The 138,200-nt window shown below is 44.4% G+C and overlaps 1 protein-coding gene and 1 long non-coding RNA gene across 6 annotated transcripts; both read right to left on the bottom strand.

The window, feature by feature from the left end:
* Positions 1 to 16,792: 16,792 nt before the first annotated feature.
* On the bottom strand, positions 16,793 to 106,078 carry MAN1C1 (mannosidase alpha class 1C member 1). Of its 4 annotated transcripts, none has more exons than XM_073317874.2 (14): positions 106,009 to 106,078; positions 103,746 to 105,533; positions 103,362 to 103,421; positions 78,276 to 78,372; positions 44,614 to 44,729; positions 41,212 to 41,292; positions 37,567 to 37,661; positions 30,574 to 30,697; positions 27,454 to 27,547; positions 23,412 to 23,527; positions 23,064 to 23,283; positions 19,202 to 19,374; positions 18,200 to 18,315; positions 16,793 to 17,739 (listed from the first exon to the last, which is right to left on the bottom strand). In XM_073317874.2, exons 2-14 carry the CDS (start codon positions 104,271 to 104,273, stop codon positions 17,616 to 17,618), a joined length of 1,944 nt encoding a protein of 647 aa, XP_073173975.1. In that variant the 5' UTR covers positions 104,274 to 105,533; positions 106,009 to 106,078; the 3' UTR covers positions 16,793 to 17,615. The 4 variants fall into 4 exon arrangements, with proteins under 4 accessions (XP_073173975.1, XP_073173974.1, XP_073173973.1 ...); XM_073317873.2 differs by having other exon boundaries at positions 105,649 to 106,073; XM_073317872.2 differs by having other exon boundaries at positions 105,968 to 106,073.
* Positions 106,079 to 109,332: 3,254 nt separating this feature from the next.
* LOC140900504 (uncharacterized) lies at positions 109,333 to 136,939 on the bottom strand. Of its 2 annotated transcripts, XR_012155646.1 has the most exons (4): positions 136,691 to 136,939; positions 134,363 to 134,442; positions 114,687 to 114,950; positions 109,333 to 110,718 (listed from the first exon to the last, which is right to left on the bottom strand). It is a non-coding gene; the product is annotated as an uncharacterized LOC140900504 (long non-coding RNA). The 2 variants fall into 2 exon arrangements; XR_012155645.2 differs by having other exon boundaries at positions 109,333 to 114,950.
* Positions 136,940 to 138,200: the final 1,261 nt, after the last annotated feature.

The raw sequence follows: 138,200 nt of genomic DNA, 5'->3' as shown, positions 1-138,200 counted from the left end.
TAGAGTTGTCTGGGGGGCTTCAGGGGCAGGGCTGGGGGGCTAGAGGTGGCTGGGGGGCTTCAGGGGCAGGGCGGGGCGGGCTAGAGGGGGCTGAGGGGGCAGGGTTGGGGGGCTAGAGGGGGCTGGGGGGCTTCAGGGGCAGGGCGGGGGGGGCTAGAGGTGGCTGGGGGGCTTCAGGGGCAGGGCAGGGCGGGCTAGAGTTGTCTGGGGGGCTTCAGGGGCAGGGCTGGGGGGCTAAAGGGGGCTGTGGTGCACAGAGACAAGGCCAAAGGCAAGAGCTACGGGGGGGGAAGCAGGTCGCTGGAAAATCACGTTGGTTTTGGTACTTGAGGCAAACTAGCCCGAGAATAACACAACCCAGGGCAGCTATAGCTTCTCTATAGCCCCACCCTGGACCCAGGGACCAGCCATGTTCCCTCCAGCCTCCCCAGCTCGTCTCCTTGCTCCTTCTTCCCTCTGTGACTGTTTCTCCCCTAGGGTTGCCAGTTTTGGTTGGAGATATTCCTGGAAGTTTTATCACATGACACAATCCTTAAGTAAAGATTAATCTTTAATACCTGGAGACTCCAGGACAATCCTGAGGGAGCTGGCTCTGGGATAGGACTGTTAACCCCAGGGAAGACAAATCCAAGACACCTAGGTTTTGTAAGCAAACATAGGCACACAAACCAGGGGAGGGACTTTGCAAATCCCAACTAGGGTTGTTTTCATATTGCTTTTAAAATGGCAATGAAAGCAGTTTAAACAGCGTTTGAATAACTTAGCGCACAACTGCATTCTCTGCCAATGCATGAGAACCAGAATGTGACACTGAGCAAGCTGGATTCCCTGCCCAAAATAAATGAAGTGCAAAAAGGGGGACAAGAGATTGGAAGTTGTAGAACTCTTTCCATTTTAATGTGCCAGGGTATTAGCAGCACAGCTAAGGAGTTGAGCTAAAATAGGAGTTTTGGTTTTTTAGAGTCTCTCTGTTAAATTTCAATAGCAAATACTTACACAGCAGCAACTTACAAATTTAAACAACCATATAGGTGCCTTATTCAAAAGAAATAAAAAATTTTAAAAAGCAGGAGCTATAAACAGTTTTGCCTCCAAGGGTTTCTATGTTGTCAAGCACTTGTCACTATTTAAAAAAAAAAAATTAACCTTGCCCTTCCCAGTAGCAATAGCTGGGTCTAACTCCTAAAAGGGATTCGGGTGTCTAACTCTCACTGGGAGTTAAGTGCCTAAATATCTTTGAGGTTCTGGACCTCAGACTTCATCCTGTTGCAGATGATTAACATTAAACAGATGATAGTCCAATTGAGCTAAATGGTACTACCTAGGGCCTGATTCTAATGGTCATGACTAGGTGATAACTATTAACATAAGAATGGCCATATTGGGTCAGACCAATGGTCCCTCTAGTCTAATATCCTGTCTTCCAACAGTGGCCAATGCCAGGTGCCCCAGAGGGAATGAACAGAACAGGGCATTTATCAAGGGATCCATTGCCTGTGGTCCAGTTCTAGCTTCTGGCAATCAGAGGTTTAGAGACAACTGACGAATGGGGTTGTGTGTCCTTGACCATCTTGGTTAATAGCCATTGATGGACCTATCCTCCCAGGACCTTATCTAATTCTGAGGGTGGATTTGATTTAAATCACTAGTCAGGAAGACTCAATTTAATCATAGTTTTCTACTTAAAAGTACATTCTTGTTGGTTGTTATAACCTTAATACATATTCTTCACAACACAGAGATAGATGTAGGTTTCATTTTTAGAAGGTACTCTATACATTTTTAAACAGTGATTTATTTTGAAAACTTTTCAGATTAGTTTTACAACTATATCAGAAAATGAATGATTGTTTGGTTATTTTATTTACCAAAGGTAACTGAAGCTGATATTTATGAAGTCACTGGGAGGTGAACTATCTCCAGTTCAACAGGATAATCATTAATATTTGGATGATTTTCTTGCCATGCTGTATTAGGAGGAGAACATCACCAGAAAGGCATTTCAATTGTTTCATTTAACTAAAACAATATTAAGTATTCTGGATTTTTTCTTCAACATAAACATCTAATATTTTAACAAAACAAGCATATGTCCCTCACTTCTCACATTTATTTCCAGACTTCTTCTCCTTGTCCAGATATATTTCACCCCCAACAATCTTCTATTTGTTGAACTTTTTGAAACTTTGCACTTTCAGAGAGAGGTAAGGGATTGACTCTGTGTACACAAATTTGCAGAGGGACAATAGGGTTGAGGTCTGTTATTTCTCACCTCTATATATTTATTTAAAAACATTTTTGCTGTTAACTAGCATGTTACCTCTGGAGACACAAATCCACAGTTTGAGAACTGCAAAACTAAGCATCTTAGATGGTATCTTCTAGACTGAGCACTGAGTCCCATTGGGTAGATAGAAAGATTAACCTACATAATCTATACAAAAGCCTGTGGAACCCCGTAAGATTGGGTCCCTAATCCATGAACTATTGGAATTCATTTACAAAAATTTTCTTAAACATGACATGAATATATTGTCTCATACTATAGAATTAGAATTTATAATCCCTATTCCATGATGAGATATCTTTGAGCTATAATGTATCTTCATTAAAACTACCTTCAGATAATTTTTTTCCTCAAAAAGCATTTTACCAAAAAAAAATCGATTTTTTTTTAAATCATTGATTTTTATCAACCCTGCTAATTCTCTTTTGAACCCACTTTTGTCCTTTACAACATCCCATGGCAACAAGTTCCACAGGCTGACTGTGCGTTGTGTGAAGAAGTAATTCTTTTAATTTGTTTTCAACCTGCTACCTATTAATTTCATTGGGTGATCTCTGGTTCTTGCATTGTGTGAAGTGGTCAGTAACACTTCTCTATTCATTGTCTCCATCCTATTCATGATTTTACAGACCTCTATCATATCCCCCCTTAGTCATCACTTTTCTAAATTCAACAGTCCCACTCTTTCATCTCTCCTCATATAGAAGCTGTTTCATCCCCCTAATCATTTTTGTTGGCCTTCTCTGTACCTTTTCCAATTCTATTTTTTTTTTTCAGATGAGATGACCAGAAATGCACTCAGTATTCAAGGTGTGGGCGTACAATGGATTTATATAGTGGCATTACGATATTTTCTGTTTTATTACCTATCCCTTTCCTAATGATTTCTAACATTGTTAGCTTTTTTGACTGCTTCTGCTCATTGACTGGATGTTTTCAGAGAACTAGCCATGACAACTCCAAGGTATCTTTCTTGAGTGGTAAGAGCTCATTTTGTATGTATAGTTGGGATTATTTTTTCCAATGTGCATTACTTTCCACTTGTCAACACTGAATTTCATTTGCCATTTTGTTGCCCAGTCACCCAGTTTAGTGAGATCTTTTTGTCACTCTTCACACTCAGCTGTGGACTTAAATATCGAGAGTAATTTTGTATTACCTGCAAATTTTGCCACCTCATTAGTCACCTCCTTTTCCAGATAATTTCTGAGTATGTTGAACAGCACTGATCACAGTACAGATCCCTGGGGACCCCTCTATTTATCACTTTCAATTGTGAAACTGACCATTTATCCCAACACTGTGTTTCCTATTTTTAACCAGTTACTGGTGAGAGGACTTCCCCTCATCCCATTTCTGCTTAGTTTGCCTAAGAGACTTTGGAAAAGGAAGGATCTCGTCAAAGGCTTTCTGAAAGTCCAAGTGCACTATATTGACTGGACCACCCTTGTCCTCATGTTTTATTGACCCTCCCTTAAACAATAGACGAGCGACACATGTTTTCCCCTTACAAAAGCCTTGTTGACCCTTCCCCAACATATTATCTAGGTTTCTGAGAATTCTGTTCTTTACTATAGTTTCAACCCATTTGCCTGGTTCTGAAGTTAGACTTACTGGCCTGTAATTGCCAGGATCACTTCTGGAGGCTTTTTAAAAAAAAACAAAACCAAAAAAAGAACAAACCAGTGTTTCATTAGGTACCCTCCAGTCATCTGGTACAGAGGTGATTTAAGCGATGGGTTACATACAGCACAGTTAGTAGTTCTGCAATTTCACCTCCGAGTTCCTTCAGAACGTTTGGGTGAATCCCATTTGGTCCTGGTGACTTATGGCTGTTTAATTTATCCATTTGTTCCAAAACCACCTCTACTGACACCTCAAGCTGGGACAGATTTGTCACCTGTAACAAATGGCTCAGGTTTGGGAATCTCCTTTCTCCCTTGCAGTGAAGACTGATTAAAGGGATTCATTTACCTTCTCCACAACTGCCTTGTCCTCATTGGCAAATCCATAGTGGCCGTTACATTTAGCAACAGAGTCACTATGGTACCACTTTTTAGCTTATTGTTAATGCTTTGGGACACTTCTAGCATGACAGATGCTATTGTAAAGATAAATTCTATTCTAATGCAAAGCTAAAGGGGGATGAAAACTGATTAAGAAAGAAGGGATTATGAGAAAATAAACAGGATTACTAACAACTAGAGGCTCTCCCCCATCTTTTTCCATTTTACATTTTGATGAATATGAAATTTCATCATCTGTTCATTATAGAAATTAATATTTAAGTTATATTCCCTCAGAGTTAAATATACAGAACACTGAGCAAAATACAGATCTGAATCAAATGTATTTTCCACCATAAATCAGTTTAACTATTATATATCTAAGCACAATAGGATTATACTGAAGACAGTGTGGTTCAGTGAAATGTGTGTGTCAATGCACATTTGCACACACAGAAAATCCACTTACTGTTAGGTCAATTAAATTTGAAACACCTGATTGAAATTCTTAATAGCTAAGGTCTCCCAACCTCATCACTGGATAATAAATCAAACATCATAATATTGAGTGTTCTGTCATTTTGGGTCAGTTGGTGAAAAATCATAGTGTACAAATTTCCTTCAAGAACTGATCTCAAGCTTCTCAGTCCATTTTATTTGCTGATTTTGTCTTTGCTACTGCAATGGGCTGGATTTAAAACAAAGATAGATGAGGAAAATTGCACCTCTTCCCTTCATTTCCTCTTCACTCTCCAAGAGGAAATTGTTTGAAGACACACCCATTAATGATTACATTTGTTTGGCCTCAATTTAGAATAATTTAAGAATATCTGACACAGGAATTTTCCAGAGCAGATTCATCACTATCATTTGTAGCTTGAGGATCTGCAGCCACAGACTTTTCCCCTTCATTTTCAACAAAAAGAACTGGCTGCTGCCATAATCTGACTCAGTCTTAAGTCTGGGTTCATTCCGCTTTCTTTCTAGGAGACAGTGGTGCCTTATGCTGTAGGGCATGCTTGCCCTGTAGTGGCCCCTGCTGAGTTAGCATGGCACTGCATGTAATCCCTACCTCAGTTTCCATTCTTACAAAGCCAATAACTTCACTTCAGGCACTCTTGACTCAATAATACCCTCCTTAGGACTAATTACAAAACTTCATACAAAAAGGAGACATAACACTATATCCCAAACAAACAAAAGATGCTTCTGGCTTTAAGGGTTCCTCTGGGGTTGGTCCACTAAGCTCTGTTCCCAGTCCCCTCATAATTCTCTTTCAATCTCTATGTCTCTCCTTATTGCAGGAGTCCCTGGCTTCCTCCTGGAGCTTGGGTAGCTTCAGCAATTATTGTTCCTCTCCTTACCAGGATCCCCAGCTCTTCTCCTGGAGCTGGGTTACAGTTTGTCTCCGGGCTGGCAGCCTTCTCAGGCTGGTGTCTGCTCTTGGCTAACTGAGGGCCCACCAGCAACCTTCTTACTCCCTACAATCATCTACCCTGCTGGCTGCTGTGAAGGGGGTGGCACCATTTATACTGGACCCTTCTCCCAGCTCCTTTCTTATTGGCTGAGAGGAGTCCCTGCCCCACTCTCTGCAAGCCTCCAGTCCTGGGCCCTTAAAGGTACAGTAACAGGATTCCTTCTAAATCTGAGGACCCCTTTCCTCATTTCTCATATCGCCTCAGGCTGTGTGATCACCCAAACTCGTAAAAGGCTCATGCCATGTGTCAGGGAGGATTGACGAGTTAGTAGTACTGTCCTTAAAGGGCAAGACACCTCCCCTCACATCTTAGCCAGAAAGGATCCATTTTTCCATGACGCTGTTTGGATTGCGATCTGTCCCCTGGCTCAGAAGTGTCGTATGGGAGGGTGTCACATCTGTACCTCATCTCAGCATTCCTAAATTCCATTGATGACTGAACGGAGCTCAGGGCTAAGGAGTGTGGATGACTATGAGCCTGATCAGTGGTGCAGATCAGAGAGCACTATCGTCAGAAAGCCAGATTCCAGAAGCCTTACTGAACCTGGGTGGGACCTTACCCCATCACTAGTCCCAACTTTAGCCAATCACCGAGTTAGGTGCTATGCAATGTGAGTCAGGGTGGCAGAATCTGGCCCTGTAATTGCAGAGATATAGGACAAAACTGTGGTAAACAAATGAAATACAGCAGAATTATTGTCTTAACATTTAGAGTGCGCTGGTGCCCAGAGACCCCAGCTGAGATCAGAGTCCCGTTGTGATGTACGTACACAGAGTCAGAGACTCCAAAGAGCTTACAGGGTAAATAGACAGGCAGAGTGGGAACAGAAACCCAGGCCCAGAGCAGTGAAGAAACTTTCCCTGGTCACACAGCAGGTCAATGGTACAGCCAGGAGTAGAACCCAGCTCTTTCAGTCCCACACCAGTCCCTATCTACTGGACTACTCAGAATATAATTAACTGTCCCATGGTGTTATTCACTTTATTTACAATTGTAGGTCTCCACATCAGTGAAACACTTAAGCATGTGCTTAAATCTATCCGTACTCTGCAGCGCATCTAAACCCATCCTGAACTGTAAGCACGTGCTTAGTAGTATAGTTTGCATTGCGGTAGCACCTAAGACCCCATTGTGCTAGGCACTGTATAAACACAGAGACGGTCCCTGCCCGAGGGAGACAACAGGTGAATAGAAACAGACCATGGGGGAGCACAAGGAAATAAGGAGACTGCTGGCCAGAGTGATAGGCAGTGGTTTTAGCATATTAACGGCTGCTGGTTCATTTTTTTGCAGGCATCATGGCTTCTATGTCATAGAGTTGAAGGCCAGAAGGGCCCACCAGATCATCTAGTCTGATCGCCTGTACATCACAGGCCACCAACCCCACTCAGCAGCCGCACGCTAAACCCACCAAGCAAAATTAGAGTGAAGTATTACAGCCCTCAGCAGACTAGACTATCATGCAGGCAATGCCTCCCGTAGGATTTAAGCGCTCCATTGAATTCAGGGCCATAGTTCACAGACTCTGAAATTAGCGATGGGAATGATTAGTAAATCATCTAGTCCATTCATCTTTCCAGCCAGTGCAGTATAGCTCAAGGATTGTACACTGTCCCCCCAGCTCAGGGACCTCCCTTGGGAGATTATCCCAGTCACAGCTGAAATGGTTTGCAGATATTGAGCCCGACTTTTTCTTTGATTAATTTAATCTCATTACTCCTAACCCTTCCGTACCAGCCTCAGAAATCCTCCTGCCTCTTTGGTCTTTATACCTTCAGGTCCTTACCTGGTTATCACATCCCTCCTTAGCTGTACTTTGGCCAAGTGCTCTATACTTACCTCTTTTAATCTTTCTTCATAAATCACTGTCTTCAGACTCTCGCTACACACAATCCGGCACAGCCTCTGGATTTCCCCAACTGCTCAGGGAGATTTAATACCATTTTCTTCTGCTTCAGGGCTAACCACACAGCATCTCTGAGCTCTCTAAGGGTGGCGGGAAACATTAGAATTGAATGCTTTGAAGTTTTGCCATTTCCTAAGCCTGCTTAATTGTTTTGTGTTAGGTTTCAGGAGCATTTTTTGTCTGAAGCAAGGAGAACATAACCGCTGGCTAATAACTTCACTTCTGTAGCCCAGATCAAGAAAACAGGAGGGAGCTCTGCCTTCTGAGAACTAGGGCAAAGGATGGCAAAATAAGGGGGCCAAACAGCCTGCAGAGTGACAGGGAATTCCCAGCGATTACAGTGCATGTGGAGAAAACTGGAAAGAAGGCAGAGTTCCTTCAAATGCCAAGCAGGAGTGGAAGAGGGAGTATGGTCTTGTGGTCATAAACCAGACTGGGACTCAAGAGATACGGACTCTATTCCCATCGATTTCCTGTGTGACCGAGGACATTTTTTCTCTATGCCTCGGTTTCCCCAACTGTAAAATGGGGATAATAATCTGTTCTCTACCTCTACATCCCATTCAATTTACATATACAGGGGAGGTACTAAGACACTAGAGTACCTAGCTATATGGAAGAAAGAACTGGTGATCAACAAATGTCTGCCCCGATGGGGAGGTGCTGGATTAAAAAAGCATTGAAATAATGTCTGTGATGAGAGATTATTGGTTGGATTAGATGGTTTCAGTAATGTGGTTTAAAACTTCCAGGGCTCACTTGGGCTGGGAAGTGGAACGAGGGGAGCTTTCACTTAACTCAGGCAATGCGGTGAGTACTTGTAGAGTACAGAATAACACAGGATGGAACCGTTCTGAAACGAGTACATGTACTCAAGTGTTTGGGTGACAAGCAAGAACTAGAAGTGATATTAAACGATTTAGTGGGCATTAACAAGGCCTGATGAGATAGATCTCAGATCTGGAATGCCACAGGTGGTATACATCATACAAGAGGTAGAGAGGCATCATACACCAGAAGCATTAGGAAGGCCATTAGCTCCTGTTCAGCAATGAAGAGCACGGCTGTGAATTATTTGGAGAAGCAGCCAAGGAATGGAAGGCAAAAGGAGAAACCGTGAGGGCATCTGCTAGAGATCAATTCCCCTTAAAAGGAGAGTGGAAAAAAAATTCCTGGATCTACGTTCCTAGTTCTTGAAATTACAGATTACACCACTCAGGAGGAATTTTAAATATCCAGACATCTGCTGGGTAACAGAGCCAAAATTGCAGCAAGCCGAGTCTCAAGACAGAGGACATCAAAGATATTTAAGAAGAAAATTCAATCAGAGGCCACGACCTCCTGGATCTAACTTTTACTTACAGGAAGATACCCGCTGAAAATGTGAGAATAGGGAAGGAATTGGTGCCAATGATGACAAGCTACTAAACTTCACCATGAGTTACCAAATGCCGGAGAACAAAGGTACTGGATTCCGGAAAGGCACATTTTGGGGAATTAAGACATCTGAGTGGCCCCATTCCCATTGGCTTAAATGGGGCCAGGATTTCACCCTTAGGGAGCAAAATGTAATGGAAAGTTGTATTTAAATCCCATGTATGTACACTAAAGAGTGGAAGTGACTGAAATGTCCCTACTAATGTAGGGAAGTTCTAAATGAGACACAGGGACAACACACTGGTCCTCTGGACAACGTAAGGAACAAGAAATGTTTCACATGGGGAAACCCTCAACACATTGTATTGGGAATGGAAAAGAAATAGGCAACAAAGAGCCCAGAGTCAGTAAAGGTTTGACTGAAAAAAAGAAGGGCAGCTGGACACAGTCCGAGTTAACAACTAAAAGGGGCTAACATGAATGAACAGGGTGTTGACAAATATATTGGAGATGGGGGTGAGTATTTATCAGGTAGCAGCATTAATAAATGAAGAGGGAGATGAAATTAAGCACAGCTCAAAAATGACAGAGTGAATTGGTCTCAAGAAAAATAAAAATAAATGTATAAAGACCTTGGAAAAATTGTACCAATAAAGACAAGGGCATACTTGGAAAATATGAATGTACCAGATTCACAAAGATATTTAGATGCCCAATTCCCACAGATTTCAATGAGAGTTCGACAACTAAGTACCTTGTATGCAGTGTTGTTGTAGTTTTGACGGTCCCAGTATATGAGAGAGACAAGGTAGGCGAGGGAATATCTTTTATTGGACCAACTTCTGTTGGTGAGAGAGACAAGCTTTGGAGCTCCACAGAGCTCTTCCTAAGGTCTGGGAAACTAAGTACCTTTGTGATGCTGTGATTCATAGATTCCAAGGCCAGAAGGGACCATTGTGATCATCTAGTCTGACCTCCTGTATAACACAGGCCATAGAGCTTCCCCGAAATAATTCCTAGAGTTTGTCTTTTAGAAAAACATCCAAGATAACTACACCTGATGGCAAAGACCCTAGAATTTGGTTCCAATCTTCATAAAAAGAAAAGATTGTGAGATGTATTTACATGATAAACTCTTCAAAGCAGGGACTGTCTACGATTCTGTTTGTACAGAGTCTAGCGCAGTGGACCCCTGATCTTGGTTGGTCCCTAGGCAGTAGCACAATAAACATGATTAATTAACAACCAAAGAGGGATCTTGGTTCTGGAATTCTGGGCTTAAATTCTGAGCATGTCATTACCAGAAAGATCTGAACAAATCAAAGGGAATTCAGAGAAATGCAACTAAAATGATTAGTGGGTTGGAAGGAAGGATTTACAAGAAAGATTAAGGCCCTGATTCAGCAAGATGTTTAAGCAAGTTCTTAACTATAAGCACTTGAGTAATCCCATTGGCTTCAAAGCACTGTTTATGTGCTTTCCTGGATTGAGTCCTAAAGGAACTATGTAGTTCAGATAATAAAAAGTGAAAGGGCAAACACACTCTCCAAATATTTGAAGACTATTCTCCAGTACGGTAAGGAGAAGACTTAATTAGGGTAGAATGTTGTAGGACACAGAACTAATAGCATTGCATGAAATTCAGAAAGGAATAATTTACAGTGAATATTAGCAAAAATAACGAGTCCTTGTGGCTCCTTAGAGACTAACAAATAAAAACAAGGACTCCTCGTTATTTTTGCTGATACAGACTAACACTGCTACCACAGTGAATATTATCAAACTCCCTGAAAGTGAGATCGGTTAGGCTGTGTTCCAGGAGAAGTGATGAATGCCTCATTGCTGGGGACATTTAAAATTAGATCAGCCATAAGGCTAGGTATCCTACTGAATTTCAATGGAATTTGGTTGCCTAACTCCCCTAGGTTCCTTTGAAACTCTCAGCTATAACAGACAGCAGGGAGCAATTCTGCACTGGCAGAGGGATGGAGTAGGAAACCTGTGGGGCCTTTTCCATCTCTACTTCCTATGATTCAAATAGCAAGACATTTTTACAGCCTGTGCTATGGAAGCATTTTATTTAAAGAAGAAAAAAAATCCCAATTGCAGCACAGCACATGTTGACTGGAAAAGGGCAAATCTAGTGCCCATCTATAAAAAGGGAAATAAGGACAACCTGGGGAATTACAGATCAGTCAGCTTAGCTTCACTACCGGGAAAGATAATGGAGCAAATAATGAAGCAATCAATTTGCAGACACCGAGAAGATAATAAGGTGATAAGTAACAGACAGCATGGACTTGTCTAGAACAGATCATGTCAAACCAACCTAATAGCTTTCTTTGTCTGGGTAACAAGCCTTGTGAATAGGGAGGAAGCAGCAGATGTGGTATATCTTGACTTTAGTAAGGCTTTTGAATCTGTCTGGCATGACCTTCTCATAAACAAGCTAGGGAAATACAACCTACATGGAGCTATTAAAAGGTGGGTGCAGAACTGGTTGGAAAATTGTTCTCAGAGTGTAGTTATTAGTGGTTTACAGTCAAGTTGGAAGGGCATATTGAGTGGGGTCCTGGAGGGATCAGTTCTGGGCCCAGTTCTGTTCAATATCTTCATCAATGATTTAGATAATGGCATAGAGAATACACCTATAAAGTTTGCAGACAGTACCAAGCTAGGAGGGGTTGCAAGTGCTTTGGAGGATAGGATTAAAATTCAAAATGATCTGGACAAACTGGAGGAATGGTCTGAAGTAAATAGGATGAAATTCAATAAGGACAAATGCAAAGTGCTCCATTTAGGAAGGAACAATCAGTTGCATACGTACAAAATGAGAAATGACTGGCTAGGAAGGAGTACTGCAGAAAGGGATCTGGGGGGTCATAGTGGACCATAAGCTAAATATGAGTCAACAGTGTAATGCTGTTGCAAAAAAAGATAAAAAAATAAAAAGCATACACCATTCTGGGATGTATTTGCAGGAGTGTTGTAAATCAGACACAAGAAAGAATTCTTCTGCTCTATTTGGTTCATTAGGCCTCAACTGGAGTATTGTGTCCAGCTGGGTGCCACGTTTCAGTAAAGATGTGGACAAATTGGAGAAAGTCCAGAGAAGAGCAACAAAAATGATTAAAGGTCTAGAAAACATGACCTATGAGGGAAGATTGAAAAAAACTGGGTTTGTTTAGTCCGGAGAAGAGAAGACTGGGAGGGGTGGGGGGTGGAATGGGATGACATGATAGTTTTCAAGGACATAAACGGTTGTTACAAGGAGGAGAGAGAAAAATTGTTCTTCTTAATTTCTGAGGATGGAAGAAGAAGCAATTGGCTTAAATTTTAGGTTGGATATTAGGGAGAACTTCCTAACTGTCAGGGTGGTTAAGCACTGGAATAAATTGCCTAGGAAGGCTGTGGAATCTCCACCATTGGAGATTTTTAAGAGAGGTTAGACTAACACCTGTCAGGGATGGTCTAGATAATAGTAAGTCCTGCTTTAAGTGCAGGGGACTCGACTAGATGACCTCTTGAGGTCCCTTCCAGTCCTATGATTCTATGATTTTTCAGTGTTCTCTGGTGAATTAATACAGAGATCCAATACCCACCATCTGTAACATCTTAAGCTTTAAAACAGTGGAGGCAAAAACTCAATCTATCAAACCTGAAAAGAATCAACAGATTATACAGGAAAAATAAAAGACTGCCAGGATTTGGAATTCAATAACCAATTCTGTTGAAAGCCTTCCAAGGAAATGTAATAACGCTTGAAAAATGAAATGTCGGTTACAAGAAACTACATTTGTTTTTTGAATAGCTTTTTCTTATCTCTTTCTGTGGTTTATGTAAAAGTCAGGCAACAATCGACAGCCATTCTGCAAGCACTCATTTCTCAATAGTGAAGTTAATTTATACTGGGCAGTACAGCTTACAGTTATTGGGAGTCTCATTTGTCTGAAACTTCCTGCTATATAAAATAGGGTCACGTCTTCCAGCAGTGAAAATTAGTGTGATCATCACAAATCTTGATTATGTGAGTTTATTCAGTGGTCCCCAATGCATTCAGACAACCAAGGTTGTACCATATTTCTTAATCAAATATGTAAAAAATCAGAAACCCCAAATGGGTGAAATTCTGGCCCCACTGAATTCGATAGCAAAATTCCCACTGCCACCAATGGGTCCAGGATTCAGAGATTACAAGGCCAAACAGGACCACTGTAATTGTCTTGTCTGACCTCCTGTATAACAAACGCCATAGGACTTCCCTGAATTAATTCCTCTTTGAGCTAGAACATCAAACTTTTAGAAAACCATCCAAACTTGGTTTAAAAATTTCCAGCGGTAGAAAATCCACCCCTGCCCTCCCCCCTCATTAGTAAGTTGTTCCAATGGTTAGTTACCCTCATTGTTAAAAATGTGTCTTATTTTACCCCATGCCTGCGAGTGAAGTTGCTGAGCAAGACAAAGGTATAATCTCTTCCCCGACGTGTTTCCCGGTATGTTTAGAACTGAAAACAATTCAAATGAATCATTATTGCTTTTTTTGCTTAAACATATGTAAACAAAAGGGTTCCTCTTCTACATCAACACAAACAGGATACAAATCCTACAAACAAAACACATATTAAAAACAAATTCTCTTCTCAAAGTGGAAATAGATTTGCTAGGCACAGCATCTGAAACCCAAAGGGAAAAATTCCCCTTCCTCGAGCAAAATGACCGCTGAAGTCAGAGTTCTGCCTGAATAAACACTGCCAAATGAGAGCCAAAGGGTACTGAGAAACGTGAACCCAGAGACATCTAAGGCCCCAATCCTTCAGACATCCCTGTATTGCGGTAGCGTCGAGAAACCCCACTCACGGACCACGACCCCATTGTCCTAGGTGCTGTACAAACAGAACAAAAAGACAGTCTCTGCCCCAAAGAACTTAGGATCTTAATGCACGTTCTTAACGTTATTCATGGGAGTTGTCCCATTGACTTCCAAGAGACTGTTCACTTGCCTAAAGTTAAGCAGAAGCACAAGTGTTTGCAAGACTGTGGGCTAATCATTAGAAGGTTTTAGATACAGACATTTGCACTGAATACTTTTCTTTGGGACTGGTATTGAGCAGCAGTCAGGTCACCTCGTTAAGCAAACATCAATAAACTTTACATTTACAGGCATGCCGGGTGGTAAACGGAAAGATCATTATTTTTGATGCAGCTGTTGAATTTCAGGAGGGAAAAATCTTTTATCCAACGTCTTTTTGACCTAAGAAGTATCATTTATTTTTACTACAACATCTCAACACTTGTGCAGAAAGGAAATGGGGTTTGTGCTTTGGGAAAGGAAAATAACAAGAACAAAATCAAACTAGACAATCTGAATGAAATGCCAAGAATCTGTGTTAACGGGACTTGGAAGGACACTTTTTAAGACCTTGCCAGACAGAGTTTTGGTTACTCATGAAATTTCTTAATCTGCTGCAAAAATTCTCTTGGGGTAAGCTTACTTCCCAGTATCAAAATCCCTCAGATAAAATGACTCACTCCCAAGACTCTTATTTACCAATAATCATCCCTCTGGGCCAAGCTTACCATCCAGTATCTTTACCCCTGGGATAAAGGGCAAGTTCTCATATGACAATCTTCTTTCCCTTTGTGACATTGACAGGCATAGATTTAAAAGCATATTTTTCTTTCCCAAGTTGCTGAAGAAACCAATCAGCATTTCACAATACGAGAGAGGAACGTGTCTAATGCAAAGTACCAGCAGCTTCTGAATGATCCAGAGCTGCAGGGGAAAGGTTGTCGATGAAACAAATAAATCAACTGAACAACTGAAGGGGAAGATGCACAGCTAGGACCAGCTACTAGAGAGGAACAAACAATCAAGGATGTGAGTGAGCACAACGTCCAATTCTGCAAAGTGCTGATCATGCCAAGTTCTCGATCAATGGAATTTGAGGGCACTCAGCCTCTTCCAGGATCAGGCCCATAACAGAGCCCAGAATTGTTCTGAAGCAGAGGATCTGTGATTCTCAGAGCTGGATTCTGGTACCCTGAATCATAGAATATCAGGGTTGGAAGGGACCTCAGGAGGTTGTCTAGTCCAACCCCTTGCTCAAAGCAGGACCAATCCCCAACTAAATCATCCCAGCCAGGGCTTTGTCAAGCCTGACCTTAAAAACCTCTAAGGAAGGCGATTCCACCAACTCCCTAGGTAACCCATGCCATGGTAAACCCATTCCTAGGTAACCCATTCTGTTGAAGGACTTTGCATCGGCTGTCCTACTGAAAGTCAATGGGACAACCTACAAAGTAAGGTACTTCTCAGTGCCAAAAACAGTATGAGAATCTGGCTCAATTTTCTGGGGGGAGGGATAGCTCAGTGGTTTGAGCATTGGCCTGCTAAACCCAGGGTTGTGAGTTCAATCCTTGAGGGGGCCATAGAATCATAGAATATCAGGGTTGGAAGGGACCTTAGGAGGTCATCTAGTCCAACCCCCTGCTCAAAGCAGGACTGATCCCCCACTAAATCATCCCAGCCAGGGCTTTGTCAAGCCTGACCTTAAAAATTTCTAAGGAAGGAGATTCCACCACCTCTCCCTAGGTAACGCATTCCAGTGTTTCACCACCCTCCTAGTGAAAAAGTTTTTCCTAATATCCAACCTAAATCTCCCGCACTGCAACTTGAGACCATTACTCCTTGTTCTGTCATCTGCTACCACTGAGAACAGTCTAGAGCCATCCTCTTTGGAACCCCCTTTCAGCTAGTTGAAAGCAGCTATCAAATCCCCCCCTCATGCTTCTCTTCCATGGACTAAACATCCCCAGTTCCCTCAGCCTCTCCTTATAACTCATGTGTTCCAGTCCCCCAATCATTTTTGTTGCCCTCTGCTGGACTCTTTCCAATTTTTCCACATCCTTCTTGTAGTGTGGGGCCCAAAACTGGACACAGTACTCCAGATGAGGCCTCACCAGTGTCGAATAGAGGGGAACGATCACATCCCTCGATCTGCTGGCAATGCCCCTACTTATACATCCCAAAATGCCATTGGCCTTCTTGGCAACAAGGGCACACTGTTGACTCATATCCTGCTTCTCGTCCACTGTAACCCCTAGGTCCTTTTCTGCAGAACTGCTGCCGAGCCATTCGGTCCCTAGTCTGTAGCAGTGCATTGGATTCTTCCGTCCTAAGTGCAGGACTCTGCACTTGTCCTTGTTGAACCTCATCAGATTTCTTTTGGCCCAATCCTCCAATTTGTCTAGGGCCCTCTGTATCCTATCCCTACCCTCCAGCGTATCTACCTCTCCTCCCAGTTTACTGTCATCTGCAAATTTGCTGAGGGTGCAATCCACACCATCCTCCAGATCATTTATGAAGATATTGAACAAAACCAGCCCCAGGACCGACCCTTGGGGCACTCCACTTGATACCAGCTGCCAACTAGACATTTAGGGATCTGGGGCCAAAATTGGGGATTGGTCCTGCTTTGAGCAGGGGGTTGGACTAGATGACCTCCTGAGGTCCCTTCCAAGCCAGATATTCTATGATTCTCCCCTCCTTTTTCTCTCCTGTAACTTCATCCCAGAGATAATTACAATATAATGAGGAAGAAACTTGGATGGGGATTTTTTTTGGGGGGCTAGGAAATAAGACATTTAATTGAGTTCTTGCTACCTCACAGTTGAACAATGAATAAGCAAGTTAGGAGAGTTGAAGCAGGTTGGAATTATTGACTATACACTTGCTCGATTATTCTTGAAATAAACATTTATTGTCAATTATTCTCAAAATCAACCGTTATTGTCAGCTATTCATTCCAAGGATAATACAGCAAGTCTTTGACAGTTATGGATAGCTGGTAATGTCGGATAAACCCAATTATGCTACTTATTTTACAAGACCTTTTATTCTATTTCACAGATTTGACTATTACAGCAGTGCAATTTATTACAAGTGACTCATAACATTTAGTTCCAAATAAAAGTAGAAAACCACAAAGGTTATAAAGGAAAGTTACATGTGATGCAATGTCCCATAAATGTGGGTTTAAGAGCACAGGAAAAAATATATAAAAATACATTTGGGTCAAGAATTTTGCAGACAGTTTTTGTTTCAGTTACAATGTTGACACCACTTAGAAAGCACTGTACATTGAAACCTGTACTTAGAAATATGATAAACTCCAACTGTATATAAAAGGCAACAATCAAAAAGAAAAATGAAAGGAAGAACAAGGGGGAAAAAGTCTATTGTATGGCAAACTTCCAATCCTTTGGCCACTAGAAAGCAAAGTCAGTGGATTTCATATAAATTCTCTGTATAAAGGAATGTCCATGATCTGTTAATAATATGGCCCAGAATCAACATCTTGTCACCAGGCTAACAGATCTCCTCATAGAGGAAAAGAAGGTGCTTATGTCACAGTTTATTCTCCCCAATATAATACTGTCCGGAATTGGACTAGTGCCCCAAAATACCATTTTAGGAACATTGCTAATTCCTTTAATGGAAAGGAAATGCAGTAACCCGCTAGAGAGTGCCGCCGAAGTAGGGCGCTTGAGTAACAGCATCATTATTGCACGCTTGCTTTAGCTTTAAGGTTCGTGTGGTTCACCGGCAGTGGGTGGGCTTCCGTGTTGAATACCCAGTCTTCCAGAGACAGCACATCATCATCACAGAACAGAAGATAGAGGTACCTGGAGCCACATGGCAGGAAGAGAGAAAAGAGAAACCGGTAAATTGGATTACAGAAAGACTCTAATGGAATTCCAAGTGTACATATAAGGCCAGATCCTCAGGGCAGTAAATGGCATAGGTCGATATCCTTAGAGCCAAGTTGATTTAAATTGATTTAGCTGAGAATCTGGCCAAAACTCCTGTTAAATACAGTGCACAAGCGGAAAATGACAGAGCACCTGGGAAATTACAGAAATGTATCCCCAGACACGTTCATCTCTCTTTATGTAATTGTTCTGCAGAAGAGACACAAAAAGCCTGCTGTAGCCCACCATCTTCCACAGTTTGCTCTGCAGGGAATCCAACGCTTTCTAAGATGAAGCTATTGTATATTTTGCATGAAGATGACCCACACCAGAAAGACTTTTATGCCCAGAGAGGAGATTTATTCTGAAAGCTTTCTCAGGATGCCAGACTTACTTTAATGTCTCTGCCAGAAAAAAACTCTGTTGCATGTTGTCATGGCTTGGGGTGGTGGTATAAACATCTCGGATCCCGGAGAAGCCTGCTTCTACTCTACAATATTTTTCCAGTGCCTGAGAAAAGAAAAGAAATCTCAGCGACACACAGCTACATGGAGTAAACCGTTAATCAGCATCAGCTGTGTTACAAATCAGATTCAGGTTTTATAGCAGCTTCACTCTCACTGAAGAGTTTGATCGTTACGCAACAGTCCAGGAAAGATGCTAGTTCTAATGACAACAGCTGGAAAAAGGTAAACAATGTAAGCTTATTGATTGCTTGGTGTTGATGGTACCCCCATATCAACAACAGGTGTCAAATAGTAACTCTTTTACACAGCTCCTTTCCAAGGCACTTTATGAATGACTGAATGCTGCCACTGAAATGCAACCAACTCTGGGGCGCAGAGGAGCAGCCCTGTGTACATCACATTAGAAAACAGTGATGGAGTGAGAAGACATTCTAGCCGGGAAGTCTTTATGGGATCTTTTGTGTCCTCATAGCACAGGGAAGATCTCGTCTTTTAAAGTCTCATTCTGAAGATCCAAACATAATATTTGATGCTCATATCTCTATCTTAATACGAGCAGGGCTGAGTCAACCCTGCAAGAATATGAAATTATGGTTTCACAGAGTCTAGATAATTCCAAATGTGCGGCTCAGTCCACTACATCTGACATTATTCCACTCATAGCCATTACACTGTCTGAGGTCTGGAGCTCTTTTTCCCTCCAGTCCCTGTAAGGTTTATTGTTATTTTTTTAAACAAAGCCCAGACATTTTCAATGATCAGCAAAGAGACAAAAGAAAACTAGGTTTCTCTTTATATCACTGTGCTGTAGCACACGACAGGGGCTAGTACAATTAAAACTCTGCTTATCCTTTTCCTCCCCTAGAAAAAGATATCTGTAAGAATCCAGGGCTCTGTAATGGTGAATGCTGCATATTTCATGATCATACCTTTACAACTTCCCAGCCCCACTGTCTGTATTTCGGATCATGGGTCAGCCTCCACATGTACAGGTAACTTTCTACCACTTCAGGGCGCAGTATATAATAGCGCTCGCTGAGTCTGGTGGCCACGGCTTCCGTTCCAGAATCAAAGCGAAAAGCTTCGGGGCCAAGCTTGGTATCTAAGGAAGAAAGAAAAATCCCCACACATAATAATTGACTTTAAAAATTCATAACCGACGCTAATGGGTTTTATATGTGGTGTTATGCGGCATTAATACAGCCGAGGCTTGCTATGGGGTGCAACAAACAATCCGTCATGTATAAATTCAGACATGGTGCCCACCCTGTGCAGTAAAATATTTGGATAAATACCAAAAGTAAATTGAAAGCGCTTCTGAAACCAGCAGCCTGGCAACGAGATCAAAGGGTCACATTCAACCCTAGTGTAAGCGTGTGCAAGAAGTCACTGGATTTTTGCCCGGGCTGAATTGGGTCGTAAGACTCCTGCTGGAAGCTCTCAGAGACATCTCTCTCACACAGTATTAGGGTCATAAGCCCCTCACCCTTCCACTGCAGTCAAGAGCAGTTGAGAGGCGCTGAGCACCATTCTCAGGATCAGGCCCTAGTGAGAAACATCAGCTACAAAGCTCCTACAGCAGAGCCCTGGAAAAGGAAACTCTTCAGAGACAGTCGAGCCGTGCTTTTGATACTCAAGTGCTTCTCATGTTTATAGGTTGTCTCAGGTAGGGGTTTCTTGACTTCATGGTCATTGGGCCCAATGGCCTGAACAATCATTAAAGGACAAATGCAAAATACTCCACTTAGGAAGGAACAATCAACTGCACATGTACAAACTGGGCAATGACTGCCTAGGAAGGAGTACCGCAGCAAGGGATCTGGGGGTCATAGTGGATCACAAGCTAAATATGAGTCAACAGTGTAACACTGTCACAAAAAAAGCAAACATCATTTTGGGATGTATTAGCAGGAGTGTTGTAAGCAAGACACAAGAAGTAATTCTTCCGCTCTGCTTTAATAAGGCCTCAACTGAAGTATTGTGTCCAGTTCTGGGTGCCACGTTTCAGGAAAGATGTGGACAAACTGGAGAAAGTCCAGAGGAGAGCAGCAAAAATGATTAATTGGTCTAGAAAACATGACCTAGGAGGGAAGATTGAAAAAACTGAATCTGTTTGGTCTGGAGAAGAGGAGACTGAGGGGGGACATGATAACGGTTTTCAAGGACATAAAAAGTTGTTATAAGGAGGAGGACAAAAAATTATTCTCATTAACCTCTAAGGATAGGACAAGAAGCAATGGGCTTAAATTGGACAAGAGAAATGTTTCGTTTGGACATTAGGAAACACTTCTTGTCAGGGTGGTTAGGCCCTGGGACACATTCGCTGGGAGGCTGTGGAACCTCTCCCACTGGAGGTTTTTAAGAGCAGGTTAGATGTCAGGGATGGTCTAGTTATTACTTAGTCCTGTCTTGAGTGCTGGGGACTGGACTAGATGACTCACACTCACAACAGCAGCATTCCACAGTAACGGCTGCTTTGTCCCGGAGCAGATAAGCAGCCGGCTGTCAGAAATGGAGCTTTCAAAGGGGATATCCACATGCCTGCAGCTGAGTTCAAAACAATGTGAAGAGTGGCCACTTGACTTCAGGGGATTATGGGACGTTTCCGGAGGCCAATCACAGCACAGTAATGCATCCCCTCGTTCACACTGACGCCCGGGCATTTCAACCGGGGCGCACCAGGCTTTATGCTTCTTGTGGAGGTGGATTACCAGGAGCGCTCCAGCTGCAGAGTCCAGGCTCTCTACGTGCCTTGCCAGTGTGGACATGTCGGGAGTTAGGGTGCCCGGGGCTGATTTAATGCGCTCTGACTCGCAAGTGTACCCAAGCCCTATATGATTTTATGATCATTACTGTACAGTCATGAGGGATGTTTTTCAAAAGGAGGATCAGAAGTTAGCTGGAACTGTGTCTGCCACCCTTTCCCCTCCTTTAGCTTCTGGTACGTTAACCTTCCTTTTGAAACGGAGATCGCTATGCAATAGGATGGAGTTACTTTCAATGCTATTTTCTGATTACAAAATAATAAAAAACTACTACTGCTTTGTCCTTCTCAAGTGCCTTCCATGTGAGGATCTCAAAACACTAACACACACTCACAGAACCTCTATGCATTAGAAAATCTAATCACCTGTCACCTCTGTTTTACAGATGGGAAAACGGAGGCCCAGAGGTTGCCTGAGGTCAAACAGAACCAGTGACAGAGTTGGAAACAGAATCCAGATCTCTTGGCCCTATGGCTGGTGCTGTAGCCAAAAGACTATCTTTCGTATACACATTTTGTTTCTTTACACACCTTATTTGCCCTACCTGAGCCATGTTATAAGAGTGAGAGACCGGGGATCTTACAGCACAAACATCTCGGATTGTTTCCTGAGAACCAGAGAAAAGGTTAAGAGCACAGCCACTGTCTGAAACACAGCGAGTTGGCTGATCTGACAGCAGGGTAGCTGCTAATGGCAAGCTTAGCGCTGTTCTTCTGAAGGTGACGGACACAGCTGAAGGTGAAAAATGGCTCCAGGCAGTTGCAGCCCACGGGTTGTTAGCTCAGATGGCCTAGCTGCAGTTCTGTAAGCGCTGTGAAAGGAGTTTGAAAATCCAATTCCAGCTTGGCTTGAAGTTTGTTAGAGCTGCTTTCGGCAAATGAGCTAGACGCAGCTCATAAATACATGCTTGTTGATGCAGGTAAGACGTGAAACAATCAAAAGGAAGAGTTATCAACGACAGACACATTGCAGGCAAGCCTCCTGGACAGCAGACTGCAACTACACATACTCAGGAGTGCTCGACAAATGCTCATAAAGAAAGGAACAAAGTCCAAATAATTACAAGCATGTTGAAGCTGGGTGTGTGTAGAGCTAATCACAGCCCTCGAGTCATCAGCAGAATGTTTTTGGTATTTGATCTTGTCAAATTACCCACTATAATAAAACCAATACCTGCCACTTTTACAAATGCTTTTCATCTGTAGATCTCAAAGTGCTTTATAAAGGAGGTGAGTGTCATTATCCACATTTAAGACAAGCACATCTAGCTTGAACTGTAACTTGCCACGGGATTGCCACATTTGTCCTGTTGTTAGCATGGTTAGTCTTTATATGCCTGCACTGAATGCTTTACATGAAAGCAAATATTCAACACCTTTTGTTTGCGAAGTACACTGTGTCAATGAGAAAGATTTTACTGAATATGGGGAAATATGGAGAGACTCACACAATCTTCTCTTAGGAAGGCTGCAGTAGGGATTTATGGTTTGGGTTCGTTTTAAGAAGGAATAACAGAACTCAATTCCCTGTTTCTAACACCCTACAATGCTCAACTGACCATTTAGCTTGTTTCAGCTGTATATTGTGGGAGAAATTAAAGGCAGATCAGTGCTTTACTCCATTTGTTATGGCAATACCTCAAAGTGCTGAGATATAGGAACTCAGATTACTCCTTTTATAGGGAGAAAGCGTGGCTTTGTGATTAGAACACAGGGACCGGGGTTCAGGAGATCTTGGGTCAGTTGCCAGCTCTGCCGCTGGTTTCTTGTATGACTTTGCAAGTCACTCAACCTCTCTGTGGCTCAGTTTCCTCAGATTCTCAGGATCTGAAATGGGGATACCAATATTGACTTTTCTCACAGGGGTGCGGCAAGGACAGATGAATGTTAAACGCCCTCTTATTTTGATGGAAGATGCTGCAAAAGTGCCAAAGAATTACTGCAATGCGAGATTCAATTTTTTAGCAGCTGTAAATCCTTTCCTACCACAGTAATTTATCAGCAGTACTTTAATCCACAATGTTTACCTGAGCGTGCATAGGATTCATGACACGTGTGAGTAATCTCTGCGGCTAGATCCATATAATGTTGCTTTTTCTCTTCTGCTGCTTGTTCTGCTCCAAGGGCTATCATGCCACCAGAGAAGCAAGCCAAATGGCCCATTTTGTGATCCAAGATGCCACCTCTCCATTCTGCAATGTAGGTCAATCCTCCGGCAGATTTTTTAACCAAATGTTTTTCTATAGCCTAAAATGTATTAAAAATCAGTATCTGAACACATCTTGCAGGAAGGAAAAACAAACTGCTTTGACTAACATTCTGTTGGACAAAATATTCCTTATAAGAAATACAGCTGGAGAAGCAATCGAACTTACCTCTAGTGCATCATTATACATCTTTTTAGCTTCAGTGTCTCTCTTGTCTGACATCAGCCAGGATTTGATCAGATATTCATAAAAGCTGTCCCCAAGGCCCCCAATGGAGACGTGGTCTGCAGTGGTGGAAGCCAACAAGAGACTGCTGCATAACTATTTTTGCACATGATCTACGATACACAGTTGCTTTACCAGACAGAACAATTCCGCCCTTATTAAATAGTTTGACTCAATTCTCCCCCCTTTTTGGTTTCCTGTTGGAGGCTAGCATTACATTTTTTAGAAAATTAAGAAGGAAAGTGTAACCATAAGGAAAACATTCCGTCTTTTACCAAGTGCCAGTTGCCCTTAATTAAACTACTCAAAGCTTTCACTTGCCACGGTTAGTTACATGATAAATTAAAGATGCTTCCTGTTTATGAGATAAAAACCATATCCTGGGCTAACAAACTGAGAGCAGACACATACATGGATGGAGCTGCATGTCCACTAAACATCACGGGCCAGATCCTCACAATATTTAGGTGCCTAACTCTCATTGAAAATAATGGGAGTTAGACACCTAACTACCTTTGAGGATGTGGCCCTACCTCTCACTCTTTCCCTCATGGAGAGGGGGTGTAACGAATGGAGGAAGGGGAGAATACGAATTGGATATCGGCATCACAGCAGAAAAAGGATGATTGGACAGAACTGCCAGCAGAGGGCACCCTGGCTGCTAACGGGGACTGGTGGTTTCTAGTCTCTGCCTGGAGTGTGATACAGCCCGCATGCAGAAGTCCTAGGTTTCTGGTATATTAAAATAAAGCCAGGTGGGGAGATGTGCACTGAATATTTACCTGTGGGGAAATCAGATTTCCAAGGCTGCCTGTTCAGATTGCATAGTGGTATGACCTTACTGAAGAGGAGAATGCTAAGCAATCACTATGGGAAACAGGTCTGACACTGCAGTTGCAGGTTTCTGCCTGGGGAATCAGCGTGGGAAACAGCTGGACACATTTATATCTTTAAAATGCAATGGGGGAAAACCCAACACTCCTTCTTTGAAGCAGCCAAATTCACCCTTCAAATGAGCAAGAAAAAACACTTCTCCTAGCCATTTAAATATGAAATGGACTAGACCTATTAACTAGGGTTACCCACCTACATGTCTGTATGATTTCATTTTAAACGTTAAGTAGATACAGTAGGTTTTTCGGATTAGCTATGCTGTTTTTCCACTTTTCTGTTGTGCATATCAAGTCCTGAGGTTTATTTTGAATACTAAATCCTATCTAGAGGCGAGATCAACAACCCCGCATTTGACTGACCTGAAGAGCAACATCCCTGATAAATTTCAGAGTAGCAGCCGTGTTAGTCTGCATTTGCAAAAAGAAAAGGAGGACTTGTGGCACCTTAGAGACTAACGAATTTATTTGAGCATAAGCTTTCGTGAGCTACAGCTCACTTCATCGGATGCATTCAGTGATAAAGTATGTGGCCAATGAACCGTAGAATAATCCATGGCAAAACAATGAGATTAGAAACCCGGATTCAGGAAAGAGGATACAATATTTTACAAATACAGGTTGCAGATTGTCTTTAATGGAAGTGTATGATCCTAGGCGTGTCAGAACAATCACCAAAGCAAGAGCGCTAGGGCAGAATTGTTTTCCACATGTTAAAAGCAAGGCCAGAATTTGCCTCCCAGACCCTCTGTGTAAACAAGTCATTAATTTCATCAGGGAGGCTGTGCCTTAATTTTCAAAAGGTAACGACTGCAGCTAGCAGAGTTCCAGCATTCCTTCTCATTGGGGTGGTCTGACAATCTGCTCTGGTCACGGTTACACCTTTTAGGGAAAACATGACAATTGTACTAAAAAGGGCTTATTGCAAACAGCTTTAACAAAGAGAAAGAAAATGAGAGACTGGCACCTATGATAGTCCCTGTGGCAGGCAACAGCTACAGTTTCTCTCTACCTTGGCATCTGCCACCAGCTGACTCCTAGGTCCACCAGAGGGTTCCTAGGCTGAGCAGTCTCTCAGCTCCCTGGATATCAGATTCGGATCACGAGGCCAGCTTATATGCTACTGCCATAAGAAGTTTGAGGTGCCACCAAGCCCGCTCCTGGCTTAGCCAACTGGTGAATTTTAATCTAGTCCTGTGGCCTCCATCTCACTCCAAACCATCTAAATGGGCAGTTATTAACCAGCAAACCTCTGGGGATCCCTACAAGCATCACAAAAGGTGGGAGCAGAATGGTTAAAATGGATTAAATTAGTGGATTTAAATGGAACTGAATTGGTGGCCAAAATGGATGAACACTGAATACCCAGAAGGTATTCTATACACTTCAATCTAGTCGCTTACAATTAGAAGAATATGGACACAGCTCTTTGGGAAGTGATGCATTAGCAACGAGTTATCAGAATGAAAGACTGATAAAGGTGAGTCACATTATTTCCCCCCCTCTGTGCTGCAAAGGGAAATGTACCATGCTGATGCAAACGGCAATGACCTAAAGAAAACACCATCACAAGGATGTAGCACTAGGATGCGAGATTAATTTTTCCAGTGGAAAGGTTGCAATAACTCTACAAACACAAATGTGAAGGGTGAAACCACTTACAAGGGGATGTGGATAATTCAGAAAGTCAATGAATGGGACGAACCGGGGAACTGACTTTCTTCTCATTGAAGTTCTGGTTTACTGGGACAATTGCAATTGTTCAAGATGTTTTGCTGAGACTATTTTCAACACAAGCCTTGTCAATTACTGTTAAGAGGTGTTGCTAGGGCTGTTAAAGGTCATGGATTGATCACAGCTAGTGTTCTCTCACCTGTCCCATACAATGGCAGCTATGCAACTGCCCTATCAATTACAATTAGCGTGACTAATATAGTGGTTAAAAAGGTCACAAGTGATCCAAGGGAATGAACAGAGTTGCAGAGACATGAGGCAAAAATTATTTCAATGAACTTTGCTTAATTGGGACCAATTGGAATCCACTGAGGAGGCCAAATTAAAAGCAGCCTCTACTTTACTTCCTGATTTATTGTAAATAGTAATGCCTTGAGTAAAATTCTGCCGTCAGACCAGTAATACAATGGGGTGGGAAGGGCAGAGGCAGGGGTTCTGCACAAATGGGGAGAAGTGGAACAGAGGCGTCAAGACTGATGTACAAACTGGAGAGCAAGATTTTGCCTTTGAACAACAGAACAGATGTTGCCTGGCCTTTTCTCTGGATATTGGAAGGGTGAAGTGGCTTAGGAAGAAGCAGGATCAGAATAAAGACACTGTTCCTACTGTCCTCATGATCCCGCATGTTTCTCCCTCTTGCACACCTGTATTTTCCCCCTGGACCAGTGTCGCATTCCTAATAGTGATGCAAGAGACAGACAGACACATACACGCATCCCACTCATTGTCTCAATAGGAAAATCCAACAGCAAGTACCATAGTAATGGTAATGCGTTTGTGCATGTATGAGACTGGCTAGAGGGATAGTGCGGCAGGGTTCCTTCATTCCTTATATTCCTCATTTTTTTTTTCTGGGGAGGATCTCAAACTCCACTCTCTTACTGCTTCTCCAGAAGATTTCTTACTTGCTGCATTAAATATAGTAACTAACCAAATCTCTTTGGTCTCATCCTGTAGCTTTCATGTGTAACTCCCAGGGAGGACAATGGGATCACTGAAGTGAGGATGGGGGCCTTAAAGAGACATGCCAACTTTTAATGAATCATGTAGCATAATCCTACCATGTGTACGACTATGGGTCCTAAACCTCACTTTGGAGGTAAGATACTCACTCAGCTCGGAATAAGACTCCTGTGAAAGATGATTATACTGCATCTTCTCAATAAGGTTACCTTTATCTAATCACCATGGATAATGAGCTCCTTGACCAGCATTAGTGAGGGCTTTTATCAGGCAGATGAGAAATGTCCTTGGCTTGCTGTTCTTGTAGTTACAGATCACCTTCTAAGGAATAGCACAAATGCTGAAACACATCAGTAGCATTTCCTGAGCACAGCTCGGAATAAGAGAGCGATACTTACGCTGGACCCAGTTCCCAGTGACCGGACTGAGAAAGTTAGGATACAGGCCCTGCGGTTTCTCAATTCTGTTCAGGACTTTGCGGATGTTCATCACCTACAAAGAGAAAATGGACAAGACGCTTTCTATTTTTCCATTAAGAAATCCAGCATTTCTGCACTATAAGTGAAACGAGCTTAACTTTGCAATTAGAATCATAGGACTGGAAGGGACCTCGAGACGTCATCTAGTCCTGTTCCCTGCACCCAAGGCAGGACTAAGTAATAACTAGACCATTCCTAACAGTTATTTGTTTAACCTGCTCTTAAAAACCTCCAATGATGGAGATTCCACAACCTTCCTAAGCAATTTATTCCAGTGCTTAACCACCCTGACAGTTAGGAAGTTTTTCCTAATCTCCAACCTAAACCTCTTTTGCTGCAATTTAAACCCATTGCTTCTTGTCTATCCTCAGAGGTTAATGAGAACAATTTTTTTTCTGTTGGTTTTAACATCCAATTGCACAAGTAACGGTCCAAGGACAGTGTCTTTATTGTAAATGCTGCTATTGTTTCAGGATTGGGAAATGAAAACTATCATACCCCTTAGGGAAGGGTCCTCAAGAGAGTGACCCTTCTATAGGAATTCTGAGGCCCAGGGGATATATTCTTTATTAAATTCTATAGGTTTTTAGAGTAATTTCTAGTCTCATCTGCAACCCAATTCCACAAGGTACATAAGCACTTGCTTAACTTTGAATTCAAGAGGGCTGCTCACATGCTTAAATGTAGGCATGTGCGAAAATACCTTGCTGAGTCAGAGCCTTTAATTCCTAGAACAGCCCCACTTAATTCCTGCAGCGCCGCTGTTGGTTTCAACCTTATTAAACACTACAGGACTTTTACGTACTGGATGAAAATAAATTGTGTGCAGCATATATATTCCACTGTAACCTACACAGCAGCTTATATACTCTAAACCTTTTATAAGATTAGACAATTTATATGCCAAAAGCTGGTCACACAGATTTAAAGTCAGTGTTTCCAAGGAAGTTATCACGCTGCCCGACATTTACTGAAGTTAAGTAGCATGGCACATTAATGACCTGTTTGAACAAAGACGCAGATGGACATTATTCCCATTAAAAATGACACGAGTCCCAAGCTGCATGCTAATGAGTTGATTTGCTCCTCTGAAGTCATTTCCCTCCGGATGGCTGGCTGAGCCCATATCCTCCTGGGCTTCCTCTCTCACATGGTGTTATCTTTAACCCCATACATTTGCGGCGGAATATAATGAGCATGTTCAGGGTGGGAGACGCCACTACAGAAAGGTTCTCACCCTAATTCGTTTGCTGGGTTTTCAGCCAGAAAAGGGGAACTTGATTGGCTTCCGGGGAGATGGGGGGAACAGACTGTGCCAATACAGCACAATTTAACAACAACAAATTTGGGATTAATCCTAGATTTAAACACTGCCCCCCCCCCTTTTACCTATCCCTTGTGTTTTTGGCACACATCTGCCCTTCGGTCCCTCACTCAGCTCTCCTTCCCATCCACCCACTTTCCTTTCTTGTATCTCTCTCTTCTCTCCCTCTTTCACTTTTTTCTCTCCTTTCTGCAATTTATCGTCATCATTTTCCTTTTGTATTATTAGCCTCCCTTCTTCCTTCTACATTTCCATTTTTTCCTTCTCTTTCCCATTCAGTTTCCCCTTTTCCTTCATTTTCTTCTTCTCACTCCTATTTGACATTGTCTCTCTCCATTATTTTTTCATGGTCTCTGTTAGCTTTTCTCTACTACACTCCCCCATCCCCTTTCCATTCTGCGTCTCTCTCCCTGACCCCAAAATCACTGAGCAAGCAGGGTGGCAGGCTAGCACTGCGAAACATCCTGTGAACAGTCTGTTCTCAAGCTATTTCCCTGGAAATACAGGGAGAACAATCGAAGTATGTTCACCACACACTGGTACTCTGAGTGTGATCCGTTTTCATCAGACTCACAGGGGAAGGTCTGATTCTAATTGGAGTGATTTGTCTCCCTCAGAGTGAGTTCCTCAGGAAACACGTGGGGACAGCTAATGATCGCTAGTATCCTACAGTATATTAAGTTGCTCTCACATGCACTATAAGATCACTTGGAAAAAAACCCCTCAAGGTAACGTGTAATATTCATAGATTTTAAACTTAGAAGTTACAAAAGGAATCCAATGCGTCAACTGTCAGACCTTGCCCACATAGGAGACCTTTGCGGAAATCCTGATGGCTGGAGCATTGCATTTAAAGTCAGTTTACAGCAGCAATTCTCCACGGCTGCAGTGCAGTAATATTAACATACCAGGGTTATTAACCATTATCGTTGTGGGATGCACCAGACAGGTTAATATAGCCTGTGCCCCTGTATTTAGGACTCAACTGAGGCACAAAAAAACTAAGGCGTCTGCCAGTCATCACCACTGCAGGAAGCAGGAATGTGGAAGGGCCAAAAAAAATGTAAATAGAAAAAATAAACCAAAAACTTAGGAGTGTTCCAACCCCAAGTGGAGCAACAGAACCTCAGACAAATAAGGGTGTGGTCAATGCACAGGACTGGTGCATAGACATGAGACCTAATCCTCAAAAAATATCATCAGTGCTCCAGACTCCATCACAGAAGGAGTAGTTAGACTCACCGGCATGGTGCATACGTGAGTGGTTCAGTGAATTCTCTCACACAATACACTGACTTGCTGTAAAGAAATACGGATCCTACAGTGGGACAGTCAGCACAGTACATATTGAGTCTGGAATTCTGCCACTGGAAGCTGGGATCAGCTGAAGCGTCTGTGCTGACAGGCTGGAGACAAGGCATTTGTAGTGGAGAGTCCCTGGCTGCCGAACTTGCTCCCTCCAGCTGTCTGCCAGATCCCGTTAGTGACCCCCCCCAGCCCACAAGGCACCTCTTTATGGTCCCGTGTCTGTCTCTGGATCGTCACCAGAAAGGTGTCTCTTACGGTGAGCTGGGGTGGTAGAGCAAGGATGGCTAGCTGCACCGTCTGCTCTGGGCAGCTGCATGCAACATGGTACTTTATGCCATAAGCCCAGACGCCAGGGCGATGGGTACATAAGAATCATTTCAGTAAAGAATGAGTAGTTAAGTACTTGCCTTTTCAGTAAACACTGGGTTTCCAGAGAGCTCCGTGAGGTGCAGGAATTCTAAATGCAGGGTGCCAAATTCTGCTAAGATACTGCTTCCTGCAGAGGCCCACCCCCAACTCCAGCTCATGCCACTGCGAGGACAAAATAGGGAGCCTTCATTACCAAGCAAACACAGCCGGTTTCTCTACAAGCCTGGGGCAAAGCTCTCCCTCCGTATCCCCTGGGCAGATCCTGCATTTGCTCTGCGGTGTGGAACCCCTACTAGAGGCCCAGGGTGTGGAGAGTTTTGCTTTTAACCAATATGGCTACACGGCATTCACAGGTTTGTAGGGACCCTGTGCGTCGAACAATTAGTGGCACCAAAGAGTTCTTAGCTTTATAGGGGTAGTTTGGCCCAAAGCAAATAAGCCGACTGAGCAGGTCCACTGGACAAGGCAATCTCAAATAATCACAGTCTCCTACGCAGAGCCGGGCTTGAACCAGCCCCTCGGTGCAAACTCACCCAAGTGCTGCATTGGCGGGAGGGCACAGAGGGAGTACCGAATCTGAATCCAAGTTTCCCAGCTGGCTCATCCCTACGATGGGCTAAGCCAAAGCCCCGGGTTCCTGGAAGTGCAGGAGGCTTGAAAGCCTAGGTTTGAGGTGCAGCACCACCGCTAATCTGACAGTTATACAGTGCCTTGCCCCAAAAGGATCCTCAAATGCTTTGTACGCCTCTACATTTAACACCACAGGATGGATGGGTGGGCGGGGCAGCAACCAAATCAGCACACAGGGCCGCACAACGCGTGGGAAGGGGAAACGCCCACAGGTATTGGGCCAGATCTAATATCCATGCAGCCCAAAGTTCTACTCTGAGACACCCTGACTTCCTGGGCCTCATCTTACAGACCTTGCAAAGACTGGAAGGGCCAGATACACCTAAGGAAAGTTAGTAGACACTGTATAAAGCTAACTGGTATACATTTGTTTGGATCTCCTCTCATCAGACCCTTCCCCTCTCCCTCCTCCCACAAGCCACTATTCTGTATGCTAATCTCCAGTTCTGCCAACTCCAGGCAGAAAGGAAAAAAATCCTCATCTCGTTATTGCATCAGCACAGTGTGAGTAAATGGGGAGCGTGTTCTAACGGTGAACAGCAGTGCATACACGTGCGGGTCCTGTGGTGATAAGGCCTCGCACTGGGTGGAAATGGATTGCCAAAGGGGGAGCTCTCTGATCACAAACATTCTCATTCACTCTTTACTTGGGCTTGCTTTTTCCCTTGACCCTTTCCCTGCCCCAGCCCACTGCTATAAATTACAGCTCTCGGCAGTGATTCTGTCTCTCCCAAATCTACACAGACAAGAAAAGCGACCTATATCTTGAGGGACGGATCCCAAAATAGCCTCTGCAGGGAAGCTCAGCGGTTCTCTTTCCAGCAATGACACAGGCTTGATCCCTCGAGTACCATGATCCTCGGTAGATATTGACAATATTGCCCATTTCCAATCACGTGTCTTCCCTTTTTACGGCAGCCAGAACCATCGCTGAAACTGGGGGAAACAACTAGACGGTGCCCGAACGCTTCTGTTAGAAGATAAGGATTTCTGCTATTGATCAAGGCTAAAGCTAATGACCTTTCACTGGAAAAATGTTATTCTTGTCTGAGAAATGTAGAAAACATTTTTAGGTGCAGAATTATTCCTTATGCTGCCAGAGAAAAGCAGCAAACCTTTCAGTAGACAGCATATTCCCCCGGTAATTTAAATTGATAGAGTATTCTTCTCTTTCTGTCCAAAGCTGGCTGCAAACTTTGCTGGGTGCAGTTCGAACAGCTGTCCCAGAAGTGATTGTATTTCAGCAGCAGGAATCCCACTGTCCATATTTGGAAGAAGTGCACGCTATACAGTAAAAGCCAGCTCATTTTGAGTGAGGTTAAATGCAGTATTAGTTTAATATTGGCTGTATCTACCATACAAGACTATATCCTGCCGTTGGACGGATGGCACTACTAAACGATCTCATGGGTGTTTCCTGTATCTGTCCACTAGGACCCTAATCATCATATTTTCTTTATCTGCTGCATTGAAAGAATAGGAAAATACGATCTCACAAACAGAAATCACCTAATAAGCCGCTGTGACGGATAGGGCAACTTCCTGCACAAACCTTCCTGAATGAAGTCTAAGTTCCTTAGATGTTCATTGTATTCAAAATGCAGATATTTATGTATTATTATGGGATTGTAGGTAATGTCTCGAGGGGGGAGATAGCTAGTGTAAGCCTGGGATGTGCTATGACTTTCAAAGGACTCTTTTAAACAATGTGCCTGACAAGAATGAACTTTCGGTTAAGTGGGTTTCCTAGGAAATCTCTTGGGGAAGGTGAACGGAAATGTAGCCTCCCATCTCCAGTTACGCAAAGCCCCAGCCTTTTGAAGCTATGCCCTGGGGAAAGGTCTATTGTCTGCTGATCAGCTACTCCTGGAATCTCAAGAGCAAAGACCCCCGCTATATAAAAGACAGGCCAACTTGTCCAAAGGGGTTCTTGTTCTGAGCAAGAAGTGTTATGAACTCCTCACCACAAGAACTTCTCTGTGTGTGGCTGAATGATTGACTCCAACCAGAGTCCTCATTGGAGATGGAAATGATCTCTGGTCAGCTTATTAGCACGCATTTAGATTCTTTTATTGTTTTAATATGTTTTCTCTGGAATGCTTTTCACCTTAAGAATAAATGTGCTTGCTTAGGAAAAGCTGCGTAGTACCTTACAACTGTGGGCAATTACACTGTTCATAGGCTTGGAAGAGAAAGCAAAGTTCAGCTGCTGGACATTTTGGCTGTCGGGCTTGCGGGGGAAATAACAGGCCATTGTGCAGCCTGGAAATACCCTCGTCAGGAGGGAGTGAGATGTGTGTCTCACCTAAGACAGGTGTCAGCTGGGAAAGGTTGAGAGTGGGTGTCGTCTTTGGTGGACCAGGAACAGGAATACAGGTGCAGTGGACCTGAACTGGGACAGCTGCTTCAAACTAGATATGTTCTGAATCAACTGGACAAGGCTAAAGACTGCGCTGGTTATGACAGAAGTACTCCGAGCTGACAGGAGTTGAAAGAAATAGCCTTGAAAATCTCCATCCCAAATGCTTTGAGTAGACCGTTGGCTGAAAGGCTGCTAAGGGTTGGTCCACCTTCACCAGCCCTCTGGATTGAAGACAAGCCGGAAGTGGGCCTCTGCAGAAAACATGTTCTAGCAGTAGAGCTCAAATGGACTTGGCCTTCCTCGCTAGCTTCTCTCCTAACAGCTGAGAAACATTCCTTCCAAAGACTGTCTTGACGATGACACTAGCCTTTAAGGTAAGGGAAGATGTGCAGCTCTAATAGTAACCTTATTCCAAAAAACACATACTGGTATTTAATAACTATCAAAAGTCTTTTAGCATCGGGCTAGGCATCTCCACAGAGCTTTGCAAACAGAGACTAAGACAAAGCCCTTGCCCCGAAGTGCCAAAGTAGGAAAGAATCAAACACACAAATCAAGATACAGGCTAATCACTCAGAGAGATTATTGCTTAGAGGGAAGGATGGGGTTTGAGGAGAGATGTGACGGGGGGATTGGGGTCTGGCAGGCAGGAACAGGAAAAGCCCAGAAGGCAGCAGAAGACAAAGCAGGAAGCCTGGAGTGCAAAAAAAAGAGACCAAGGGATCAATAAGGAAAGGGGACTGGAGGGAGTGTGGGGACCCACTTGAGGGGGTAGAAAGGAAGGATGGAGGGCCAGAAAGGAGAATATTCCAGTAATCGAGACGACCAAGGCATGGGCCTGGGTTTCAGCAGTGGGAATAGTGATGAAAGGATGGATTTTGGTGCTATTAAAGAGGTAGGAGTTGCAGGATTTAGGAAGGGTCTGATCATGGGGGGAAAGGAAAGAGAAGAACTGAAGACTGCACTGAGGTGACAAACCAGGGACATGGGAAAGATGGTGGAAGTTGTTAATAATAGAGAAGGGGGAGCGTAGGAGAGGGATCTGGAAGTTCAGTATCAGAAAGAGTCAGTTTGAGATTGTGGAGGAATATCCAGGGGGAGACATCAGAGGCAGAAAGGGAGAGGTTGGCGCTAGAGAGCAAGTTATGGGAATGGTCTATGTAGAGAAACCCGTGGAAGTGGATGAGATCTCTAAGAGAGAAATGGTGCTAGAAGGCAGGGGGTAATGAGCACAGAACCTGAGGGTTCTCAACAGACAAGGGAAGAGTGATCAGCACTCAAAGGAGACGCTGGAGGAGTAGCCAGCAAGGTGGGAGGAGAATAAGGAGAGCAGAGTTATGAAGGCAAAGAAAGGAGAAAAAGCTAAAGAAGGGCTGATCAACTGTGTCAAAAGCAGAGCTATCAAAGAAGAACCACCATCCCTTGGCCTGAGAAAGGAAAAGGCTATTAGCGACTTTGGACCATAGTGTGGAGGCAGACTGCATTAGATCAAAGAGGGTGCAAGAGGAAAGGAAGCTGGAATAAACAATATGCTCTAGGACCCTGGAGCCAAATGGGCCGAGGGCGACGAGATGGTAGTTTAGAGAGGCTAGTGGGTGGAGGGACGGATTTTTCAAGACATGACAAGACAGAGCATTCGATGGCACAAGGGACGGGCAGGCACCCTGCAGGATTCAAGAGCACCAGGGCAGGAGGTGACGCTGAAGTGGCTGGAGGAGATAAAGCCCTGGGAAGAGAAGCAGCCTGGGTTAGCAGATCCTGGTTGCAAAAGTAGAAATAAAAGGGTTGAGAGACTGGGCTTTAGTTAGGGAAAAACCTTCCGTTGGTTTTGGCATCTGACTGGTTGGAAGTCTGTCCCGATATTCAGACTAAACAGCCCCTCTCTCAAGGTCATTCCATTGCTCCTACGTACACCTCCATGTATTGTATCCCACTGAACAACTCCTCTCATTCTGGGGAGCTTTCACCCTTCAAATGCAGGCTGTTTGTTACGTTCGAACCACAGCCAAGCTACGCACATTTAGCTCTTTTCATCTTTGCTCCTACATAATTACTGGCGGCCCCCTAATCCGTTTCAGTGCTCTTCTCAGAGCTCTAGCCAGTAATGCAGACTCTTGCTTTTAGGAAGCCTCTGGCTATTTTGATTTTCTTCCGTATTAGCCAAGGTCATCAGCAAGATATTTCAGGGTGTCTGGGCAGATACACTCTGTCATCTTGATTGTCTTTGCAAACGGTAGAGTGAGGTACGGCATTTCTGCAAAAGGTGAGCCAGTGCGTGACCTTGTATTGAGGAAGAGGCACCACCTGAGACTTTCTCATCCAGCCAGGAAGCAGAATGTCATTCCTGGAAGGATACAATTAAGGTGGTGGAGACGTTCAAAGTTTTCATTGCACGGAGCGTTAAGCAGCGGGCGACGGTGACATTTGAGCAATGGATCACCCCGGGTTCCATGTTCAATGAAATCTCCCACTTTACAGGGAAAGGAACCCAATGGCAGATGTGGGGTAAAATGACCCCAGCTGCTGCTCTGAGTGCTGTGGCAGGGAGGACGGAAGGGTTTTGTTAACTCATGTTGCCTAGTCTCTGTGCTGCAGCCTGTGTGCAGGTTTTAAAATCCCAGGGACTTTAGCTAGTTGGCATCAAAATGAGCCAACGAGTCCTGATGGGCAGGAAGTGTTGTGTAGTAGTTAGAACTGGGGACGGGGAATGAACGCTCATGGTTTCCACTCCTGTCTCTTTGGTTATTTAACCTATCTGCCTCAGCTCCCCGCTTTATGTCACATACCTCAGAGGCGGTGTTGTAGCACTAAGGTCTGGTCTACACTGAAAACTTGCATTGGCACAGCTATGTCTCTCAGGGGTGTGAAAAATCCACCCCCCCAACAAGAGATGGGCTATGCCAACCTACCCCAGTGTAGACAGTGCTAGTTCAATGGAAGAAGAACCTAGCTACTGTCCCTCGTGGAGGTGGATTAGCTACAGCCAGGGGAGAACCCCTCCTGTCACTGTGGCGAGTTTTGCCACCGAAGCAGTTGAAGTGTAGATGTCGCCTAAGGGAATGTTGTGGAGTCTAGGCAGGCAGAAAACTACATGGGTTGCGGCTATTCATATAGATTTGGATACAAAACTGACCTTTGCCACAAGGTCTATTTCGCAGCTTCCATGCATGGAGCCGCACAGATCCAGAAAAGTAGCCTCGTGCATCTAGCCTGGTGCACTGCAAAAACATGCAGAGCAAGCAGAGTTCTAAATGCAGGGCCCACCAAAAAAATTCAAAGGCAAATGTGAGTGGGAACATCCTGTTCCAATGGGGCGGCTCTGCCAGGAAGTGAAGGAAGAAAATGTGGACGGCTGAAAAAATTAATAAACCACAGCTGGATTTAATGTGAGTCACCCTTGATTACGGCCAAGATGCCGCCTGGAGTTTGAGTTGCCAAAACGAATATCCTCCAAGAGTCGGGGGGGAGATGCTACAGAAAGATGCTAAAAGAATAACTGGATTAAACAAAATGAATACGTTCATGGAGAATAGGTCCATCAACAGCATTAGCCAAGATGGTCTGGGACACAACCCCGGGCTCAGGGCAACCCTAAATCTCTAATTACTAGAGGCTGGGTGTGGAAGAAAAGGATGGATCTCACCATAATCTCCCTGTTCTGTACACTTCTCCTGAAGCTCTGGCCCCAGTGCTGAGACAGGATGCTGGGCAAAATGGACCATGGTCTGACCCAGTATAGCAGCTCTTATGTTCTTAGAGGCAAAATACCCCTGAGGAACAGTTGTTACTCCTTTACAAGTGTTCAGTACATAAATCATAGAATCTCAGGAGGTCATCTAGCCCAACCCCCTGCTCAAAGCAGGACCAATCCCCAACTAAATCATCCAAATATCCCACTCCCCCCGATCCCTAAATGGCCCCCTCAAGGATTGAACTCACAACCCTGGGTTTAGCAGGTCAATGCTCAAACCACTGAGCTATCCCTCCTCCCCAGTAAGACCTACTGCTAACGATGGGAAAATAATGAGGTGTGTCTTGCCTGCCCAGATTTATGACACCTCGTGGGATACCAGTGGGGGTGTTAAAGGCTGGTAGAAGTTTCTCTCCAAGTTCTAGAGCTTTGCTCTTGAATACCTGTTAGACAAAAAGAGGAAAAGAGAGTTAAAATATACATTGTATTGCTTGCTAGTATCAGTCATGCTGGTTTTCTTAAACTTCACTTTTCCATACACTCCCAGACAGACACAAGTTATAAAGTGGGTAAGAATGATGGGACATTACAGGGCTTTCATTTCCAAATAGTGGGGTAGCCCTAGGCCTACATATTGGGATGGGCCTGAACCAAACCCCATGAGGAAGTTTTGATCTGAACCAGAATTTATATATGGCCCCTGGAGATCCACAACAGACCAGTCTAAAATCCTGGATCCAAACGGGCCTCAGACTTTGGATCTGGATGTGAGCTTTGCAGCGTTGGCTCACGTTACAGTAGAGGAGATCTCCCTTTCTAACCAAATTACAGGATCAGTTCTGTTAACTTCTGACTCAGAGTCCTGGGTTAATGAGTTCGAAAGTTCCCAGTTGGAATATAACTGGCATTAGGACATTTGGCAGTTTCAGGGCACTGGGGTTTGTGTGAACCCTTTTCCTTTTCCCTTGGTTTTGGTTCTTATGGACACACTCCTTGTGAGTTTTACTCTGAACCCAGAAATTCAAAGTTAAACAGCCAAAACGGCCAAGTTTTGCCCTATTATGGGACAAACCCACCATGTTTTCCATGGCTTCCTCATGAAACCAGAGATCATCCCAGGATCATTAAATGAGCTCAGCTTGGGCTTGGGGTTTCATTGTCCTAGTTCTGCACAGCTCTAACCACTCTCAAAGCTGTGTGCTTCCCACTGCCTAGAGAGCTTAGTGTCTGCATATGTAAAGCCACCCATTGCTACATCCAGCTGTTCTCTTGAATTTCTGAAACCTTCTAAGTACTTTCCCTTGGAACTTGAAGCCAAGTTCTGCATTAGCTGGGGGAATAGTAGATAAACTGGATTAAGCATCTGTATCTTGCTGTGCTAAAACGTGAGATCTGCCCACATGGCACAGATCTCCAGTCCCTAAGCTCCTGGAACTGCTCCTTTAACCTACTGAGCAAAGACCAATTTCTTGGGTCAAAGGTCTCCACTTCTAATGCTGCTGGCTGCTCTAACACCAATGATGGGCAGCTGGCTAGTAGCTTTGCTCAGAGTACTGTTACAAGAACACGCCCTTCTGGGTTGATTTGAGTTGATCTTGCAAAGCATGGCTTTGGGGACAAAGGGTCCCCTTTTAAGAACTTGTTGTGGGATGGTGGGGGAAAACAGAAGTGAAGACATCAAAATTAAAGCAGATTTCTAAGGATGAAGCATGCTATGGTTTACAAAGCAAGTTGCTGATAGCTCACATGACTTCTAATTTCAAGAACACATATTTTATACACACATACACACACACACAGACACTCCTTTAAGTGCAACTAATTTCCAGAGAGGATCCCTGGCCTCATCATGGCTAAGTTATCACCCTTTCCATTCCTAATTTCCGAGTTATGGGCTTTCTAATCAAATGATAGCTTATGGGGGCTGGTTGCACAAAGCCGCCAGACACAATTATTTTGGGACAAACTGATACAAGCAATAATCTGCGCTCAAGAGATTTGTCTTGAGCAAGAGAAGCCTGTAAGTGACAAGAGATCAAGCACAAGCCTTCTACCTCTAACCTCCCTAGTTCAGTCCAAGTTGTCACAACAGTTCTAAGAAAGCAAGACATTATTGCTCTGAGAAATACAGCATGGAGGAAACCCAAACTTGCCCATGGGCTTTGAGGCCTTTGTCACAGTAGAGGAAGGTATAGGGAGCTGGTTCAGAAGGGAAAACCATGAGGAAGTGACTAGATTATTGAGGGGCGAGGCACTGAACTGACACAGGACAGACACTGACCTGTCTGCTGAGCTCACTCTCTAGCCTGCTGCCCCAGCTTTACGGTTTCGTGGCCTCTCTTCCTTCTCTGTCAAGTTGAAGTCAATGGAAGCTGTGAGCATGAGGGGCTGCAGCACAAGGCACTAGATCTTTGAGAGTTTTCCCAGCAGGGAAATCCCAGGAGGAACAAATTCCTGTAACTCATCCAAAATGCAGCCTTAATTATGGAGCTTCTCCCAGGTCTCCACAAATCACTGGCATCACAATGTAAGGACTAGTCATTTCCTCCTATCATGGGCAGCTCCCTCCAACAGAAGCCGCCGGCCTGTAGCAATATGGGAGTTGCTTGAAAAGGTTATTTACTTGTTGCTTAAGGCCCAATCCTGCAGCCGTATGCTAGCAGAACTCCCATTGAGATCAGTGGGATCAGGCCTTCTGTTTGCCTGAGATATTCAGGGTAGAGGAGTAATCTCTTGATCTCCCCACATCTGGTTTTTAAATTCCAGCACAGCTATATTATGAGACAGGTTATGTGTTAAGATATGGCCTACGTTTGGGAGGGATAGGTGGGAGAAAGAGAGAGCAGTGTTTTCAGTAGGAATCTTCTGATTTAGCCAGAATTCGTTGCGGGCCTAGTGCTCATTGGAACGCTGCTCCACCACCCTCGGAAAGGGGTGCCTTTCCCCAAAGGTCAACTCAACTCTGCTGGCTGAGTGGGGAAACCAGGGGTTGGGGCAATTCTACCAAACGTACTTGCTTGGATCAGTCCTTGTGTAACCCTGTGGTGAGCGTGTGTTACAAATCCCCCTCTGTGCTGATCCACATAGGATAGGAGTTGTTACCACCCCCACCTACGAAGCCACGGCTCTTCAGCTCAAGCTGCTGCAATTCAGACAGATATCTGGCTCAATCCCCAGTGTGTTGACCATGGGGGTGGTTGTCACATCAGTCACTTCCTCTTCCCAAAGGAAGCTGATGGCTCAAATCCCAGATGAATCCTCATGTATGGCCAGCCCTCTGGGTTCACACATGGGGATTGAATCGGGAACCTCCGGAGCTAAAAGCGTGAGTTTTGACAATCTGAGTTAAAGAGCCATGGCCCGGTAGCTGGGGGTTGTAACAGACTCATATCCACTGCGTACTGGCACAGAGGGGAGCTTGTAACACACACTCACCAGTCCATGACATTTGCACACTAAAGAAAGGCTCCTTGCACATGGATGGCGTTAGCCACAGCCTGGCCCCCTGCTTTATCGGTGCAAACTTTTGCTACACAAAAAATAGAACACTAATTTGGGGTTTTCACAAATAGCTGCCACCAATAAGCTAACACTTAGCCTGCGGGGCTATTTGGAGCGACCCCAAAGTTTGCGCTATTGCCTATATTTAGGCTACAAAGTAACAAGGACTGAGGGAAAGGCAAAGATCACTGCAAATGCATTTCAGTGGGGACCAATGCACCAAGCTGAAAAACGATCTTGCTAAAATTGTCCGTTGGAGAAAAGATCTTTATAGATGAGCCAGGCATGGCAAGCATAAGGTAATTGTGTGAGACTTAATTAAAAGACTGCTAGTGGGAGTTCAATATTCATAAAAAACAGGTTTAGCCTCTTGTTACAGAGGGATTATTTTATGTTCAGTTGAGCACCGCTGGGAGCAGCCCTATCCAGAAATACACCTGCACATTCATTATTTGAGACAGTGAGAGATATGCAGGATGTGTGGAAACAAACCTCTTCACCGGTTAGGTAGTACGTCGTCAAGAGCCCTCCGACATAACGAATGTTCACTTCGAACAAGGACGCTTCTCCATTCTGAAAAGATCATCATCAGATAGTAACTGGAAGGTACAAGTGAAGACTTACAGCAACCATGCAGACATAGGGCCAGTGAGAGTGCCTTGGAATAATTCTAGGCACGTTCACAAAACTCTGCAATCCTATTCACAGTTTAATAACACTTTGCCTTTTTCTGGCATCTTTCATCTAGGATCTCAAAGAGCTTTATACATGAAGCCGCACAACCCCCTAGGAGGTAGCTTAAGTGAGCTATCGGGATCACTTTGTTACCACTGAAATGGTTTCTGGGTAAAACGCAGCAGCTGTTTAATAGCAGTGAAACACTACCCAACAGATTACGAAAGAAAGCGTGAGGAAGTGTACTTCCTCCAGTTGAAAATGAAAAGGCAATGCAGGCAGCCAGAAAATAGTTACGTACGTTGAAAGCTGGACAGGACGCTGGAGTTAACATCTCTATTCTTACAAGAAGGGCAGAGAGATTTCGAGAGCCCACAAGAAGTCAGGACTGTTTTGAATGGCCAAAAGATGGCACCCTCCTGTACTGAGCCTTCTCGCACCATATGGGAGCATTCCTTCAGCACTGACTCAGCGGGCAGAGTGCCACCTTTTGCATCACCACAACAACTTCCTGGCGTGGCCAGATGTTCTCTGGAGGTCTCCCATTCAAGGACTTACCAGGCTCAACCCTACTTGGTTTGTAAGACCTGACAGGACCACAGCCCAGGATGGCACAGCTGCTGCCACACTGAGTGGCAGACAAACAAACCAGTGCCCAGGTGCCCTGCTAGGAGATGGTGAACATGCAGTGATGTGGTTCACTGAACCTCCCAGGAAGCCACTCACCTGGAACGAGTTAAGATCTATTTTATTCCAGGTCCCGATCAGCAAATGTCAAAGCAATTGCCTTCAAACTGTGCTTTTTAAACTGTGCTCCTAGACTGTGAACCTGCCAGGCAAATTATTTCTTCCTCTCAGATAAACACATAAAACTACCAACAGGAGGCTCTTACAAGAGCGCAGCATTTTCCATGAATGGGATAGAGGGATAGGAATTCTTTACCCACTGCATTAATCTGGCTCTTCCAACAATCCCACTGGGTTACATATGAAAACAGAGGTCTTCTCCCAGGGAAGGCTGGAAGGATCAGAGACACAATGTGCCATCCAGAGAGGGAGGCAAAAGCCAAAGGAAGCAGCTCAAGATCACGCAGGAAGTGACAGTACTGTAAAGGGGGAGAGAGAGGGAGAACCTGGAAAAGGCTGGACTGGAAGGAGGAGAGAAAGCAAAAGATCCAGGCTGGGAAATAAAATCAGTGGACCTAATATAGCTGCAAATAGCAATTAATGATTTGTTTGCTGGGCGCCGGTTCTTAGGCCATCAATTAACCAGGGTCATGGAACACTGCTGTACACACAGCCTGCTGCTGGTTAACACGGTCGTCCGTGCTGCATTCCTTTTAGAGTTTGGGGATTATTTTTGTCCCTCAGCCTCCCTGTCTCACGCTTCTCTAAGCAAACTTGCACTTCCCACATAGTCAGTGGTCTGTCTGGGTATCTACACCACACTTGCCACTAGTCAGTAAATCCAAACAGCTGCTCTGCCACAGACCTGAACGGTCTCTTCTTTCCCCACTGCCTGAGTCAGGCCCACCCTGCCGCATCTAGCTGCTGAGAGTTCCACCACCCCTGAAGACAGCAGCTCTCCGGGGGGGGCCTTGGTTGCAGAGGGGCCGCCCGTCAGAGTTTGGGTCCAGCCCACTGAACGCTTTAAAAGGCAAGACCAGTACCTCCAGCTTGACTGTGTTTTCTGGGCAGCCAGTGGAACAAACAGCACTGGAGTGACATGTAGAATCTCCTTCCTTAGAGGTTTTTAAGGTCAGGCTTGACAAAGCCCTGGCTGGGATGATTTAACTGGGAATTGGTCCTGCTTCGAGCCGGGGGTTGGACTAGATGACCTTCTGGGGTCCCTTCCAACCCTGATATTCTATGATTCTATGATGCTGACAGCTGATAATCCAGCTTCCTCTGTTGAGACGGTTTGCGTTGTACCTCTGAAACTGTTTTTACTCCCCATGCTGGCAAATTATCTCAGCAGCAAATGAGGCTACTTTTGAAATGACACCCTCTCCTTCCTTGTCATTTCTCTCTTAAGCCTCGCACTGAATTCCCCTCTCCAGTCAAGGCCACCATCCCACTCCTGCCTGTGTAAGTCAGCTTCTTGTCTCAAAGCCAATTTTTAATTAATTTCAACCCTTCTCTCCCTGCACTGCACATCTGACTCCAGTGATCAATCAATAATATTCATTTTAGTCTTTGCCGATCAATCTATTGTGTGGGCCAGGAGTAAAAGCTTTTGTCAAATCCAGATAAATTATCTCCCCATTGATTTTGTCCCTTGTTTATCGATTCAGTAACATACTTAAAAGCATTCAAGCTAATATATCAGATGTGATCTTCCTATTATGAATCCATGATGGCCATCCCTTCCCAAATGATACTTTTCTAAAAAGGCAGCTGCATTCATTTTTCCCCATGTACTAACTAGGACAGACATAAAGAAATTAAAATTTTAATGGCATTTTGAGCTTAATGGCTTCCATAGACCACGTCAGGCTGTGGACCCGTCTCGCAAGCGAAGAACAACTCCGTATGTAGATGGGAGACCTTCACGGAAGATACAGGAAGGAGTGCTGGCCATTCTGTAGGTGGAGCTCCTCATTTTTCATACTTATCCAGTATCCCAGCAGTGTGGTTGGGGTCAGGCCTATCGAGAGAAATTTGGGACCCCACCCCCTTCCCTTTCACTTTATTGACACAGATGTTACAAACATTTTGGGGTCCCCCACAACTTAAGGCCCTGGCACAATTGTCCCTCTCCCCCCCTCCCCTTCCCGTTAGCTTTGGAGTCCTGTGCTGCTTTTGAATAACACAAAGAGGTACTGGTCAATAATTTATAAGGAGGGGTGTCAAAAAAATCCCCTCCCTAAGAGCAGGGTGATCAGTCTATAATTTGCAGAAAGAAAACCTGATATCATGGGGAGGGGGTTCAATCTGGGGGACATATGCTGGAGGTCTCCTGTTCACACTGATCAATCTTCCTTGGAGTGTCTAAAAATTAGAGATGGAAATTTTCTAACAGAAAGAGCATTACCCCCTGTTCAGGCTAATTCCGCGGAAGACCTCAGGAATGAAGGATGGCTGCAGGAATCACTGGGTGGAGTTCTGTGCTCTGTGCTGTGCAGGGGGTTAGTTGGATCACAATGTTCCCTTCTGGACTTGCAATCTATGAATCTGACTCATTGTCCCTTGCACTGACATTTTCAATTACTGACTCACCACATTCAAGTCCAAGCTCTTCTCCACCCAGCTTTTCGCTTCTTGGAATTCCTCCCCAAGCTCCATGATGTACAGAGTATCTAAGGCATCCACTATGGTAGCCCCTCGAAGGCCCCCTGTATCGGCAAACAAAGAACAACTTGTTTAAATCTTATTCACCTTCCGTTTTTGGATATCAACTGGTCAGGTTCATTTTCATTTCACCCTTTTAACACTGAAGGTGACTGTGCACGTTGGGGGAGGTGTCAACCTTTTAACACGCTCCCTCCCTGTTTCCAACTTTAACGATGGGGTAAAACAATAGCATGTTTGGACAGGATGAGAGCAATCGCTGAGATGAGGTAAAGGACTTCAACGGTATACGGCTGTATACGAGACGCAGCCCACACCAGAACTCCAGGTGGGAACTCCGCTGAACTTTGGGAATGTTCCGCTTGGCATTTGGACCTGAATTAAATGGACCGAGGCTGTGCAAGGAGCTTGGACCAAAGGCTTTCCAACAGGACTAGTGAGTTTGGGATCTTTAAAAGGGGCCTGATTTTCAGAGGGCAGAAAAATGGGCCCGAAGTTGGGCACCCAAAATCACTAGTCACGTCTGCAAATCTTGGCCTTATTTTCCAGTTCTGGAATGTGCCTGCAATCAGGACAGCTTGTGACATTTCAGCCCAGCAGATGCAAAGCCTTGCCCTGACTTGGCTACATACCCAAACTGCAGCCTCTCTCTAATCTGGGTCTGAAACACAGTTGCCCAGCTCCCCAGTGAGGTCATCACCAAACATGCATAGGCTGCCAGGGACCACTGTGCTAGCCAGCGTGACCACAGAGGATGACGTTGCAACAGTCATCATGTGGTGATGTCCCTGGATCTGGATCAGTCCTGCAAGTCCACCAGGTAAGGTCCGGGCCTGCACCCCTTCGTGTGTCAATGGCGAGTTTGAGAACCCAGTGCGTGCGCGGGGGGGTTTCCGTCCATCCTGGCGACACGGCTGAAGAGCAGGCATGCAACGTACAACGCAATAAAATGAATGACTGAAGCGAGGCCAGAAGGCATCATAGTGTCTGTGTACAATGGCAGAAGATCTTGCACGGTGTGTGGCAACTACAAGCCAATCTCATTGTTTTCGGTCCCTGAAAGGTCTTTGTTCATGTTCTGCTTGGTAGGATACAGCTGCTCCTTCACAGACTTTGTCATCCGCAGCAGTCAGGTTTCACGGCAGGACTGTCCACAATGGACGCTGGACTTACCCTTTGGATTCTGGCTGACATAGCACGTGCTTAGCACCCACCGGCAGCCAAGCTCCCCTCCCTTCTCCCCCCAGTGCCTCCTGCCCACCGCAGATCAGCTGTTCTGCGGCATGCAGGAGGCACTGGGAGGGAAGGGGGAGGAGAGGGGATGGGGCACGCTCGGGGGAGGGGGCAGAACTGGGCTGGAAGAGGTGGGTCTGGGGCAGAGCAGGAAGAGGCGGGGCGGGGTCTTGGGGGAAGAGGTGGAGTGGTGGCAGGGCCTGGGGCGGAGTGGGGGCGGGAAAAGGTGGGGCGGGGGCTTAGCGGGGTTGAGCACCCCCAGGGCAAGTTGAAAGCCAGCCCCTGTGTTGGCTGAACTGTACAGAGGATTTAACCAATCTGCTTCATGTGGCACACAGAATCGACCTCAAAGTGGCTTTCGGCTCAGTCAGCACTTTGGCTTGCACTGAAAGGAGCTGGTGTTCCAAATGTTCTGCTAAATCTAGTATATGATCTTCACACTGATATTGGTGTGAAAGTGTGCCTTGGTTCGTGACTTTTGCCACATTTCTACATAACCTCAGGTGTGCCGCAGGGATACATTCTCCTCCAGGCACTATTCTGTCGAGCTACTCACTGGATGTTAGGACTTGCCGTTCCTCTCATTGAAACCAAAGTTGGTCAAGAAGTGCTTCCAACCAAGACTATGCCGATGACACTGCCTTGCTTGTGGAGAAGTCACAAAATTTCAGCCCCGCTCACCACGGTCTCCAAGACGGCACCCCCACTGTGAGATTGAACATCTCATGACAGAAGACCAAGGTCCAGAACTTTGGAGCTGGGCCACCAGAACCCCTGGCGCAGGTGGGGTTGAGTACCATGGAGAACTGCTTGGTGAGGGCCAAGAACAATACTTCAATTTCTGAAAGACGATACTCAAGATAAAGTAATATTAATATATTGTTTGTTCTGTGGAACACTAAGCCTACATTTGCGGCATGCGGTGACTCATGGTTTCCCACTACAAATGTATGATATATGGCATTAGGTGGCAGCAGCTTGATTAAAAATGAAGCCCTTGGACACTTAACAGAGACTCGGTGAGCTCAAGGGAGAGCTCCACTCACTTAACTAACAGAATGAATTGTTATCCATGAGTGTGCCCATTTTTCTCCAGCAGAGGGCAATGAGGCGTATGCAGACTAAGCACAGTCCCTCACAAATACTTGGATCTGCCATGTCAACCACGTAAAAACCCATGTCAGACTTTCCGTATAAAGTAATTGGGACTACAGAGGAAGACTTTCAACAAAAGACAGCGACATTGTATCCTGTGCTGAGATGTGGAATGGTGATACGTGGAACTGTATCCCATGCAAGCTGGGATCAGTGTGATTTAAATAGTTCAGTACTCTGAACAGCAGCAGAGATATGGTCTCACAGGATCTCAGTGACACAGTTTCATTTCTGGTGGCTGAGAGTCCCTAAAAGTCCATCTAGTCATCAGAAGGCAACGCAGCAGGGGAGGTGAAAGAGAACATGGGTCACTGGCCTGTGTGCATGGACTTTGAGATTGGAGGCCATCGTTTTCCTTCGTAACCAAATATACACAGCTCTTCACTTGGAAGCTACCCATTACCCAGCCCCCAAAAGGCAAATGAAAGCTTCTCCATCATTTCCTGCATTTTCCTGAATGCCCACTGGAGTAGGACTTCTGTGTGTAGTTACTGGTTTGCTCTTACGTCAAGATTAGAGGCACACAAGCATTGCTTCATTGCTGTCACAGCTCTGTCCTTTGTCCTAAGAGAACTGGACCGCAGGGGTGGGTGGCCAGATTCAGCGTTCGTTTCTGCAGAGGGTGATGCTGCTGGTGACAACTCTCTTGAATACTGCGTGCAGATGTGGTCGCCCCATTTAAAAAAAAATATATTGGAATTGGAAAAGGTTCAGCAAAAGGCAACAAAAATGATTAGGGGTATGGAACGGCTTCCGTATGGGGAGAGATTAATAAGAATGGGACTTTTTAGCTTGGAAAAGAGACGATTAAGGGGAGATAGAATTGAGGCCTATAAAATCATGACTGGTGTGGAGAAAGTAAATAAGGAAATGTTATTTACTCCTTCTCAGAACACAAGAACTAGGGGTCACCAAATGAAATTAATAGGCAGCAGATTTAAAGCAAATAAAAGGAAGTATTTCTTCATACAAGGCACAACGTCAACCTGTGGAACTCTTTGCCAGAGGATGTTGTGAAGGCCAAGACCACAACAGGGTTCAAAAAAGAACTAGATAAATTCATAGAGGATAGGTCCATCAATGGCTATTAGCCAGGCTGGGCAGGGATGGTGTCCCTAGCCTCTGTTTGCCAGAAGCTGGGAGTGGGCTACAGGGGATGGATCACTTGATGATTCCCTGTTCTGTTCATTCCCTCTGGGGCACCTGGCATGGGCCACTGTCAGAAGACAGGATACTGGGCTAGATGGACCTTTGGTCTGACCCAGTAGGGCCGTTCTTATATACCACCATTGCCCTTTCCCTCCTAACCACAAAGCCTCAAATACTCGACTGATATCCAGGAGCTTTCAGGAGGGATGCTGCTGCTTTGGCTCAACTTCTTCGTCTCACATTTTAAATCAATTATATTAAACTAAAAATGGGTCTCAGCCACAAATGCCAGGTCCAGGTCAGAACTTTCCTAGAAAGCATTCATACTGGGACAGAACATTTTGAGTGCCCTCTAGTGGTGGTTCTAATTATAGTACTACTTAGTACAAGAAACAACTGTTGGATTACATCCAGAAACCTTCACAGGAAGTGGGGTATATTGGTAAGTTGGAGAGCGGGGGAAACGTGGAAATATGGGAATAGTTAGCAACAAACCTTGAGATCTCAGTCTTTCTTTATTTAAAAAATAATCCCCGGGGCAGACGACATATCATATTTCCCAAAAGGCAGGTGATCAGATCTAGATGTTTAGTTTGGACCAATTTCTATTTTAAATATTCTTGATCTGGAGAAAGGGGTAAACAGTGAGATGGCAAAGTTTGCAGATGATACTAAACTGCTCAAGATAGTTAAGACCAAAGCAGACTGTGAAGAACTTCAAAAAGATCTCACAAAACTAAGTGATTGGGCAACAAAATGGCAAATGAAATTTAATGTGGATAAATGTAAAGTAATGCACATTGGAAAAAATAACCCCAACAATACATACAATATGATGGGAGCTAATTTAGCTACAACTAATCAGGAAAGAGATCTTGTAGTCATCGTGGGTAGTTCTCTGAAGATGTCCATGCAGCGTGCAGCGGCAGTCAAAAAAGCAAACAGGATGTTAGGAATAATTAAAAAAGGGATAGAGAATAAGACAGAGAATATCTTATTGCCCTTATATAAATCCATGGTACACCCACATCTTGAATATTGTGTACAGATGTGGTCTTCTCATCTCAAAAAAGATATACTGGCATTAGAAAAGATTCAGAGAAGGGCAACTAAAATGATTAGGCATTTGGAACGGGTCCCATCTGAGGAGAGACTAAACAGGCTAGGACTTTTCAGCTTGGAAAAGAGGAGACTAAGGGGGGATACGATAGAGGTCTATAAAATCATGAGTGGTGTGGAGAAAGTAAATAAGGAAAAGTTATTTACTTGTTCCCATAAGAACTAGGGGCCACCAAATGAAATTAATGGGCAGCAGGTTTAAAACAAATAAAAGGACGTTCTTTTTCACACAGCGCACAGTCAACCTGTGGAACTCCTTGCCTGAGGATGTTGTGAAGGCTAGGACTATAACAGGGTTTAAAAGAGAACTAGATAAATTCATGGAGAACTAGATAAATTCATAAATTAATGGCTATTGGCCAGGATGGGTAAGAAATGGTGTCCCTAGCCTGTCTGTCAGAGGGTGGAGATGGATGGCAGGAGAGAGATCACTTGATTATTACCTGTTAGGTTCACTCTCTGGGGCACCTGGCATTGGCCACTGTCGGTAGACAGGATACTGGGCTGGATGGACCTTTGGTCTGACCCAGTATGGCCGTTCTCATGTTCTCCTTTAAGAAAGGCACCCTGACTTACTTTGGTGATTTTACAAGATTGTAGTTTTGACGCTTTTCAACCTAGTCAGCACAGGACTGACTTTACGAGACGCAAACCAAGACTTGATTGCGCATCTACAGATTGCCGGTTTCCGAATGCCATCTGCAACAAAACCGGGGTGGGGGGTAGGGGGGAAGCACTGGAGCCAATCACTGGAACTTCATTCGCTCTGACTGACTTGGAAAATGATCATCTAACTGGCACTATCTACATACAGAAGAGCTGAAGCCGGAAACAAACAGCCACCATAGCTACAAGATTGGTCTTAAAAAAAAAAAGCAAAAAAAAAAGCGCTAATGGTTACTTAGCATGTTATAAAATGCAGTGACCATGAAAACCAACATTGGCTCAGTCAGAGGTGGTTTTATCAACCCTAATGATTCTGCAATATTAATGATTATGCGATTTTTATGCGCTTTCCTATTAGCAGGGAGAAACGTACCAGCACTGAGCGACATGGACACAGGCAAAACACTTTCAGAAGAAAAACAGTGAAACATTGCCCGAGGCTCAGCCCATTATTGTGATCTTCTGAGAGTAACATACTAATGGACTCGATTTATTATGATGATATAATCCACCACGCCTTTCATAATCTGCGAAGAGACAGTAATAAAAAGTTGGATTTGCCGAAACTAAATAGGGACAAAGAGACAAAGTCACCGTTTTCTGGGATGATTAATTTAAATGAAAAATAAAATAGTGTTTGAATTTACAGAGCTTTTTATGTTTGCCTTCAAATATATGAAACCCTCTGGGGGGTTTAGAAATATGCTTTGCTCTTTGTTCCAGTATGATTCGGAGTTGCTTGGCTTTCCTTTCTGCCCCTGTATTTTATAAAAGAGAGCGTGCTTCACTGATCATCTGTCCCTTGCCTCGTATTAAACTGTTGGTTTAAATATTCCTTGAACACAGGGATATTGGAGGAACTGCAGACTGTGTGTCTTGTACAAGGGTCTTTTAGATGTTGCCTGTCTTCTGTGCCACGTCCGAAGTGATCTCTGGCATCTGCATGTGACTTTTTCCCTAAACCCAACAAACTTATTGTAATAATAAATGAGACACACCTTGTAAATGAAAGTCATCTCAGAACAAAAACAAAATTTGAAACAATTCTGTGGCTGTCCAGGACTTCACAGTTGCATCTAGGCCGTACACCAGGGTCTCGTGGCCAGATCACGAGCAGCCAGACCCAGTAGTTGGAGCCGGAGCCAGAGCCCACTATCACAAGACAGGGGCCGAGAATCGGCTGGGTTAGGATCCTGGGAGGTCAGAAGCAGGAGACAAACGGAGATGGGGAATCACAACTCAGATGCCAGGAGTCAAGTCGGGTCGGAATGCTAGGCAATCAAGCCAGGGAAGCAGGAGCGAGTAGTGATAGCAGGAAGCACAAGCACCCAATCCAGTGCAGGGAGGAGAGCAGTAGTTTTGCACAGCTTTCTGTTCCTGCTACTGGCGTAGGACCAGTGGGACAATCAGCTGCTCTGGGACGCCACCATTTGGACCTCAGGGGCAGAGTCTGACCCTGGGGTTGGGCTTTGTGAGTCTCAGGTAAGCTGTTGCCAGCAGGCTATGGGTGGAGGGTTGGAGCATGGTGGTTCCCATGAACCTTGGGGGCCCAGGTTTGAGATCCGTGGGTCACGACACAGGGCCATTCAGAACTTGAGAGGGACCCAGATCTTCTAGTTCCAAATACACAGGCCACTATCACTTTTCCCTACAAGAGTTTCTCCGAATGGGGGGCAGACCCCCTTGGGGGCACAGAATGTATTCTGGGAGGGCGTGAGATGCTTGCGGGAGTGGGGGCGGGGACACTTACTATGCACATTTTACCCATAGCAATGAGTAACTAGCAAAGCTGATTGCTCCAGACACATCGGGTCCTCAGATGGCGCTGTGCAGAGGTGACGACTTTCTAAGTTGCCGGGGGGGAGGGGGGGGCTCAGCTTGACCCCCTCTCTGCCCCAGGCCCCGCCCTCATTCCACCCCTTCCCCAAAGCCCTCTTCCTGCCTCTTCCCGTCCCCACCCCACTCCATTCTGAGCGGGCCCTGCCCTCACTCCTCCCCCTGCCTCTCAGCGCCTCCCGCACGCTGCTGAACAGCTGATCCGCAGTGGGCGGGAGGTGCCAGGGAGAGGGGAAGGAGCTAATGTGGGGGGCTGCCAAAAGGCGCTGTGCATTTGACTCTAGATGGTGCTCTGCATTTTGATGGATTTCTGTGAAGCTTGCCTAGCATTATACAAAGTCGTTGCCATCTGTCTGTTAATCCGTGTGCTACGATGTGGCGTGCACATTTAATTGTAAGCATCGACCACAGTCGTAGTTTTGCTTTTGCTCTTATTACACTGGATCATTGGCTCATTCGTGCAACAGAAAAAAAAAAAAAAAACCAACTCAAACGAAAAACAAGCTGAAACCGATTCAAGCGAAGCACCTGTAGCTGTGTTGGGGGAGGGGGCGTAAACTACTTCACACGCAAAGAAGGGGGGTACGATCACATAAATTGGAGAATCGCTGCCCTATAGGAGCATATTCATTAGCAGTTAGTTGTATAGGGCTTATGACACACAATCCAGTGGTCGTGATTCCGTCCAATATACAGAAGACAGTGTTACCTATATGCTAGCCAGTTTGTTACAATACACACAGACACACTTACAAAGGTGACATCTTGGATGATATACTGCATATTTTGAGACAAAGCGAGACTTTTTCAAAAAATATTTCACCTTTCCAGAGCTATAGATCTAATGAAAGAGATAGAATCAAAGCAGAAGCAACTTTAAGAGGAAAAGAAACCAAAATCCTAGCCTGTCAGAATCTTTATACACTTGCTGTCACCCCCCTCTCTAAGCTACTGGTTTCACTTACTCCTTTGTTACAGTGACACTGGGACACTTTTAATAGTGGGGGTGCTGAAAGCCAGCCCCCTTACCCCTGTCTGGGGATGGGAGCAGGTCCATGTCTCTGGAAGCGGGGGACTCAAGACAGGAGCAGGCTAAGGCTGGGGCCACAGCTGGGGGAGGGAGTGGGGCCGGCAGCCGGTCCCCGGAAGCAGGGCTGGCAGCCAGAGCCCCGGGCATGGGGCCAGCAGCCAGAGCCCCGTGTAAAACCTGGGGGTGCTGCAGCACCCCCACACCCATAGTTCCCACGCCTATGCTTTGTTACGGGGTTTTTAACTAGAAACCAAAAAATCTGCTTAAGAAACACTAGTGCATAGAAATGGCAGCTCTCAATTTAAAGCATGAAAATACCTCATGGACAAAGCACCTTCCAAATGGATTATTTCTCACACAAATTAGGTCATTAATGGCTGGATTATGTGTCTTTTATTTAAATTATGGCAGCAGAATCAGGTCCCCAGAGGAAAAAAAAAGTCCTACTTCTACCATGCCACCAACAGCCAGCAGAGAAAAGGAGAGACACACAGCACTGCCATAAAGAGCCTGACCCCTAGGTATAACTCCGGCTGAATTGGACAAGCCTGACTCAACTCTGCAGTAAAGTCTTTGCAACTCCCATTGATTTCTCTCCAGCAACCTCTGGGGCAACCTATCAGACCCCAGCCAGGGCTCTGCTTTGCTCATTCGTGGAAGGTCATCTTTAATCACTGAGCATACTTCTCAGATCACTACCCACTCTAGAGAGATAAAGTATCTGATTACTCAAACATCGGCTGGCTCCAGGGTAATCCCAGGAAGATTACAGTCAGACAAAAGACAGCTTTGGAGATTGGGGTATCCTGCCCCAAAGCTGAAGGTTGAGAGCAATATGAAAGAAAAGACCTATTCTTACCCTGGGGAGATGTTTTAATGTTACTGCCCTTGGAGTCAGATGGTGATTAATCCTTTGGGATTCCCCACCACCACCACTCTGAGACCTTCCCAATCACCAGACAGAAGCCACTACTTCTTTGGGGAAGGGGAGGAGACGCTGAGGCACTCCCTCTCCTGTTAGAGGGAGGAGGGGAAAAGACACCATTAGTGGACTCTCTCTCTGCCCTCTGACCCAGAAATCGTCTCGAGAATGGCTAGATCCAGCTCTAAGCAGGAGCGTGAAAGGGAAGATGTTTGGGGCCACCTGGCTTTTCTCTCCAGCAAGAGGAATTTGGCTGTCTCCAGAGATAGGTGTGGACTATAGACTGAACTAGTCGGTAGCCAATGGGCTAAATGTCCAATATTTTTTTTGGCTTGAGACAGATTCCTTCTGCTACCTGCAGCTGTCTCTTCCTCCTACAGCCATCATCCGGGTCCAGTCACTGTGAACTACTACTGCTTGTGAAGGTAATGGCCACTTATTAACCAACGGTAATATTTAATTTAATATGGAATGAAAATTTAATTATTAACTATTTGACATCTCTCCACCGCCCCACACTCAGAGAAATGCAGCCACCTGGGGGGTGAAATGTGACAACTACTTAATACTGCCGGCTAATAGAATTTAGCCAACAGAGTTTAGGTGCAGGACTGGCGTGAAAAAGCACAACACTTCCAACTCAAATGATGGACAGAATTTTTAGGTAGGTAGAATGCAAGCGAACATGGCCATAATAATTGAGCTGATGCTTTTCTCACCGAAGAGGCCATGGCCATTTTCATGACTACAAGAGCCTCTGTTTTAAGTTTTCATCTGAGAGAAGACAAAGAGCAATCCAGAAGAAGTACTGTATAGTCGTAATACAAAGCTTCAGCTCATCTCTTCCAGGGAAAGCTTGTACCACCCCGTTCTAAGCCTCAAGTGTGTTTAATTTTTTAAGAGAGAAGAATGGAGACATCCAGGAAGGCAACAAGACAGCTCTGTTTCTATTTTTACCCACTCAGAGAGCAAATCATTCATCTAAGCTCGCTAATTTAATTGCAAAAATCACCAACAAATATTAAGTTAATGCAACGATCGTGACAGGTGCTGAATGGACAGCTCTGGAAACAGGATCCAGTATTGTACACACCAGGCAGGAACAGTACAAAAGTCACTGCAACAGCCACTGCTAACATGCCTCAGAACTAGCCTGGAGGGAACCAAATCCAGGGACGAGAGGAGGGTGGAATATCCATGGCTAGTCAATCATGGAAGAGTCTTCATGGGACTTGCTGGAGGCTCCAGCTTTCAAACAGGGTGGATAAAAATCAATGATTAAAAAAAAGTTTGGATTTTTTTAATTTAAATCAGATTTTTTTGATAAAATGGTTTTTGAGGGAAAAAATGATCTAAAGATACATTATAGCTGACAGATATCTCATCATGGAATAGGGATTATAAATTCTAATTCTATAGTATGAGACAATACATTCATGTCATGTTTAAGAAAAGTTTTGTAAATGAATTCCAATAGTTCATGGATTAGGGACCCAATCTTATGGAGCTCCAGGGGCTTCTGTAGAAATTATTTAGGTTAATCTTTCTATCTACCCAATGGGATTCAGTGCACAATCTAGAAGATACCATCAGAGATGCTTAGTTTTGCGGTTCTCAAACTGTGGATTTGTCTCTCCAGAGGTAACATGCCTGTTAACAGCAAAAATGATTTTAAATAAATAAATAAGTAACATATAGAGGTGAGCAATATCAGACCTCAACTCTATTGTCCCTCTGCAAATTTGTGTACACAGAGTCAATCCCTTACCTCTCTCTAAAAGTGCAAAGTTTCAAAAAGTTCAACGAATAGAAGATTGTTGGGTGCAGAATAGATCTGGACAAGGAGAAGAAGTCTGGAAATAAATGTGAGAAGTGAGGGACATATGCTTGTTTTGTTAAAATATTAGATGTTTGTGTTGAAGAAAAAATCCAGAATTCTTAACGTTGTTGTTTTAGTTAAATAAAACAATTTAAATTTCTGTCTGGTGATGTTCTCCTCCTAATACAGCAAGGCAAGAAAATCATCCAAATATTAATGATTAACCTGTTGAATTGGAGATATTTATGAAGTCATTGGGAGATGAACTATCAGCTTCAATTACCTTTGGTAAATGAAATAACCAAACAATCATTCATTTTCTGATATAGTTGTAAAACTAATCTGAAAAGTTTTCAAAATAAATCACTGTTTACAAATGTATAGTGTGTACCTTCTAAAAATGAAACCTACATCTATCTCTGAGTTGTGAAGAATATGTATTAAGATGATAACAACGAACAAGAATGCACTTTTATGTAGAAAACCATGATTAAATTGAGTCTTCCTGACTAGTGATTTAAATTGTGATTTAAATAAAATCCATCCTGCTTTAAAAACATTTAACATTATACTAGACAAGGCACTGATAAGCGATACCATAAGGAACAGTCCTGCCCCAGCAGGGGTATGAACTGGACGAGTTAATGGGTCTTCTTCACCCTGAGTTTCACTGGTTTTAACTGCTGGCCTCTCTTGAGCCTGTCAAGAAAGATGTCAGTTATGCCAGCAGCGGTGATGGTTCGAATACACTGCCAAGGGCTCATTAGGAGGTTTAGCATGTATCCTTTGGGCCACATGAGGAATGCTGGGGAAGACATGTGTCAAACAGCGCATTCAAAGACACTAACAAGTTTAAATGTCTGTCACATAACTATAGCATTAAACTTCTAAGGGACTGTCTACACTTAAAACACTCCAGCGGCACAGCTGTAGACGCTACCTACACTAACGGGAAGGATTCTCCCCCTGGCATAGGTAATCCACCTCCCCGAGAGGTGGTAGCTAGGCTGAAAGAAGACTTCTTCTTTACCTAGCGCTGTGTATACCGGGATTTAAATTGGCTTAGCTACACTGCTCAGGGTGTGGATTTTTCACACCCTATCAGATGTCATTAAATCAACCTCATTTTCTACTGCAGACCAGGCCTAAATAACCACTGACCAGGGTGCTCTGCGGTACAGGCAACAGTATCTGAATACAATCCATAATTTTTCTCTTACTTCCATGGCTTAACAGTGAAGCCTCAGGTTTACTTTCATGCTAAGACAGAGATTTGCATTGATTATATTCAAGATGAACCCATGGATTTAGCCAACCCGCAACAGATGTGTCGTCCTAATAGCAAGATAAATGATAATAATCAAAGCGGAAAAGGAAAAAAACAGGCTCCATTCACCCAAGTGAAATATAAAGAGAACAGAAAAAGCAGCTGGGATTGCCTGGTACAGACATGCCTCAACTGTTGGCACATGGGCTGCTAACATACTCTTCTTCGGGGTCCCAGCAAATAAATGCTAAGAAGAGAAGTGAACAGTGCAAGCTTTGTTGGCAACGTACAGTATAAAACCAGGCAGCTGGGGCAGGTGGAATGAGCTTGGGCCTAGGAACCAGGCTAATCCTGGCCCTGCCAGACTCAGACATGCATGTTATCAACTTCATCCTGAGTGGAACTCCACTGATGTTAAAGGAGCCACACCAGCAATTAAATTGGCCTGCTGAGGTTAAGTGTCTTGCCCAAGGTTACAGCTTCCCCATGTATGCCAGCCACCTGCCAGCAGCGTTAGAGCGCGTTAAGGCTCAAAAAGGACTTGGAACTAAGATAACTATAGCAACAATCACACCCTATACTGCATCTTGAGTCTCCTTTCCGCTACCTAGCATCAGCAAGCAAACAAAAACAAACTCCCCACCACTTTAACCAACATGGGCAGGCCAAGACCATCAGCTCCAGGCACACACACCATGCAGCCTCTCCTCTGAATACAAAGTCGAGTACTAGGGGTTTAGTTCTCAGTCCCAGCAGCTTTTATAACCACAAAGTTCAGATCTGATATTCAACCGCTGCAAACTCAAACTGATCTGCACAGGCTTAGGGTTACCATCAGGGCCTCACTAGGAATTACAAGATGCTCCCACAAGAGCCTGTTGTGCTAGGACATCCATTCGGATGGTCTTCCCACGAATTGGTTGGTTGCCCAGGTTATGAAGAGCCCTATGGGCAAAGTTCAACTGTCCTAGTTTTAAAAATGTATCAAAGAAAAGAAGAAAATCTTCCCCCAAAAGCATCTCCCTTTCCCCAGACATTCTGCCAATACCTTTGGCTTAGCACTTCTGCCGTCTCTCTGGAAGCTGACGCATAGCGAGGCAGACAGCACGAAGACAGCCTCAAGCCTTCAGAACACTGCGGTTTTATCTTCTGGATCCAGGCTCAAGTGCCAGAGGGTGGCCATGCAAAGCTCCTCGGCTTCTTACTTCCAATGCTCCAAATGCAGACAGACCAGCACGATGTAATTTACAGTAACAGGTGGATTTCCTTTTGCTGCTTTACTTGCAGGTATGTGGCTGGGAAGTGAGCAGGAGTGGAAGGAGGGGCCAAAACCAGGGAAGGAGAGAGAACATGAAGGGAAAAAGGAGACACATACAGAGAACCTTTTTGTGCTCATGAGATCTTTAAGTATGTTGTGAACACATTCCCCTGGCCCCACAAGGCTTCCAGAAAATGTATTATGTATTTGTTGCACCCAAAGGGCTGCAGTCTCCTGCTCTGGAGCTGTCTTATCAGATCCAACTGTTAAAAGGCACAGCCCATAACTCAGGCAAACAACCTTCGGTTTTCCTAAGCCTTTCAGTGCTGCCAGGTGCAGAATTTCCAACCCCTTTGTTGCATTCAAAACAAACCCTTCGCACAGTAGTCCAATTCCCTGGGCCTTGCTGGCTGTTCTAACACAGTGCGTGCCTTACTGGGAAAAGAAAAAGCACAAGATGTTGGCTAGCCAAGAAGAGAGCCCACAGAGTGGATCATATGTTCACAATACAGACTGAATTTCGCTTTTCCCTTTGTCACAGAAGGTTTAAATTAAGTGGGCATGCAAAGTAACAGCCCACCGAGAAAGGACCCCTCATTTTAGCAGTTCTGCTTTCAGGGACCCTTTACAGAGGGAAATACCTCAGATCCTCCACATAATCTGAGCCATTTATCTTCCCTGGAAACCCGCCTATTTTTCATATGCAATCCTCACAGGTGCTAACCAACTGATCTGTCCTCCACTAGCTCCTTATAGCAAATGATAACAAAGGTCAGACTTGAGAGACTCTCAACTATGAGTGGTTTCAGAGTAGCAGCCGTGTTAGTCTGTATCCGCAAAAAGAACAGGAGTACTTATGACACCTTAGAGACTAACAAATTTATTTGAGCATAAGCTTTTGTGGGCTAAAACCCACTTCATCAGATGCATGCAGTGGAAAATACAGTAGGAAATACAGTATATACAGAATATATATCTTCCTACTGTATTTTCCACTGCATGCATCCGAAGAAGTGGGTTTTAGCCCACAAAAGCTTATGCTCAAATAAATTTGTTAGTCTCTAAGGTGCCCCAAGGACTCCTGTTCTTTCAACTATGAGTCTGTCTCCCAAGATTCATTAGGGGAGATCTACAAGTGACACTTTCAGCAAACATGTAGCTGAAAAGGCCTCGCTTATTATCCAAAGAAGGAGAAGCTGCCATTTCCAAAGACTCCAGCTGGCTCCCGCACTTGATGCTGATGCCAGGAATTAGATCACCATGATGAACAACAGGTTTATGATCCCAAGAAGTGCCACCATGGTGCAACTCCAAAGACTGTGACACTTAGTTTCGGAAAGGTGTTCTCTGTCTTGTGCAACTTAATGTGAGCTTGTGTCTGGATACAGAAAAATGGAGCATTTCACAGTTAAATAGAGGTCTGCTGTAGTTGCAAACACATGGTTAGATCTGCTCTAGGTCACCACTCCTGCTCCATGGATGTTTTCAGAACATGGACTGCAGGATCACTTGCCTCAAGGGTGTTGGAGAGGCACTGAGAGTATCAATTTGATCTAGCGACCAATGAAGGTGCTATAATACCCTGCTAAATTGGGGCCACTGCAGACAGTTAAAGACAAGGACATTCCAAAAGGGACACCGTACTCTGCTTAGCAGGCTGCTGTTCCTGAGGACATGAAGAATATGCTCATGCACTGGTATATGCAAAACGAGAATCTTCTTCCCCTGCACGAGCTCTTTTCAGCCTTGCATGATTTTGCCATGAGCTTCCCACAATTAATCTGCATTTTGCCCTCGGCACTAATAGATTTGGGCTCAGCCTAATTTCTTCTCGTCGGATGTTTCACAGTCTAGGACCCTCCTCCAAAAATGCCCTGCCTTCAGTTTTCAACAGCCTCACCCTTGCACTTCATAGTTGCGTCATCTCCTTCAATACAGAGAAAGTGATGACATGGTATCACAACTGTCAGATCTTCATCACACAGGAGTGGGCATGGACTGTTTCTCCTAGCATTGTTACCTGTGTGGAAGGGGCAGTGCTGAGACGATGTACTGCCTTCGCAATGTGGAGAAGGGGGCACGGTTGCCCTGCGCCAGGCAAAGGATGGCATCTCAGCCAACTCTTGGAAGTGCTTCCCTGTATCAATTAGCTCTACCTCTGTCTTGTCTAAATTTAGCTGGAACCACGTATGCTTCATCCATCCATTTCTCTTTTGCAGGCATTGTGACATCTAACTGCCATACCTACCAGGTTTTATAGCACCTTGCCGCATCTGCTGAGAGAGATGCATAACACTGAAATCAACAGCACACTGATGACTTGAATCTGCAGCTTCTTATGATGGGTAAAGTCATTAATTAAGTTTCACAGCACCCCTTGGAGACGGGGAAGTACTGCTTCCTTTCTGAAAGAGAGGAAGCTGAGAGTTTGAGACTTGTACCAATCTCACACACAGAATGAGCAGCAGAGCTGGGAATAAAACCCAGAAGTCCTGACTCAGCTGCCTAGTCAACATTCTCTTCTGACGTTTCTCACTGAATAGAAACTGAATCTTTTGTTTTCAGCAAGGCTCTTTAAAAAAAAAAAAAACAACACCCTCCCCCCAGTAATCCATTGTGCCAACGCTCAAAGCGAACAGCACAAGTCATTAAAAAGCTATCATACTTAGTCTTGCATATAGCAGGGCTGTTTAAACGCTACAGAGCAAAGAGTTTTCAGATGGCTTCTTGCTAACTTTAATAACCAAGCTTACAACTGAAAGGAACCAGAGAGAGGGAGAGGAATTGAGATCATAGCAATGTAAACCTAGATCAAAAATGAAAGGCCCTGACTCCCACTATTCTTATGTCAAATCGTATTTGTCAAAACAAAAATTAGTACCGACACCTTGTTTGGAATAAAAATTAGGATGCTGGTTCCATGGAACATGATGAGCTTGTTAATTGCTCGTCACAGAAGAATTCACTCAGGACACGTTACTCAGCTTTACCTCTTGGGGTGCCGCAGCACCGCAGAGGGCAGAAACCAAGGACTGATACGCCGACGTCCTTTCTTCTGGTAACTGTAGCTACTGAAGGCTTCAACAGATTGAGTTGGTTTTGATTAAAATCAATGCCTTGATAGAATAAAATCGAGAAAGGAAGCCATTACATTGGTTTAGCTTATTAATATTGCTCTGAGACCACACTGAACTTCTGGCCTTTTTGCCCAGTGACTCAGGCAAAGGCTTTGGTAGCTGCCTGAGATCATGTCATGAGATGGCCCACAGGTGGTAGCAGTACGTTACAGAACTCCGAGGAGGAGGGTCTCCGCAGATGGTTTCACACCGTTCAAGATTATTTTGGCAACAAAGCAAACTGTGAAGATGGTTAGGCCTTGAGCAATTCTGCAAAAGCTCACTGCACAATCACAGAATCATAGAATCGTAGGACTGGACGTAACCTTGAGAGGTCATCTGGTCCAACCCCCAGCTCTCATGGCAGGACTAAGTATTATTCTAATCTAGACTACCCCGACAGGTGTTTGTCTAACCTGCTCTTATAAATCTCCAATGATGGAGATTCCACAACCTCCCTAGGCAATTTATTCCAGTGCTTAACCACCCTGACAGTTAGGAAGTTTTTCCTAATGTCGAACCTAAACCGCCCTTGTTGCAATTTAAGCCCATTGCTTCTTGTCCTAGCCTCACAGGTTAAGGAGAATAATTTTTCTCCCTCCTCCTTGTAACAACCTTTTATGTTCTTGAAAACTGTTCTCATGTCCCCTCTCAGTCTTCTTTTCTCCAATCTTCCCCCATAGGTCAGGTTTTCTAGACCTTTAATCATTTTTGTTGCTCTTCTCTGGACTTTCTCCAATTTGTCCACATCTTTCCTGAAATGTGGCACCCAGAACTGGACACAATACTCAAGCTGAGAGGCCTAATGAGCCAAGTAGAGCAGAAGAATTACTTCTTGTGTCTTGCTTACAACACTCGTGCAAATACATCCCAGAATGATGTATGCTTTTTTTTTTGCAACAGTGTTACCATTGACTCATATTTAGCTCTTGGTCTACTATGACCCCCAGATCCCTTTCCGCAGTACTCCTTCCTAGGCAGTCATTGCCCATTTTGTACGTGTGCAACTGATTGTTCCTTCCTAATGAATTTTATCCTATTTACTTCAGACCATTTCTCCAGTTTGTCCAGATCATTTTGAATTTTAATCTGATCCTCCAAAGCATCTGCAACTCCTCCCAGCTTGGTATCATCCGCAAACTTTATAAGTGTACTCTCTATGCTATTATCTAAATCATTGATGAAGATATTGAACAGAACCAGACCCAGAACTGATCCCTGTGGGACCCCACTCAATGTGCCCTTCCAGCATGACTGTGAACCACTAATGATTACTCTCTAGGAATGATTTTCCAACCAGTTATGCACCCACTTATAGTAGCTCCATGTAGGTTGTATCTCCCTAGTTTGTTTATGAGAAGGTCATGCGAGACAGTAACAAAAGCCTTCGTCTACCATTTCCCCCCTATCCACAAGGCTTGTTACCCTGTCAAAGAAGGCTATTAATTTGGTTTGACAATGTCTTGGAAAATATGGTTTTGAACCCAAGGCTGAGAGCATCATTCAGCAGAATGGTCTAGGGGGATGGAGTGTGAGGCTGGGAGCCAGGAACTTCCAAGATCTAATCCTGTCTTTGTCCTAGACCTTGGCCTGCTCAGTTAGTCTCTCTCTGTCTCCATTTCCTCTACCCACAAAAGGGCAGAAGGAGTTAATACTGACCAATCTCCTAGGGGTGCTATGAGGATTAAATTATTTATGAAGTGCTTTGATATTCTAGCACTGAAGTCACCAGGGAATTATTATTATTATTCAGTAAATTAATCAGAAGCAGACCCTTACTCATTTCCAAATGAAAATCGAACAATACAGACCCAGTTGGCTGCACTGTTAGGCAAATCCTATTATTTACTTCTTTGGGTTCAGATTGGGAATGAATAACCCAATATCCTTGAAGCTTTGGGAACACAACTCCCCTTGCCCATACCCTCCCCCTAAAAAGAGCTTTGAACCAAGTTGAATAATAATAACAGCAGTAGCTCTGACACAGCACTTTTCCTCCAAACACCACCAGGCTCTTCAGTCCCATTTTACAGATGGAGAGACAGAAGCACGGAGAAGGGAAACGACCTGCCCAGGATCCCATCGGCTCAGCTGCAGAGTCAGGAATAGAACTTAGCTCTCAGTGCAGTGTCCTATCAATGGACCATGCTGCCTCATCCAATTTAGTATTTGTGCAAAGTGCCTCACTGACAACCCCGGAAGCTGAAACCCTACTTATCCACAGAAAAGGGACACCAAGGGAAGCAGCAGGGGAGGTTTCCCCCATCTGCCTCACCAGTGGAGCCTTAGTTTTGAGCTGAAGGCCGATCTCTAGGGCCGAGAGGAGAGTTTAGCCTCAGTGGCCCTCACTGCTGAGTCTGAAAGCAGGGTTGAATCTATCAGGCCTCTATTGCTGATGGCAAGAAGGCCCATCACGTGCGTAGGTGGTTTTAGAGATGTCTGCTAGGAACCACAGGACTCTGTCAACTCATGTCAAAGAGGCCTTGGAAGAGCCTGTAGCTCTCTGATAATTATAATTACTAAAACTCAGTTTCGGCTACAACAACGCAACAAATAAGGCTCAACAGTACATGGGAGTCACAGAACAATACCAGCCATGACCCTCACTAAACACCTCTTCTTGTATTGGCTTCCTACCAAAATCTGGTCAACTGTAGTATCAAGTTCCCCATCTTTACTCCTCAGTCATCTGAACTGGCTGATCTTCACTCTGCCCTTCTCAAACACCTCAAGATTGGCAAATTAGCTACTCATTCCCCCCTCCCCCCCTTCTTCCCCATGCTGGCATATATTGGCTAAAATAAAACACTCTGTAGCCTTCAATTTTAACTTTACTTTACAGTCCAAAGGTCCCATTGTTTCAAGTTTAACTTTTCCACTCTGTTAATTACACTCTAATATGGAAACTTTTTTTGAGAAATCACTGTTGAGTGATATAATCTGATTCTAAAGCAGATTCCAAAATGTAAAGAGGTGGAACAAGAGAAAATAAGTTTGTGATCAAATAATCAGAAGGATCAAATCGGTTGCTAATGATTTCTCTCCTGTCACTAGCTTTCTTGCATAGAGGCATAGTGCTTGTTCAGCTACTGTAAATTAAACAGAAAAGCTAGGTAAATGTAACAAAGAGGTTTACAAGCCTTTATAAATTGAAATTCTGAATTAAGGCCTTATAAAATTGTCCCTTTACATCCTACTACTTCAGCAATCTATATATTGTTTCTACCACTTCATCAAGACAATATTATTTACCACAAATTCTGCTAATCCCAATGACAACAGATCACAGTTAATGCCTTAACTCAATTTATTTTCTAATGTAGTTTTGTCTGTGAATTTAAAAGATATAACACTGTGTAACTTTGTTCCCTTTGTTTAGTTTACATTACCTTAAACAAACTACATCAGAGCAATAAAGTACCACTACAAAGAGATAAAAGAGACAAAAATTAGTCTAAGAACTAGAAACGATCCATTCCATTCTTATTAGCACATTCTCCTGCAAACTAAAAATCTATTTGCTTTTGAGTAACTTCATTTGTTTTTGCTTTCCAAATAAACCATTCTAAATATACACCACTGCTCGAGTTACAAGACACCTCATATTCAGAATGTTTCTGTCTCCTCCACATTGATTCTCCTTGCTCTATTTTTTGTGCATAAGTCCAACCTACAACCCCAAAATATTTTATATCCTACACACATGCTAAAAATGCAATCAGATAGATGGACATTTGTAGAGTGAAAGCAGCAGATATTAATTGTCTTGCAACTACCTGATAATTATTTAACAGATTCATCAGAAATCCACCCACTTCACTCCAGTCAGTGTATGCACTCAAGACATTGCAAAAGTGACCACCGCCCCAAACAGTGCACACCTATATCAAGGTGAGAACTAAGAGGTAAGGATGCACACTTCTGAACTAATTAAGTCATTCTTGCCCAAAGTGAGGAAAAATAAAAGCACAGATCATTTCCTGCAAACCAGCACAGAAAACATGAGGGTAGATAATCCTATTGTACGAGTCTTGGGAATGGGATGTTTTATTGTACATAGCTACAGAGTGTCGGCAGAACTTTGAGAGAGCTGTTTGCCAAATGAGGATACTCCACTTCCCATTGGAAAAAGAAGAATTCTAGAGACCACATTAATAAGACCTGCCCAAACATCTGGCTATAAGACATCTCAATCTGTTTTTCTTTGTTAACATGAGTCGATCCTCTGAATGCACAGGAAGTGTTAATGAATCACAATTCCACCTGTACTGTACAATGTGTGTCAGCATATGTGCTACACAGTTACTAGGTAAACCTGGCACCAAATACAGAAGAGCCCCATGAGATTTAGCTATTTGGTTGCTAAGGTCAAATTCAATACTGTACGTGGATTCCTCCAGCTGGGAAGGAAATCATTATTTTGTATTATAAACCATTCATGGTTTTCAAATCTCAATCTCCCCCAAAGAATTACGTCTGTTGTTCAAAAGAATTTTCTGCTGTCTCTCTCTGAACAAGGGTAGTTGGGTGCCAGGGAGGAATAGAAAGAAAGATATTCAGTTAATTTAGAAAGTTGGATATGGCAAGGTAAACTACAATGGGAAGTGAGGGTGACCAAAGCTATCTGACAAGATTCTTATTGTGCTCTGAAAAGGGGAGGCACTTGATATGAAAGTTAAATGCACAGCATAGTAATAGTACCTTTATTACCAGGCCTGGCTCGACAGTGTTAGTGGTGTCTGATCCCAAAGTTTAATCCACTGTGCCTCAGTTTCTTCATCTGTAAAACTCATTTCAGGTGTGTGGAGATCTTTTGCTGACAGGCATTGTGCATTGTGTAAAGTATTATCAAATCACCCAAAACTTCTTGGAGTTCAAATTGAACTACTTTCTACTCAAGAGCTTCTGAAGGGAGAAACTGGCTGTATTGGACCTTAAGGGCCTACTGCAGCAAGTCTGCACATCTGCTATGGAGAGCTCAGTGAGACAGTGAAAGCATGAATTATACAAATACTCCTTTGGGAGAGAGGTTTTTTGTTTCATTTCAGCAACAGCACTTGGATGTCGTGAAACTGACATGATTATTTCTTGCAAAGTTAGGTTATTTGATAACCAGCGAGGCGTAAGTCTGGATACAACAGTTTAAACAGGTTAAGGGATGGGGACGACATACAGTTGGAGTGAAAAGCTTCTAGTTTCTCTTCTGTCTGTCTGAAATTACGTTTAGACTGGTTAAAGGTAATAGGATTATATACTTTTTATTTTTTCTTCACATGCCACTCTGAGTGACTGCATCAGTAAATGAGAGGTACCTCAGCAGGCCTATTAAAGTGAACACACACATCCCATCTAAAACAATTATCCATGGACTTCAAGAGACATAGCTAGCAGTTAATGAGCAGAGGCTGCTAATTCATCTTATAATTCAAGAGAGAGAGACTTTGCTAAAATAATCAGAAAGAAGGTGCCCTTCCAACTTCCAGATACATTTTCCAAAAGGCGGTGGCAGATGTGCTATGACAGGAAAGGAGAGAAGCAACTTGTAACTCTAGACAATATTTCTTCCTCAGTGAATGATACAGAAGATTCATTCGGAGGAGCTTCTTAGAGCATTTTAGTTTGGGGAGGAAAAGTACCGCTCTCTTATGTGATGCTCTGAGAACTCAACCCTTCTGATGGTTTATAAATGAACATGCTTAGAGCTGAACCAAAGGGGCAGGGATAAAGCTTCCCTCTCCCCTCAAATACAAATAATTCTGTTGTTCAGTGTATAGCTGAATGGGAGGTGCAGTGCCTGGAGATGCTAGACACTTTAAAAATGAGCCTCTTCTTTCTGGTTAAAACTGCCAGTATTAGAAATGGCTCTCTGGGTGCCACCCTGCAAGGTTCCAAAAACCCTCATAACTCAGTGAAGCCAATGGGAATCATGGGACGCCAACAAGCATTTCACAGGATCAGACTCTTAGAGATGGACTAGAGTGGAGGGGAGGGCAGGAACTTCTATTTAAACGGCTTTCTGACTGCTCGGACATACTAACTGCAAAACCAAAAGGCGACATTAACAAGCAGTATGTTAGACTTAGAATTTTGGTTGTGCAGAGGAATCAGGAAATTCAAAATACTGATTCCCACAGCAACCAGAACCCAGCCCGCCTGGAATAAGAAACACTTTATGCTCTTATAATGCTAATTTTAATGCCTACAGGCTAAATTTTGTCCTCAGATACATGGATAGAGCTTCAGTGAAATCAGTGGAAGCCCTTCTACCGTCAGTCAAGGGGAAAACTCAATTCTTAGTTCCTACGTCCTTGAATTATTTGCTATCACGTGCAGAAAGCACCATGTACATGGCTTTTAGGAATTCATATGTGCAATATGGCTGAGTTACGGCTTCCATGAGCACCATCGCTTGGAATTTAGTGATTTTGAGTGCAAAGTTTCAACCAGAATGTTGTAATCACATAGTATTTCTCCCAGAAGAAAATACAGCTGCATGTGATCATATGTTCAAATAAAAGCATTGTGGCAAAAAATGGAAATATACGTAGGTGTTTTTAACTGCATGTTTGTAAATCTGAGCAACCATATGCACTGTACATTGCAACTGATATGGAAAATGAATCATGCCTGTATGACACCATTTTCATCTACAGCATCTTGATTTTCCTCAATCAATTTTTAACTCGAGTCCAGCACAATCCGCTTTTCCATTGGGGAATCACATATGACATGCATTACGGTGCATTAGAACTTTTGACAACAAAGTACCACAAAACGTTTAAACATGTTTATTAAGACCAAAAAAAAAAATTCTGATCACTCAAGAAAAGGCTGAAGGGATTTTCTTCAAAACTTCTGCAAAAAATATTTTTTTCCCTTTTTATCTTTTGGGGACAGAACATGCCCGAGAAGTTTAATCTCAAAAGAGAATATTTTTAAAAATTTGTGAGGGTCTCAGAATTGAAGTGCCTGCCATGTGAAGCTAACTTTGAAATCATTGACAAATCAGATATGAAAGTCAATGTCCTATGGGAAGATGCTAAATAGGTATTAAACAGGACAAGCCATTTTCAGCTCTTTCATGCGAAAAGGAGGCATGTTTCAGAAAGATGAGAGAATACAGGGAATGAAGGAGGATACCTCGAGAAATTACACAGAACACAATGCTGTAAAAGAAGCAGTTCTACAGGGGATCACTTAGGGGGTGAATGAAAAACAGGCAAAGTCTCGCACTAATCTAGATGATTATTCAATAATTCAAGTTTAAGGCACTTAGGTAACACCACAAAAAAACAAACAAACAAACAAAAAAAAAACCCATGAGAAAGGAGTTAAGCCCTAAAATTAAAAGCTAACATAACAAGACCGGTTCTGACCCTACCTAGTCTCTTAGAAGTTCATTTTTGAAAAAGACGGATAGCAGTGAATTAAAAATAAAGTGAAGAAATGGGCTTCCTGCTACATAATTTATCTCTACCTCTCCTTTCTGAATAGACAAGGGGAAGTCAAATGCAGAATTAAAAAAAAAACAAAAGCTGCAATGCCAAAGGCCACAAGATATTTCTGATTATTTATATATACACACACACCTCCCCTCCCAATAAATAAATAATGTTCTAAATTTGTTCCAATTTTCTGACGAGTTTCTGGCGTTCTTCATCTTTTTTGGCGGGGAGGGTGGACTGGTTGGGAAGGAGGCAGAAGAGAACAACACACAATGCCCATATTTCTAAAAATACCATTAGGGACATAATTCATCTTCAGGAACTCAGACGTCACACGAGCGACAGCTCTATTCATCCAGTCAGCTCTGCACAGGACAGACCATTCCTTCCATATAGGCTCCTTGGGACTGTCTTTTTTTGTTCTGTGTTTGTACAGAGCCTAGCACCATATGGTCCTACTCTGTGACAGGGGCTCCCAGCCACTACAGTCATAAATAAATAATGATCTATGAGAGTCCTGGTGACTTCACTGAGAGTCTGAAAAGGCCCATCCATGCAGATTCAACTGCAGATTAGGGTTTATATAATAACATGTACAAGAGAGAATGAAAAATACAGTCCATGCTGAGGAAATGCACACACTCAGGGGTCGTGTTCCGGTTCTTGGGCGCACAAGTGAGAAAAGCAGCAGGCATAAGCAGACTATAATGGTTATACACTTGTTATGGCTCCTCTAATATCCAAAGAGCTCACACTTCCTACCTCCTCCCCAGGACTAAACCACATAGGAGAGTTTCGGGGAAAGGTTTATGGGTCAGGACAGGGGTCATTGGTTTTACTGCATTCGGAATTGTCACCTGCCTATGCACCTTCCCCCACCGGGATCACTCAGCGCAGCCAGCCGTGCGTGCTCTGTGTGGACACTCCAGGGCTGGCCAAAATTACAGGTATGGAATAACACAGCATATACTCTTTTTTCCCCACATAAAATATACCAATTCACTGAATTGGGCAGCCAAAGTGCCTAACCCACCAATGCAATGTGTAAAAAGCAGTTACACCAGACGCCCCGATCTACCCGTCAGTTCTTCTTTTCAACCTCAACTGTCTCCCTATCAACCACTCACAGCCCCCACGTTGAGCAATTATTGTACAGCCTTAACTCTGATGTTCACTAATTACAGGCCTGTGGTTTTTGATGATTAATATAGGGTTGTTATGACTAGCCTAAGCTACACTGTATGTGTTTGTGTAAGTTAGGTATGTATGGCATCTGATTGCACATAGGGCCTGGAAGATAAGCTTGCCTAAACATTTAAGAAAGAGATACAGTAACCTATAGATGGGTGATCTATGCTGTCAGTGACTGTTCTACGTTTGCCATCCGGTTCTGCAAATCCTGCATTAAAATTAAGTCAGCCTTTGGTGTGCTGTATTGACTGGCGTTGATGTTGCAAATCTCAATGCTGCCAGAATCGCTACCATCATCTCCATAATACTGAAAAGAATCAGTCTGTAGTCCAACCATCCCCATTATCAGCTGGCCACCTTTTAATCACAGGCTTGATATCAGTGAAGACTGGACAATTATTTCTGTATAATTAGAGTCCAGAATGAGGCACAAACAACATCCAGAAAAGGATAATTTTTCTTTAAATGTTTTTTTAAAACTGCATTTTAAATTTGTCTTTTAGTGCTGAGACAAAGAAAAACAGATAATTACAGCCCAGCATTAGTTAATATCCTTGTCTACAAGAGTTCAGGGCTGCTAAAACACTGCTCCTTTCTTGCATACTAGTATATGTTCTTCTGCTTCATATTTCCCAGTCATCTAGAAAAGCGCTTGGATACTACTCTCTAGTCACAGTCTTTGAACAGGAATTTCTTCCTTTGTAGGCTTTTATCTGCAAGTTTATATTAAGACAGAAAATGTGATGTCACTACATAAAATCACCTCGAATACTATGTGCCGTTCTGGTTGTCCCCTCTCAAAAGGACATATTAGAATTGGAAAAGGTGCAGAGAAGGGAACAACAATGATTGGGGGGGTGGAACAGTTTCCACACGAGGAGCGATTAAAAAGACGGGGATGGTTCATCTTAAAAAACGAGACGACTGAGGGGGGATCTGAGAGAGGTCTATAAAACCATGACTGGGGTGGAGAAAGTGAATAGGGAAGTGTAATCTACCTCTTCACATAACACAAGAATTAGGGGGTCACCCAGTGAAATTAATAGGAAGAGGATTTAAAACAAACAAAAGGAAGTATTCTTCACGCAGTGTACAATCAGCCTGTGGAACGTGTTGCCAGGGGATGTTGTGAAAGCCAAAAGTATAACTGGGTTAAAAAAAATTAGATAAATTCATGGAAGATGGTCCATCAATGGCTATTAGCCAAGATGGTCAAGGATGTAACCCCTTGCTTAGGGTGCCCCTAAACGTCCAACTGCCAGAAGCTGGGCCTGGATGATAGGGGATGGTCACTCGATAAATTGCCCTGGTCTGTTCATTCCATCTGAAGCATCTGGCATCGGCCACTGTTGGAAGACAGGAGACTGAGCAAGACAGACCATTGGTGTGACCCAGTATGGCCATTCTTATGTTCTTACTAGCTGTTTCTCTGAGGGTTGTTTCTGTGCAGAATGTTTTCAGCAAATTTGAAGATACTTTCCTGGGTTTTGGCTTCATTACATTCAAAACTCAGCCCAGGGTCATCGGATAGTTCACAGAGCTCTTGAGGAAACAAGGGGTGATTAATGGCTTTATGCTGATGTTTTTGTTGCCTGGTTTTCTACTATCAAAATCCTGCAGTCAACACTTCTCAGCTGTCTCCTGTATCTAAAGGGCTGAACTAACACTCTAGATCCAAGCACGCACAACCTTTGGAGTTTGCATCTGAACTTGGCATTGTGGGACAAAAATCTTAGAAATCTGGGTTCTGGGGATTTGTCTGAACCTGAAACTCAAAGCTAAATTCAGGGGAGGGAAGGACACATGGTTCAAATCCAATGTTTGCACAACTCCGTGTAATATAGATTCGCGCTGACTCTGATGCAAAGCCCACTGGAGTCAACTGGAGCTTTGACTTACCAGGCTTCGGATGAGGCCCTAAGATTGTACGTGACGTTAGCACCATACTTGGACAATTTGAAAGTCTTGCCAGGGTGGCTTTGGATACTGGCTTATGTTTATTGCAACACATTTTTGCTTTGAAGTATTTTATAGCCTTTATATGCATAAAAAGTCCCCTAACATGCTGGGAAGCCTTCAGAACATTGAGAGTCTTGAGGCCTTTGACTATCAAAGAAGAACACAGTCACATCACAGTGCCCACAATACGAACTGGTTTTAAACATGGGGGAGTATTTTAGTTACAATATACCATAGAACAGCAAAGGCAGCCTGATTTCAATAGATGTCATGAACTTTTACTCCCTGGACCACCAGGGCACACAAGTGCCACAAAAGCAAGGATTTTAGCCCATTGCGGGGCAGTGGGATGCTGATCAGCTAATGATCACGTTCAGGGCTTTTAAAAGGCATTAGTGTGTTTGAGGGAACCACCACCCTCACCACAATCTGGAGAAGAGAGATGTAGGTATGCGCCTGCTGGAAGGTTAAAGATGTGCCTTGTTTATGCGGAAGGCGCAATCTCTGGCAGGTTGGGGGGTGTGGGGCAGACACATGGATACATGTCAGTTCCAATATGAATCATTAACAAATACCCACTGACTCTGTTGTTTGGATGGATAGCCTGAATCACTGCTTCATACTGACAGGAAATAGGTTTGTTGCTACGGATTTCAGTGGCAGCAAAAATAGTGTAAATACAAAATGTCCTTCCTTAAAAACAACATTCAACCGGGTAATATGCGACTGAAAAAAATGAAAAAAAAAAAGAGAAAAGGCTAACAGTGTTCCAGGAAGAGCGGAAACATCTTCATTAGCACTGCCAGGGGGTGGGGGGTGGGGAGGGGGGGAAGAATGTTTCTCTCCCTAAAAAGCACATGAAGCAAACTGCATAATGTGATAGTCAGAGGGAATAATTCTGGATGCAAATTCTGAGAACTATTATTTGTTCAATCAGATAAAATGACACTCCAGGGTTTTGCACTTTTGTGATCACAGGGAAAGAGGCACCTACTTGAGCCAAAAAACTCGACAGAGCGAGCATGCATTTCTGTTCTTGTTGCTCCAGTCAATATTTTCATCCCATTACCTTTCCTGCATTAAATACATATACATGAACGCCTATTGCTTCTCATTGGCTGATTGCTCCCTTCCTGTCTCCTTGCTAAAGTCACCGACAACAAAATATGCTCTGTGTAAGCTCCAAAGCTCATCTCTTTTCCCATCAGAAGTTGGTCCAATAAAAGACATTCGCTCACACACCTTGTCTCTCTAGTATCCTGGTACCAACAAGGCTACAACACCACCGCAAAACAACAAAACATGCAGCTATTAGGAAACTGTGTGGTTCCAGGTGGGCAGGGGGGGACCACAAGATGGATCAAGTGACAGATAGTGGAATACAGAGCCTTTTATATCTAAGTAGCTTGTGTGAATTCAGCTGTTCAAGTTGGTGGTGACCAAAAGTTGCTACATTCCATGACTGTTCAGGAGTCCACGCGGAATGAGTTTGGTGGTCTCAGGCCAGTGGAGAAGTGTCCATATGAAAAAAACCCCCAATAAAATTGGCATTCATTGATCTTTTAGACGGCAGTCTCAGAGCGACCAAGGATCAAAAGATTCTTGATGCTGAGCAACACTGTCACCTCGCCAGGTGATCAATCTATCCAGGTTAGGGCTGAGGCATGGTAGAAAGCAGGGTTAGAAAGCTTGCCTTGGCACAGCTCATGCTGTAATTATGTCAAAATCTAGAGGACCTCAGTCTCCAGAACCTTCATTTGGGCACCATTCTAAAGCACTAAATTAAATAAGATGTATTTTATTAAAATCACCCTCTTCCCTCCCCCATGTCATTACAACCCTGCTCAACCCAGGGACTCGAAAGCACACCATTTCTGAGCAGCTGAGGCTGACAACATCCCATCTGCAAAGCAGGCTGTCAATACCGTCCAGGCAGCTCTCAAACCTCCAGGCCAAATAAATGAACTGAGCCTATGCAGCCGCTCATTTCCCAGGAATTGTTGATGCAGTACCTGGTACACTGTTGTACTCGGTCGCCAAACAGCTGAGCATGGAGCAATCCCAGGGCTGTCTGCAACCCGCAAGGACGAACTCGGAAAGTTTTACATCATTGAGACCTAGCTGCTGTCAGATCCTTGCCGTCTAGTACTGCTGACCTGACCGTGTCCTTAATATGACAGTCCTCCCATGTATTCACATCAGAGAAACTTGCAAAGATTCACAAAGATGGTACAAATTCAGCAGATGCTGAAAGCAGCAGAAGCCCTGACAAGACAATTTTAGGTGCTAAATGCAATATCCAGATCTAGTTAGAGATGGCTATTTTTTCACCAAAACTAGTATATTAAAATGCTGTTAGATTCTGAAAACAGGCTGTTTAACAGCATTGTGAAGTTCCATATTTATTTCCTGTCAGTGATTGCAGGGCAAATTGGCTCAGGTTACAAATCAAAAGATGGATTTTTCTAGCTGCCAGCATTGCATACACCATGAAATATCTAAAAATCAAACTTCCTAACTTATCACTGTAATAAAGATTCTGCAATTAAAATTTAACTGACAATTCAAGTTGATGCATGACTAGAAATGGAATCTAGCTTGTTTTCCATAGCTAAATAAACTCTGCAAGACTAACAGGTTTTAAGAACATTTTGTCCAAAAAGTAAACAGATATGACAGACACAGCAGCAGACAGAATAATAATTCTGTTATTTAATGCTAGTTATTACCGTGACAGGTGCATCAGAAATGCCTCGCTAGATAGTAACTTTGCCCTTCTCCAGCTCTTTTACTCCAAGGATCTCAACATGCTTTACAAATAGTGATTAGTTCGGGCTCATAACACCAAAGAGAGGAACACCGGGAAACAGAGAAAAAGAGGGGTTAAATAACTAGGTCACACAGGTCTAAGCTACAGTTGGGAACAGAATATATCCCTGTCCCTATCAATTTGTAGCCGTAGCTACATCCTCTTGCATAGCCATACTTACAGACATTTTTTCTAAACAAATATGTTTTGGGTCTGATCCTGAGAGGTGCTAGTAACCTGCTATTCCCACTCAAGTCAGGGTCTTTAAGAATGGAGGAAAGACTACGGAGAATAATGAAAATCCTGAAGTTGTAGAAAAAATTAGAGTGCCTGAAATTTAGCATGACATGGGATTTAGTCCTTCACCACAGAACATTCTCCACGCCCTCAGCTGTGTGATCCAGCAATTCTGACGGCATTCATTTGAAGTGATACCACCAAGTGGATGTCAAATGGCAGTATGTTCTAAAATGAGTTCACCCCCTCCCCACCCCAGGTGAGCATGGAAGGTTAGGAGAGCAAAAAAGAGTCTTTACCAATAGCCCCTGGCTAGTGGTCTCTAAAAAGATCATAAGTTATTGCAATGGGGGAGGGTATTATTTGTACAAACGAGCTGTACATGGAAAATTAGAAAGTCCTGGTACAAGCTGGTTATAAGAGAAGGATTTGGTGCATTATTTACCCACGTAAAAGTGTAAGAATAATTTGTCGTAGCTGATCTCAGTCAGGTCTGTTCTCAATGGTAGCAGATGACAGAACGAGGAGTAATGGTCTCAAGTTGCAGTGGGGGAGGTTTAGGTTGGATATTAGGAAAAACTTTTTCACTAGGAGGGTGGTGAAACACTGGAATACGTTACCTCGGGAGGTGATGGAATCTCCTTCCTTAGAGGTTTTTAAGGTCAGGCTTGATAAAGCCCTGGCTGGGATGATTTAGTTGGGGACTGGTCCTGCTTTGAGCAGGGGTTGGACTAGATGACCTCCTGAGGTCCCTTCCAACCTGGGTATTCTATGATCAGACCATTGGTTAAATAACATTGGGACCTTGTCTTCATGTCTATGCCATGCATGCTTCAGAGAAGATAACCCCACCACCAAACCTGGCCACTGGTGTAATTCTAGAGGTCAGGAAGAAGTCTCTCTCTCCCGGATCCCCATGTATGAAGGGGCATTATATGGAAGACAAAATGGGCAGAGAACCTTTCACAGTCCTAACCTGCCCCCTCCTAAGCAGAGCTGGTTTCCGGGAGAAGGAAAGAAAGTAACAGGTTTGGAGACAGCAGAGGAAGAGTTCTGCTCTGCTCATTATGGACTGTGTGGATGGTCAAGCAGGGGCAAACACATCACTGTTCTATGATAGCAGAAACAGAATCACCAGAAGGTGAATGTTCAGTTTGTATTTCTATTTTGACTTGCACAAACATATTTGATGAAAAACAGGTCCCCCGCTTTTCTCGGGGTGACGCTGCTGATAATTGACGGTTCAGCAGTAAGTGAGCATCATGTACAGAACAGGGAAAAATCTATCACCCTTAAAGAACTGGAATATTTTTCAGTCACACAAACATATTCTAAAATAACCCCAAAAAGGTGTCCTTCCTCCCACACAGAAGCAAGCAGCTGCAGCAAAAAATCTCAGCTGAATTTCGACACCTCAGGTCAGGAGAATACCAGGATTGCCTACGGTACATCTGTGGTTTGGAATAAAAAGGCATTGTATGAGACAAATCAGTATTCCCCTAATTTCTAAATGCATTTTAATATGACAGGGATACAATACTCTAGCAAGGGACTGTTTAGTCCTTCATTTCTTTACTAAGCAGCAGTTTAGAAAGGGGGGAAAAAAGCATATTAACAGCATGAAAGGCACCATGTAGCATCTCTTCAGTGATTGTCTGCAAACCCTTCTGCTCCAGAGAGTGTTTTCCTTGAGAGCCCTCACAGACACGTTACAAGCAAGCATAAGCACCACCAATTGTTTTAGCATGATAAACACATTTAAAACCTTTCAATATCTTTTGTCTGTTTACAGCTGCGTTCCTTCAGGAATTCCGACAAGTTCACCAGAATGGAAAATGCCAGATTAAGTGATGCAGCAAATGCAAATTCTAAACGAAAAACCAACCTGTGGCAGGATGTTCTTGGTATTGCTGGAGAAAAGGGAGGAAGGGGGAACGGCTGGGTGAAACCAGTGCTTCCGAAAAAGGGGATTGGGATAGCAATGACTGGACCAATGAGGCACAATGCAAGCTTCCCCAAGCTGCTCTGTCAGTTCATCTCTGGCTTCCACCCAAGAAACATAAAGAACTTCACTAATATTAATGAAGTAACCCTTCCCATACTCTCGTGACATAAGTATTATCTCTGTTGCACACAAAGAAGCAGGCACAGAAAAGCAAAGTGCCTTGCCTAAGGACATAAGGACTTCGTGGAGCACTGCAAATAGATCTCCTGACTTCCAGTCCTGCAACTGAGCTACAAGACCATCCTTTCCGCTCCTACCATCTGCTTCTGCAGCACTGGGATCCCCAGAGAGCTCTACCATTAGGTTTTAGTACTGAAATTATGCAAGCTGCCACTCCCCCACCCCTCAAAAATCTAATCTGCTAAAGAGAAAAATTATACAACACAGTGTAAAGAGTCTTTAATATTGATTCCCTTATTCAATATTTCACGAAGTCTACATCCCCACTCAACAGTGGAGCAGTAAGAGAGAAAACAGAATTTGGTCAGATCCTGACGTTGACCAGTTGAGACAAAGAGTAATGTTTTCAGGTTGAGATTAACTTCATGTTTTAGTGCAGAAATTGGTCAGTTTTGTAATTGCTCTGCATCTCTCCAAGACACACTTTGTGCTAGATACAGTAAAAAAGTGATCGAGGCTGGGATTTTCTAAGGAGCTGAAGAGAGTTTGATGCCCAACTCAGTGGTGGATTAGCCACTGGAACAATGGGGCCCATGCCCTGGAAAAATGGGTACCCCAATGCCCTGCTTGGCACTCCTGGTGGGAAGTAGGGTCAGGGTGCGGAGGCTTGCCCCACTCCACCCAGCGCTCCTGCTGGGGAAGCCCCCGCGCCCTGACCCTGCTCCTCACCAGGAGCACCGGGCATACGGAGTGGGGCAAGCCCCCATACCCTGACCCCACTCCCCACTGGTAGGAGCACTGGGCGGGTGGGGAAAGCCCCCACACCATGACCCTGTTCCCTGGCAGGAACGCCGGGTGGGCAGAACGTGCCCCGACCTCACTCCCCCTGGCAGGAACACTAGGTGGGCGGGGGAAACTCCCGCGCCCCAACCCTGCTCCCCAGCAACAGCGCCAGAAGGGTGGGGGAGAGGGGGCAGCAGGGACCGCAGGCGGAAGGGGTGGGGAGGGCCTTCACTTGCTCTGGCCCAGGGCCCCACAAAACCGTAATTCGCCTCTGGCCCAGCTTCAACAGAATACCAATGAGAGTTGGGCACCTACCTCCCAGAGGCTCCTTTGAAAATCCCAGATACCCACTTTGTTAAAGGGGAAAGAGGCTGAGGTTACACAGGCTGCTTCTCTGCAGCAAGGGGAAAGGAGAAGAAATGGGAGTTTGCAGTGCTGTTACTACTTTGCATTTACACGGTGGCAACTTACCGAACATGTTACCAATGTGTCCATTCTTAGTTAGTGGTCGAAGTTCATTTTTTCCGAATGCATATCGTCTGTAGTTATCCCAAGCAAACTTCATCATCTACAAAGAAATAGGGGGGAGGGGGAGTAGTTAGACAGATCATTAAAGTGAACTAAATTTCAGATTTAATGCAGGGCTTGATCCCGATCAGTGCAGAGTCCTGCATCTTCTGGTGACCCACTAATTATGAATGTCTACACTGCACTGAATACATAAGAATCCTGCTTGAAATTCACATTCGGTACCATACTTTTATTATACTATGGTATTTCAGGCTTGACAGGATGGACCCATCAGTTCTGGGGCACAATTTGGGATTGTGATAACATAGTAGGTCCGCAAAAAGAACAGGAGGACTTGTGGCACCTTAGAGACTAACAAATGTATTTGAGCATAAGCTTTCGTGAGCTACAGCTCACTTCATAGTAGGTTCCTGATTCTAACTTAATATCCAATACTTTGTTGTCAAACTAAATGGGAGTTTTGTATGAACATCAAATTATTTGAATTATCCCATTTCAGCAAAGAACTTCTAAAATTTCAAAGTGCTAATTACAAATGGGAAAAATATAAATGCTAAGCTTCATGGGTCTAAAATTAATTCCCCAAAAGAGATTACATTTTGAGTTTTATCATTTCCTTATGATATTGATAGTGAACCATTCATCAGGTACAAGAGTATTAAAACCCTACCTGATCATTTGCCAAACGCAGATATATAAATATGTATTACATTGAAAAGGAAGCAGGACTGGGGTGAATCATGCACATAAGAATACGGAAGTGAGCAAGAGAAGAAGCTGATCTTATCTTAAAATAAACATTACTCAGATTTAAACTTTCCCTAATGTTCAAGCTGAACCTTCATTTTTATTAATAGCAGATCTCCATGCTTTTGAGGAAGAGGATGGAATCCATGTCATTTTGAAAGCTTCCAATCAAGACTCAATAGCATCTTCTCAAGATGGTTTTGTGGGAGCCCTCCCCCATCAGGAAGATGGATGTCTGAGAGATACTTTCCAAGTCAAACAATTCTCTGACACAGAGCTGTCTGTGTTGGGAAGAACCTCCTAGAGGTCATTGGATTTGCCTTCCTGGGAGGATTCTGGGTACTGGGTTTGGTACGATTCCAACATGTACATGCAAACATTGTTTCTTCCTTCCACTTGCCCTTTTTGCTCTAGTTGGCAGGGGAAATAAACTGACAAGTATCCTCTCTTCAGACAGGAAAGACCAGGACTTTTGTCAGGTTCCAAGCAGTGCCTTTAAACAATGCCTCCTTTTATAAATCCAAACTGCTCCAGTCAGATTGGTCTAAAACCTATGCTTTTCTTTGACTCCAGTCCTGGCATGAAGTCATATGGTGGATCTGAAGGTGGCTTTGGAGGATCAACAGTAATCTCTATCTCTGCCCAACTAAGATACGATTGTTCTTGTTAGAGTGAGGGGTTTAAAGACTGTCCGTGAATTGTGGAGAAGGAGCGATTAAAACAGTCACGCCTATGTAACAGTGGCCAATGTCTATCTGTCCAGATTAGGGATTCTTGGACTATTTATTGCCCAAATATACAGGCTTCATTCATCTAATATTCTTCCAGCTGTTTTGATTCCCTTGCTGTCCATCCCTCTCCAGCTGTCCATTTCTCAAACCCAACATAGCGAGCATCTGCCTTAATTAGCACACACACAAAAAGCCACACCACCAATGTTTTTTTTTCTTTTTTAAACATCCAGCTTCCAAAGTAAAGTTTCACAGGGCTGGTCCTACGAATGAGGATAAACATTTGCAGAACTGACTGATAACATTCAGACTCCAGCACTGCCAGAAGGAGGAATTTTGGATGAACAAGTGAAGCCATTTTGGCTTTATGCATTCTGTGTGGGATGAATTAGTCACTAGAGCTCATTGATTCTAGGAAGCTAAGACTTAACGACCAACAGAGCAACAACCTCCTGTAAAAGGCACTTGAGTATGCATCAATCATATGACTCAGGGTTTTCATTTTTTCTAGGTCGATGCTGTTTTCCAGTGACAGTATTATTTTTAATAGGACGTTTTCATTATTTTACTATTTTTGTAGCAACGCTTTTGAGAAAAGCTGGGGCATTTCCTGGATGAAACTAAGCAAAGCTCCTTTATCCTCTTCTAATAAGGGTATGATCCTGTACGCCATTGAAGAGAGGGATGGTTTTGCCAGAACTTCTACCAGGGGCCGGGCTCCCACAAAAAAAGTTTTCCTGTTGCTGGTGTCATAAATATAAAGGGAAGGCTAACCACCTTTTAAATCCCTCCTGGCCAGAGGAAAAACCCTTTCACCTGTAAAGGGTTAAGAAGCTAAAGATAACCTCGCTGGCACCTGACCAAAATGACCAATGAGGAGACAAGATACTTTCAAAGATGGGGGGGAACAAAGGGTTCTGTCTGTCTGTGTGTTGCTTTTGCCGGGACCAGAGCAGGAATGCAGGTCAGAACTCCTGTAAAGGGCTAATAAGCAATCTAGTTAGATATGCGTTAGATTCTGTTTTGTTTAAATGGCTGATAAAATAAGTTGTGCTGAATGGAATGGATATTCCTATTTTCGTGTCTTTTTACAACTTAAGGTTTTGTCTAGAGGGATTCTCTATGTTTTGAATCTAATTACCATCTAAGGTATTTACCATCCTGATTTTACAGAGGTAATTCTTTTACTTTTTCTTCAATTAAAATTCTTCTTTTAAGAACCTGATTGCTTTTTCATTGTTCTTAAGATCCAAGGGTTTGGGGTCTGTGTTCACCTATGCAAATCGGTGAGGATTTTTATCAAGCCTTCCCCATGAAAGGGGGTGTAGGGTTTGGGAGGATTTGCGGGGGAAAGACATTTCCAAGCGGGCTCTTTCCCTGTTATATATTTGTTAGACGCTGGGTGGTGGCAGCAATAAAGTCCAGGGGCAAAAGGTAAAATAGTTTGTACCGTGGGGAAGTTTTAACCTAAGCTGGTAAAAATAAGCTTAGGGGGTTTTTCATGCAGGTCCCCACATCTGTACACTAGAGTTCAGAGTGGGGAAGGAACCTTGACAGCTGGTGATAAAACCCACACATCAGAGGGGCAGAAGCTTGCAGATAAGGAACTGAGAGATTGAGGAACCCTTTTGTTTCCCCTTTTAAATCATAACCAAGGAGGAAGGGAACACCCTTTTGGCAAAGACATGCAAGTTCCACTTCGCTGGAAAGTTTATGCTTTGTTGCTGAAAAATAAGCCAACTACATATTGATTGTTATAACGAATATTCTGCAACGTGCATAACTAAGGTTGGGATGAAAATCAGAGAGGGGGCAGAGTGGGTATACCTGCTACTAGGTCTCTCTGATCCATTCCAAGAGGCAAAACATTTGTTTTTCAAAGTATGTTAGAGCCCCAGGATCTGTCCTCCCTGGTGCAGATTGATTAACAGTATCCAGAGAGGGTGAATTCTGCCAGCAGAGGAAAAGAAATTGCCCCAATTACCTCCCCTTCAATTTCCTGGCAGAATTTTAATAGGAGACACCCCCCGTCCCCCTTCCACCACCAGACGTTTCATACAAAGCCAGAGAACTTCAGGAATAATCTCCAAAGTTTGCTCACTTTCACATGCCACCCCAAAATGCTGTTTATGGAGACAGCTCCCCCACTCATTAAGCTAGATTGGGTCTTTTCTCCTTCAAAATGGTTGACCAGGCAAATGAAGTTAAATTTGTCATGCAGCTCTGAAGAGCGTCAGTATAAAATGATTTCCTGCTGGCTGCAATGCCTGAAACTTTCTTTTGCTGTTATGTTCTGGGCTGATAATCAGACAGAGGCTGGACTAGATTCGGCATGCTGCCCAGAGATACTGAGAAAAATTTCACTTGCAGTTTTTAAACTCTGGTATATTTCTGTGATAAGATCCATGATGTGGCTCTATCTCAGACTCCAGGATCAGGATTTCCTCCCTCTGACCACTGGTCCAGAAGCAGTGACTGGAAAAGTTTAACAGCGAACAAAGTTCACAGTTCTACCAACTCAGCCCTTTTGCAGCAGCTGTTCCAGGCCAAGTTTAGCGCACATCTCAGGAACCCCTAGAGTTAAGAGATTAATTGCGCCTCAGAAAGTGGGGATTCCACATTTTCATATGGTATAGACTGAGGACTGGTACGTAGCTCTGAAGTTTTTAAGCAGTTAGAATCAGACCCATGTGGCAAATACCTCTTGGGGTGGTCTAGAATCTATAATACTACCTCTCGAGGTCCCTTCCAATCCTATGATTCTACAGTTTTCAAGTCTGATTTCTGATGAAATGCCAAGGTTAAAAGTGAATGTTTTATACCATTCTAGACAGGGAAGATCATGATATATCGAGCTTTAAAACAATGTCAAAAAATATAAAGAGTTTTATGCAAACTGGTTCATAATTTTAGATTTTAATATTTACTGGTGTGCTGCATGGCACTTGACAATTATCGATCTGACCCTGAAGTACAAACCACCCGTCTTTCAACTGATTTACAGCACAGATTCCAAGTCACGATTAAACTTGCCAGATTGCCTTTCTTCTCTGTCTGACCTGTATAATCCACCCTATTTCCCACAAAGAAATCCAGCTACACATTTAAATGGCATTGTCAATTTAAATGTGTCATAGACAAATACTTCCTTACCCATTTTACTAACACTTTGGATTTTTAAAATTTTCACTGTTGACATAGTTTACTTCCCACAGTTTATGCTCTGAATACTTTTTGCGTGCCTCTCAGCGTAGATAATGGAAATCAATTATGGCCTCAATCCTGTAAACTGTTCCGTCTCAGCAGAGCCGTGTACCCATGGGGAGCGCTGCTGACAGTGGGCGGAAAGGTCGATTTGGACAGAACAGCTTGTGGGATCAGAGTCTTAGTTTCACTTGCAGGTTCCTAACGCTGCAGTAATGGGGTTTCAAACGCTGCAGGGGAAAGACTGTCAGGCCTGTTTTCATTGCATTTTTTCTTCAGTGTGAGGCGACATTTGTATTAGATGTAGGTTTTATAAAAGCTATTTTTAGAACGGCGGGCCACATTTTTCTTGACAACAGTCCTTTAAATACTGCAGCAAGATAGATTACAAATGTTTAATATTTATACTGACAGGTAACACGCTTCTAATTCTGAATGGCTGCACCTACATTGTTACCATATTTCCTCTGATTCACTCCCTTCCTTTAATTTGTTTCCATTTGTTTGGCAAGTCTTGACTCAGTAAGAATTTGCTTATATGACCAACACAGCACCTGGTATATGTTTATTTAGTGAATCAAATTCAGGGGTAGCGCCAGCCAGTGAGGGGGAGGGGGGGTAAGATTGACCAGAGAGAAAATTGTAGGGGGGCTGTGCCCCACCTTGCCATAAGCCCCACCCCTCCATGGCTCCACCCCCTCTGTGGCCATGCCTCCTGGCCAGGTCAGAGACCAGAAGCTGGAGCCAGGCAGTGCGGGGCTCTGGCTGCTTGCAAATGGTAAAAGCTGCCTGGGTGGGAGGACCCAGCTCTGGGGCTGGCAGAGCCCTTGGGGAGCAGCATGCAACCACCTAGGGGTGGGGCCCAGGAGCCCGGGCTGGAGTGAGTCAGTCCAGTCTGCTGTGGGGAGCCCCGGACCCTCCGCCTGCCCTGGGTGGCACGCCCCAGTCGGTGGGGACACGGGCCAGGGGCTGTTCTTGGGCACCCCAGCCCTCTGCCCAGGCTTACTTCTCTGCTGCTGCTCTAGAAAGCAGCAGCTGCTACGAGGCAGCTATGAGGGCAGGGAGGGGCCTAAGGCAAATTTTGGGGTGGCTATAGCCCTTGCAGGCCCCCCTCCCCGCCCAGCACTGCCCCGATCAAATTATCAATAAAGTTCTATTAAAAATCCTACCGTGCCAAGCTTCCATTAGTTCCTTGACCTCGCAGTGCTTTAGCAGCCCAGGATTGTAGGCCACAGAACACACTGGACAAGTGTAACGTGCAATTCCTATCCCTAAGTATTAGGGAGCTTGGGTTTCCGAACTGTTGAGAGTGTAGATTCGCTGACTTCAAATGCAGTTGAGGGCACTCAACAGATGTGAAAAGGCAGGGTTAGGGTTTCAAAGGGTATCATGGTGGGGAAAGAAGAAGGCCACTAATCAGAACTTTATACAATGAAAGCAATCAGGCCACTTGTGCGAGCTAAGCACTTTGCTAACACAAAGAAGAACCCTCAGGGTATATGATGAAGAAACAGGGTCCAAGATAAAAACTTCACCAAAGAAATGTTTTACCAAAGAAATATTCTACCATGGTAATGGGCATGCACAATACTTCAGATGTGATGTAGCATATGCAGTATTTAACTAATTAAAAACCCTGGGTTAAATCTGCTTGTAAAAGCAGAGAGGATCAACGAGAAATCAAACTCACGTTTGCCTCCTCATGTCAGCCCTGTATGATTTTAAAATGCAGAGCATTTCCAAACAGCTATTTGATTAGTTTTATCCATCTAGGCTCGGATAATTAGTAAACGCCTAAGAGATGAAATTTAAATATGCCAACCAATCAGTCCATTTCAAGAGCTTCCCATGAACATTATACAAAGCAATTATCTTTACAAGATAACCACTTTCATGGCTCTTTTGCCTTTAAAAAAATCCTTACCCATCAGCGCCCTATAAAATATTTAAACGATCCCAATACCTACAAAATTCCAAGTTGGGGTTTTCCAACAGCAATACTTTTTGTTGCTGCTTGTTTTTCAAATTATCATAAGCTACCCACTGGTTTGCAACTCAAAACTGGTAGGTTTTTTCCTCTTTGTCTTTTTGGTGAAGTGGCTGTTTGGAAATGCTCTGCATTTTAAAATCATACAGGGCTGACATGAGGAGGCAAACGTGAGTTTGATTTCTCGTTGATCCTCTCTGCTTTTACAAGCAGATTTAACCCAGTGGCAGTATCGTATAGGACCTGACCTTTTCTGCCGCTAGCCTGGTAGATCATATGAGACACAACCTGAATTTTTCTGCCACCCACCTTTTAGGGCACTGAAATTAGCTCCCGTTCCTAGTTCTAATTTCTTACCTGCGGTACATTGCTGTATATTTTTCCCACCCTGCAGAAAAATAATTTTCCTGACAAAACTATATACTAAAAGGTACAACTTGCTGGCAGTGTCTCGCAGTAAGAGTAAAAGATAGGTGTGAGACCTTATTCTAATCTCACTTGTTTACACTGGTGTAAAACAGGAGTCATTTCACCAAAGTCAAGGGAGTTATACCAGTGTAAACTGGTGCAAGATCAGTATCAGGCCCTCAGTTATAATTTTTAAGACAGTTATATATACACCCAAGCCCCAGTGAAGAATCTAATGATGAACTCAAATTAAAAAGCTTTACCACAGAGCCATTGTCATGCTGAGTCACTTTCAGACCTACTTATTTTGAAAGCATTCTTAGAAGTCATTCTACATAATATTTTTATTGCTAAATGTTGTGGCACTTGGCTAACAGGTTTCATTTAACCAGGCACTAATAACCACAGGCCATTATTTCACAATTATAAAAGCCTGTAACTAGCAGAACAGACACTGCTAAAGCAGATGAAGAAGTTACTAGGCAACATGCAGAAATGGACAGCAACACTGATAATCCATTCTAAAGTAATTACATTTTATAATTAAAGATTACTGTAAATCCAATAGATCCCAACAGGAACTTGAGCAATTTAGAGACACCCTGGCTAACCTGTCTGTTTTAAAGCAGTCATGTTAGCTTCTAATCTTGAATAAAACACAAAGAAAATGGTTACTTTCATTTAAGCACCTGACAACCATAATGTGCGTCATTTCTTTAGTCATTAGTTGGATCTTTTCTTATTTAACTAACTTTCACAAAAACTGCATTCATCTTTATTGGCACTGAGGAGGTGAGTACCAGGGATTAGAACTGGGAATGGAAGTTTGAACTCCTGATGGGAAAACTTGTTGCCACCAACGTCATGGAAAAATCCATTCCCTACTCTTCCACTAATGCTAGCTCCTCTGAGCCTCAGTTTACCTATCTGAAATATAGAGCTAATCATTTCACAGGAGTGGTGAGGCATAATAAATAAAAATGAACTACTACTATTAAACTGAATTTGAATAGCATTCTGCATGTTCAAATGTAAGTAACACGAAAGGAATTAATTCTCAACATTCAACAAAGTAAAAATCATTATCTCAAAGATTTTACAGGTGAGGAAAAAGCAGGCAGAGAGGGAAAGTGACTTCCCCATCATTACTCAAGCAGCCAGTGGCAGTCAGGATTACAACTCAAGACTTAATTTAGCTGCAGCTGCACCCCACTGGGACTCAATGCAGAGACAGGTGCTTAGCATAATGGGGTCCTTGATTGGTAATGTATGGATTATTATGCTATCGTATCAAGAGAGTGATACACCCCTAGTCAAATAAATTGTTTATCTACCACAAATTTTAACACCTGGGATTATAGCCTTTGTTCACATATGTTAAGGAAAGAAGGCACCATTGCAATTATCTATCCAGCCTCCTGCATAACATAAACCATGGAATTTCACCCCCACCCCTCCCCACAAATTCCTACATGAAGCGCAGTCACTGGTGATTGAATCTGCCACAAAAGACACCCAATGTTTGGGAAAGCCTCAAGTATTTTACAGACCCCTCTGCAATGACCCAGCTGATTCTTCCTCAATCATTGAGTACATCATCACGGAGCCATGCCCAGAATCTTGAGCCATTCCCATGCCCCTGAGTGCTTTGAAATGGGGTTTAAAGCTGATCTTGAAACTCTGCCAAATCTGCCACTGAAGTGTAAATACACCAGCCGATACTTAAATTTATTAGTAGACATTAAGTAGATGCTGTAAATCGTTTGCTACATGTACCTTTATTATCTATAAAGTAAATACAATAATGTCAAACAGTCATAGAATCAGAATATCAGGGTTGGAAGGGAACTCAGGAGGTCATCTAGTCCAACCCCCTGCTCAAAGCAGGACCAATCCCCAACTAAATCATCCCAGCCAGGGCTTTGTCAAGCCTGACCTTAAAAACTTCTAAGGAAGGAGATTCTACCACCTCCCTAGGTAACACATTCCAGTGTTTCACCGCCCTCCTAGTGAAAAAGTTTTTCCTAATATCCAACCTAAACCTCCCCCACTGCAACTTGAATCAAGTCAGTGAAGAGCTTTCTGCCTAGGACTTTTGTTGCAGTCTTTAGCGTGCATCATCAAGCTATTTATATTAGAGATTTTTTCCCACCACTTTCATCGCTATTGAATAGGAAACACAAACAAGGCAAAAATTGCAGCTGGACTCTACAGTTGGAAAAATCTACAGTTGGAAGCACCAGGTGAATTAATTAGTTAACTTTCCATAAGCAAAAGCAGGGCTGGGAGGGGGTGAGATCATAGACTGAAAAGGGGTTAATAGCCAGTTAATTACAGCACAGGTACAACAGATGTACCTAATTAGTTGCTTCTCAGCCAGAGGGGCAGGACTGGGAGCCATCAGGTGATAACATAATGGACATCTGGCCCTTATAAAAGGGGAGAGCATCCCCTCTGAAGGGAGGAACCAGAGGCACTTCTATGAAGTGGCCTGAGCCAGAAGCTGTAGGAGAACATGCACCCCAGACAAATGCAGTCAGAGGGGTCAGTGCTTGACGAGGGATCTGGGGAGAAGGTTACAGAGCAGCTACGAAGAAAAAAACTGAAGAGCCCAGAAGAAGGGCAGACTGGTTGAGAGACTTTGACATTAGAATCATAGAATCATAGAATATCAGGGTTGGAAGGGACCCCAGAAGGTCATCTAGTCCAACCCCCTGCTCAAAGCAGGACCAATTCCCAGTTAAATCATCCCAGCCAGGGCTTTGTCAAGCCTGACCTTAAAAACCTCTAAGGAAGGAGATTCTACCACCTCCCGAGGTAACGCATTCCAGTGTTTCACCACCCTCTTAGTGAAAAAGTTTTTCCTAATATCCAATCTAAACCTCCCCCACTGCAACTTGAGACCATTACTCCTCGTTCTGTCATCTGCTACCATTGAGAACAGTCTAGAGCCATCCTCTTTGGAACCCCCTTTCAGGTAGTTGAAAGCAGCTATCAAATCCCCCCTCATTCTTCTCTTCTGCAGGCTAAACAATCCCAGCTCCCTCAGCCTCTCCTCATAAGTCATGTGTTCCAGTCCCCTAATCATTTTTGTTGCCCTTCGCTGGACTCTCTCCAATTTATCCACATCCTTCTTGAAGTGTGGGGCCCAAAACTGGACACAGTACTCCAGATGAGGCCTCACCAATGTCGAATAGAGGGGAACGATCACGTCCCTCGATCTGCTCGCTATGCCCCTACTTATACATCCCAAAATGCCATTGGCCTTCTTGGCAACAAGGGCACACTGCTGACTCATATCCAGCTTCTCGTCCACTGTCACCCCTAGGTCCTTTTCCGCAGAACTGCTGCCTAGCCATTCGGTCCCTAGTCTGTAGCTGTGCATTGGGTTCTTCCATCCTAAGTGCAGGACCCTGCACTTATCCTTATTGAACCTCATCAGATTCCTTTTGGCCCAATCTTCCAATTTGTCTAGGTCCTTCTGTATCCTATCCCTCCCCTCCAGCGTATCTACCACTCCTCCCAGTTTAGTATCATCCGCAAATTTGCTGAGAGTGCAATCCACACCATCCTCCAGATCATTTATGAAGATATTGAATAAAACCGTCCCCAGGACCGACCCTTGGGGCACTCCACTTGATACTGGCTGCCAACTAGACATGGAGCCATTGATCACTACCCGTTGAGCCCGACAATCTAGCCAGCTTTCTACCCACCTTATAGTGCATTCATCCAGCCCATACTTCCTTAACTTGCTGACAAGAATACTATGGGAGACCGTGTCAAAAGCTTTGCTAAAGTCAAGAAACAATACAATTAGTGTGAGTTTCTGTTGCCTGCCAGGTTGGATTTAGCTGCTTCTCAACTGGAAGGCTGAGCTGTGCAGAAAGGCAGGAGACTCAGATCCCTGATGCCGAGGGGCGTGCCGGTGGTGAACATGCATCATGATAAGGGCTGATACCAAGTTCTTGAGTTTGGGTTCACGCCTAAGATAAACCAATTCAACAACAATTCCACCATCATGAACTAGCTGAGGTGAATGTTTAAACCTGGACTGTATCAGAAATGTATCCTATGGCCTATACAGCTCTAACTGCTAATTGAGGTTCTCCTTTCATTTAGTTGGTAGGGGTTTGCACTTCTGCAGCAGAAAGATCCAAATTCTATCCCTCCTGCTGCTGTGACATTCTGAGTGGCTGATATACACAATATAGTGTCAGCTGTGAAGCCCCAGGTAGCTGCAGATTTGCTATGAAACCTTAACTTTACAGCACCTTTCAGCTGAGGACCTCAAAGCACTTTACAAATCATAAAACTGAGCTTCACCACCACTCCCTTACTTCCACTGAGACAGGCAAATATTTCCATGTACACAGGAGAAGACTAGGAGCAGAAGGATAATAATACTCAGCACTTATCTTAAAAGGACTTTGCAGATATTTAAACTAAACCCTACCACATTCATGAGAAAAAGGCAAGTATTCTTCCCATTTTACAAACAGGGAAACAGAAGCATACACCGTTCAGTTGCCCAATGTCATGTACCAAGTCAGTAACAAAGCCAGGAACAGAACCCAGGAGTCCTCCTGACTCACCATCCCCTGCTTGGAAAGCTGAAAAGGAAGAGAACACATCTCAAAACACAATTAAACTAACTCTTAATTAAATTCCAAACACAACTGGGTTTAACTGTATCAAAAGAAAAGAAAAATCTTTAGATGGGGCATTAAGTCCCACTGGGTCCAGCTGCTTCTATATTAGGAAACATCTCAGCCACAGTGGTTGATTTTGCAGTTAAAGTATCTTAATGAAACAGCAGGTTGCAAAAGGATGACAATGGATTTTTGAGAATGAAACTGAGTCTAGGGCAAACTGTAGAGTGCTTTAGTCCTTGAGGAGGGGGAGAGCTACATTAAGGGTCCCCTCACTTACCGCAACTGAAGCTTATGGAGAATTCTATTAGAAATAAAAGTATTTGTGTTCCAGGTCTCTTCAGGACAGCAAAAGGAAGCAGGAAACCTTATTCGTTTCAAGCTTCTATAAGTGATCAAGCATACCAGGTTCCAATGCATGACCAACACTGTTTCAGCACAAAAGAAGCCGGGATAAAAGCAATGGTCCTTTGCTTATTACCTCTTCCTACTATTCAAGTACTTGTACTTGCTGTCATAAGGTTTAGAGAATTTTCAGAAGAGGCTTTACATGTTCCCAATTTGCACAGGCCTGGAAGAAGTAATCCTATTAAACTGGAGGGCTGATTTCTTTCGCAGATTGGTGCTCAAATGGTCATTCTGCACGCTGCAAAACTTAGGGTCAGCTGCTAAGATCAGAAGTAACTATAGCTTCTGTGATGCAGAAGCTGAAGATTTCTTGCCGAACAACACGCAGAATATGAATGACTGGGAGAAGACAAGAGAAACTAAAGACAAGGAGAAATTTCTCTGCATACTCCTTCATAAGAAAAGAATTAAAAACCACCAGGGTGATAATTAGCTCCTCGGTTATAGTTACTGAAAGGTTGGATAAGTACCCCTTTCAGCAACACCTACGTTATGAAGACATTATAAAAGAATGTTGATTTTGGTTTTCGTTGCTTGTGGAATGCTGCCTTCGCACCACCACACACAACATACTTAATTTAGCACAGAATTTGAACCAAACGTGCTGGATTCGCACGGATTTGGGGTCACTCATATCCATTTAGGAAGTGTATAGAATATTATTCCCCTCCTCCAAAAAAATACATTTTCTAAATCGACCTTAAGTTTGTAAATACATATCTATAACGTACAGTTAAAATGCTTGAAGAGGCTGTTGTTCGTGTACACACAGACACGCTGCAAAGTCAACAAAAACCCAGCACAGCCGATATTGGAAAGAGCTCTACTTCACCATCATGGTGGTTTCAAGAATCCCTATATTAGCTAGAGTTTATAAAGCACTCTGAAGTGCACAGAAAATATTTCCCCCTATTATCTGCAGAACGGTTCAAATCATTAACTGTACAGCCCAAATTTTATAGAGTACTTTCCCTTTTTAAAACTAATTTTGCTGACACAGTTGCAAATTAGAAGATGTTTGCAAGATACTGTGGCTCCATAAAATAACCCTTTTCATAGCTATTGCGACGGGGTGTAGAAGGGGGCTGCACATGCCTGGGGTCTGAGACAGACTCAAGAGGCAGAATGCTAAACTTCAGAGATTGCTTTATTATTTAGATTTGTCAAATGCTTTTGACTATGAATGGTTTAGCTTGGTGCTAGCTCTTGAATACTAGGCACTGTTATTCCCGCAAGCTTTAAATAAAATAAAGAGGGAAAATTACTTACCTTGTAATTGTGCTTTTCTGAAAGCATCCTGCAAGAGTACCACTCCTGGGTCTTGTGGCTGAAGCATAAGTCATTCAGGAAATTCCCATAGCTTTAAGATATTTGGCTCTGGGATGTATCTATATGTAGGCTTCCTTAAAGACTCTGACTTAAGACGACATCTTGCTTTGCACTTCTTAAGTCTCGAACTACACACAAAGAATACCAAAAGTTCTTTCTCTAAAGTGACCAACACCCCAGATGAGCAACAGACAATCACTTAGGGGGTAAGCCCAGAATACTTCACCTCCTAATCAAAAAATCTAGCAAAGGTAGGTGGATGAGTATCTTGCAGGATGATTTTTTTCAGAAATGCATTATTACAAGGTAAGAAATTTCCCCTTCTCTAAAGATATCTCTGAGGAGTCTCACTTTTGGGTAGGAAGAAGCCCAAGAGATGTCCCGAAGGACAAAGCAGCAGGCTACAAGAACAATGAATTTTTTCTTCCTTTAAAAACAAAAAATGGGTCGGAGAAATTATGCCACCTAAAACCTATCAGGCCTAACCAGCAGGACAGTGGGGTGGGAGGAGGTATTGTTTCATGATTCCTGTGTGTATATAAAGTCTGCTGCAGTTTCCACGGTAAACATCTGATGAAGTGAGCTGTAGCTCACGAAAGCTCATGCCCAAATAAATTGGTTAGTCTCTAAGGTGCCACAAGTACTCCTTTTCTTTTTGCGAATACAGACTAACACGGCTGTTCCTCTGAAACCTACTTAACTCTGGTGTATAAGTCATGAAAGGAACATCCTAAAGAAACAATACAGAGGGAGCAGGAGACTGTGGTCTTCTGCCTCAGACGCAGGACCACAGCAGGAACCCTCCCAAGGTACTGGATACAAGTGGTGAAGAATAGACAGACCATGGCCCTTGGAGCCTCCATGCACAAAGTCTGTCATGGAGCCATCCTGAGGCAAGTAGGTAATGTCTGTCTGGCCTCAGACCAGGTGACTCCTGACCGGCTCTCTAGCTTTAACTTAACCAGATCACAGTAGCATAGCATGCAGCCAGAGAGCCATGGTCCTCTCACGGCAGTATGGCTTAGGACACTGCTGTTGAATGAAACAAAACATTGCTAGCTATTCTGCTTGATTCAGGAAATTAAGCTCACTGCCCGGAATGACCACAGGAGATTCCTAGCTTATCACAGGGTTTACAACAGTAAAAGCTGGAGGTACACGGATTAGAACTAGAGCTGTATGTTACAGGGAAGGAGTTCCTTCATGGACTACAGTTGGGCCGATTCTGAATGGAACAGTCCAGGGCCCCTGAAGTACCTGAGATTGCCCTACAAAGCATGCTCAACAGACCTTTAATTGGCCCACAGGTCTCTCAGAGGATTAACATTCTGCAAGATGAGGCGTGTTCCCTACATGAAATCCACGGAAGCAGGAGACCCAGAATCTTCCTTTACACTGAGTGCTTCTGATACTAAGAACATGGTCTTAGCCTGTAATCACCAGGACTTATTATTATATTTATGAGCCAACTGCTTGATGATCTATGTTGATCATCTCTTTTGTTTTAGAACTGGGCATCTTAAATTTCCCTTTCCCCATCAGTGGGAAAGAACTAATTGCTTCTGGCTCTTGGATGGGACCAACAACGGCTTCAAACCACACAGAGGTGCAAGCAGGTGGGATAGTTGAGGGGAAGGGAAAATACAGGCAACAAGTTGCTTCCCCTCTGCTCCTGCTCTGTATAAGGGGAAAGAGGGAGGAAACAGAAAAAGAAAGGAACATTTGAGGTGAAGTCAGCTGGTCTCCAGTCCAAATGCTGGAGTGTGTGTGAGAAGAACCCAGAACAGCCCACGACTTCTGATCCAGTATGGGCCTGAAACAGTCAGGCGTATCCCTTGTGCTTCAGCCAGATCCTAAAATACTTAATATGAGTGATCTGGAGGATGAGCTTTAGTTTAATGATTTCTTGCTGGTTGACCTGCTAGCCCATCTGTCTGTGTACTTTTGGCTTGGAGGCATTGACTGGAGCATTGCTGTCCCCTCCCTTTCAAGAGTTACTTGTGATCTGAACTTCTGAACAGGGGGAAGGAGCAATTCTCAAGCATTAACCAGTCAGCAAGGAGTAATCTGACAGTTTATCACAGGTACTAGTCAGTAACAGACACAAGAAAATGATCCTACAAAAGAGACAAGAAAGTTATCCTGCAGCCTTCCCAGAATCCAGGATTTGAGTTGTCACTCAAGGAAAGTGTTAAGAAATACTTGGAGCACCGTAACAAATTTATTAGTCAAAGGCTGATAAACTCCTCCAGGAACCTCTCAGTTAACAATAAATCAGAGAAATCAGCTTTAAAATACTGGATCTTTAATAAAAAATAAAGCACATGGAGTGGATGTTAGAACAGTGTTAGAATTCAGCTGCCAGAACTAAGGGGACTTGCTTTCATTCAGTCTGACCTCCCATCATGAGAGGTACCAAGGGTTGGCCCTGGCATAATTTCAACACTGCATTAGACAGTCATCACACCGCAATGATTAATGAACTTCTGAAAGAAAAAAGCTATGAAAAGCAAGTTAGATTACATGGATAATAAACTAAGGCAAACAAACATAAGGATTCATCGAAATCAGAGACAGAAGAGACCTATTAGGTCAGTGAGTCCATGTCCCTGCCCGTAGAATTGTCTCCCACAATACATTTTTGAATGCTCTTTCTATCCTTGTTTTAAACAACCCAAGCAATAGATTCCCCCCAAAAAGTGGTGGAAGTCTATTTCAAATCCAACCTTCAAGAATTTCTCCCCTAATAGTCAGCTTAAAATTTTCCTGTCCTTAAATTTTGGAAAACCAGAGAATAAGGATTGGAAAGAAGCGAAGATCTCTAGGACTCTTTCCTTCATCTTATGGAGGACTTATTGGAGATCAGTAACCCTTTCAAAAATATATAGTTTGAACCAATCCACCACAGAGAATGGAAGAATATTATATATATATATATATATATATATATATATATATATATATATATATATATATATCTCAGAGAAGCAATATGCTGGTTATATGTAATTCCACACTAAGACTCAGCACAGAGGTCTGATGGGTGCATGGTCCAAAGCAACCACGATGTTTAGGAATTGGAGAATCACGTCCTGGTTTCATTGCTGGAGGAAGGTTTTTAAGCAGCATCAGAAAAGTTAGCTGGGGATTTGCCTGGGTATAGCTAGCGCATCTGAAAACAGCGGTGAAGAATCAGGCTTTGTTCCTCAACTCAGGACTGCCAGCGCTAAAATTTGAGATGGGGGCCTTCTGATGAGGAACTGGAGAACTGAAAACACTCCGGTACTTCTATTGGAGGCTTTTTGTCAGCTAGCTGGGCTCACTTATACACATGGCATTCGGGTAGAAATAGTATGAGCAGGCCCTTCAGCATTATAAATGTCTTTTTGTTACTTTCCAAAGTACACAGCTATGCACTTTCTTCACTGGCCAGGGAAATCATGTTAACACAATTATAGCAAGAACGCTGTTTTAAAACACTGCTCTCTAGAAAGATACTAACATGGTTTCAATTCTCAGTACTGACAAGCATTTAAGACCTCACCTGCTCCCAGTGGAGTCAATGGGAGTTTTGCATTGACTTCAATTGAAGCAAGATAGGGTACTTCAAGAACTGAGATTTCCTACAGAATACTGAAGATATTGTTGTTATAGCAAGTTAGTGTTTGTACAGCACTTTGAAAATGTAAAGCACTGTCAGCTGTGCTTCTGTAGCATTTTCCACGCCTTCTGCATAAATTATTCTTCACAATGCTCTTATAAGTATCCCCATTCTACCATATAATGATCTGAGGAACAGAAAGGTTAAGTGATGCATCCAAGACCAGAGAGTGGAAATGTCAGAGGCAGGATTAGAACTAATGAATTCCTGGCTCCCAGTCAATCTCACACACAAAAAACAATTAACTCAAATTATTTTTAGTGGGACTTCTGTTTGCTTTTCTTTTTAATCCCCTTTAGTCCTCTTCACTGACTCAAGTACACAGCTTGGTTACATCCAAGGGACTCCTTGTTCCAGCTTTCAAGATAAATGTATGCAGAGGGAAAGCAGTAAAGTAGTTTTTGGTTTAGAACAATCTCTAAAAATAATTTGCACTTATAAAGCCCCCCAAGGAACACAAAGCATTAGTTATAACTCACAGGAGCTGAATTAGGTAAGTACAGTAATACCCATTTCAGAGATGGACATACTAAGATAGAGAAGTTAAGAGTAAAATATTATATTTTTAAAGATTTGATTCTTTATGCAGCTAATGCCACAGGTTGTTCAGGTTAACACTGAAAGATTTAAAAAAAAAAAAACCAACCAGCTACTTTTCACCATTTCTGCAATGTACTTCTGCCCTGGCTTTCAGGGTGGACAATGAAGATGAAGCAGTCCATTTCACTCCGATTTTTAGTAAATTTCACCTTTTGGTTCTGTTATATTAGAACAATATTTGCACTCTTTGGGTTAAAAACTACAGGGGACATTTTTCGGTAGTGTTTATATTAAACATTTAAAAGTAGAAATATCTATCATAACAGGTTATGTAAAAGTTTATTAAAAGCTTATTTTTTACAAAATAAATCTAAATTTTGGGCCATATTTAATCCAATAATGTCCTTTTATTACTTGCCTAAGCCCACAAAGTGAATCTGTAGCCACAAATGGAACCCAGAGCCTACTGTTCTGTTGTCCTTTATAGGACATGATGTGTGTCTCTAATAAATATGTAAAGGTCTAATAATTAATATTATCCAATCCTCCTCTGTTCCCACTGTGCCTCCTTCCCTGAGTTTGTGTTAGGTCCATCATGCACAATATACCCATTATGTACAGATCAATGATACAACACGCCATGACAACTCCTTTGGAGCCCTTCCAAAATACTGTATCATACAATAAACTATAACAGGTAAGGCAACAATTATGGGCGCATGTCAACTCCATGCACCAAAAAGTCTTCTACAATTCTAAGGTACTTGTTGGGTCTAATACAGTCATTGCTTTTCTAAGTTTAAAATATGATAAAATTCAAAATACAAGATTTCCCTTCTCCCTACAGTAAAATAGTGAATCATAGAATATCAGGGTTGGAAGGAATCTCAGGAGGTCATCTAGTCCAACCCCCTGCTCAAAGCAGGACCAATCCCCAATTTTTGCCCCATATCCCTAAATGGCCCCCTCAAGGATTGAACTCACAACCCTGGGCTTAAGCAGGCCGAAGCTCAAACCACTGAGCTATCCCTCCCCATAAATAGTTCACATTTTTTAGACAACTGCATGTAAATGTTAGGTTTAGAAGCAAAAGCGTAGACCCATCTAAGATTATAAAACGTATTTTCTTCCCATCCTTCATTCCTTTAACTTAAGAACAAGCTAATTTTAAGGATTAGATACATATTTAAAATGTAAAGAGTAAGAAGAGTGTTTCCTGTGAACTCTTGCAAAGAAGCAAAATGAAAGAACAAACGGAAATAATCCTCCCGGTAAGGGAACAGATTTAATTGTTGATTACAAGATTAATCAAGAACCTATAAATATTTTGAACAGGGAATGAGTCAAGATGGGTAAGATCCCATGTTTTAGCAAATATTTGTGACATACAATTATTGAGAAGATTAAGTGATTAAATATATGGTAAAGTGTTACAGATGAGGTGATGCCATTATCTAACTATACTGCTCCATCCTTCTTGTCATTGTATTTGAGGCAACCCAATGAGTTTCCACGCGTTTACTGAACTAATTCAGCAGTATGTAGGGCCTTGTGCATAACAGACTTGTATGCATCCTGGAAACCTGTTTAACCACGTCCAGCACTTGTGTTCAGTCATTATCTGTAATCTGTCTGGAGAGGTCCATGCTCTAGTAATTTTGCTTGTGTATGAACAGGGCACTGTCTTTAAGCAGCAGTTTACAAATCAGCTTTACACCAAATTTAGTTGTTTTGGAAAAAGAGCCCTCAGTGTTTGATATTGTAGCCAAGAGCAAACATTTACTGACAATTATAATCCCCTGAAATGCTGAAATAACCTTAACTGTAGCAACACTAGTGTGTACTCCTATACCATTAGGATCTTGAAGTATACTGTACTGTAGCAAGGGTTACAGAGGTAACAATATTTTCTGTATTCATACATCACATCAATAGGACAAATACTTTTAGTCAATTAACCATATACACGAATGGTGCAAATATATGTTTAGTACAATTAACCATGTACCACTTGTGCTGAATGAGGAATTCACAGTCTCAACATCCACAGGTTAGGTCTAAATTTTGTTTGCACGAATCCACCAGAGACTAGTGAAGCACAAAATATATTGTACGCACCATTTGGGGAATTTACAGTATAGTGCCTTTTCAAAAGTTCAGTAAATAATGCATGAGAAAAGAGACCACAATATAAAGGAAAATTTCAGCAGGCCTTGGCCCAGCTAGAATTCCAAAATACAGCAGGACCCTCTCATAGCAAAGCTATTTTTCCTCTACAGCTGGAATTATGATTTGATCACAATATACTGAAACAGTTTGGAATCTTTATTCTATTTCACTATAAAGAGTTTTACTATTGCAGCTTTCTCTTTAATCAATTTCCAGTGTACTTCTCTTACAAGGTACTTGACTAATGTTTGACCACCACAAAGGACTAAATTATCTGAGTCCAGGCTAGACAGATGGGTTCAGAAAAGTACATTTCCATCTGGAGTTGCTATTGGTACTATGAAAGCACTAGACCTGACAGTATGTGGCATTAGGTTTAGGGCTGTCCCCAGAATTACGGAGAAATAATTGCACCACACAGAAGAATAGAGAGAGAGAGGGGGCTGAGACATTCAGGACTGGGAGAGGAATTGTCTCCAGAACTGATAATGGGTTATGGAGCATTTCACAATCAAGCCAGCTGTAAGCTAAAACCCACGACTGTTAGGAGCTCTTTGTTACTAAAGTTGGTGGTCTCAGTCCAGTTCCTATTGGCTCAGTATACATCAAATACCATCATTACTATTACCTGCCTCACTGCTCATGTCTGCAGAGCCAAGAACTGAGTGAGTATGTGAACTGAACTCTCCTCTCCCACCAGGGGTCAGGGTTGAGGCACTTTTTCAGAAGGATGATACAGGGCACTTATTCAGCAGCCCCCTGTAATGTACCTGTTGTATTTTATCCACAAATGGATTACTGGGTAGGATTTTCAAAAGCACCTAAGGGAATTAGGCACCCAACACCACTGGCTTTCAATGGAAGTTGAGCACCTAACCTAAAGTTTCTAATTCTTATAAATTATCTGCTAGAAGCAAACTGCCAAAAAGCTGTTTAAAAATTGATCTACCTTGACAGTTGTCTGCTGTTCAGCCATATGTTATATCTGAAAATGACCACTACAACAACTGAAAATATACTATTGTAGTGGAGTGACTTGGTGATAGTCTCATCATTAGTCACAAAGATTAAAAAAATAATATTTTCACTGATGGCAACACTTTGTTTGGAGGAACTGGGGGAAACCATATGGATGGCCTCTGAAAATAAGAACCTGAATAGAAGAAAACTGTCAAATTAAATACATATTTAGAACTATGTTAAAAAGGACAAACAGAAGGCCAGCCTGAGGTAAATGTGAGTGGGAGCAAAAGAAGGAGAAACTATGATGAAAAGAGCTACAGTATAGAGCAAATACATCTTAATTACTACCAATAAAAACAAACTTGATGTATATCAGAGAGGTACAGGACTCAAGCACAAGGAACTCCTGAGTTGTGATCCTAACTCTGACACATTCCCTCACCATGCCTTGAAAACTCAGGTACAAGGACATTGTCAGGTTAAGATCCCATTCTCTTATATTAGGTCAAGACACATTTCCTTACATAAGTTACTATGAATGCCTTTGTTTATTAAACCTGAAGAAACTGTATTTATCCTTTATTTATGCTGCTTGTTTACAGTTTGGATTTTTCACAGCTTTGAGAGAGAAAGCAGGCTCGTCAGTTTCACTTTTGTTTATGGCCAGTTTCCAGTCAGTTATTGGTACCTGTTCTCAAGCAATAGCACATTGCTGCTTTGGTTGGGTTGAAGACACGTCAGGGTAAAGTTGTGTCCTCTCCATTGTTCTCAGGCCCCACTAAGTTCCCCCTCAATTTAGACCTCCAGAGTCAATGCAGCAACAGGAGAGCAAGCTGCATTCTATTTTGCCTCATGCATCATCAGCAAAACTGTCAGCTAAACTCAAATTGCGAAACATTTATGATGCAAGAGGCAGACACCACACAGCTTGATTTTTCCAGATCCCGGGCTGAATTTTTAGTGATGGCAGCTGGGGAGTTAGGGGAGAGGGAGAATATTTCTGACGTGTAATTGAGACAACTTGATCTGAAAATCGTTGAGAGAGCGAGAGAGAGAATAAATATGGAATCCCAGAGTGTTGTTTTTACAGTCACTGTCTGACTATAACCACATTTTGACTTTGAACATTTATCAGTATTTGGCACATGTTAAAAATTAACCACTCCCTGAAACCATGCATGATTGATCAGTTATACAACTCATGTTTTTCAGAGCTCAGTTTAGGAGATGAATTATTCCAGGCCCTTTCGATTTCTTAACCCGTAGCACTGGGAATGCTATGATTTGGTTTTATCGCAATTTTCTCCAAAGGTCAGAACTCCTGTTGTACTCAGCTGTCAAAAGTAACACACAGCAGCAGATCCTAGGCAATTCTTCAGATGACACTGACCTTTTGCAGTAAAAAGCCTGTGCAATACAGGTGCTTTCTTTTCGAAGAAAGAGACTGCTCACTGACTTTGGGATTAAAAGAAGAAATGAGAACCTTCGTAACGCACCCATGATGCGAAGGTTTACAGCTTGGCATTCATTGGGAAAATATGCTAGCCAACTAAGTTCACTGCAATACTGCAATTACTTCTAATTAGTAACACCAACAGCAGTCTACCTTGTATTCCAATTTGAGAGTCAAAATATCAGCAAATAAGATCCACTGTGCACATGATTCAAATACCGCAAGACAGTGAACTAGATTCACTGCTGGTGTGACTCCTGAATCTGCAAACAGCTTCAGTGCCCCTGCTGCTGCTGTTCAGCAGCACAGTTAAAATGACACCAATCTGGGCAGTTTTACCCTGTGGACAGCAGTAAATTTACAGCGGGAAGAAGCTGGAAGGACAAGAGTAGAACACACGCACACACAATCACTCTTACAACAGCCAAGAAGCTGTGGACACACCCAACTGTCAACAGGCTCTGAGGTGGGGTGAGGAAGGAAACAAATCTAACTGCCAGCAGCGAGAGTGGCCTGAAAGATGAGCAGATTTCAATGTATCAGATCATGATTAAAAAAAGCTGACATAGAAGATGGAGCCCCTGAGCAGAGTTCCAGGAACAGAACCTGGTAGGCCTTTCACCCCTTCCTTCAACTGCTAGGAAAGGGAAGCTCCTGGATTTGACCGAGACCTCATCTCTGGTCCTTGACGATGTCCCAATTCTCTGTCTCATCTTTCACGTGGCCTCTGGCTCACCAGTGTCCACAATTTTTTTCAAGCCCTGTTCATACCCATCTCCTCTGTGTTCTTACAGTGCATTCTCCAGAAGGAACTAGGGGAAAAAAAAAGACTTGAACAATCTGGAGCAGATTTTAGCAAATTGCGTAGCTTGAAATTCTGGGAGAAAGAAAGGGGACTGGGACATCACCAAGGATCAGGTGTCTCAGTCAAATCCAGGGCCCTGTAGTTAACATATACATCTGAATGTGCAGTAATTTGATCGTTCATCCCTGCAGAATGCCACTGCTATCCACCACTCACCCATACCCCACACGTTTCCACAAAATGTACAAATGAAAGGTATTTTGACAATCTAAATCCTGTGTCATGATTTTGCTGGTTTCCTCTTTACCATTTATTACCCTTTCTGCTCGCTCCCTTTTATATATAATTTTTTATCTTCTCCCCTCTTCATTTCCTTCCTTGTGTCTCTTCTACAAGTCTTAACAAGTCGAGTACAATATCCCCTTCCTGTTTTGTATAGTCACTTTTGTCTTCCAGCTCCATTTTTGGACAGAGGAGAAAAAAATGAGTTCAAGCACTTTTCATGATTAAGTACCCTGCTGTTCAGAGTATCCTTGGGCATGAAACTTGTATTTATGAATTCTGACCCTCTGAAAAACCTAACTTTGCCATCACGCACTAATTATGAATGCATTCTAAGCACTCAGGCCTGAATATGTTCAGGTTGCTAAATATTAAATCCTGTATTAAAAATTAAACACAGATAAATGATCTAGTGCCACATTTAATTATTTTAAAAACAAAACTGATGCTAGCTTCGCATGTGTGCATCATATTGTCCTAGTGTACTTTGGCACTGGAAGCCCACAAGATATCAAAATATACAAGAATCCTTACCTTGAAGGGTATGAGAGAGCAAGATGCTAGTATATTCTGATACCCTGCTGGCTAACAACAGTGCAGCAGACAGGCAGAGGGAAAGGATGGTTCAAACATGCCTGGGATCATAAAGAAACCTAGCACCCCTGGGTGTGTTGTGTCTGACTGCCTGGCAGAGAAGTTGGAATTTTACCAGTACTGCAGCCTTTGTTTTGAGGACAGCACTCTCAGAACCAAAAGGAGAGCTTAAAAAAAAAAAGTATATTTTTAAAAGATAGGTTGCATCAAGGGCTTGTCAACCTTGATATTATCCCATTATCCCTTCATTTTCCTCTCTGTTCAACTTGGGGCTGTGTAAGTACATGCTAAATGCCTACAGCTTTACTAAGGAACAAAACCAGGAAATTAATACTCTGCATCATTAAATCTGAGCATTTTATTTATTGGCATTTTTGATCTACTAAGATTTGCTCCAAGTTTATCAGTCATGGCAAAAGACAGGATACATACAATCTAATATTACATTGATTCTATAGCTCTTGGTTAACTAGGTCACAGATTACACTGCAATGTTTGCAAGGCAGCCAGGCTTTATGCACAAACTGTAGGCATTAAGCCAAATTCTACTCTCAGTTACACCCGAGTAACCCCGCTGATATCACCAAGACTGTGTGGGGCTAAATCAAGGCCAGAATTTGGTCCTTTGTTTCCAGGTAAAAAGTCCTGAATCCCTGCTTCCCCAAGCTAGATGTCAGAGTGATTTAGAGATGCAAAGGACTTAGAAATCTGCGTGAGAGAAAGACCTAGTAGGTCACATCCAGTCCATCCCCGTAGGCTAGTGTAAGTTTGATAATTTTCGAATGCTTTATCCACTCCACATTTTAAATATCTTAAGTGACCAGGTTTCCACTATTTCCTGGGGCAGGGAGGGGGGTGGGGGAGACTATTCCACAATGTTAAACACCCCACGGTTAGGAAGTTTTTCCAAATAGCCAACCTTTGTATAATCTCATCTCATTGCTCCTAGTCACACCTACCCGAACACATTTCCTCTGTTGAGTGTGTAGAAATGCAGAGGCATGTGCCTTGTGTCACATTTTAAGTACACATGCCTTTTTCAGGATGGTAAAAAGACACCCCACTGAAAGGGGCACCCTGGGTCTGCACTAACCTTAGAGATTGGGAGAGCCGCACAGAGGTGCCAAGGATACGGATGGAAAAGCCAGGAGACCTGGGTGATAAACGGAGGATACAGGGAGGCTAGGGACTAGGATAACACAAACAATCAGAGAGAAGAGACAGGGACGCTTGCAGAGGGCTGGCGGAATAACCCAGGAGAGACACGGCAGGGGTCAATGAGGGGACAGGAGGGTGGAAGAGGGCTCCCTAGGGAAACGCAGCGTGCCAGGCCAGGAGAAATGGGGGCTCCCGGGAGGGATGAAGGATAGCTGAGGAAGCCGGGAGGGATGAGGGGGTGACCAGTGATGGAGAATGGCAGGAGGGGAAGGGAGCCGAACAAGCACGAAGAGCTGAGGAGCAGCCGCGGAGCCTTTACCTCTCTGATCTTCAGCCTGCGGGCGCGGGTCTCGGGCTCCTCGCCGCCGCCTCTGCCCAGCACCGGGTGGCGAAGGCTGCGGCGGAATGTCTCGTAGTCGAAGCCGAACGGGGCTCGGGTCTGGCGGGGGGCGGCAGGCGCCGAGTCCGTCCCCGCCTCGGCGCCCCCTGCCCCGGGCTGCCCCCGCTGCGGGCTGCCCCCGGCGGAGGCGGCGGTGTGGGCCGGGGGGGCGCCCAGGCGGGCCGCGGCGCGGAGCTTGTCCCGGAGGCGGCGCGGGGCGGCGGGGCTGGCATGGCGGGGCTCGGCGGCGGCCGGGGGGCTGCGGGGCAGGTCGGGGTCCCCGGCGGCGGCGCGGCGGGGCAGGAAGAGGCGCTTGAAGCGGGAGGAGTCGGGCAGCAGGAAGAGGGCCCCGAAGCAGAGGGTGAGCAGGCCCGAGAGGAAGAGCAGAAAGAGGAACTTCTGCGGCAGCCGCAGCCCCAGGGCCGCCGGCCAGCCCGGCATCCCCGGCAGCTTCCGCAGCAGCAGCATGGGCACGGCCGGGGAGGGCGCCCCGGGCACCGGCTCACGGGGCGCTGAGTGGGGGGGCGAGCACCGGCTCGGGCGGGAGGCTGCTGTGGAGCCGGGAGGCGCCGGAGGGTCCGGCAGAGACAGCAGAGGAGCCCCGGGGTCCAGCGGAGTCAGTGCGGAGCGCTGGACGCTTGCCCCTGCGCCGCCCGGGGGCTCCCCACTTCTCCCGGGCCGGCAGCGAGAGGGGCTGACACGTGGAGCAGACTGGGCAGAGGGGAGCTGCTCAGGGACGGAGCTTCACACGCCCACCGCTTGGGCTCTGTCGCCGCCGCCGGGCTCCCGGGGCTGGGGACGGTGCCTGGAGGGGAGCGGAGCTGGCAGGCTGGGCTGGGATGCTCGGCTGCGGCCGCCCCCTTCCCTTCCCCGCGCACAGGCGTCTGCAGGGCGCTGGGCAGCGAGTCAGAGTCCCCCGGTCTGGCATGAAGCTGCCGGCAAATCCATCATCCCGCCGGGCCGCTGCGGAGCGCGGGGATGGGGTGAGCTGCCGCGCCGCTCTCTGCCGCTATCCCAGTCCGGCGGCCGGTTTCGGGCGGGCTCCGGGACTAGACAGGAGGCGTCCGGAGCGCTGCGATCGCTGCTCGGTCGAAGAAGGGGGATTCACGCGGCAGCATTTCCGCAGCAGGGGATCCGCGGCTCGTCCAACACCAGGAAAGGCTGTTGCATGCAGGACGCTCCTCGCCTTTGTCCCAGAGCGCGTCTGCAGCCGCCCTCCCCCGCTGGCAGCCGCTTCAGGTCTCCCCCCGCTCCCATTAAGTTCCCGTCCCCTCTTCGCGGGCTTGCGCTCAGTTCTCTGCGTTGTGAGCAGCTCCCCGGCGCGGCACCACCGCCCTGGAGCCCCGAGCTTTCACATCCTCTCGGGCGCCTCTGGTAGCCGGAAAGCCCCCTTCGCGGTGGGGCGTGAAGGCTCCGCAGCCCGAGGAGCCAGGGAGAGAAGAGCCAGGACGAACAGTCCCCAGGAGCCAGCAAGCAAGGAGGGGCTGCTCCCCGCCTAAGCAGGAATTGCCTTTCGCTCACTCAGCGCTGGCGACGGGCTCCAGGAGGCTGCGGACAGTCCAGCCCACACAAAGTCTTTCCTCACAATAAGTTTCCTCGCGAAACCAGGGCTCCTGCTCCTTCTAAAACCATCCTAGTTATAATTCCCACTTGCTGGTAAATTTCATCCGCGGTGTGTCCCGTCCGTCCCCCCCAGCCCGCTTCCAGTCGTTTTTTTCCTTTTTTGCCCTGGGGAGAAGAGAGATGCACAACTTTCAGACAGGTGCAAAGCAAGCTCTCGTTAAAAGAGCAGCCCGGAGACGAGACCTGCCTCCATGGCCATGAAACGCAACTCCCCACGTACAATTCGCTGGGGGCAACTCAGTGCAGCGCTCCTCGACCCCACGTCCCCAAGCCCTCTCAACGACCCCGGGCACGGGGGTCCTCAAACGCCGGGGACCTCGCAGTCTCGTCTCACTGTTCCCTGGGCCTACGGGAGCTCAGGGTGTTTACACCCTTTGCTGCTCCCCATGCACTTCAGCGCCCGTTCAATGAAGAGGAGGCAGGGCTGCTGGTAGCTAAATTCTCCGGGGTGGCAGCCCTCTGCACCCCCGCTGCTCTGCCCGCCAAACAACCAGCGGTTCCGTGCAATTGCATTTTATCAGCCTAACGCAACAACCCACCGCAGCCAGCCCGCGCCCGCATCCGCTCCCCCCCGACACACCGGCCGCAGCCGCCGCTGCCGCCGCTCCGCTCTCACTGCGACAGCTCTCCTCTTGGCCCCGCCCCCCCCGCAGGCCGCGCCCCCTCGACGGACCACGGACCACGCCCCGCAGCCCCTCCTCTCGCGGGCCATAGGGCCCCTTGCCTCAACGGTCGCCGCCTGCCCAACCGTCACTACAGGAGGGGGAGGAGGCGTCAGGAGCCAATCGCAGCCAAACGTTATACTCACGGCAACGACTGGCTCCGCCCCGACCTCCTCCCTCATTTGCCATTGGCTCATTGGCTGAGTCTGCCCTGTCTATTGGCTACTCTATGCATCAGGCAGGCGGGTAGCACCGCCCAGTTGTTTACCACCGAGCCCGGCTCGAGCTGGGGGAGGGGCTGTTGCCCCAGCCAGCATTCCATTGGCCGTTAAAGTGCCTCAGCTCCATTGTGATTGGCTGAGAAGCCTCAGCTACTTTAAATGGAGTGAGCTGAGGCAATTTAAAGGGTGAGGGCCCAAGCCAGGTGCCCCAGTGTCCATGCAATGTTCTAGCCTGCCCCCACCACCTCAAGGCATGGCAGTACCCAACATGCAATACACCATTCCCCTTGAGTCCCTCAAACCATGCAACGCTGGACTCATGCCAAGGGAATGCCCAGCTCCCCACATGCAATGCTCCATCCTACCCATTGCACCCCAAGGTCCAGCACCTCCCAGCATGCAACATTCCACCCCATCGTAAGTGCTTTGAGGGGAGAGTATCTTCCAGCATGTAATACTCCATCCCCCCACAAGCACAGTAGGTCCCAGCATGCCGTGTTCTATCAATCCTGCTCCCAAGCACCACATGGGGATAGCATCTCCCATCATGCAACATTCCACCCTATGTCATGGGGATGGCCCTTGGCCACATGCACAGCTCCATGCTGCCCTGAGTGTGCCTTAAGGGAAAGGCATGTTTCAAACTGTAACACTTCCTCTCTGCCCCGGTCTCTGTCTCACCTTGAGCTCCCAGCACACATTGCTTCATTTGACTCTGAATGCCTAGGGGATGGACCTTCCAAGCATTCAATGCTTCATCCAACTCAAAGTGCCCCCAGGGGGTGGCAGCTTCTACCATGCAACATTCTGGTCTGAGGAGCTTCTATGGAAATAAGAAGTCTCTGCATTGCTCTGTTCTACGTGGGTCCCTAACATCATACGTTATTATGAGCTGACCTGCCTCAATGGAGCCTAGGAATGGCACTAGGGTGACCAGATGTCCCAATTTTATAGGGACAGTCCTGATATTTGGGGCTTTTTCTTATATAGGTGCCAATTACCCCCCAGCCCCGTCCTGATTTTTCACACTTACTGTCTGGTTGCCCAAAATGGCGCAACATTCAATGTTTTTAATCATGATCCAAAGCTGCCTGCAGAGATGGAATGGAGAGGGAGCTGTCCAGCTTTGGACTCCTCATCTTCATCTTTCAAAGATAGCAAAAAAAAAAATAATAATACAAATTTGCGCTTTTATATATTTCTATACTCTGCAATATACTTTGGGACAAGGGAATTCCCACATTGGATCACAGCAATGGGCTATCTAATCCAATATTTTGTTTATGACAATAGACAGCACTAGCTACTTCACAAAAATATGCAAGAAACTCTGCCATGGAAAGTTATGGAATAAGCTGCCTGTAGAGAAAGTTTCTTCCTAATCTCCATCATATGGTATTGGTTTATACCTTGAAGAACAGGACCTTATATCCCTTCCAAACACTTGGTGTTTTTTAAAAAAAAGTATTAACCCCTTTTTATCTTCAAAGGACCATGCAAACATTAATGCATTCTCTCTACACCTTGCTGAGATAGGTAGATATTACTGTTATGCCGGGGATTGGGTTAAACCTCATAGAAGCTGGTTGGTGTACCCATCACTTTTCATTCGGAACAAACATAAGAAATAATCAAGCTCCTTCACAGATTATATCCCTGAAACAATAGAAGTCACTATCTAAAACACAGGCCATGCACAGATGGGCAGCTACTGATCTATTTGGGGCATGGGGTAATGTTTATTTTGGAGCTCTGTGTGAGCGAGCAAGAAGTAGAGAAACACCATGGGAGAGGACAGAGAAGGCATCAACGAAGCACCAAACACAGCCACAGAAGGACTGGCAGTGTGGCTCTGAGAAAAAAAACCTAAGAGAGAAAGAGCTTTTGGGCTAAGTGCTGTCTGGAAGCGGCTTAGAACTGTGGACAAAGAAACTTGACTCCTACTGTGTTCAAAATCCTGTTTATCTTATACATTCCTGGTAAATAAACAAGACTGCATCAAAGAAATACCTGACTCTGTGATCAATTTCTTCCCCCTAACAGAAACAACCTGCAAGACCCTGAATTTTGGCTAACCACTTGAGTCAAAAAGGGTAACATTATTATTCCTATATAGGTGGGGAAAATGAGACAGAGAGGTGAAGTGGGGCATCCCTGGGATTAGGGCTTAGGAGAACCTAGCTCCCAGTCACATGCTCAAGCCACTTGGCCATTCTGCTTTATCCCTCACTACATCTACCTGGTGGCTGCAATCCTGCTCCTAACCAGCATTTCACCTAGTTCAAAAACAGAAGCCATGTTTTACACCAGTGGCGTCCATTCTATGACCCTCAGTGGTGACCGTATTAAGAAGAAAATGTGCATTTTATTATTAATTTAAAATGTGTTCGCTGAGCTGTAGCCCCAGGAATACCTGCTTCAGCCCTGTCACTCCACAGAAGAGATAGGGACACCATTTCCCCAACTGCCTCCCACTGTTTCCCCTGAAGTTTCAGGGGCAGCTCTGGTGTGAGCCAAGTGCATTCTGAGCAGCTGCTCCTCCTTCCCTGCTGCAGCTGGCTTCTGGCTGCATGGCAGGGGGGAGAGAACAGTTCGGGCAGCTCTATTGCCTGCTTTTCCACCAAGGTGTGGGAGCCCCAGAGAGAGCAGAAAAGGAATTCAACAGGCTCTGCCTGTGGAGGATAATCCAGGAGCAGGAAAAAGAAGAAGCTGAGATCCAGCTCCTTCATTTTGTGCTCCAGCCCAGCCTGGGCACTGATCTAGAGTTGCTAGTTGGCAACAGTCCCCGGTGGTCCATGCACCAGCAGGAGAATAGCCAGAGCCCTGTGTACTCCAGCCACACCTCCTCCATGCACTAACCACCCACCTCAGGTTGGGAGGTGTAGCTGGCTCCCCCAAGATCATTCCCAAGAAGGGACTTGTGGATGGTTTCCCCTCCTTTTCTTGCAGCCTGAAAGCTGCAAAGGGAATGAAACAGCAGAAAGTGCCCTAATGTAGCAATTGTGGCCCATTGGCCTTTTTTTGTCTGCCCCTTCAGCTGAAAAAGTTGGACACCTTTGCTTGATGATTTGGGAACATCAGAAAAGGCAACAAAACACAACACAAACCTGATGTGACATATTTAGTTCTCCATTTTATACAACAATAACACCAGAGAAGTTGAAAAGTTCTTCTTTTTTTAAATTAGGTTAAATTAAGATATGCTGCTTGGTGTTTTTGTTTTTCCAGACAGAGCACTGCCTTCAAGGTGTTTAATTACATTTCTAAAACAATTTAGCACATGTACGAACGCAGAGAACCCAGCCTCTGTACAGAGCCATAATTCAATCAAGGCATAGTCAGCCTAAACTTGAGAAATAGGCATTGAAGGAGTTATAAGGCAGAAAATTATTGTAAAGATGGGGTCCAGCTAGATTATAATTTTTATTTTTATCAGGACTGGAAGTAATAATTTAAAGAAAATGACTCTTTTATGGCCATAAGAAAAATAGAATTTAATATCTACAGTTATAGAAGGAAAACTAGAGTGCGATGGATAGTACTCACGGCAAAACAGTTTGGCACGATAATTAAGTTTATTTGTACAGCCTCCAGCCTATCTTTTAAAGAAGACTGAATTTTTCTCTCACTCTAGAAAGCACTTCCCTCTTAGCTGCAGGAGCAGTTAGGATACATTTCTTGTGCTGGACTATCATTCCGGTTTGCAGACAATAAGTCCTCTCTCTGTTTTAGAACTCCTAAAAACCTATAATTTCTAGACACAACAGCAAGAAGAGGCTATAGAAGGCAGATGGAATAAAGGAGTTGTAATGCTGTCAGACAATTTTAGTTGTATTGTTGTTGGTATTGTCAAAACAATCCTGTTTCAATTGGAAGGAAGGGATACTAGATTTAAGCATATACTTAAAACTCTCTGTAAACCAGACACCTAGTGTGCAGATATTAATTGCAATGTAGAGGTAACGACAACAAAGAACAGGCAGAAATGCCACTTTAAAAGAAATCCTTTGCCTCCAAAAGGACAGTCCATGGCTGACAGAAAGAGGTGCCATTTTTCAGTGCAGTGTTAAAAGATTTCTGTCTCTTTATGTTGGCGTTTAGCCTACTTCATTGTGGTTCAGCTTTTGGGGCCTGATCTTCTGAGATGCTGAGTGCCTGCTGGGAATTATGGGCTCATACTGTTCTCCAGCTTCTATGCTCTTCCCAGTTCATGTTCCCTTTCTCCTGTAGCCCAGCCACTGCAGAGGGGACCATATCCATTTACCTGTCTTCTCCTTCATGAAGCTCCAATGTGCCTTTTTCTTCCCACACAATGTAGAAAGGCTATATTTGTGTAGAGGCCTAGATGAGGCATATAGACCTTCCAGGCCAGCCCACAGACACCTCAGACAGAGTCCATAATTTGATCTGATTGGGAATTGGATAAAGAAATCAACACATTTAGACAGACTGGTGTATATGCAAACCATAGCCAAAGCTTTCCACAATACTGAGATCCAGACACCCTGGGAAGGAGAAAGATCACTCTGTTTCACTAGAAAGACAAGCCCTGAAAGCTTATAGTCACTGAGAGTAGAAGGCACCTGGATGGATATTTGATGCATTGACTTTGGCAATGGAGGATACATAGTCATGCCAACAAAGTTATTGAAATACAGTTGGCATTTAGAGCCCTGAGGCAGCTTCCCAACCAAAGAACTGGCCCTTACAACAAATATACTGGACATTCCTTTGGTTCGTATGTAGTTATATAACTGTTATAACTTGGTATTGTCTCTATGGCTCTTTACATTCCTACAGCATTTTGCCAGTCATGAGGAGCCATGAGGTCGTATTTTATTAAAGAATATTACAGAGTGAGTCACTGTGTTCGCTCTCCTCCCATAGGTACCTTATATTCATTGTTTCTTTGTGCTTATTCTTAACCTGAAATACAAGCCCTCTAAACTAGGAAATACATGTTTTGCTGTATGTGCAGAGAGGGGAAAATCAATGGGCTAGATCCTCAGTTGATGTAAATCAGTGCATCTTCATTGCTGAGGATCTTGCCCAGTGGGTCTAAAAGCTTGACAACTCACAGAACAGAAAGCAGCATATCTGAGACCAGAACCTGTGAATTAAGGAGTATCTGTGACCCTAAGAGTCCCTTAATGCCCACTGCAGAGGACGCCCTGTACTGTAACTCATATTAGGACTGACACACTCACTAATCCCAAGGTTCTATTATCATAATATGTCTCCAAAACGTATCGTGTGCGGTATATATAAACTGGTAGCACACTGGTCAGGAATATCATTGTGTGATGGATATATGGATTGTGTATAAAGAATTATATATATGTGCTGGGAATATGTTCTTAAAATGTGTTTTGGAGGCAGTGAAAAATTCAAGTCTGCCCTAGAAAAGGATTGTGGCTTTACCTGGATAACTGACTTGAATACAGGTGGAAGGCAATGAAAGTACATTTACATATAAGGTAAATAAAGCAGTCACGTTAACAACTGAGCACACTGGGGGACAGAATCCGCACCCACAGGAATTCATCCTGACTCCTGAGGCAAAGACAATGGACTTTGAGGAAATGTAAGGGGAGCAAAAAGACATTCTAGTTATCCATCACCTATGGAACAAAGGGTTTGGCACCTTCTGATTCTGTGAACATTGGACCCTTTAACCTGGAGGGCTAGAGATGCTGAGAACCTGATGTAAGTGAGAAAACTGCTTAGGCAAAGTTCATAACTTGCTAAAATTACTTTTTAGTCACTAGAAAGCATAGAAAGTTCATAACTTGCTAAAACGAAGTTTTAGTCACTAGAAAGCACCTTGTTTTGTTTGTAACAAGGCCTGTTTCATTTTCTCGTGCTTAGTATCACTTACATCTCTGTTCTTTATTAATAAATGTATTCTTAGTTTTACTATAAACCACCTTAGTGCTCTTATATTGAAGTATAGAGTGAGTCCCCAAATAACCTGACACACTGGTGTACACGGTGTCTCTTTGGAGGCAGCTAATTTAATAATTTCTGTGAGTGTCACAGTGAGAGGGACTGGACACTACAGAGAGACATCTCTGGAGAACTTGTGAACTGGGGTTCACTGATTGTTACCTGCAAGGCAAGGTTTAGACTGGCAAAGTCTCAAGGCGTTTGCTGGTAAAGTGGACAGATGAGTGTGGCAGGGAGCTCAATCTTGCTAAGGCAGAGAGGTAACAATGGCTTAAGTTTCTGGGCTGCCCTGAGGAGAGCGTCACAGCACCATCATGAGCTAACATGTTTGCACTCTACCTCTAGTACACAGAAGAGATCCATAGTCTGAATTTAGACTGAAGTCCAGGGATATACAGTACAAGCCTCACTAAAAATTTAAATTGCCATTTTCTGCTAGCAGAACAGATAGACATTTTCATGATATAAAAGGAAACAAAAAACAAAACAACCCCTCCCCCCTGTCTCTCTCAAGTGGGCTCATAGGTGCTGGAACTAGGGGTGCTGTTGTACCCCCTGGTTTGAAGTGGTTTCCATCATATACAGGGTTTACAGTTTGGTTCAATGGCTCTCAGCACCCCCACTATACAAATTGTTCCTGCATCCCTGAGTTGGCTTATCAATTTCATAAGCAAAAGGAAAAAAAGTCATTCAACAGCTGAGATAAAAATCTGTTCCTCTTCTACAAAATTCTGGTTTTGGAGAAATCAGATAAAGAGCTTTCGTAACAAGAGGAGCCTTGCTTCAATATGATGAAAGGCTGGGTCTCAGCAGCTCCAAATTGTCCCTTGCCAGAGGAATATAAAACAACAATGCAGAAGTTGTGCAAAACCTGGAACATAACAGGGGAAATTGCATGGAGGAAATAACTGAAATGGCATTACTTCTTTCTCTCCAAGAAATACAGTAGACTGCAAGATTTTTCATCACTAAGGCCAACGTTTTTAGAAGCGACTGGTGAATTTGGATGCTGCACTTTTGGGGCGGTCCCATTTCATACACCCTGCATTTGATTTTTTGGAAGTGCTGAGCACCCACGATTCCAGCTGAAATCAGAGGAAGTGGCAGGTCTCTGTATGGACATGAAAGAGTTTGAGAGGTCTATAAATTCTTGAATGGTACAGAGAAAGTAAGTGTTATTTACCCCTTTACATAACATAAACACAAGAACCAAGGGTCACCCAGTGAAATTAACAGGCAGCAGAATTAAAACATAAGGAAGTACTTTTTCACACAACACACAGTCAACCCGAGGACTTGTTGCCAGGGGATGTTGTGAAGGCCAAAAGTCTAACTGAGTTCAAAAAAGAATTTGTTCATGGAGGATAGGTCTATCAATATCTATTAGCCAAGGTAGTCAGGCACGGAACTCCATGCTCTGGGTGACCCTAAACCGCTGACTGCTAGAAGCTGGGACTGAACACTGGGATGGATCATTCCATAATTGCTATGTTCTGTTCATTCCCTCTGAAGCATCTGGCACCAGCCACTGTCAGAAGACAGGATACTGGGCGAGATGGACCGTTGGTCTCACCCAGTGTGCCCATTCTTATGTTTCTACATACTTTTCAGCACAGCCAGTCTTGGTTTTTCAGCATGACACGGTAAAATCTGAAAACCTTGGGTCAAATCTGTGTCTTCCTAGTGTTAATGTTAAAATGCCATTTAGGGGGACCAGGATTAGTCTCCCTCTCCTAGGGTGACTAGGCATCCCAATATTATCCAGACCATCCCACTATTAGGGGCTTTGTCCTATATAGGCAACTATTCCCCCCCCCCCCCCCAAAAAGTCCCGCTTTTTCATACTTGCTATCTGGTCACCTTCCCTTGTCCCTAAGAAGTTGGTGTTACTAGCTATGTACCTGATTTTAATCTCACAGTGCCATAACTCAGGAGCAAGTCCAATGAAGCCAACTTCAGCCCCTTCTAATATCCCTTTGTGCCACCTGAGTGGAGTAAAGGAACATTGAACCAGCTCCAAAGGGGGTGTTGAGGGTTGCACTAACCTGGGATGAAAAGCGCTACACACTGTAAATGAGAGATCATCGTCCTCACTGAACTCTCCCCTTTGCAATGCAAAGGGATCCATCTTCCAGAGAAAAAGATGTTTTTTCCCCTTCAATTGCAAAGCTCATTTCCCTTAAATCTTAATGGCTTTGAACTCGACTGCTATGATATATGCCAAAAGAAATCAAGGTACCTTGGGGCAATCAAGAGGGATGACTTAATATTTCCATTCCAGAGTATGTCTTAGGGAAAAAGCAGCATTTCCAAAAAGAGTTAAGTCATTTAAACCCTACATTGCAGTTAAAATAGCAGAGTAGAGTGCTATATACTGACTGTCCTCAGGTGACCACTAAAGCTCTGTTAAAATCATTTGTCAACTTTACCGTAACTTCTGCTGCAGGGCAATGCAGGTCAGCCGGTGCCCTTTGGGCAATTATATTAAGATTAATATACAGTTCCAGAGTATTTCACAGCTCAGCTGATCGCAGCCTCTTTCTTTTAGTGATCTCAAACTGCCAGAGTATCGATTAGAGTAAATGCTTCAGATGTTTTGCATGGATGTTGTAGAGTGAAGTAGGACAAGCACTTGAACCAGAGATTTCCAGTGTAAGCAGAATTCAAAGTTGTTTCAGTGAGGCCAGAAAAGCCTGAGGGGGAAAAAACAGATAAGGGGAGTAGGGCAGATGTTTCGCCAGCTAAATATATTTCTTTTCCCTACAGAGGAGAGTAAAAGTTGTCAAAGCTCTTTGCTATGTGTTGCTTTGCCAATTGAGGGAATTACTCTTTCCCCTGTACAGACATTAAGCAATACAGTAAAATAGATACACTGTGGAACTCACATTTCCAGAGTGTGAGTTCCTGTATCAGATCATTAGCATCAAGAAGAGACATTACTTCAGATTTAAAATGATCAGGGTGAAGCATAAGCCAAAGCAATACAAGAAAAATAATATCTTTATTTCCATATCTCCACAGGCTGATATGAAAATCCTCTTTTTTTCTAGTAATAAATAAATAAATACATCTGCATATTCAAAATACAGGGGATGTTTTTATTTTGTAGTCAACTCTTTTTAGTCTTTGTAGAGGTGTCAGTCCCAATGTGCTGGCCAAATTCCAACTCAGCTAATTATAGTCTGCCAACTGTACTCAAGTCCTTCTATCGTTTCAGGTGGGTATGGGATTTTTCGCTTCCTGTCATGAATAGCGGCAGCATTGCTGCATACTGGTGAACAGCGGCCATGTTTCACCCCAGAGGTGGCTGCACTCCAATGGTGAGCAAAGTAATTCTTCGGATTATTATATCTAGGGACAAATGCAGACTGGAGTGAGTGGGTGCAAACACTCAGGGATGTCTCTGGGCCACATTCAGTGGCAACACAAATATGTACACGCATTTAAATAGGTTTAAGTGGGAGAATTGCACATGCTGCACTGATCTGGCATTCAGTGGCTGGGTAAATAAGTGTACTTTGCTCACCAAGGCAACGTAAGGGAAAAGGGATATAGAGAAAAAGCAACAGAAAGATGTATAATAAACGACTACCACACACACTTAACTTATACCCCCACAATCTCCAAACTGAACCTTGTTCTAAATCCATGAGTTGGTTGAGTTCAGGATCCTGACGCAGGGAAGAAAGGTAAGCAGCAGGATACGGACCCTGGACTTCAGGAAAGCAGACTTCGACTCCCTCAGGGAACGGATGGCCAGGATCCCCTGGTGGACTAACTTGAAGGGGAAAGGAGTCCAGGAGAGCTGGCTGTATTTCAAGGAATCCCTGTTGAGGTTACAGGGACAAACCATTCCGATGAGTCGAAAGAATAGTAAATATGGCAGGCGACCAGCTTGGCTTAATGGTGAAATCCTAGCGGATCTTAAACATAAAAAAGAAGCTTACAAGAAGTGGAAGGTTGGACATATGACCAGGGAAGAGTATAAAAATATTGCTCGGGCATGTAGGAATGATATCAGGAGGGCCAAATCGCACCTGGAGCTGCAGCTAGCAAGAGATGTCAAGAGTAACAAGAAGGGTTTCTTCAGGTATGTTGGCAACAAGAAGAAAGCCAAGGAAAGTGTGGGCCCCTTACTGAATGAGGGAGGCAACCTAGTGACAGAGGATGTGGAAAAAGCTAATGTACTCAATGCTTTTTTTGCCTCTGTCTTCACTAACAAGGTCAGCTCCCAGACTGCTGCGCTGGGCATCACAAAATGGGGAAGAGATGGCCAGCCCTCTGTGGAGATAGAGGTGGTTAGGGACTATTTAGAAAAGCTGGACGTGCACAAGTCCATGGGGCCGGACGAGTTGCATCCGAGAGTGCTGAAGGAATTGGCGGCTGTGATTGCAGAGCCATTGGCCATTATCTTTGAAAACTCGTGGCGAACGGGGGAAGTCCCGGATGACTGGAAAAAGGCTAATGTAGTGCCAATCTTTAAAAAAGGGAAGAAGGAGGATCCTGGGAACTACAGGCCAGTCAGCCTCACCTCAGTCCCTGGAAAAATCATGGAGCAGGTCCTCAAAGAATCCATCCTGAAGCACTTGCATGAGAGGAAAGTGATCAGGAACAGCCAGCATGGATTCACCAAGGGAAGGTCATGCCTGACTAATCTAATTGCCTTTTATGATGAGATTACTGGTTCTGTGGATGAAGAGAAAGCAGTGGATGTATTGTATCTTGACTTTAGCAAAGCTTTTGACACGGTCTCCCACAGTATTCTTGTCAGCAAGTTAAGGAAGTATGGGCTGGATGAATGCACTATAAGGTGGGTAGAAAGCTGGCTAGATTGTCGGGCTCAACGGGTAGTGATCAATGGCTCCATGTCTAGTTGGCAGCCGGTATCAAGTGGAGTGCCCCAAGGGTCAGTCCTGGGGCCGGTTTTGTTCAATATCTTCATAAATGATCTGGAGGATGGTGTGGATTGCACTCTCAGCAAATTTGCGGATGATACTAAACTGGGAGGAGTGGTAGATACGCTGGAGGAGAGGGATAGGATACAGAAGGACCTAGACAAATTGGAGGATTGGGCCAAAAGAAATCTGATGAGGTTCAATAAGGATAAGTGCAGGGTCCTGCACTTAGGATGGAAGAATCCAATGCACAGCTACAGACTAGGGACCGAATGGCTAGGCAGCAGTTCTGCGGAAAAGGACCTAGGGGTGACAGTGGACGAGAAGCTGGATATGAGTCAGCAGTGTGCCCTTGTTGCCAAGAAGGCCAATGGCATTTTGGGATGTATAATTAGGGGCATAGCGAGCAGATCGAGGGACGTGATCGTTCCCCTCTATTCGACATTGGTGAGGCCTCATCTGGAGTACTGTGTCCAGTTTTGGGCCCCACACTACAAGAAGGATGTGGATAAATTGGAGAGAGTCCAGCGAAGGGCAACAAAAATGATTAGGGGTCTAGAACACATGACTTATGAGGAGAGGCTGAGGGAGCTGGGATTGTTTAGCCTGCAGAAGAGAAGAATGAGGGGGGATTTGATAGCTGCTTTCAACTACCTGAAAGGGGGTTCCAAAGAGGATGGCTCTAGACTGTTCTCAATGGTAGCAGATGACAGAACGAGGAGTAATGGTCTCAAGTTGCAGTGGGGGAGGTTTAGATTGGATATTAGGAAAAACTTTTTCACTAAGAGGGTGGTGAAACACTGGAATGTGTTACCTAGGGAGGTGGTAGAATCTCCTTCCTTAGAGGTTTTTAAGGTCAGGCTTGACAAAGCACTGGCTGGGATGATTTAACTGGGAATTGGTCCTGCTTCGAGCAGGGGGTTGGACTAGATGACCTTCAGGGGTCCCTTCCAACCCTGAGATTTTATGATTCTATGATTCCATTAACCACAAGAAAACAAAGGCCAAAAGCTGCTCTCAGTTACACGGGTGCAAATCTGGAGTAACTGAAAACAGAATGTGCCGCGGGAGCCTATTCATAAGGTACTCGTAGGCAGAAGCTCAAGCAGTCCAGTGAGGAAGGAGGAAGAACCCTTGGCAGGGCTGGCTGAGGAGGAGTACTGGGCTGGAGGAAGACTGTATTGGAGTTGGGGCTGGGCAAAGCGTTGATGGATCACTCCAGGCTCCAATTACTCTTACTCCATTGTTGTTACACATCCCTATGCACCGTTGTGTCGTTTGCTCTTTACACTGCAGGGTTAAATAACTGTGCTTAGTAACTAGACATAATACACAGAGTCTAGCTACTTACACACACTCCTGCTCTGAAAAAGTTCTCAACAAAGACAGAGTGCCACCAAAGGGCTTACATGCTGTTTTTAATGGGATACTCCCCAATTCCTATACATGGTGTGTACGAACGGTGAGAGTTGGCGACTGGAGTCAGGCGTTTAGGGTTCTAGCTCCCGGGGCTGCCACTGACTCGATACATGACCTTGAGTCCATCATTTGGGGATTGGTCCTGCTTTGAGCAGGGGGTTGGACTAGATGATCTCCTGAGGTCCCTTCCAACGCTGATATTCTATGATTCTATGATTCAACTGCTCTGTGCCTCTGGGAAATGGGGCTAATATGTAGATCTTCAAAAGCAAGGTGCTATAAAACAGTAAAACTCTTTTCCCTCGCAGGAATCTCCAGCTGCAACATCACACCCAGTACATAAAAAGTCCCATGGAATGCGTAAAGCTTGCATAGCTTGACAGATGTAACCAATTAAACTTCATAGGACATTTCCCTTTCCCATCCCCACCCAAAATTTATAAACAGAATGATGCAGGGGGAAAAAAAACTTCCAAAGATCCCTGCTTAGTCCAAATAATTCCCTTGTTAGAACCCGAATAAAACTGTATAAGGCTGGGGATTTTATATTATATATATATATTACAGCCAGAACTAGTGGCCAGGCAATTGAGAAGACACACTTAATAGGTCTATGCTTAAAACTGATGGGTGATGGAATATATTTTTAAAACCAGTCATCTACTGGGCTGCATCATTCATGCATGCTGCACACTGATTAAAGAGGGGTGGAGGCTTTATAACAGAGGCTCAGGCTAGATTGCCAGGCTGTAAAACAGAAAACCTGAACTGAAGCAGATTACAAACATAGAATTATAATCAAAACTGACCCCATACACAATGACAGTTCCATTCAGTCTAGCTAAGAAAAAGAAAAGAGAAAAAGCTGCAACGTATTATCCTCCCTGGCTTTCTTTAAAAATCAATGGAGTTCTAGCCAGGACACAAAACACATTGTACATACCTGGCTGCACAGGCTGCTTGAGGCTCTTCACAGGGGCTAGTTAGCACTGAAAGCAGGGTGTCGTTGACCATTTTACTGCCTGTTAGTAGAGGAAAAGCAACCTCACCTACTTCGATCTTTTTTTTTTTTTCCAGAGCATGTCCACTCAACAGCCTTTAATCTCAACTCACGTTTCTCCCCACTCCCACCACTTTAACTCTGAAGTCTTCTGTCTTCAGCTTGGACTGCAGAGAGGCTACTTCATTGGTCAGGGCCTTATGCTCAGTCTCCAAGGTCTTCTTGCCACTGTTTAGAGTGGAGATGTCCCGTGACTGCTTGTACTTACTCACCACTTCATCAAAGTGGCGATACAGGCCCAGTCTCTTGTTCACCAAGGTGAGAACTTGCACTGTTATGCAGGCCACCTTCATCCTAGCTTCAGCAGCTGGATCCTCGGTGATGGAAAAGTTGAGCCTCACATAGAAGATCACTGTGAAGAACAAGATGTAAAAGGCTCCAACCACCAACAGAAGCTCCTGCAGCATCAGGATCTTGGAAGGTTGTTGCTTTGTGTCTGCGTCAATTTGCCAAATGTTTTTCCAGCTATCACTTTGACGTGAGCTCCAGCATCCAAGATAATCCTCAAGGGTTGTGGGACACAGTGACTGAGTGTAGGTAGGCTGCACACCATCGATATTCAACACACGTGGTAAAGGACCTCACAGTTTAGCTGTCCACTGCTGCCCTTTCAACAACCTACACCAGTGGTAAGTAGCATCTGCACCTGCAGACTCTAAGGCCTAGTCTACACTAAAAATGTAGGTCGACATAAGCCACGTTAAGTCGACCTAATAATGTTTGTTTCTACACTACCGAGTCCCTTCCACCGACTTAAATGGCCTGTAAAGTCGACGTCAGTACTCTACCTCTGTGAGAGGCGTAGCGCTTGATTCGACATCCATGGGTCAACGTGGGGATAGTGTAGACACTGTGTTGTGTAATTCAACTGAATTGGCCTCCAGGAAGTTGCCCCACAGTGCTCCACTGTGACCGCTCTAGAGAGCGCTTTCAATTCCACAGCACGTCAGCCAGGTACACAGGAAACAGCCACTCCCCTGTTAAAGCCCCGGGAACTTTTGAATGTTAATTTCCTGTTTGATCAGCTTGGAGTACTGGCCAGTACAGCTGATCACGGAGACTCAAGGCCACAAATGTGCTCCAGCATGAAGTACACAGGAGGTGGTGGACGCTGACATCTATCCCAGGATGGCGCGGAGCATGGGGGAGAAGGGCTACAGCAGGGACACGCAGCAGTGCCGTATGAAAATAAAGGAGCTTCGGCAAGCGTACCAGAAGACAAAGGAGCTGAACGGTCTGCCCCAGAGACATGCCGCTTTTATGAGGCGCTGCAGGCAATTCTCTGCGGCGATCCCACCACTACCTCAAAACGCTCCTTGGATACCTCCCCGGAGCCCCGGGCGACCTGGAGCAACAGTGAGGAGGACATTGTTGATGAGGAGGAGGAGGAAAATGTGAGGCAGGCAAGCGGAGGATCCGTTCTCCCCGACAGCCAAGAACGGTTTCCAAGCCTGGAGCCCATCCCTTCACAGGGCTAGCTGGCGGCGGAGGGCGATGCCAGGGAAAGCACCTCTGTTGAGTACACCTTTCCAATCAAACCTTAGGGCATGGGCGGCGAGTATCGTAGGCAGGGGGAGGCTGTGCCTCCCCAAACATCCTAGCGTGGCCCCGCCCATGCTCTGCCCCCCGGCCAGGCCTCCTCCTCCTGCAGTTTCCTGCCAGTGCTCTGCCCTGGCTTAAGCCGGCCGCGCTGGTGCTGCGTTGCCCGCCTGGCGCTCTGACTGCGCCACCGGGAGCACCGGAGCGGGGGGCTCTGCAGCCACACCACCTGGTGCTCTAGGGCTGGCCGCCAGGCCCATAAATTGCTGGGAGCACTGCAGCCATGCTGCTCCGCCGCCTGGGGGCTGGGGGCGCTGCTGAGACCTTGCCCCCCCCCCGGCACGGGGGGCCATGGTGGGGGTGCTGGGCTCCTGCAGGGGAGGGGAGCAGATGGGAAGGGGCGGGGCCTCAGGCAGAAGGGGAGGGGCCAGGGGCTAGCCTCCCCCAGTGGCTGGGTCACCGGCTGCCCGTGTCTTAGGGGTTACATGCTATTATTTTTTTATGTTTAATCTGAACAAAGAAGTGGGTGCAGTGGGTATCGGTGGCCACTCCGGCTACGCAGAGGGTGCTCGCCGAAAAAGACTGTTTATGTGCACGGGGATGGCCCAGGAATCCTCCATGGAGATCTCTAGGAAGCTTTCATGGATGTACACTCTGCAATCCTTTGCACAAGGTTTCTGGGAAGGGCTGCCTTATTTTGTCCAGCACTTAAGACGCTTTCCCATGCCACTCCAGTATTAACACAGCTGGTATCATGGTAGCACACAGCACTGCAGCAGAAGGACCAGGTGTGTACCCAGATGCTTGCAGCATCTGCTCTTTTGCTGCCTCTGTTACCCTTGGGAGAGTGATATTGCATGTGGTCACCTCGGGGAAACGGGGGGATTTTCAATGCTAGCCCTTAAACCTCAAAACAATTCAACAAGTAATCCGCCCCCTGTTTGGTGAACTCTGGGTCACACAACCACACTGTGATGGGGTGAACCCCCCTGCTGGGGTTCCACCTGATGTGCTGGGTCCCACTGAGCCCGCCCTTTCCACCAGCCTGGGTTTCCTCACCCTGTTCTTGCTGTGCTAGGCTCTCAAGCCTTCTCTAGCACACAGACAGGTAAGGCCACACCCAGCTGTAGACACAGACTGAACTCAGCTTTGTGTGGGAGGACTTAGCTAGGGGAATAGCCAGCACTCACATGCACACCTCCTTTGGGGTACAAACCCCAAATAATATGGTCTTGCACTGTATAGAAAGATCTGTACAGGGCAAGCTCATAAAAATTTTCCCCCTCCCTCAATGTGGAGGGAGATATGCACAGCTTCCCCTCCGCCCCTGGATATGAATTGCACAAACTAATGTTTTAGTCCCATAGGGCATTGCAAGCCCAATCCAAAATCCTACTTGGCTACATTCACTGTGTGATAGCTACCCAGACTGCAGTGCTCCATGTGTCGATACAAGCCCTGCTAGCGAGGATGCACTCTGCTGCCACAATGAGCGTAGTGTAGACATGCAAGATCGACTTGCTTAAAAATTGGTGGCTCGATGTCAACTTACATGAAGTCAACTTAACTTTGTAGTGTAGACATGGCCAAAGTAGCAGCATCCAGTAGCCTCTCAAAACATAGATTGGAAGAGCCCTTTAGAAAGCTGCAAGTCCCAGCAAGTACTTGCCAAAGACAACTTCTGGTGGCCTTGAATGCCCCGTAAAGGTAGGTAAGGAAGGCCAACCATGCGCTTTATAAATCTCCCCCAACCTGAGGCTTCTACCTTTTTAGCCCATAAAGTGACTCCAGTTCTGGAATCAGAAGTTTTGAGAGACCAAAGAAGAACTCCTGTGCTCAGACAGGCATTGCTGGGAGTAGGGACAGCAGTAGAAGAAAGCACACTGGTGCAAATGGCTGGTTGCATGCCGAATGTAGACTTAGGGGTAAAGAGAAAATCTCCTATAATTCTAGTGTGTGGAGAATCCATCCTAGGGCCTACTCACTGAGCTGGACCTGTGCCCAGCTTTGAACCTCAAACCTTGTGAGACAAGGCGCATTTTGCCACAGGCACACAGCATTTGGCTCCAGGATGTGGTGGATTTGCCTTCAATAGAAGATTTCTGTAGCTCAAGCAGAAGCTATGGGCTTGATGCACAAATTGCTGGGGAGGCTCTCTGTGCTATGCACTTAGGTTCCCAGCTGGCCTTAAAATCTATTCTCATTACACAGCCACAAACTACCCTTACAGTTGCATTAATTATTATTATTATTATTATTAACAACTGCCAAGAGCGTTTTAGAAATGCAGGTAAAGCATAAGCCCCGTGGCATAATACTAGTTCAATATTCAGATTCCAATTGTAAAGCAGCATTTATTAGAAACCACAGGGAATTTGTGACTTTGTTCACATTGCTTGAAGTTAAGATGCTCCCAGGACTCTCATCAGCTCCCAAAAGGCCATGATGCAATACGGTGCTTGGAATAAGAATCTGAAAGTGAGTTCATTAAAAAAAAAAAAAATCACTTGTAAGAGATTGACTGAACTGCACTTAATTAAAACTGCAGGAGCAAGCGGTAGAAGGAAAAGTTTTTGTGGAACCAGAGGTCCAGGACTCCACCCCGCCCACTCTAAGGAGAGTAACAAATTACAATGATTACATAGTCAGAGCAAATCCTTGTTGCCAATCACAGCTGTTTGTGGAGGCAGAGGATTATACAGATTAACCCTTTCCCAGATGTCTCATACATCTGTGCCGCACTGATGGCAAAACACAGACAGAGGTATGATTTAGGCAATTTTATGATGCTCTGGGTCTGCATTAAGGAAGCTCAAGTGACGGCTGCAGTCACCAGCATCATGCAATAGGCATCTAGAGTTTCCGCAGGCTGTTGGCTAGCCAGATGGAAAACATATGTTTCTTACGCTGGCTTTTGCTGTGAATAAGCAATACTCCTAACTTGTTTACAGCTGCCTCAATCATCTGCTGCTTCCGGGTCAGGTACAGGATTAAAACCACCTGATTTTGAGCCCAGCAACATTGCACTTCCTTGTACAAGATGTACAAAGAGAATTGGAAACACATGTAACTGGGTCGATTTCTTTGAGCCCACAGTGGTTCCTTTGTATCTCACGATCTCAACCAGATTACTCTAGCTTCCCTTAGAATAATCATATCATCGACTTGCATGGCATTATTCAGCCAAGGCACTTGAAAACTTGAAGGAGTAGTTTGTACAGGTGATCCTGTGCAAGCGAAGCTACAGAAACCGAGGTCAATCTTTAGATGGGAGACCTTGAAGCAGCAAGTGATTCAACACACGTCATTCTTCCCTAGAGTTAGTACCGAGCTGCTGGCTCACTACATTGGTAGAGGACACTGCACCATCGAAGCTGCCTCTTAACTCAGATGCAAAACCTATTCAAGATTGCATGGAATTTCCCAGCTCTGTCCCAATAGTAATAATGCTGGTATTCATTATTAATGAATGCCTTGCTCTTATTGATATTTAAAAACACTTTACAAAGGATGTCAGTCTCATCCATATTTTACAAATGGGGGCACAGAGCAGGGAAGTGTCTTGTCCAACATGGCACGGTGAGCAAGTGGCAAAGCCAGAATTAGAACCCAGACCTCCTAGGTCCCAGTCCTGTGCTCCGTTCACTCGACCACACTGCCTTTCAAGAGAAGGCTTATCTTTACCCCTAGTCAAATGCAGATAATCATATTCTGCTTATTTACACTGCCTTTGTCCTTCACTTCTTGGCTTAAATGGTAGAGCGGTGCTGCTGTGTGTTACAAGCGTCATGCTCATGGCATGTTCCTATAACCTACTCATTCAATAAACAAACTGCATTTTTAATAAATTAAAATCACACACTCTTAAAGAAGCCCATCACAGGTACAGAAGCTCTCTCGTATGCAGACAGCGGAGCTTGATATCCAAGCTCCATAACTAGAGGATGCCCTCTGCATTAAGGGAGGCTAGGGTTGCCGTCAGCCCTCCAGCTGTCAGGATGGGCACCCGTCTACCATGAGTTACGATCTGCGATGATGCTCAGAGGCACAGGTCGAAGAAGAAGCCAGGCCAAGCCCGTGCAGGACTGCAGCAAACCTGGATGCACCCGAGTAGTCCGTTAAGCCTCGTCCAGGATCTATGCTCAAGCGGACAAGGAAGCAGGTGCAGGAATGGATGCCTGACTTCACCGAGTGCGTTAGATTCTCTTTCCCACCCAGGATTCCATTCTGTAATGACATTTTCCGCTGTGTGGCAACACGGATTGCCCATGTACGGTAAAGGGCAAGTAGCACTCTTGTCTGAGTAGCAAAGGAGGGGGGAATAGATCAGTTGTGGTCTTGCACCCCAGCCCACAGGAGTGGGGTTTCCGCCCCCAACCATGAGCAGAGCTTTGAGGCGGTGCAACAAGGCACCAAAGGAAAGATCCAAGGACATTCAGCTTAAGTGACAGAGTAACTACCAGCTGTAGAGATAGCAATGTATCTTATTTATTAATTATCTGAGTGGCTGAATCTCATAGGAAGGTGTGGCTCTTAGTCAAAAGAGGAACACCTTAACAAAAATGCGTAATATACTCTACTTTTAACACTGATCATTAGAGGGAGGCTAACGCCTACTTGCATACCATTTCTTGTATCATTTCATGATCTGCTCCCAGTGTTTTTTATTCTGTGTGCTTACTTTTGAAAGCTATTTTACATGCAATACGAGCCTGTAGAGTTAATAAAACCAAGAGAGAATGAGCTGGATTATTTTCTGGCTCATGCATCTTCAACAAAATTACAAGTCCCCATTTTAGAATCTTTATTAAAAGGTGATGCTAGGTGAGCCATAAAGGAAACAGAGGGACTTCCAGATCCCAGCCTGATCTGCAGGTCTGGCAGGGTTGTGTCATTCATACCCTTCTTCCTTGTCAATCACCCTCCCACATGACTTTGCTTCCTTTCAGTTGCAAACTGAACACGCTTGATCAGAAAATCACTGACAGAATACACATTGTTCCCATAACAGCATGCGTACAGACATCAGTAACTATAACCACACTAAAACTGAAAGCTTCATCCATGAAAACGGCACCCTTGAAACCTTAGGTGCCCTGGCCACACTTTTCTATTGGTGCAATAAATTACTCAAACCTTTACAAAAAGAGCCCACTTCCCTTGCACTTTGAAGATCATGTTTCGCGTTGACCTTGCTGAACGACAGTCACTTCTCCCTGAACGAGATTTTGTTCTGCAAGACTTGAGCCATAAGTAATATTTATAAAGCACCGCTCATTCCCCAGCAATTTGCAAATAGTCAGTACAAACATCACCTCTGAAATGCAGCCATCATGGGGTAGAAGTTGAATGCAGTAGACAATTAGTGTAATGCACACTTCACAACACTGGGGAAGATACAGGAACCCCAGGGGGACAAGTAGAAACCTCTGGTATTAAATATGCTATAGGTTTGGTTAAGGTCTCCTTACTATGCGCAAGTAGATTTATTAAACCTGCTTTCTTAACCTAAACTATCTAACAGTGCCTATAAATCCTTTATTACTGTCATTTCAGTTACAATACAGGAACTGAATGTGGTTCAAAGGGACTCTCAACTATTTTTGAAAAATCATCCCTTTGCGTCTGAACATTTCCAACCTACTAGTAATACAGGGAGCACTTATGAGTCCTTACAAGCGAAAGAGATAAGAGGAAAACATCTCCCTTTTCCCTCTAGGGTCTTTATGTCATACATTTGACAGCACTTTGGTTTTTGTAGGTGTTTTTTTTTTTTCTTTTTTTTTTACAGTAAGGAGGAGAGAATTTTTTTTTTTTAAGAGAATATGAAACTGATTGTAACAGTACAAAAATTAGCAGGGAGACTTTGAGACAGACTTTTTTTTTTTTTAAACTGATTGGATTTCAAAATGACAGCCATCCATTGAAGCTGGTTTCTGAGGAAGATGTCTTAAAAGAACTTTTTTAAAAAGAAACAGAAAAAGATTGCTTCTTAGAGTGCCCCTAAAGGCAGGATCAGACAATACGCATAAGAAGTTTCGCCACCAAAAAAAAAAATTAAAAAAAAATTCAGGGCTCCAAAGCCATTTGTGAATTGGGGTCAAATTCAACTCTTAGTTTCAGCCAACATTTAAAAAAAAAAAACCACAAAAAAACCCCACAATGTTTTATTTTGACCTTTTGTTTCAAAGCCACATTTTGTTTTCAAATTTGGCAAAGTAGGGAAAAGGCACCTGAAAATAGCTGAATGAAAATTTAAAAAAAATATCCATCGACTTTGAGGGTTTTTTTTAAATTTGATACTTTTTTGAATTGGTTTCAATTTGCCTTAAATCTGCATCTCTCATTCCCATTTGGGGGCCCCCAAAATTGGAAAAAAAAAATTACTCAGCTCTGTTTCAGAGTAGCAGCCGTGTTAGTCTGTATCCACAAAAAGAAAAGGAGTCCTTGTGGCACCTTAGAAACTAACCAATTTATTTGAGCATAAGCTTTCGTGAGCTACAGCTCACTTCATCGGATGTACAAGCTAGGTATCCTTACTCCTATATAGTAATCCAAGTGGAGACAGCAAGCCAGACTCTAATCTCCGTTACATCAGTGCAAATCCACTGTCTTCAAGGGAGTTATTCCAGCTTTACACTAGGGTAACCTATAGGGGTTTACTTGCACAAGTAAGGGTTACACTTCACCATTGAAGATTGCAAGATCATGCCTGAAAAATCATTCTGGCTAACAAAGATGGTGGCAGTTAAGTGTAGGTTTTTCTAAAGGCAGCATGCTGCTGGAGAAAAACTCTGTATACACAGTTTTGCAAAAAAAGGGGGAAAACCTATTAAAAACCCACACCTGTAGGACTGTTTCTGAAAAGCATGTGATGCCACTCTTGTAGGGAAGTGATCAGCCTGTAATAATGTAGATGTTCTTGTTGCTATGGGTACATTTTTTAGAAAAGTGACACATTCCATTATAATTTAAATTTCCAGTAACAAAAAAGCTAGCACAATAATAAAAAAAGCCAGAGACATAACTGCTTTATTTGTTACTGTCAGGGATAAAATTGCCCAGGCTGAAGAGATTTAATACTTTCACACATTTTATTACATTAATTAGACCTAAAGCTCATACAAATGGGCATGTAATCAGGAGGCCAAAGACTTAACTCTCAGGACGTCAAATTAAAATTCATGCCACTAAAAGGGGCAAGGGGGGGGTGTATTTAAACCAAGTCCCCAGTGGGCAGCAAGTGTGGGGCTGTCATTGAAGGATTCAGATGGGGACAGGGAGGTACAAAAGTGTAGCTGGAATTACTTTTTGGAAAGCAGCATAATCATTAGTGGGAAGCGAGGATCGTTGCTGGAAGTGGATTTACCATGAATGTGACCATGGCAAGCCAAGTCAGAAACTCGATCTGCAGCTAGCATTGTAAAACCAGTTGGCACTGAGTTGCAGTGTTATCCCTTTAGGAAAGCCCATCACTTCCTAAAGAGGATTAGGGGCAAAGGCCAAACTGGGGAGGTGCGAACTAGCCTCTTAAGTCTCCTTCGGAGTCTCAACTTTCATCAGAAGCATGAGGCTCTAGCTGTTATCTTTGCAAAGAAAATCTTGTAAATGTGACCTGGGTGTACCCAACGCAGAGATAGCCGCCTGAACATGCAGAATGCCTGAAATAAATATCAGAGAGGTGTGAACTGATCCATCCATTTCCATGGGTGTGATCAGATGCCAACACTAACTTTAAACACTGAACACGATCACCCTACAGGACAGCCTGAAAGAAAGGAGAGGAAATATATTGTGAAAAGTTGTTCAGAGCAGACTGTAGAGTGGACCACAGATTAGGCCTTTACCACCACAGAGCAGGGGAGTCAGATGTCAAGAGTTTGGGGGGGAAGGGAGGGGGAACACTGCCCTCTACATTCTAATTTGAAGGACACAAGACAATTTCTTGGCCAACACATGCCAGTTCCTCGGTCACTGTTTAAAAGAAACATTACTTTTTTTTTCTTTTTTTTTTAAACCCTATAACATAGTAGCAACCTGGCTGAAATGGCTGGTCAGTCCTGTCACTAAGGCCAGGTATGCATAGCACTACACCTGCCTCTCTCTCAATTAACACATCTTACCAGGCGGTGAAGAGACATTTGCTGAAGACACTCAGACTTGTCAAAGCAGCACTAGCTAACAGTAACTGTTTTGCCTTCCTTGATCTGGTCCCCCTGCGAGGAAAGAGGGATGGGGGTCAGAGCTGCAAACAGATGCTGCGTTGAGGCTTTTGAGTAGGTGCCTGGTTAGAAAAAGAGAGTTTGGCCAGGAAACCTGCTTCTGTACCTGAACGCAAGGTACCTGCCCAGCATAGCCAAGCTACAGCTGATGATGCTCCTTACACCGGCTCTCCAGCTAGCTTGAGCCAAAGCCCACTGCAGTCAATAGGAGCCTTTCCAATGAGCTTGTTGAATTTGAATCAGATCCTTCATCACCACTTTTCTTCCACCTTTCACAAGGAGTGGATAACGGCCAGATAAGTGATAAATTACAAGCGTTAGCAAGCATGCTTAACATCAGTACTTCCTCAGGTTAACGTTTCTGAGCCTGGATCTTTGCTGATCTCTTTCCTCCTTCTGTGGAGGAGGGAAACCACCCCAAAGATTCTGATGCAGTCACACAAAGTTAATTAGAATTAGCCTAAAATCACTATTACCAGGGGGGAAAGAGGGAAGGAACAAGTCTTCTTCCTGAGACTAGAGCAGTCGCCAATTTGACATGAAACATGCACATTGGGTCTTACAGACACTAGCTTATGTAACCACAGGAATCTCCAAGAGCTTTCCCAACAGGACTCAAATACCGTGGCAATGAGTAAGGCATAAGAACCTGAACGGAACACAAGGCTCTGCTTCCATCTTCCAGCCAAGGCTGTAAATGGTGCTTGGTTTAATACACCGCAGGAGAGCTCCATGTGCCCTTCCCCACCCCGTATCTGCAATTTTGGCTTCCCTGCAGTTCTCAGTAAGCTGCGCCTTTCTGTCCTGCACGTGGACAGCAGCAGCTTGACCAGCTTATGATTCTTCGTGTGTGTAGAATGACTTTGGTCCAAACCTTAACAACAATCCCTAAAATCTGTGTGTGGTTGGCATGAGCAGCCCGGGGGGGGAGAGGGGGGAAAGAGGAGAAAGAAGAAAAAAAAATGAAAGAGCAAGACAGCAAACAGGGGATTTTCAGAAGTACTTAGCATCAGCCTAACTCTTCTCTCACTGAATGCAAGGGGAAGAGTTTAGGCTTTTTAAAAATCCCACCACAGCTACCAGTTTGTACAAGAGACTTCAAACATTCTACCTCTCTCCTGCTCCAGGGATGTTTCTTTTAAGTGACTAAGCTTTCCCTTAAAAGGCCAAAGGTTATAAAGGGCCAAAAAAAAAAGGTCAGGTTTTCAAACGTGGCCTCTAATCTTGGGTATCCAACTGGAGACTCCTAGAGCTTGACTTCCAGGAATTCTGGGTGTTGGAGGCTCAGCACCCCATGGGGGCACTATGTTCAGAGCCTACACAAATAGAAGTTTAAAAAAAACCCTAAACTACTCTTGCTGGAAGGTCGCAAGATAAGTTATTCTGAATTTCAGGAGATAAAGTGCTAGAACTTCAAAACAGGGAGAGGCAAAACAGGTTGCTCCCTAATGCACAACTCACCCCATCTTACTCTCTGCTGACTCTTCACAGACTGCTGCTAGGCCCAGATCATGCTTCCCTACATAGCCTGCAAGCTGGATCAATGGGGGAAAAAAACCACCAAACAAACCCTGAAGTTCAAAGTGATTGCTTACAATTTTAAATACACCATACTGAGGAAGGGACAGAAATCAGGCATGGAGGTCTGAAGTTGGGCTCCCCAAAAGTCAAATAGCTACTTCTGCAAGCGTTGCCCTGAGGGTGCAGTTGACCAGACACAGGGTAGATAAGAAATGGAATCCAGCTGGGTTCTTTCCTAAGCTTTCCCCTGCCCATCTCCTTGAAGCAAGCAGCTATTCTTGCCCAGAATGCTTCACCTGGTCACTTAGAAAAGTCCTTTTCCTAGGCTGTCATCCTAGCTCTCCTTCTGCTCAATGAAAGGAGCAAGTATATCTTGTTAGTCTCCTACAGATTCTTACTGGTGAACCTGCTATCATAATTACTTGCGCCATAAAGATTAGTAACCCTCTGGTCAACAAGTATTACCTAGAGCCAAGAACAGAGTGCTCCTTCCCACCAATTTTAGTATCTGACATCGAACTTGAATCTGAATTAGCAAAGAAGCCTCACTTCATAAAACCGGTTTCAAGCCTTCAAACTTTCAGGAGACTGGGGAAGGCAGGGTACATGCAGTGGGAAGAAGAGGAAAAAGAAAGTCAGCAGGACAAAGCCTGAGACCCTTGCTCTATTAAACAGACCTTGACTGCAGAGAGAATCTGTGCAAGAACAAAGGGCCCACTTCTCCACCCACACTAATGTAACACCCTTGTCTATGGAGCTGCTCTCAATGTATACCGGTGAGAGAGGAGAACTGGGGCCAGAGTACAAGCAAGAACTCCAGCTTTAGCTCACTATTTCTCACCCACCCCCCCAGATGCTGGTACTTTAACAGTCCCTTTTCTTTAGTAACACACAATGGTCTACTTGCGCATGTGTTCCCTTGGGCATGCATGTCCATTCCCACTCTTGTTGCCAGGTACCTTCTAGCTCCCGCTGGGCTCCGTTCACAAAGTGGTCTCTCACAAGGCGTCCCTCTTTCTCCAGCTTTTAATAGTTGGACGGCGTCTCTTCCTTTTCCAAGCCTAATATGTCATCCTCACGCCAATTACCAGTGCCACCGATTTCCTTGTAGAACGGTGGGGGATGGGGGTATTTTGTACGGGGTGTGGGGAAAAGGGAAGGTTTGTTGCGGTTCTCCATTACCCTTCCCCAGAACCTTAGAGGAGAGGTACTAAATAAAGTAATGCAATATTAAAGACAGACCCTCCTGTCATAAGTCGCATCTACTCACTTCTGATAAACGGGGAAGGGCCTCCAAACACCTGGCTGATTTGCGAGAGGAAGCAAGAGGCCAATTCTCATTTGCACCCCTGCAACTTCCTAGCCTTGACCCCTACCACCTCCATGTGATCCCCTATGTGTGGCATGTCCTCACGAAGCTCATTCCTACCTTCCACTTCAACCGCAAGGCACAATTCTACCTTCCTTCTAAAGACAGACAGACACAACCTCCCTTCAAAAAATAAATAAATAAAATCATCCTATCCAAAAAAAGGCTAAACTTCCCATACAATTCTTCTGTTTCATCTCCTCTCCCCAGAGCAAGCCACACAGGGCAGATGTTAGTCATGTTGCTTCATGACCAACGGGAAGGTGCTCAGACATTACAGCAATGAGGACGTGGCAAGAACCGCAAAACAGAATTCCCAAGGTTCCTACCGGGACAGCATTGAAGACCTTCTGTAACGGGGCGCACTCACCTCTCGTGAGTGCCCCCCTTGACCAAGTGCGAGTGCCTGCACGCTGTTTGTCCCTGCTCCGGGATAGAGCAGTGCCCTCAGGGCTCCTCCCTGGTGACAATGCGTTTGCCCTTTTGGGCTTTCTGGCTACAGTTCTCCAGCTGGGCCACTATAGTTCAGGTCCCTCTCTGGGGTGCCTCAATGTTCAGGCCACTTCCCCCCAGTGGCCAATGTCAGGGACCCAGGCCTGCCCCCTACTCTGGGTCCCAGCCCAGGGACCCTGTAGATATCAGCCATCTGCCACATCCCTGTAACTGCATCACACAGCTTCCCTAATCCCCTGGGCCACTTCCCCTGTCGGAGATTCTGCAGCTCCATCAGCCAGCCACACACCATCCAGGCTCCTACATCTCCAGCAAGGAACTGAACTTCCGCCCTGCAGCTCTTCTTATACTAGGCTGCTGGGCTCCGATTGGAGGTGTCCCACACAGGCACTCTAGGCAGCTTGGAGGACTCTTCACTGCCCTTTTTTGGGGCAGTGTGTGGCAAGGGACACGAGGCCTCCAGCAGGGGGCCTCAGTCTGATATACCCAGTCACACCTTCCTTCTGCCATGCGGTTTACAGTGAATCAGACTGATTTGTAGAGTTGGCTGTTCTCCTTCTGCTAACTGCCCTGTATCTGTTTATTCCCAGGCTGGCAGCTCTTTGGAGCAGGGACGCTTGAGTATTTGAAAGACATCTAGCACCTAGGAGATGCTACTCTGAATAGAGAGTTTGATGGAAATGCAGCTCAGTTACATTGGCAAAAATGAAAGACGAACTGGAGCCAGAGAGAACAGAGGCAGGTGGAGGAGAGCCAATTTAAATTTTCCCCCTCAATAGAAAAACAGGAAGCCTCCACACTCAACCCCTTGGGAATTTCATCAGAAGTAAAGCTTTGGTTGTCAAAAGTACTCAAGGTTTTTTGTTTTGTTTTTTTTTAAGTTTTTGGTTGCTAAAAAAACAAACCACGACATTCCGCCACACCCCAAATTTGGATGAACGAAAAAAAAATCTTATGGCAAAAGATTTTGTAGGGGAAAAAACCCATCAGTAAATTCCCGATAATTTTTAAGATGGAGACACTCACAGGAAGATGGCTCAGTTGCTTTGAGTGGAGGGCATATACAGTTCTGTATGGACTTAACACAGGGGATTTTTCCTCTTACAGCTGAAGCCAGGAGGGGAAGAAGCCTTTAACTATCTCTCTAGAACATATGCAGTTTTAGTGTCACCTGCCAAGAGAAGCTTTGGAAAAGCAGATTGCTAATGCTGTTTTTTTCCTAGGGTCTCCTCCTGCAATACCTTCTCACACGGTTAAGTGCTGGAGCTTGGATGGCATTCAAAAGACACACTCTTGGGAAAAAAAAAGGTCACGTCAGCAGTTGCTTGCTGACCCATGGTTAGTTTCTCGTGGGACTCCCCCTTTCTCTGATCCAGGTAGGAATCTGTCAGCAAGCATAGCCTTTGGAAAGCATTTTTCCCAGTTCAGTTCCCACTGGCTCCAAGAAGCGAGGGCCTATCAGTGGGGTCTGGCAGCTTACTATGGTTGCAGACCTCAGGTCACGCAAAGGTGGAACGTAACAGAATAGATCAGTACTCAACCCAAGTCCCCCACTGCCTACACTACCCCACACCCTGTCACGAAGCACACACATTGTGAAGCACGCGCAGGGAAGGAAATGACCTACCTCGTAAAGCAGAGCACACAACCGCTCCTCTCCGAAAAACACCTTGAAGGGCAGCTATGTTCCAGACACTCCAGGGCTAGCTATAAAGAAAATACACTTCTCAGGAGCTCAGATTAAATGTTGCTCTTTTCATTTGTAGTTTTTAAAAACATATGGTCTGGATCAGATCACCATAGCCTGCAGCTCTCACCTCAACCATAGCGTGAATTTACAAATTCACGCCAGCTTTTAGCACGCCAGGAAGGGGGGGTGCGGCGGATTAAAGCTTAAGACCGAGCAGCTGCAATGCTAAAAGCTCTGATCACGAACAAGACAACTTTACGCCCGTCTGTGACACCTGCCATCAAAGGATCACAAAGCACTTGACTGACATCCATGAATTGTCTCTCACGGCTTCTGTGAGGTTGGTATTACTCCCATTATACAGATGGGGAAACTGAGGTTGTGGCAGATCTGGGAAGAGAACCCAGATGTCACGGTTCTGTGGCTGAGGCAGTAGACCATGCTTCCTCCTAGACAGCAAGGTATAGCCCTACCCAGTGCTTAGTGATCTGAAAAAAGTGGGGTTTTGGGCGGGGGAGGGTGGTCCTATCATATTCTGGGAGCAGCAGCTTTCGCAAGACAGCACTTGAAGAGCATCCTGGGTTGCATAAAGTTGTTTTCGGGTCAGGTCTGTGACCCCTTTGGATACCCTCCCACCCACTTCAAGCACTAACATTATCCTCAGCTGTAGACAGAGTTACAGGCTGTTTGAGTGGAAGACCGGGAAGGAGCTTTACTACCATCACTATGGGCCATCAGAGGCCTTCAACAGCATCTCCCCACCTCCTGTCCTCCATTGCTCTCCCTCCTCTCCAGCAGCCACCTCCCCCTCGCCTCCCAGGTCCCCGAGGACAGCCCACACTTTCCCTCCTCCCTTCCACCCACTCGCCTCCCAACCCTGGCTGCCAGGGACACACACCAAGCTCATGCTACAAGAGACAACAATCCAGCAGCTGAGCAAATAGACTAAATTTGCTTGATGTTGTCACCTTCCAAACAGATTTTTAAAGAGACACATTCTCACCAGCAAGCCAATTTGTAAGCCTCACACTCATCTACCCAGTGAGCAGAACACCATGTGGCCTGGGTGTCTAATCAAGACCAACTCAAAAGATTGGATGAGCCACTCTGCAAACACCCCCCTCCCCAGCCAAGATGTCCGATAGGACCTCGTATTCTACCCAATTTGTGATCCTTGAAAGGCCCCTCCATTTTCAGAAAGGGGCAAGCAGCCCCCCTCTGAAGAGGGCCCTGTCTTTCTTTGGACAATCCCCTGCACACTGTTGGCAATGAGGTGCCTCCTTCGGCTAAAGCTGCTCATATTCCTTTCCGGAGACACTCCTTCTGCGAGGAGCACTCTCACGGGAGCAGTTTGGCAGCTACAGCCCAATGTGGGGGCGCTGCCCAGATTGGCAATTCCTACTAAAGAGCCACACCCCGATCATTTATAGGCAATACCACGGTATTCATGGTGTGCTGGGCTGTAAATGAGATGGGGTCCCCCCTTGTGTTAGGCACTGTATATGCGCCTGGGAAGAAGCCTTCTCCTCACAATCTAAACGTGACAAAGGATGCATCAGACCCATTTTATGGATGGGGAAGTTGAGACAGCAGCTTTTGATACATTTGCTCAAAGATATCACAGTCTGTGGCAGAGCTGGGAGAGGACCCTGAATATTCCTGCTCCCCTGCCAGTTCCTCATCCAGTGCTTGAACTGGAAGACTATTGTGCACCCCCCACCCCCCCCCCAAAAAAGCTAAAACTTGTTTCATCAGCACCTCTCCATTCTGCCAGCCCAGAGGCCTTTTGGCAAGAGCCCATTTCTCAGAGGCAATGGCAATGAGTATTGCTGGCAATCCACATTCATAGAGAAACTGGCATGTAGGCTCCTGCCATCTCCCCGCTCCTTTGGCTTGGGGACGAGGCGTTTAAGTCCGTAGCTGTTCCATACCCATGGGGATACAGATATAATTTTTTGCCCTTTTCTTTCAGAGTATTTTAAGTCAGCCAGTTTTTCCAGAGAGCTGGACTCAGTGTTGCAGACACACAAAAGGCTGGCCATTACTTATTTAACATTGTGGGGGGGCTGGACCTAGCGAAACACAATAGATTTAGACGATCGTAAGTACAGGGCACTTTGTCAGAGTCAGACAAGGTTATGCCAGCAGCTAAAGAAGTCGGCTACCTACAGTCCAGCTCGGGCTGTCTGCAGGTTTTTTTACCTACACAGGAGCTCTGTGGCAAGAGATTGAAGATCCATGTATACTTAGCTTCCTTGTTCATACCTGCCAACATCTGCAGGATGCATCAAGTCATTAAGCCCTCTGTACCGTTCGCTCCAGCTCACAGTGACAAAGCCAGCACTTCAGAAGCACAGCTGTCCCAGGCACTTAAAGCCGAACGATCACTTCAGCAGTAGCAGAAGGAGAAGGATAAGGAATGTCTCATCTTCACTACAGACAAGCTCCCTCATCTCTAAACACTTAGCAGACTGCACCAAGCATTAGACTGTGCATGGGGCTAGCTGGCTTATCACAGGATTTGCAGCAGCAGTTTAGGCTAGAGCATAGCAGTTTGGGCGTGAACCTGCTTGCAGGAGCTCACTGCATATTTGATCGAAGTTTGCTTTGTGCTGAAGATTCGCTGTCCAACATGCAAGCAAGCCCTAGACAGGATAAGACTGAGGCTGCGTCTATACTACAGACCTTACAGCGGCAGGTGTCGCATTGGGAAGAAGCTGCTGCCAAGTCCCTGACAGGCTCCTTTCACTCCTGAAAGGAAAATAAGGTGTCAAATCTTATCTGAGAGCAGCTGGAGTGGAGAGAAAACTAGGCTGGTCCCTGAGTTCTCCTCCCTTTGCTGTCAGGCTGGCACTGGCAAGCACCTGGCTCAACTCCTCTTCCTTCAGAGGAGCCTTCCTTCCCTCAGCCGGTTTGCTTCCCCTACTGGTTTAAATACCTGCCCTGCAGAGTCCAGGTGGAAACTCTTGCTCCCATCACCAAAGCCTCCTTGCAGGGAATTAACCCCTTCCTCTCCTACTCTGGTGTGGGGAGATGTACATGCCCCTCCCCACACCTATCACTCCAGCCTAGTCTGGAGACTTGGCTTTCCTCTGTGCTTCCACCTCTCAGGATGCATTAAAAGAAGCTAGCACGAGTAAACTACCTGGAAGAGCAATGAAAGGGCCTTAAGAATGTTATTCAGGGGCTAGTGAAAGAGGGGCTGGGGGGAGACCTATGCTCTAGGAAATGGAAAATCCCCAATTTAGAATCATTTGGAGGAGAGGAATTGTTCCAACAGGAGAGCCCACTAGTGTCTTAAAATTCAGTGGTTATAGTACAAGCCACCTAGCTTAGAGAGATGTTACATAAAATGTGCTCAGCCAGCCATTACAGAATAGCCACCAAACCAGCAGCAGAGACTGCCCACCTGGCAAGAACAGACTCACTTTCTCAGATTAATAGCTCTTCATGAATGTATTGAACCACATCTGCAGTAGGACAACTAGTTAAAAGGTGCAAAACACTCACCTAGGGAGAGAGGGGGGAAAAAAGTACAACTGCTCCCCACAATGCATTTGGCTTCCTAAACGCTTCTAAAAAAAGTGGGAGCAAAAGAGACCGTTTTACACAGCTGAAGGAAAAATGGATTCCGAAAATTTCCACACAGACACTCAAAAGGTCACATCAGAATTGAAAGATCCATTTGTTCCTTGGCACCTTCATCAGTTATGCATTGAAGACCAGACTGGATACTTAGTATTCATAATTTGAGACATATCCTTAGACTGGAATA

Source organism: Lepidochelys kempii, chromosome 19, assembly GCF_965140285.1.
Source record: "Lepidochelys kempii isolate rLepKem1 chromosome 19, rLepKem1.hap1, whole genome shotgun sequence".
NCBI classification, from domain to species: Eukaryota; Metazoa; Chordata; order Testudines; family Cheloniidae; genus Lepidochelys; species Lepidochelys kempii.
Note: the sequence above shows the minus strand (reverse complement) of the source record. Positions and strands in the feature narration are given on the sequence as shown.

Coding starts and splice junctions, on each gene's coding strand:
- MAN1C1 (XM_073317874.2), bottom strand. CDS start 104,273: ATGCTGCTGCTGCGGAAGCTGCCGGGGATGCCGGGCTGGCCGGCGGCC. Junction 23,528..27,453: donor CACTGGGAACTGGGTCCAGC/GTAAGTATCGCT, acceptor CCACCACTGCAG/ACCACGTCTCCATTGGGGGC. Junction 17,740..18,199: donor TTTCTGGCAGAGACATTAAA/GTAAGTCTGGCA, acceptor ATGTGGCTCCAG/GTACCTCTATCTTCTGTTCT.